This window comes from Xenopus laevis, chromosome 2L, assembly GCF_017654675.1.
Source record: "Xenopus laevis strain J_2021 chromosome 2L, Xenopus_laevis_v10.1, whole genome shotgun sequence".
Taxonomy (NCBI): domain Eukaryota; kingdom Metazoa; phylum Chordata; class Amphibia; order Anura; family Pipidae; genus Xenopus; species Xenopus laevis.
Window position 1 is genome coordinate 147698788 of NC_054373.1, and position 144179 is coordinate 147842966.

Here is a 144179-nt window from a genome sequence, read left to right on the forward strand (position 1 = left end):
AAAGCACTGCTGTAACTTTCTGCTTGAAAATAAACGACATCCTGACATTACCTTTTGGTTACTATAGTTTATTTTTAAAGCTGCAACAAAGTGAATGTCCTGGAATCAAACCCAAGTTTCCTTTGCTGTGAAACTGTTACTGCTTTGTCAACTGTGCTGAGCTGCAATTGCATGGGATCTTTATGCAGCATATTTCAGTCCACACTTCAAGGGATATGGAAAACTGTAGGGATGCACAGAATCCAGGATTCGGTTTAGTATTCGGGCAGGATTCGGCCTTTTTCAGCAGGATTCGGCCGAATCCTTCTGCCTGGCCTAACCAAATCTAACCCCTAATTTGCATATGCAAATTAGGGTTGGGGAGGGAAATCACTTGACTTTTTGTCAGAAAACAAGGAAGTAAAAAATGTTTTCCACTTCCCACCTCTAATTTGCATATACAAATTAGGGTTCGGATTCGGTTCGGTATTTGGCCGAATCTTTCACGAAGGATTCAGGGGTTCGGCCGAATCCAAAATAGTGGATTTGGTGCATCCCTAGAAAACTGTGTAAGATCAATTGTGCCTTCATCTTATGACCCTTTCCAGCTTTCAAATGGGGGCAGTGTCGGACTGGGACACCAGGGGCCCAACCAAAAACAATAGACCAGGGGCCCACCAAAAAACCTTTGACCAAGAGCCCACTCTCAGTACTATTATTCTTCCTCTCCTTACTTAATCTCTATTCTCCTAGTCTCTTTTCTTTACATACTATAATCTATTATTCCAACTATTTAGCCTCTTTGTTCTCATAGAAATAAGGAATGACCGTGAAATAGGCAAAATTTAGCAGCATTAGGGCCCACTGACACCTGGGCCCACCGGAAGTTTTCCTGGTATCCCCGTGGGCCAGTCCGACACTGAATGGGGGGGGGGGTCACTGACCCCATCTAAAAAGCAAATATTCTGTAAGGTTACACATTTATTGTTATTGTGGCTTTTTGTTACTCATCTTTCTGTTCAGGCCCTCCCCTAATTATATTGCTGTCTTTTATTCAAATCAAAGCACAGTTGCTGGGGTATTAGGGTAATTTGGATCCTAGCAACCAGATTGCTGAAATTGCAAACTGGAGAGCTGTTTAATTAAAGGCTAAATAACTTAAAAACCACAAATAATGAAAACCAATTTGAGGATGTCACTCTCTACATCAAAGGTGAACAATCCCTTTAGTTAGAACAATGTTCTGTAGATCACTTGGTATATTATTAAACTAATATCATGTCACCTATTACAAAGAGAGTAATGTTGCAAATAGGCCCTTGAGGTTTTGCTGCATGTCTAAAACACTCAGTGTTCGGTTTCTGTAATCTGCTTTCACCATGGCGGCTCCATAAAGATAAATAGCTTCTGTAACGGGTTTTAAGTCAGCGTTCCGGTGAGCTGCACCTCTTTGTGGTCAGATCACATGTGGGAATGTAATAAAAGTCATCAATGGGAAAAAGAAAATGCATAAACAAGAACGTTCTGTAATTCTGTATTACACTACAGTTCAACAATGACATGTTCTCCTGTAGGTACAGTCCCTATAGAGGAGACGTGGGCCACTTAAATCCTTTTGAACCCATGTGGTACCACACACAAAAAATCCACTGCACCAAAGTCTGATTGTAAGAACTCTTAAAGAAGTGGTTCTCTTTAAGGTCAAGTTTTAGTATGTTATAATAATGTAATGGCCTATTCTTCGGGGGCGATTCACTAACTTCGAGTGAAGGATTCGAAGTTAAAAAACTTAGAATTTCGAAGTTTTTTTTGGGCTACTTCGACCATCGAATGGGCTACTTCGACCTTCGACTACGACTACGACTTCGAATCGAAGGATTCGAAGTAAAAATCGTTCGACTATTCGACCATTCGATAGTCGAAGTACTGTCTCTTTAAAAAAAACTTCGACCCCCTACTTCAGCATCTAAAAGCTACCGAAGTCAATGTTAGCCTATGGGGAAGGTCCCCATAGGCTTGGCTAACTTTTTTTGATCGAAGGATATTCCTTCGATCGTTGGATTAAAATCCTTCGAATCGTTCGATTCGAAGGATTTAATCGTTCGATCGAAGGAATAATCCTTCGATCGTTCGATCGTACTATCTGCCCTAAATCCTTCGACTTCGATATTCGAAGTCGAAGGATTTTAGTTCCTAGTCGAATATCGAGGGTTAATTAACCCTCGATATTCGACCCTTAGTGAATCGGCCCCTTCATGTTTTCAATTGTTTTTCTTTCTTCTTTTTTTTTATACTTTTTGAATTAATTACCTTCTTCTTGTTATTTTTACTTTTTATTACTTATACTATTTACAGTATATTCCTCTTTCTCTTTCCAACCACTGCCTGGTTGGTAGGTTAAATTGAACCATAGCAGCCAGATTGCTGAAATTCCAAACTGGAGAGCCGCTGAATGAAAATTTAAATCATTTAAAAAATAGAAAAAAAAAACTGCAAAGAAAAAATAAATTTCAAATTGACTCAGAATATCACTCACTGCGGCAATATAGAAATGGGATCCGTTATCAGGAAACCCATTATCCAGAAAGCTCCGAATTACGGAAAGGCTGTCTCTTATAGACTCCATTTTATCAAAATAATCCAGATTTTTAAAAATGATTTCCCTTTTCTCTCTTATAATAAAATAGCACAAAGCACTTCATCCAAACTAAGTTATAATTAATCCTTATTGGAAGCAAAACCAGCCTATTGGGTTTATCTAATGTTTATAGGATTTTCTAGTAGACTTAAGGTATGAAGATCCAAATTATGGAAAGACCTGTTATCCAGAAAAACCCCAGGTCCCGAGCATTCTAGATAATAGGTCCCATACCTTTACTAAAAATTAATTTAAAGGTGAACAACCCCTTTAAGTGGCTGAAGTCCTGGCCTTTATCTGTTAAAGTCTCTGTGACTTTTGCTGCATATCTCAATGTTCAGTTCCTGTAAGAACAAAAAAACCTTTTGTTTAAACCTCTCTGGTGTAGTAATGGGGGGGACTGTCTGAATGCAAGTGCAAAACAGTGAGATATCTTCAGAAAAAGGTGTTATTGTGACTCTGTTCTCGTTATCTTTTGAAATAATATATCTGTGAAACCACAAAGTCAGTGCTAAATATATACTGTATATAATACTTATTCTGTATGGATATGTTCTGTTTCGATGACAGGGAACAATAAGCAATAGACCTCCCTGTCAGCACTTACAAAATTAGTTAAAAAATTGATGTGCAGGCAGACATCTCAGGTCATTTTGTCTTTCAGAAAGAGCCAGCACTTCACAATGGAACTGCTTACAGATAAGCTATTGTTTCTCCTACTCAGTGTAACTGAAGGAGTCACGACTTGGATTAGCCAGACTTGGCTGTTCTCATATCTAGCACTAGGTGGAGAGCGGGAGCATTTTTAGTAGGGATGCACCGAATCCAGGATTCCTAATTTACATATGCAAATTAGGGTGGGTAGGGAAATCGCGTGACTTTTTGTCACAAAACAAGGAAGTAAAAAATGTTTTCCCCTTCCCACCCCTAATTTGCATATGCAAATTAGGATTCGGATTCGGTTCGGTATTCGGCTGAATCTTTGAGGGTTCGGCCAAATCCAACATAGTGGATTCGGTGCATCCCTAATATTTAGCAATGCAGGTGTCACGGTGCTACTATCTGTATCATTGCTGCAGTAAAGAGTGACTGATGTTTAGCTAATAAAAACTACATTAAAGCCTAGGGGACATCTGTAACTGAATCTGAAATTACAGTTTTCTCATAGAATTCATCACACAAGCAATTTGTAGCAAGAGTAAAAGAGGTTTTATTTTTTTTGTGGGGTGCTGCTTTATGTAGGCCAGTATTTGCCCCCAAATATAAACTCTCTTTTCAGCTGGCACAGGTAATACTCTACATATCTTACACTCCTAGAGTGTGCTATAACTTGAACTACCATTCGCAGGGTCATTTATGGGGTACCTTACTTACAATAAGGTGTCTGGCCTACTTTAGGGTCCTGACTTCTGCTTTACCAAGGCCTACTGCCTTGGGTTCTCCAGCAACATCCATCCCCACCATAGACTGGAGTCCAAAAAACGAAGAACATAGCTGCTCCTCCCTATTTATACCAGGGATTACCCATAAGGACACATCCCTCCCACATGGCTTAGGTTGCACTTTACATAGCAAAATAAGAAAAAATACTTCATATCCACTTAATTATCAAGAATAGAGGTCCTAATAAGGTCCAAATGTTGGACGTCTGGACAATGTGTAAAGAATAAACTTTTTGCAGAGAGTGATGGTCCTAAGCACATTAATAGGTGAATATTTTTGACCATGCCTTTGTCAGAGTACAGTCACTTAGAGAAAATATATGCTGTATGTTTATTTTTATATATATATAAATATTATAGGGATACGGGCCAAATCCCTGAATCCTTCATGAATACCAAATCCCAGAGAGTGCCTTCTTTGCTGTGGATCTATATATATATATAAAAAGTCCAAAGAGATCCGCACTCACACGCTCAGGTCTTTCTCAAAGTGACTAATTAACATTTTACAAGCATTAAATACATGATCTGGCGAGAAAATAACAGTAATGATGACATAAGGTCGACTACCAAACGGCATGCTACCATTGCTTGATATCACATAAGTTCAAAAAACATTTTCTATCATTAAAGCTCCTTGTTTAAAATATAAATAATTGGTCTAATTCTGTGCACCTAGTAAAGGTTAAAATCAGTCAGTTGAAAAACAAGACACTCAGGGGCCCATTTACTTAGCTCGAGTGAAGGAATGAATAAAAAAAACTTCGAATTTCGAATGTTTTTTTTGGCTACTTCGACCATCGAATGGGCTACTTCGACCTTCGACTACGACTTCGAATCGAACAATTCTAACTAAAAATCGTTCGACTATTCGGCCATTCGATAGTCGAAGAAAAAACTTCGACCCCCTAGTTCGCCACCTAAAAGCTATCAAAGTCAATGTTAGCCTACGGGGAAGTTCCCCATAGGATTCCTAAGCATTTTTTTGGTTGAAGAAAAATCGTTCGATCGATTGATTTTTCGTTCGATTGTTCAATCGAACGAATAGCGCTAAATCCTTCGACTTTGATATTCGAAGTCGAAGGATTTAACTTCGACAGTCGAATATCGAGGGTTAATTAACCCTCGATATTCGACCTTAAGTAAATTTGCCCCCTAGAGGCATATTTATCAAGGGTCGAATTTCGAATTGAAAAAACTTCAAAATTCAAATTCAAAAAGACCAACCGAAATGAAGTTGAAGTTTTTTTTTGTTAAATAGGTCAGTTTTCGATCAAATAGGTCCGTATTCGGGCAAATTTGAATTGTACGAATCGAAGGAATAGCGCATTCAATCGAATTCAATTCGAAGTTTTCCCCCCAAAAACCGTTGATTTTTCAAAGTCCACCAATTGACTCCAAATACGTTCTAGGCGGTCCCCCATGGGCTAAAACAGCAATTCGGCAGGTTTTAGATGGCGAATGGTCGAAGTCGAATTTCTAAAGAGACAGTTTCGATATTCACATTTTTTTTCAAATTTGAATCGAATTTGGACTATTCCCTAGTCGAAGAACACATAAAATAGCTCGAAATTGGAGTTTTTTTCATTCGAAAATTCACCTCGACCTTTGATAAATCTTCCCCTTAGTAACAATGTTGAAACTTATTGTACTTTGTTTACAAGCTGTATATGTAACTAAAGCGTCATTCTCTGAGTATGTAATCCGTATAGGTGTTGCACCACCTGTCTCTTAATTATATTCTCATTCACTGTAATCGTGTTTATGATCTGAATGACCCGTTATGTACCCCAAGCTGCATATTACAAATTCGGCTCCTGTGACCCCTACTCTCTCCCGGCAAGCACCTAACCCACCACTGGGGTGCCTCTTGCTTCACATATCATGCATGAAAAACGAGAGGCCTGTGCCGTTTTGTGAATTTTTCGCCATTTCGGCAAATCGAAACGCCCCAAATTCACCCATCACTAAGTCCAGAGTGGTGCACACCTTCCCAGATCGTAAATGCCTGGGTGCTGGTAAACAATAATAATATACTATATCAAAAAAAAACGCACTCACAGGTCTCTCTTTCAAAAAACCCGCAAAGGCTGTGATTTATTTCTTCGACATTTCGGCTACAAAACTTTAGCCGTCCTACAGTCAATAGTGGTGCACTCGCAACGCCTAAAAGGCAACTGCCTGGGTGCTGGCCATATCTTAGATGTATACTTTACCATTAAAAAAAATGCATTCCTAGGTCTTCTTAAGTTGAAGAATAAAGTGAAAATTTTATTTCAACATTTCGGCTCACTGACTTGGGCCGTCTTCAGGAAGTGAACAAACAAGTGACTGGTATTTAAAGTGAGAAAATGGAGCCAAAGCTGTGAGTATGACGTCATAGGTAGGTGTCAACCAGGGGCGTAACTATAGAGGAAGCAGATCCTGCGGCTGCAGGGGGGCCCAGGAGGTATAGAGGCCCCATGAGGCCCTAATTCATATACATTTTGAATAAATATTGGTAAAACAAGTCAACCTCTAAACATTTTTGGGGCCTGAAAAATCATTTGCTGTGGGGCCCAGTAACATCTAGTTACACCACTGGTGTCAACATTAATAAAAACAACCTATGATTAAATCTATTTGTATAAAGTCCTTATTTCATACATCAGTATGATCCAGATACATTAATACTGGTGAGTACTCCTATATTATTTTGTACACAGTGCCCAGTGAATATTATTAAAAGATTGTTTTAAAATCAAAAGCAGTTACCGTACTGCCGTGTTCTCGCAACAGCATTGTACAAACTACTCACCCCTTGTTTCACCCTGTTTTAGCAATCAGCACGTCAGGAACGAGTTCTGGTGTGTGTCCCAGTGTGCTTGATATATATATATATAGTTTTAACACAGTATGAGCCAAAAATCTGTGACCTACAACCATCCACATCAAGTTGCCGCATCTGCATAGTCTTCAACCATCCATACTTTCTGCCAGGGCCCTTACAGTTATCTTGTGCATTTAAAAGATCAGTTTGTCCCTTCATGTGTAACTCACAATGTTCAGTTTAGGGGATGATTGGTAGAGGCACTGGCCTAGCCACACGTCAGCCCTGCAATAAATCCAATAAGAAAAAGAATGGCAATACCTTTGTTTGCTGCAAATCAATACAGACACTCAGCAAGGATCAAACGTTTCGGGACCACATGGCCTTTCTCATGTGTAAGCCAATATGCCCAAAGACCCGATTATTATTCACTGGGTCTAGTTAATGCCCATGTGTGTTCTTCTAGCTTTAAGGTTTAGTGGCTACTGGCTTCCTATCCTTGGAGGCCTGGAATATGTACATTTTCTTTAATTCAGTTTAAAGAAGGTCTTATTATTTGCTGCCTTTTACCAACAGCACCGAAATCTTCAAAGCGAGTGAAAAAAGTGTTTGTACAGCTTTCTGCTGAGAGAACACAGATGACAAAACTCACATAAAGTTTTGATCATGAGATAGAGATCAGATTCACATGCTGTAAAGGCCACATTCTCGTCATTTCCCTGATTACACAGTATTCCCCAAACTCTGACTATGCATCTTATGAGTAGGCTCTAAGAAGATAAATAATATTTATAGGCCATAGGAATGATATCATCTTGAAAATTAGTAACATGCAAACTAATAAGGTCAATAAACAAATATATGCATTTCCTACTAACAAATTAGCATTTGCTCGGAGGAAATAACAGTAAACACATATATATATGCTGAAAGGAAATTTTGACTCAGCTTATGGCTAAATATACAATTAAAGGTGCTACTGAATAGTAGGAAAAATATATACAAATGGCATTACATGCCTTGTCTTGTAATATACATAAAATCTTACCACTGAACCTTCATCTACAACTAGGGTTGCCACCTTTTCTTAAAAAAATACAGGCCTTCCTATATATTTATCTTTTTTCCCTTTTAATAACATTGGGATCAACCAAAATTTTTACCGGCCGGGCCGGTGGAAACCCTATATACCAATGTGTAGAAGCATAGGATACATAACAGAAATGTAGGCTCAGCAGATGCTCTGCTTGAGATGTTAACAATATTCAAAATGCATAACTGTAAGAAGATACTAAATAAATAAAAACAATAATGGAGGCAGTACAGACAGTATTTGATGTCATGTATCACAAATACATATGTAAACTGTAGAAATGTCCTTTTATGGATAGAGGAAGAATAAAAAAAATTGAAAAGTAACTCACAATCTAGGCTAGTATGCTGACAATGTAACAGGTGCAAAAACAGATATTATAGGGAGATCACTATACCCATTGGCACACATGGTACTGGCATTATTTTAACCCACCGGCATCATTACACAGGGGTCATTGTGCTGGCACCTGATCTTCATATTTGGTGCCTTCAACAGATAGTGAAGCAGTTCACTGCACTACCTGACCTGAGACTATTAGTTTCAGTTCCATAGAGATTCTGGGTGTGATGCTTCTGTTCTCATTTCAGGTGTCGTGATTTGAGCAGAGTACTGGCTGTAGAGAATGATCTCACACACACACACACTGCTTAACGGCCCTTGGAGATAAGAACATGGACTTTAAAGGCTGGTAGAAGCAAAAAATGACAAAATACCAAATGCTGGAGTGTAGTCCAAACAGGCAAAGATTTGAGCAGGAAAATAAGTCCACAGGCCAGTGTCAGGGCATGATTAGGACATGGACAAGTTTTGGGGTCAGCATCTGTCAAAACCAATGAGGTTGAGAACGTTCAGTCTCACCAGGGTTGGCTAAAGAACACTGAAACAGAAATGTTTAAAAGGAAACATTAAACACCCTTAAAGGAGAACTAAACCCCCCTTTAGGCAAAAGTCCCACCCTGCCTCCCCCTTGCAAAGTGTTACCCTAGAATTGTGTCCCTGTAGGATTACTGAATATCAGCGGTGATCCTTGCCTTTTCGCTGCCTGAGATGGCCTTCCTTTGCCGGCCCCCACCCCTCCTCACGGCGCTCACCTTTTCATCGCGGTGGGGACGGGGGCGGTGCACGTCGCTAGTGCAGAGAGCGCAATTGTGCGCTCTGCTCTAGAAGAGCCAAATTTCCAGGTTGAAAACCAGAAATTTGGCTCTTAGTTACCAGGAACGGCATTTTTGCCGCCCCTGGCAACTAGGGGGGTGCTGCCGCCTGAGGCGAGTGGCTCAACTCGCCTCATTGGTGGAGCGCCCGTGCTGAATGTACATGCAGAGTCAGCGCAGCGGAGCTCACGGACGTCATTTTCTGGGGCTTCGGTAGTCTTGGGGTCTTCTTCCTTCCCTTTAGCAATTTCCGTCACTTCTGGCGCATGCACAGTTGTTGCGAACCGGAAGATTGCTCTAACTGCGCATGCGCCAATACGGCACTCACTTTACGAAGAGTATCTGAAGCACTGAAGATTGCGCCTGTGAGCTCCGCTGCGCTGACTCTGCATGTGCGGTCAATAATCCTACAGGGGACACAATTCTGTTGTAACACTTAGCAGGGAGGGGGGCCAGTGGGAACTTTTGACTGTGGGGGGGGTTTAGTTGTCGAGATGCAGGCAAAGGTCAGGGTTCAGATATCAGAATTGTCAGGAACAGGCAGGGATCAAAACCGGAATATCAGATAAAAGCTTTCAGGAACAGACAGCACAAGGCTTCAGGAACCACTAGAATCAAGATTCTATCAAGGGCAACCATTAGCTATGCTGGGCAGCTATTTATACAGTTTGAAATTTACGCCTTTGCGCGCTGGCGTCACTACGCCAGCGCCTTTAAATAGAAAGGAGGCACGCCGCGCTCGCCCTAGAGAGCCGGTGCCAGGGAAAAAACACGCTGGCGTGGCCTAAGATGGCTACGGGGAAGACTGACCATGCGGCAGGCGTCCCCGCCGATGGCATGGCGGGCGACCCCGCCGCACAGGTATTGTTACAGTAAGGCTCCCTTTGGTCCAGTTTACACTGCTGCTACAATCTGGGGTTTTGTGATACTTCACATATATTCAATTCCTCACTAATGTCTGCTACTTTCCCCTCATTATTCAAACAGGCCTGTGTCAAGCCCATCCTGAAAAGGCTACACTGGACCCATCTGGTTTGTCTAACTACTGTCCTGTCTCTCTCTTACCGCTAGCCTCTAAACTTCTGGATCTCGTCTTCTCCCATATTACTAACTTTCTCTGTAACAATAATCTGCTTGACCCTATGCAGTCTGGCTTTCGACCTGCACACTCCACTGAGACTGCCTTATGTAGAGTTGCAAATGATCTCCAGACTGCTAAGGCCAAAGGGCATTACTTTATTCTCATTCTCCTGGACTTATCTTTTGCTTTTGATACTGTTAACCATTCTGTTCTAATGCAAGTTCTCCATTCAATTGGTATCCGTGATCAAGCTGCATCCTGGTTCTCTTCCCATCTTTCTGACCGCTCTTTCTTTGTTACTTTTGCAACAAATCCTCCTGTTCATCTTAATGTGGGGGTGCCTCAGGGTTCTGTACTTGGTCCTCTGTTGTTCTCCTTGTACACTCTCTCTTTAGGAGACCTTATATCTTCATTTGGCCTTAAATATCACCCAGGGTCGGACTGGGCCGGCGGGACACCGGGAAAAAACCCAGTGGGCCCCGGCTCTTTTGGGCCCCGCCGGCCCAGATCCGCTCCCTGTACTTCCTCCTTAGCTCCCGGACCAGTAAAAGATATGCGCGCGCATGCGGGGCCCAGCTGGCCCAGAGTCAGACGCGATCCCTGCCCTTCCTGCAGGACCCGATGGCAGCAAATGGTATGCGCGCAACACACACATGGGGGCGAATGCCGGGTCAGACCTGCTCCCTGCCCTTCCTCCTTACCTCCTGGACCAAAGTATGTGCAAGAGGGCAGGGAGCAAAAGGTATGTGCGTGCATGAGCGTGGGAGGAGGGAGGGGAGGTGGTTTGCCGAAAGATTGACTTTGCGGCTGGGGGGCCCGGAGGAAGGTGTGGGGGGCCCCTGAGGCTGCGTCCCGGTGGGCCCTGGGCCCCCCAGTCCGACGCTGATATCACCTGTATGCTGATGAGATATATTTAGACACTCCCTCACTTACTGCTGAAGTTCAAACCCAGATAGCAGACTGCTTAGTACCTATCTCTTCTTGGATGAACCAATGCCACCTCAAGCTCAAATTGGCCAAGACTGAGCTCATGGTCTTTCCACCCAAACTGAGCCCTTCTCTTCTTTTCACCAATACTATTGATGGCATGACCATTAACCCGGTTAACTCAGCACGCTGCTTGGGGGTCATCTTTGACCAGTTCCTTTCCTTTTCTAATCATATTAATAATACTGCCAAAACCTGTTGTTTCTTCCTCCATAATATTGCAAAGATATGCCCATTTCTTTCACAACACACAGCAAAAACAATAATCCATGCCCTTATCTTATCCCGTTTAGACTATTGCAATCTCCTCCTAACCGGTCTTCTTGATTCCCATCTCTCTCCCCCTACTAGAATGGAGAATCTTAAACTCTGCTACCAGGATCCTTCTGCTCTCTCCTAAAAGGGAACCTGCTCAACCCCAACTAAAATCCTTAGCGTGGCTGCCTGTTAAGCAAAGGATAACATATAAAACCCTTCTACTAACATTCAAAGCCCTTCACTCCTCTGCTCCTCACTAAATTTATTTTCATGTCTCGCTATACATTCCTGGTCATCTTCTCCACACTTCTCAGAGCTACCTTCTCTTCCATCCACATCCATTGCCACCTCTCGTCTCAAACCCTTCTATCTTGCTGCTCCTTACCTCCTGAACTCCATCCCTGAATTCCTCCTTAAGGAATCCTCTATCAATTTTTTTAAGAAAAAACTAAAAGCCTACCTTTTGGAGCACTAAAACATTAGCCTAGTCCTGTGGCTACTGCTTATGCTTGACCTTGTGCACTTTTTCCTCTCCAATTTGTGCCTGTATGTTAGCCTCCCATCCACTTAGACTGTAATCTCTATGGGGCAGGGACCTCCTTCCCACTACATCTCTTACCACATAGCACTTAAGCTCCTTGTCCTGATATGATTCTGTATATATTTATTATGTGATTTTTTCTTCCCTGTGTATAGATTTATATATATTGTACTTTTATGCACTGTATAGCGCTGCGGCTCTTAAGAGCGCTTTACAAATAAAGTTATACATACATACATACATACTTCCAAAAGGTACATCCTAAATATTCACGTAATCCATTATCAAGAAGTTTAAGATTGCCCAGAGCAAAGGTAGCCTTTCTAGACAACCTATGTCATAACTCACCATAGGGACTGTCAGGGCAAGCACTGTATTTGTCATGTATTCATGCTGAATAAGAGATCTCTGTTAGGTCACTTACACATGGGCATACCTTCAAGTAATGGGGCTACCCAGCACAGGCCATGCTCTATGACAAAAAAATTGAATGGAAAGGCCTTTACTGTAAAAAACAAGCATTTCACTAACAATGTAATGAACCTGGACAGATTTTATTGAACAGCTTCTTGCAGGATTGTTGGTTACAGAATGGGGCATGAATTGCTGGACTGAAAGTAGATTAGTTACACACACAAAACACTACATAAAAGGATTCTCTCCAACCCCCACTCACTCACACTCAACGTTCCTCTCACATGGGGGTATATTTATCAAAAAGTGAAGTTTGAGATTGCCACAGTCTGCTAGCGTGAAATACCGCCTCTCTCCATTTATTTTTATGGGATTTTAAAAGGCGTATTTATCAAATGGTGAACTTTCCCTTTTACCCTTTGATAAATACGCCTTTAAAAATCCCATAGAAATTAATGGAGAGTGGCAGTATTTCACTCGAGTGGACTGTGGTGACCTCTAACTTCACTCTTTGATAAATATACCCCATTACCTCCTGGCATGTGGAGATGCACTAGCAGAGTGGCATAAGCCATTGAGGGGGGCCTCCTCTCCCAGTAAAGCTTCCCCCCTTCTCCTCTGCAATATACAGTGCCCAAACTTCCCAAGCGGTTTCTATATAGCTCCTGTATGTTCCCTATAACCTATTCCTGAATGCTCTAATTTCCTAACTGGCGCACAATTTCCCAGGGCTCTTCTCCAAAATACACACTGCTCGTTGGGACAACAGATTGTCCTTGCTGGCTAACCTATCTATCACTCCTAGAGGAGTATACAGCCCCACCTGGTCTGGCCAACTATGGACTTCAGTAAAACAATTAGAGAGCGAATAACAAAATTTATTAAATGGTCCTCCAGACTCTTTACACAAGGTCACACTTTTTGTTCTTAGGCCAAAGAGGAAGTGCTCCTGCACTTCTTTAAATAGGAACCTGTCGGGGAATTCCCTTACTCCCTTACAGCCATCTGCTGACTGCACTGAATATTTCTAAGAGTAAGTGTCCCTGGTAGACACATAACGCGTCAGGCCTGGTTCTTAATTATTGAAAATAAAATGTAAGCTTTTTTAACCCTTTTACAACCTAACTCCGGCTTTACTACTTTGTGGGTCCAGGCTTGTGCCAGCCTCTTTTGAAGTTTTCTGGTGTTTGGCTCCCCTTGCTGAAGGTCTGGGCCAACATTTACAGTGGTAAGCTCCTATAAAATGCTTCTAAATGTAGCACATACTGGTTAAAATATTAGCACTGAATATTTGCACTAACTATTTAACAAATCTTTATTTCAACCTCATTATACACAGTTATAAAACCGAACCACCAAGGGTTGCCTCAGTGCCATAACTACCGGGGGAGCAGGGGGTGCAACTGGGCCAGGGCCCGCACCCCTGCAGGCCCCCCCCAGCAGATTACGTGCGCTGCAGCTAGGGTTGCCACCCGGCCGGTGCCGGTATTACAAATTTACCGGCAATGTAGCTGCCTGCCCCCAATCCCCTGTAACTTACCTTTTCTTTAGCCTCTTCTAGCGTCTGCGGGTCTCCGTTGCGTGGCCCGCCCCCTTTGACGGCACGCCATGCCCCTTTTGACATCACACCCCGCCCATTTGAGGCCCCGCCCCCAGCAGCCGGTAAAATTTTTTATATAAGGTGGCAACCCTAGCTGCAGCCGCAAAGTAAATTTGCATGGACGAGGGGGGGCGCCCGGCTGCACCACCCACACCAGGGCCCGCCCCCACCTAGTTCCGTTACTGGGTTGCTTTTGTCCAGTTTTGAAGTGGGCAGCCTAGATTTTCATTGCTCTGAACAGTTCAGCTCTATCTGCTCATGTTTCCCAGTTATTAAACCCAAACAAATCTCTGTACATGCCAATTCCCTACCAAACATGATAAATACCCACCACTAGCATAACAATGGCATCACCCTACCCTCTGATGTTATCACAATGCCATTACTCTGCCCCAACGTCATTGATCCATTTTTGCATCACCATCAGGAGCATGTGAGACACTGCAGGTTGAGTTCAGTGGTTCAGAGCAGTGTCATGGGTACAGGGACAATTGAAAAAAATAGACTCTGTTTATTTTTTGAAAAAGCTCTTATCTAGTAGTTTTTAGCATTTGTTAAAAAAAACCCTACTAGGGTGACACAATAACCAATACATAGAAATCCAAGTTCTCATATTAAAAGCATTCCTGTTTTGCCCTTTCAACCCTTCATAAAGACAGTTCTATTTCCTTCAACTCCAGCACAAAAGTCTTTTAATTGGTTAATGAAGAATCTCTGCATGACTGAAAATGAGTGTATGCCCGAAGGGATAAGCTTGACAAAATAGTCCTTTTAGAAGTAAACAGGGTTAACAGATATTGGAGAGTTCCATTGCCTTTGTGAATCATCGAGGACAGCCCCTCCACATGTGCCTGTGACATCACTGATAGAGGGAGTTGTGGGGTACTCCCCAGCATGTGTGTGTGTCAGAGATAGAAACAGAAAGCTACATTTAATTCTTTCCACTGCTCCAAAAAGCACAAATTGAATGCCGGTGTCCCCTTTGCAACATGCACTATCATGGCTGAGGATTTCAAAGAGAAACGCAGAAAGCAAACACAACCAAAGAGGAATAACGGTGAGCTTTAATCTGTCAGGTACCACCAGTGAGGAAGGGCTCAGGGGAATGAGACTTCAGGCTACCCAGCATGGTATACAGAGTATCCTAAGAAGCATTTCTATGTTTATATAATATTTAGTATTAAATGCAGATTAAGAGAGTAAGGAGTGTGCCGGCTAATAACATCTGATCATATTCAAACTATTATATAAGTACCATGATGTACATGCCATTATATCAGGTATCCGTAATTACAGCGGCAATCAAAGAAACTTTGTTGTAGGACAGAGAAGTCATATTATTCACTGTATCCATATTTATTACAGCCTACACTTTTTCTGGTCTTTGAGGGTTTCTTAAATTTTTATTTTGCCCAATAGGGAGACACAAAAAATATGGCAGCCCCAAAAGTAAAAATAGATATAGAGATTTTGACGCATATGTGGTTAAACACAAACACACAGAAGTGAACACAGGAACACACTCTAAGGGAGCAACATAAAGCTGAGAATTGTACAAGCATGGATATGTAACCACTGGTTCTGAGTTAGGGGGATGAGCATTACAACTCCAAACCTCAGTAAAGCAAAAGGGTCATGCTTAGACTTTCTGCTTTGGAGAGTGTATTTCGGGTACAACATATAAATTTTATATGGCATTATACTGACTTGACCTGGGGAGAGGTAGGATTTGACTAGAGGATTCTAGTTCAATTCGCTTTGTAGGAAACCTGTTATCCAGAAAGCTCATAATTACAGGAAGTCAATTTTAGGCAAATAATTCTAATTTTTAAAAAGTATTTCCTTTTTCTCTTTAATAATAAAACAATATCTTGTACTTGATGGTAACTAATATGCATGAATCCATATTGGTATCAAAACAATTCTATTGGGTTTCTTTAATGTTGAAATGATTTTTAGCAGTCTTAAGGTATGGTGATTCAAACTATAGACAGATCACTTATCCAGAAAACCGCAAGCATTCCAGATAAAAGATCCCATATTTGTATCACAAAGTATTTGGACATTATGGAAAAAAGCATCAGAATTGAAATGAAACTAGGTCATACATATGGATTGCATGTGCTTGCATCATTGCCAAACCATAATTTAAGTGGTAGCAAAAATTTATACAATGCTTTCCTAAATTTTTCAGATGTTTCCCTAGTGCTCTCATTTTACTGGATAACAAATCCTACAATGAAATTTGTTTTTTGTTTTTTTTTTTTAAATATTTTTATTTCAAAGTACTAAAATTGTGAATTATTATTTTTTTGAGTGTGGCATCAATCTATGTAAAACAAAATCTCAAGAAACAGAATTAAAAAAGCTGAAACATGATGTCCCACATATTTGTATGGCAGCATCCCATGTTCAGAGACCTATTTTTTGAGATGATATGTTTCACTTTAAACACAGAGGCCTGGATATCAGCAACCAGTATAAGGGCACATTTCCCAAGGTTTTAATAGGCAGATCCACAAAACATTTGCTGAAGAACAGCTACACAATTTTATTCACTTTGAATCCCATCTTAAGTAAATTCTGTGTTAAATGTTTTATTCATATAAATATTTACTTCTTGCTATGTAAGATTTTCTTTTTCATGGCTGCAGTCCATTTTTGTTAAATAATTAATTTAAATAATGATTTGCTGAATGAAAATGTTTGATCATATATACAGATAGGCATAGATGGCACAATATATATTAACAGTGTCGGTAACCAGCTCCAGTGTATTTGGCATAACATGGGAGACCCCTACCGTGTTGCACATTGTAAAATGCAGTGCATGTTATGTCTCATTCAAATTCTTTTCAAAAGCTTTACTTTTATGTGATAGACTAAACTAGTAGACTAAGGGCTATTTAAAATATTTGTGATATGCTAGTTGGCTGTTATTATTGAGGTCCGGAAGAGAGAACATGGCTTATTCATACAGTATATATATTTTTTTTACGCTGCATTAATAAACTCAAATTCCATGTTACAAATGCGAGGTATGTTTTTGGCTTTATCGTGCTTTATATCGTGGCTTTTTTTATCCAATTTATTTTCTCAGAATAGCTTCCTACTTATGATGGTCACTTTTGGATCCAAAAATCAGCCTTTAGTAGTTTTTGTTTCCTGTCAATTTGTGCCATTGATTCTCACTGATTAAATGTTGATTAGATGGAAAAGGCATCTGCAGCAGACTAGGGCTGATAGGAATCAGAACTGTGCCAGTAAGGAATGGTGGTGAAGGAAGAGGGAGGGTTGGTGCAGTTCTAGTATGAGCATGGTAACATAACTGTACTTTAGAACTAAGGGAAAGTATGTGAACTTTTATTGTAAAAATGTGTATGTATTACTATAGACTTACAGCTCTACTTTTGTGGACTTTTATTGAAAAAATGTGTATGTAGGAGTCTCTATATTAATCAGCAAAAAAGTTATATTTTTCTTACTGCACATTAGAGTAGACCCCAAAGGCAGGTTTATTTTTTTGCACTGTAAACTTTCTTCGAAGGAATTTTTGCTGGCCAATATCTATATCCCCCCCCCATTTACGGATGACATACTTCTGGAATTTATGAGCTACTGCCTGCAATTCCCCCAATCCACGATTCTAATTGCAGGTGACTTTAACTCTACCCCAGACCCAGCCATAGATAGATGGAGAAGGGATGGCTCCGGAGGTACAGGTGTAAATCATAAACTCCAGTCTATATAGGAATATACACGAATATTCCACTCCTCCACACGGCAATACTCCTGTTACTCCAAGTCTCATCTCTGCTTGTCTAGAATAGACCTAATACTAATGTCCAGACAAATGCTTCCACTTATTCATCGAATTGAATATCTCCCAAGAGGAATCTCGGATCATGCCCCGCTAGAGATAGTATGGTCGTGGGGAAATCAGATCTTCAACAGAGGGTGGCGTCTTAATCCAGCATGGCTGAGTATTGTGGGGAAAACTGATGACATCCGCAACTCTTTCCAGGAATATCTCGCGCTTAATGCTTCCCCTGACACAGGTCCGTTAAACTGGGATGCTTTCAAAGCCCATGTGAGAGGAACATATATTAGAGAGATCAACGTGGTCAAAACAAAAACTAAAACAAAAACTTTAGTTTTTGTTTTGACCACGTTGATCTCTCTAATATATGTTCCTCTCACATGGGCTTTGAAAGCATCCCAGATTAACGGACCTGTGTCAGGGGAAGCATTAAGCGCGAAATATTCCTGGAAAGAGTTGCGGATGTCATCAGTTTTCCCCACAATACTCAGCCATGATATTTGTGTATATTCCTATATAGACTTACAGCTCAGGGGATCCTCTTACCCTTTATTTCATAGGACGGTGTATTTCACAATAGCTGTAATAGTTTCCCTGACCTAAAATTATACTTACGCCTTAGGTGTGACCCTAGGATACTCTACTGGTCTGCTGGTACCACGACTTCTGTAAAAGGTTCCAGAGTGCCAACAAAGGTAGGCAAGGATAGTAACAAATATAAATAGCTGTAAGAGGCTGAATTTAAGGGAAGACCAGAAAGTAAAGCAATGACAAGTGATAAATCAAGTCAGAGGTCTATAACCAGAAATGAGTTCTTCAAGGCAAACAGGTACGTACTAACACAAGAAGGTAGTGATCAGGCAAGGGGGCAAGACTAGAGCAGAAACCAGGGAAAACAAGGACCAGGGAAACCAGTCAAGAAACAAGAGTATCCAAACAGACAGCAAACCAAGAACCTCAAAAAATGCCATCTATAAGAGTGAGAGGTAGGTGTTTAGGACTAGGTTTATACTTTATAAGCAGATTGTGTTTGCGGGTGCCAGGCAATGAGATGCACCTGCTGCTTTATGAAGACCCTGTCTCTGTACCCTGAATGGAAGGTCAGGCAACAAACATAGTTTGTTAATACAACAACAATACAAATGAATCTGATTGTCAGACCACAATCAATGAGATAGGCAGAAGAAAAATGCAAATAACTAAAATAAAATAGATCTGCAAAATCCAGTTCCAACATACACCATTAAGTAGCTGTAGAAAGCACACTGTAAAGGTTAAGTACTGGAAGCAAGCAATAGCCTTGTGGCCCTGTATAGGACAAAGGGTAAATACAGAGTTTAGCAAAGATTATGAGGCCGCACAGCACAGTGTATAATGTACCGTTATGAATAGCAGAGCACCAATCACCAGCACATTTCAGGAGTCACACACCCTCTCTTCTAAAGAGTAATCCCCGTTTCACTCAGTAGCCTCTTCCTGTAACAAAAGAAACACCTGGAGCAAGTATATTATTTTTCTTACTGATATGAATAATCAGCTGTGCTGCTAAGAGAGAATCAATGCTTAGTGTAGCTAATATTGCACGTCACAACAATGCACAAAAAATCATTTGGGCATACGTCAATAGAGCAAACTGTGTGAATATTTCCACTGTGGTGTGTAAGTAGCTAGCTACTAGCAGTGCATACAGTAGAGCAATACACCCCCTCACTTGTAGCTTCCCCAGTTTATATGACTAATCATACCCACTTATTAGATGTGATCACTTTCAAAAGGATCTTCCTTTCATTGGTTCCATTCACGGGATTCCCCCTTTTAACAATGTGCAGTAAAAAGTAATGCACAAAGGTGAAATGTGATGCTAATGGCTTACTGTAACACTCTCACCTTTTAAGAACTTTAATTGGCAGTGGATAGTTTGGCTTTAATGTTATGTTCTCACAGCAGAGACTGACAGCCTTGTTTACTAAGGGACATACACAAACACATGGGTTCCAAAGAGAATACAGGTATAGGATCATTCGAAACTCGATATCCAGAAAGCTCTGAGTTACAGGAAGACTGTCTCCCAAAGACTCCATTTTAATGAAGTAATTAACATTTTTAAAAATGATTCCCCTTTTCTCTGTAATAATAAGATACTATCTTGTACTTGATCCCAGCTAAGATATAATGAACCCTTACTGAAGGGAAAGCAATCCTACTGAGTTTAATTCATATTTTAAAGATTGTTTAGTACAATTACGGTATAGAAGTCCAAATTCCGTAAAGATCCCTTATCCAGAATACCCCAGGTCGAGAGCATTCTGGATAACAGGTCACATACCTGTATAATAAAGAATATGGTAGAGACAGAACAATGTTTTCTAATGAGAAATGTATCAAATGAGTTAATAGGAAATAGGAAACCCTTAAAGGGGACATACAAGAGGATCATTTATGTTGCAGAATGTGCAAATAAAGGCCACACACAGGCAGCACTACGTTCATCCGGCACATGGCAATCTCTGAGCTTCATATGTCCTCTAAACTGGAGCACAAAGATCTCCAGCAATTAAGAAATGTATAGGGCAGGGTGATTGTTTAGAACCTCCTGGCGCCCAAGTTGTTTTTGTGTGCACAGTAGCCTGGGGGGGGGATGTAGTTGCACTACACCATAGAGGGAACACTTCCACTTAGCGAAGGCCCTGCCCTGTGTGTAAGTCGCTTGTAACCCATGCTCTAGTGTTCTAGCTGGTGAATTAACCCCGAGTGGCCCAAATAGGTGTTACATTAATATGACCTAAAGGGCACCAATCATCACTAAAATCATTTCCTAAGTAAATACACTATGTGAAAGTTCAAGAAATCAGATTTTTAAAACAGTTAGAATTGTTTGTATAATGTAAATGATCAGCTCACTATTCCTTCTGCAAGATCTTCCCTATCTCCACTGCAGTTCTAGCTGAGGCAGGCATCTTTGATTTCACTGGCTCCTCCTACCTATATCTTCCCAGCCAACTGTAGCTCTGAAATCTCGCACATGCTCAGTTGAAATTCCTTGCTTGCTTATCAACCCTTCTAAGCTATTTTCAAATCAGCCAAACCTCTGTGTTAGCTGCTGTACAGTAGTGCTGCCACCTGCTGGAAGTTACTATGTGCTCTTCATTTGCATAATAACATCACCAGCAGGGGACAAGATAGGGTAATCTCCTGATACTTCTAGTGGAGGAGTTTACTAAAACAAGGCATTCTGGGTAGAGTACTCAGGGTAGTGCTACAATCTGAGCATGCTCCTGAAATTTGCATATTATAGTCTCTGTTATAGTCTCAGTATGGACTCCCTCAGTGAAAGAACCCATTTGACAAAGTAAGGGATTTTTTTTAAAACCTGTAGTTTTTTTCAAAAAACTATATATGTAGTTTGATTAAACGTGTTTAGCTTGTACTGGTCAGATTGTTAATATGTGTTTGATTTTGGCTGTGATAGGTGCCCTTTAATATGTAATATCCTACTCTAGTTCTAACAACCGATCTCACTTATATTTGGGATGCAGAATTTGGATCAGATTCAGATTTGTGCAGAGCAGGAAGTGACACATGAATAGAAGTTGAAAAGATTAGTATGGCAGGAATGATTTCCTGATAAGCTTTTGAAATGTGTTTTTCTGCTTCTGTACAAACATATACAGAAACCCTAAGCAATACATAGAGGCTAAAAGGCCTAAAAAGGCAGCTGAACTCAAGGCTGTCCATTAACATTGGCAACTAATTACCTATAATTAAGCACTATCTGGAGAAACACAAGTGAGTTAATCTCATGAGTATCCTGTAAAATATATACTTTTATTTATATTTTAATATATAGTGAATAAAGTACCCCCTCTTGTAAAATATAAGGATATTATAAGTTACCGAGGAGTTTCATGACCATATAAAAACACGAGGCCGAAGGGGGCCCAGCTGCGCGTCCTGCGCCAGGGCCCGCCCCCCTCTAGTTCCGTTTTTGGTCTTTCTCTAAGACCTTTATCAAGATCAGGGTCTTAGAGAAAGACCGAAACGTTGTCCGGTTCCTTTTTTAAATCTATTTAATAAACATGAAGTTTTAACTGAAAAATCCTGGTATGCACCTTTCTCAGTGGAATATGGAATAATGCAGCTTTTTTAGGGTAGCACCCAGGTATGTGATTCAGAAATCCTTATAATAGCGGGGAATGTGGGTTTCTTTTAACCTATAGGTTTATACTAGTGCTAAAAGGATAAATTGAAAGGTTTAGCACCTTGTCCAGGGCCAGAGAAAGAGAGGAAGGTATCAGTGGGATAACTAACATATGCCAGACCCTGTAACTGAGGTGAGGTCCAGGGGACAGGGAGCCAGGACAATCATAGGGTCTGCTGTATGGTTCCTCTCCCCATCCGAGAGGTACAGGAATGATATAAATTCAACTGGTAGCCAGCTACTGGGATTCTGGGAGTTGTAGTTTATGAGGACAGCTGCAGATGTTCATTTTGAAAACCTATAGCAGGTTTGTACATAAACCTTAGGGGCCGCCTTCTGCTTAGGGCCCAGGACCAATACTTGTTCTTCCCTACCCTAAAACTGCAATTAGCTCAATCTTGGCTCTCATTTCAATTATCAGGAAGTGAAACAATAAATATTCATATAAGATTGATTGTGTGGGTGTGTGAATGATCAACTAATTATTTTAAACTGTATTTTAAATAGACTGATGCAACAGATTTTTTCCAAAGAATTTTAAAGTATATTCCCTATATATTTCCCTATAAAATGGGACTTCCCATTACTCAGTATTATTTGTATCATTAATTTACAATGTGCCAGGCATAATAGATGGTATTTTAATGAGGAAACTAATGTACTGTGCTAGTAGGGGCTCCGGAGTATAGGGCAGAAGGGGAATTCACAGCCATACAGCACTTCTGGCAAGAATCAGACTAAATGAGCCCTAATCTTTCTGAGACCAAGACAAGGTTTTCTCTGAGATGTGACACATATAGGTGGGTGAGTACACTTACAGCAAAGAACCTACTCTCATTGAGAAGCCTTGTCTGTGGCTGGGAGGCATAAACCTGCCCACTGTTATCCAGTTTATAATAAGTTTAATACCTGTTCAGAAACATTTACATTTTATATATAAAATATATATTTAAGAATAAAATATTATTCAGATGTGTATTTTGTAAAAGGGTGATGTTAACAGTGGCATAAAGGGAGAAGAATTGAACTTACTATAGGTAAAAATGTAAAACATCTATTTCTTATTTCCATGATAGCAGACAGATAATAATGTGAACCTGCTAGGAAGATTTAAGGAATGTGGTGTAATGCAAACAGTTCAACAATGAAATAAATATAATGGATTCAGTCCTCAAAATGTTAACTTGCAATATGTGCCTTTAAATGACATTGCTGAGCTTTATCTGCATTTTCTTCTCAAAAGAATATCATTTCTATCCAAGGGCAGAATATTATTAGGCAGAGAAGGAGAGAGGTGCCTGGGTGAAACAGGTACACAGAAGCGTATCTCTACCTACACAAAGTGATAAATCATTTACACCTTGTATCTCGTCTCTAACTCCTACACCTACAGTACACAAGGTAACGTTCATAAGGAATGAAAGAGGAACTGAAAAATGATTCATAATTCCTTATCAGATAAGTGGTGTGTCCCTTTAGTGAAATGAGTGTATGACTCATCTCGAATAGGCACAGCCGCTCAGCTTCCAGCACAACAAACTTCTGCCATTATTTATGGGTGTATTTACCAATGCCATAGAAGCAGGAGAGCGAGAGCAATAGAAAAGAAAGAGACGAAAAGAAAGAATAAGATCAGACGAGATAATAGAAAAAGGTCCACTGGATAAACTCAGCGCCTTCTGTCAGTATGTTGAAGGAGAAGTAATGGTCTTGGGCTGTTTTTCATCGTTTTAGGGTTATGGTCCCTTGCTGAAAGCAAATCTTATTGCTATAAGATATAATGGAATGCTTGAGAATTCAATGCTTCTTACCATGTCGTAACAGTCTGGGGACTGCCGTTTCCAAATATGATGATAATGCTCCATACAGAACTGGCTTGCAGACTGGGAGCAGAAGAATTAGACTGGCCTGTAAAGCCCAAGTAAATGCTCACTGAAAAACCACTTATCTACTGTAAATATTGCTCAGAAGAGTAAAACCAGTGAATTTATTTAGTCTGAGTTATGTTGAAAAGGTGTATAAACTATTTAAAAATAAAGGTATGTGTTTACATATCTATAGAAATATATATATTTTACAAATACGATTGATTCTACAGATTGAAAGGAAACCATGATATTTTTACCAACCGTTTACAAACCCCCTTAGGCTCACAGTGTCATATAACACCTCACTCATATTCCATTGTAAAAGTATGGATTCTGGGACTTGGAGCCTACCTGCTTTCCAGAGAATCGTTCAACCACCCACTACAGAAAGCAGAGATACTTCAGGTCCCAGAATGTATCATTACACAATGGAACAAGGAAAGGGAGGAGCTGTGAGCCTTAGCAAAATTGGAAAATGGTTTGCATGAGTATCATGGTTTTCTTTCAATATTTCTGTGTCTAAAAATACGTTTAGATGTATTTCTGGAAGTTTCAGATAATGTTTATTTGCCTTTTTTAGATGAGCCCAACTGAATGAAGTAAAAATGGGTATATTTTCCCTTTAACTTGGTGTGATGGTTAGCAGGGCTATGTTAACATTAACATTTGTTAGAGATAATGGGCTATAACATTAATGGAGCTTTCATCCTGACTGATGTTTACAAACTGGGTAGAACTGAGCCCCACCAACCAGACCCGCTCCTGCCCGAGAGCCTGCACTGCTCTCTGGCCTCAATCAGGAGAACAGGTACACAGAGGATTTGGGGGGGGGTTGCGATTGGAGTCGGAAGCCAAGGGGCCTTGGACCCTCCAGTCTGATGCTGTCTGCATAAAATTGGTCCAAGTGTGAAAATTCTTACCTTCATCTCTCTCACATGGGCAAATGTACAAGGGAAGTGCAGAATGGCACTGAATGGCAGTGATAACATATTCTCTGAGTTAAACAAGTATAACCCCATGGATGATGTTGCCTTGTGGGATGTACCAGGACCTGTCCATTATCTGACCTAATTATGAGGACTGTAGAGGCTTTTGTTAATTAGGAGAGGATTATGATAATGTGTTGCATATGTAATAGTATAGCACATAACTTTATTATATGATACAGGTATAGGATCCCTTAATCGAAAACCCGATATCCAGAAAGCTCCGAATTACGGAATGGCTGTCTTCCATAGACTCCATTTTATCCAAATAATCCAAATTTTTAAAAATGATTTCCTTTTTCTCTGTAATAACAAAACAGTAGCTTGTACTTGATCCCAACTTGATCCCAACTAATAATTAATCCTTATTGGAAGGAAAACCAGCCTATTGGGTTTATTTAATGTTTAAATGAATTTCTAGTAGATTTAAGGCATGAAGACCCAAATTATGGAAAGATCCTTTATCCGGAAAACCTCAGGTCCCGATCATTCTGGATAACAGGTCCCATACCTGTACTTACTTTTTCGTTTCTCTCTTTTCTTTCTTTAAATGCATTCTGTGTATGCTCAACCAACTAATTGGCAGCGACATTTGATGTAGGAACCTCTCAACAAAGTGAAGGCAAAGAAGTTATAAACATGGGCCATATAAAATTAACACATACAATTAACTCATACATAATTAAACATTTCTAAAGTTGTACAGCTTAATTGTTTGTGGTGTCATATTGCCTTCCCTGTAGTTTTGGCTTCTGCAAGTGACTCTTCTGGCAGTTGGCCTTGGTGCTTCATGTGTTGTATAGTATTAAACTTTGCATCATTTTGGAATCTTTGGGCAAAGGGTTTCTCCTCTCTGTAATTGTTGATCATTCCTAAGAGCTCACAGGATGTAATTGACACTCTATCATTGAATGCACAGGTACAACTTGGAACCAGCTCCTCCCATGTTCTGAAGCTAATAGATCTCTGACCACATATGTACCTGGTCTTCCCACACTGGGCTCACCTCTGTTATCTGTTTCCAAACATTCTTGCAAAATGATGTGAAGTATAAATATCCCAATAAATCAGCTCCCATCCAGTTGTCCAGAAGTCACTCAATGTATTTGGCATTCTACGTGTGTTAATTGTTAAACTGCTGATATGGTTCTGGGCAAAAATAACATAAACAAAAAGATATCACAATGAATTAATTGCAGCACTAAATTCCTCATGCAAAATGTGCTTGATATGCCAGCTGTGCACTGCTGCTAGTTAAAGACTTTACCTGGGCTGGTTTCATATTAGAAGAACAGTAAAATAGGGCCATAATATTGGTTAGCTAGTACACTTATTTATACTTTATTTCTGATTCCTTAGTCATTAAAGGGATTCTGTCATGCTTCTTATGGTATACTTTTTTTTAAAATTACACTGTTTACACTGCAAATAATTCACTCTTCCATATTAAAATTTTATTCATGAACAAGTGTAATTTTGATTTAATTGTAATATTGATGTGTAGGCACTAGGGTCATTTTGTCTCATCCTGTGCTTTCAGAAAGAGCCAGTACTGCACTATGGAACTGCTTTTTGACAGTCTATTGTTTCTCCTACTCAACTAAAGGAGTTTCAGTGGGTCTTGGATTTTTACTATTTAATGCTGCTCTCATATGTACCAAGGAGCTGGTATATTGTTACCTTCCTATTGCTCTGGGGGAAAAAGGGAGGGGGTGATATCACACCAACATGCAGTGCAGTAATAAAGAGTGACTGAAGTTTTTCAGAGCACAAGTCACATGACTGGGGACACCCAGAACCATGTCTAGCCCTATGTCAGATTTTAAAATGAAATATAAAAAAAAAATCTGTTTTCAGATTTCAGTGCAGAATTCTGCTGGAGAAGCACTTTTAACTAGTGCCTTTGACAGAATCCCTTTAAGAGCATTTTCAGACCCATGGAACCAGCATGCAGCCCATCCAACTATTCTAAAAATAGCCTTATACAATATGTGTCCTTTGTACATGTGTTTAATTAAGCAAGGGAACCCTCTGATGCTAGGGGTCATGGGTAAATGTCCATTCTGCCTAATTCTGAAGCTGGTTTTGCATAACAAAATAAAAAGTATCGCCTTGAAGAAACACCATTTATCAATGCCCTTTACATGCAGTTTTTCTCTAGCAATGCATGTTTTTAAGCTGAAGAAATAGAGCATAAGGTCATGGAACTCTGAGGTCACCTGTAGTGCCCTCATATTTTACAACAGGGGGTTCCATTATTCAGTGAGTCATGTGACACAAATTACATCATTGAGTGAGAACCAGTTATAATTCATATCACCATGCACACTTTCTAAGGATATATATATATACAGGTATGGGATCCGTTATCCAGAAAACTCCGAATTATGGAAAGGCCATCTCCCATAGACTCCATTTTATCCAAATAATCAAATTTTTACAAATGATTTCTTCTTTTTCTCTGTAATAATAAAACAGCACCTTTTACTTGATCCAAATTTAGGTATACTGTAATTAGGAAGCAAATTGGAAGCAAAACCAGCCTATATATACAGTATATGTGTGTGTTTGTGTAGAAAGAGACAGAGGGATAGAGAAAAAGTTAACTGACCTTTAATTACAATAGCTTAAATAACCGGTATTTTTTAAAAAATATAACGAACATCTTTGTTCATGAATACAAAACGCGAAAAAATGTAATCTGGTTTCCCATCAGCACTTTTAGAATCATCAGGAAACCATCTACAGACCATCTCACAGTCAGTTATATCATGTGGCACACAATATATTCCCCCCTCCCCTCGCCAGTGCCCAGCCTGCTGCTGTTCTGTCAAATTTACTAACATAAGTATTAACTTGTATCAATACAGTTTGTATCTCGATGAAAAGTAATTGCTGTTTGATTGTGCTAGAGCAGGGATCCCCAAACTCTTTTTTTACCCGTGAGCCACATTCAAATGTAAAAAGAGTCGGGGAGCAACACAAGCATGAAAAAAGTCCCTTGGGGTGTCAAATAAGGGCTGTGATTGACTATGTGGACTGGCAGCCTACAGGAGACTCTACTTGTCACTATACTTAGTTTTTATTCAGTTAAAACTTGCCTCCAAGCCTGGAATTGAAAAATAAGCCCCTGCTTTGGGGACACTGAGAGCAACATCCAAGGGGTTGGAGAGCAACAAGCTACTGGTTGGGGATCACTGTGCTAGAGCTATTTCCACTATTAAAAAACTCATTTCTGTATTTGATATGCCATGTTTGCACATCTTATAGCAATATGAATAATTAATTTTACGGATATAGATTCTAGCACCGCAGTGAAGCTCAAGGTGCAGTGCTCTCTGGATGCCTGGCGAGGCATGAATCGTATATGGCCATGAACTGAAGAATAGAAGCCACATAGACAGGCCCAGATTTGTGGAAAGGCCACAAAGGCCCGGGCCTAGGTTGGCATTATTTTAGAGAGCATGCTGCCCAGCCACACTTGCGTTGGTTTGGAAGTTTTTAAAATTTCCTGTGCACCAATTCCCAGTACTCCGGACCCAATGCAGAAAATTTGTGAATGGTAGGGGATGGGGCGGCGGGCAATGGGGCCTAGGGGCTTCAGCTATGTAAATCCAGCCCTGCACATAGACACTTGATGTTCCCTTAACTGCATGTGGTGTAGCTTCTAGTCTTCAGTTTACAAGCATTAGATGATTCAATACTATGGATGCAACGAATCCTGGATTCTGTTTGGGATCTGGCTGTATCTAAGCCTTTTCACACAGGGTATAGAATTCCAAGTGCCTGGTGCAACCGAATCATGTGACATATGCAAATGATGGTTCGAGTACAAAATTTGGGCAAACCCCTCGTTAAAGATTAGATGTTGGTACAACCCTATTTAATATACAACTTATAGTTGTGAATTTGATGAGCACATTCTACTTTTAAAAGTCTTTTACTGGGGACAAAACTCTTCCGCACACAACACTTACACTTTCTAGGGTGCATTCACATCCTTGGTTGCTTCCGGGCCAAAAAGTTTCCAAAAAAGTTTCAAGCAACTTTGTATAGAAGAAGCACACCTACATACCAGCAAATGCCTTTTTTTACGCCATTTATTCCAGCAGAAAATGTAGCCCCCTTCCTCTGGTGAAATACATACTTAGGTGCAGATTTATCACGGGTCGAATTTCGAGGTGATGGAAGTTTTTTTAAACTCCCATCAACTTGGAAATCGAATGAAAAAAGACCAACCAACATTTTTTTAAAAAATCCAATTTTTTAACTTTGAGTGAATTGGCTGTATTCGATCGTTCGAATTGAATTTGGATCGTATTTATTTGAATTTGATTAGAAGTATTTGAAAACAAAACTTTGATTTTTCAAAGTCCACCAAATGACTCCAAATAGGTTCTAGGAGGTCCCCGATAGGCTAAAACAGCAATTCATCAGGATTTAGATGGCGAATAGTCAAAGTCGAATTTTTAAAAGACAGTACATGATAAATTTCGATATTCAAATCGAATTTGGACTATTCCCTAGTTAAAGTACACTAAAATGAGCTCGAAATTTGAATTTCAAAATTTAATTTTTCAATTCGACCCTTGATAAATCTGCCCCTTAGTGAAAAAATACCCTTCTTAACAGGACCCAATCACGTGATCAATTAACCCCTTAATGCTTCAACCCATAGTCCAAAGTCCATCAAATGTACCATCATTTATCCCTTGATAACACATTATAGTCCAGTACCTGGAAAAATACAATAAATTATCTTGAAAAGTATCCAACCATTTTTCATTACAAAATGTACATTTTCATAAATATTATAACAAACAATGCAAGGTAAAACTCTCATTTAATCCTACTGGAGATCTAGATTCCAGGCTTTTTATCCATGCAGATCCACCTGGTCTAATGCCATCCATCTACTGGGGACACCTGGCTGGGAACAAATGACAAGATCTATATGTCACAGGGAAAGAGGTCCTGAGTGGTACATGCCGATGTTAAATACACTCACAGTTTATTCTGTTGGACAGAAAACCAGATCCAAATAAAACTGAGCATCTGTAGAACCATGTTTAATGCTTTACTTCCCAGGGCTGTTATTGTACTGATTACAAACCAAAGGTTTCCTAAACACTGGTATTACACTTTCCACAATAAAACAAACACTTTACTCAATACTTGCTCTTATTAGCAAATTGCCCTTCGCTAAATAAAATGGCTGATTGGTTGCTAAGGAATACTGCACTGCTTCAAATTTGCACCAAGGTTAGTAAATGAGGGCTACTTAATGGTGGCATTTAAATAAATCCATCAAAGTACTATTATTCTGCTCTTGTAAACTGAATAGGTACTTTTTAATTTTCCCTTACAATATGAAAACACAAAAGGCCCCTTTGAAGAATGTTTACTGGCTTATAGGCAGCAATATTACAGGAAAGGCCTTTCATAGCCCGTTATTAATAGACTTCTCCTCGAAATCTTCCCATTGCCTCAGAGCTGTGGTTGAGAGTCTGGGAATAACTATGCAATGAGAACATTTACTAAATGAGTTCATAAGACTAAGGCCTTTGTCACACAATAAGCAGATGGGAACACATTCAGTTCCCAGCTGCAAGGGCCCTGCAGGAATTGGGTGCAAAAGGGGAAGGGCCTAGTGTACAGTTTTGCTACTCTGCCTTGTTATATCATGTGTTTAAGTCTAAGCTTAGAATTGATAAATCTAAAATATGAGCTCAATATATATATAGAGCTCATATTTTAGATTTATAAATTCTAAGCTGACTTAAACACATGATATAACAAGGCACATATGTGTATATATATATATGTGTGTGTGTGTGTGAGTGTGTCTATATATATGTGTATAACCTTGTCATATCATGTGTTTAAGTCTAAGCTGAGAATTAGTAAATCTAAAATATGAGCTATATATATATATATATATGTGTGTGTGTATATATATACAGTTAGGTCCATAAATCTTTGGACAGAGACAACTTTTTTCTAATTTTGCTTCTGTACATTACCACAATGAATTTTAAATGAAACAACTCAGATGCAGTTGAACTGCAGACTTTCAGCTTTAATTCAGTGGGTTGAACAAAATAATTGCATAAAAACGGTAAATGCATGGTAATGCATCTTGACAATGGTCCCAGACCATGGACCGATGCTGTTATTTGTATCATCTATGTTTGAATAAAGAACGAAATCTTAACTTACCGGAGTGCGTGCCGCTACAATTCTCTTCTACTACACAACCTTGACACAGCACCCGGAAGTGGAAAATGAAAGCTTAGCGTGTACAGACGCCAAAGGCAGAGCACATTTATATAGTGGATAAAGTACTCCCTCTTGTAAAATATAAGGATATTATAAGTTACCGAGGCCGAAGGGCGAGTGTTTTTATACAGGTCATGGAACTCCGAGGTAACTTATAATATGCTCATATTTTACAAGAGTGGGTACTTTATTAACTTATAACTGATCACATGAGAACTCACCATTTATAAGGATATAATTTACAAGATATTCATGGCTTTTGTGTATTTTATATATATATATATATATATATATATATATATATATATATATATATATATATATATATATATATATATATATATATATATAATATCAAAACAGGGGGGTTGTGGGAGCACTCTAAAGGCTTTAAAGTATATATAAGTATAATAAATGCTATTGCATATGTACCCAAAACAGGGGTTATTTTGTTACAAAGTTATGATCATAAAATTGATAAGCCACCATACCACGTCAAGGTAAACCCCGAATGGCGGTCCCTAACTTGTTTTATATTTTATGTGCATTTTAGCATTACCTGTAATCAATGTCCGTTGAACGCTGTTTTTTCACTAAGGGCTAAATCCTCCCCAGCCAGCAATCAGGCTTTTAAAGGAGAGATATTCCCAAAACAATATATAATCAGTTTGTTGAACCGGCACTCACCATCGATCAATCAAGTCCCTGGTGCTTCTTCAAGAAATAGCATAAAGATATAGTTAAGAGCACTCACGGGTATTGTGAAAAAGGCTTTTATTGGAGTATTACAATGTACCCCACATCAATGCGTTTCGGTTCTCTCTGAACCGTCGTCAGGATGCACACAGAAGTCATCACGTGATCCATAAATGCAAACATCAACCAATCAGTGAACAGTGTTAATTAATTATTCATGCTGGTGAGTTGCATTGCATTTTAAACGGGGTCTCAAGGAGTCGAGTAAAAATAATGTTAATAACATAGGTACTAATTAAAATTAAAATAATGGTTTAATATGTTCTATAGACAGTTGAATATCTGGGATACATACAGGCAGCATAAGTATATTTGATTGGTGCAGTTTGATACAATGGTTGTGACCTGTAGGTGTAACAACCAGGAATAAGTAGCCCAAGCATACTGATACTTGGTAATAATTGAACCATGGATATATACATGGATATGAATAGGCTAGCACTTTGGTAGAATCCTACAAGGCTTGGGTGGTGCTGCTATCAACTCAGTAAGAACGCACCATCTAACTCTGCTGCATTTGGTCAATTAACTTATTTTTAAAAAATTTTTTTCCATTTTTTCAGTTTTATTATACTGATATCCTTGACAATCCTGTTTTGGCAATTTGTAATTTGCAGTCTTTACATGTTTCTAAAAGATTTGATGATTTACCACTTTTAATGTTTTTAATGTTTTTTAATGTGGTCAATCTTTTTTATATACATTACATTTTATACATGCATTTTGACTTTTGATAATGAATATTGTAATTGATGCTGACACGTTAATGCAGAACACACTCACCAGCATGATTAATTAATTAACACTGTTCACTGATTGGTTGATGTTTGTATTTATGGATCACATGATGACTCAATGTTTGGGACCTGGGGTATTCTGGATAAAGTATCTTTCTGTAATTTGGATCTCCATACTTTATTATGTCTACTAAAATATAATCTAAACATTGAAGGGGTTGTTCACCTTTGAGTTAACTTTTAGTATGATGTAGAGAGTGATATTTTGAGACAATTTCCAATTGGTTTTCATTTTTTATTTTTGTGTTTTTTGATTTAGCTTTTCATTCAGCGGCTCTCCAGTTTGCAATTTCAGCAATCTGGTTGCTAGGGTCCAAATTACCCTTAGGCGGAGCATAAATTGGTCTGTATGCCTACTTTTTAATATTTATGATGAATAAAAAGTGATTTTTTAACTTTGAGAATTGACTGGGAATATATTTTTGAATTTTTGATTTGAGTGCCCTTTGGAGTTGGGGGCTATATTCCAGCACTTTTGGCCCTTTTTGACAGGCCTGTATAGACTGCAGCAGTTGAGTAGTAAGTTTTTTGTCCAAATTACCCTAACCATACATTGATTTAAATAAGAGACTGGAATATGAATAGTAAAGGGCCTGAATAGAGGGATCAGTAATAAAAAATAACAATAATTATACATTTGTAGCCTTACAGAGCATTTGTTTTTTAGTGACCCCCACTTTGAAAGCAGGAAAGAGTAGGAAGAAAAAGGCAAAACATTAAAAAAACTATAAAAAAAATAAATAATGAAGACAAATTGAAATGTTGCTTACAACTGGCCAATGATGATGATATGAAACTGTGAGCTGTCTATGCCATTAATCCATGTACAATGGCCTGTAAAGCAGTGGGAGGCAGCCTGCCATGTCGATAGCTCTGTGATCACATCACAGTAACAATTTGTGGCTTTATCGTCAGCTATTGACTCTTTCCTTTGATTTGATCTTATTTAGCAGTTTGTGGGCGTTATCTTAAAATGTTCTGGTTTGGACCTTGCTCAGTATTCAACTATGTATGCCTGCTGCCTTTATGCGATACAGATATGGGACCTGTTATTCGGAATGTACAGGACCTGGGGTTTTACCGTATGTCTTTAAAAACATATTCAAACATTAATTAAACCCAATAGGCTTGTGTTGCCTTCAGTAAGAATTATGTTTTAGTTAGGATCAAAAATGTGAATTATTTGATTAAAATGCAGTCTATGGGAGTTGGGAGATGGCCTTCCTGTAATTCGTGAAAAAATAGAAATCCGAATGTTAGTAAATTGGCCCCTTAAATTACCCTAGCAACCATGCACTGATTTGAATTAGTTATTGGAATATGAATAGGAGAGGACCTGAATAGAAAGATGTGTAATAAAAATTAGCAATAACTATTTACATTTGTAGCTTTACAGAGCATTTGTTTTGAGATGGGGTCAGTGACCCCCATTTGAATGCTGGATAGAGTCAGAAGAAGTAGGCAAATAATTCAAAAACTATAAAAAATAAAGAATGTCAGTTGATAAGAATTAGCCATTCTATAACATACTGGGGGCAGATTTATCAAGCCTACTTGTTGTTTTTCGAAGTTGAAAAAGCTTCGAAATCTGACCATCGAATTGGAATACTTCGACTTCGAAGTATTGAAGTCAAAGTTTTTTAAAGAGACAGTACTTCGATTATCGAATGGTCAAATAATCAAAGTATTTTTACTTCGAATTGAATTCGACGTTGTAGTAGCCTATTCGAAGTATCCAAAAAATTACTTTGAATTTCAAATTTTTTTACTTAGAAAATTCCCTTGAATTCACTTCGACCCTCGATAAATCTGCCCCTAAATGTTAACTGAAAGGTGAACCACCCCTTTTAATGTCTCTTAAGACAACACAAACAGCTTTTGTAGGTCCAAGGATTGGGGTAGGGGCACAGACAGATTACTGGGACTTAATACTAAGTTAATACTAATTATATCCTGGAAGGTGATACCATACGATTGCTGTGTGTGAAACCACTGTGTAATTGTATTGCATATGAAAGACAACACTGGTTTGTAGCTGTGCCTTGTACAACACTTTATATTAAGTGCTACCTGTGGTACAAGGAAGCTCCTAAAAATAAAATGGGTAGTAAAAATGAAAGGCCTTTCGAATTAGTGGCTGACACCTTGTCATTGTGAACTTGTGGCTAGATAGCGGTAAACTGTATTCCTTCCTTTGCTTGCTTTCTAAAAGACTGGCATATTTGCAGCATATATATCTTTAGGTAAAATGTCTTCAAATGGTTATATATAGATGTATTTTGATCACCAACTTTATTTTGCTTATGTTTATGGTTGAACCCATACTGCTCACCATAAACCTGCCTGACCCAAGGCTTTTATGCTGGTCATGTATTACTGCTGTGTACATTGCTTATGACAATGAACAGATAAATATGTTTTATTGTTACTTCCATTAGCAAGACTTGACATCCCTGTTGGCTCTTAATTGGCTCTTTCTATGGCGGCCCTCCAATCACTGTTACAACATCATTTCACAGTAATGATTCACATATAAAGCCTATCTGTGTGAAAAGCAATAAAGAGACCTCACGGGCTGGGGATTGCTGACTCAAAACCGGATTCTTAACCGGTATCATTATCATTATGTTATCAATAAATGGAGATAATATTCAGGTGAAAAACAGAGATTAAGAAATAACCACAAGGATGCAGCATCAGCAGAAAGCAATATTCTTCTGACCACTGTTTAGTCAGCAGAAAAAGCCATAGATGAATAAGATCTAGTGATATTAATAAAGGAAGCATTCACCTGAATCTTTGCACTTCACTTATATAACTGCCTAGGCCAATGCCTGATACGTTTTACTTCTCTGCATTGGAAGACTGCAGCCTTCTAGTAGCCTCATACACTTTGGTGAGTATAGATAGGGCTATTATATAAGTGACTCCATAAAATGACAATTTTATCTAATGTAATTCCTCCTTTTGTCATTTGCCTACTTGTTGTTTTTCTACCTGTTGCTACATTTAAGTTCTTTTCATCTTCTCATCTCAATTCTGGCACACACCCCTTCCCAGTCAAATTCTTCCCTTCTCCCCTGCCATGTGTTAAGCAGCAGCTGGTCAGATCCCACCCTCATATGCCACATACTTGCATGTCAATAACCAACTAGGTTCTTCCTGTAGGTACTCAGGCCTTGCATAAGTGATTTAGAAGAATGCACTCAATCCATTCAAATCATAGGCCTGGTCACTTATATGCCTGTGGTGGCAGTATTAGCCCCTATTATCCTCTTTTTCAAGCCAAATGCTGTTCAGTTACCTACCCTACTCCAACCTCACACTGCTAAAGTGAGTATTACATGACTATGCTTAATGCTACCGATCCTTCATTTGTTGGGCCCTTCTCCTTGCCTACTTAAAGGGGTTGTGCACCTTCTGAACACTTTTTTTACTTCAACTGTTTTCAGATTGTTCCCCAGATATAAAAAGTTTTTACAATTACTCTCCATTATTCGTATCAACTAAATCTATCAATTTAGAACAGTTTACACTGTCGGAGACCCCCCCCCCCCGCAAGACCTGTTTTAGAAGGTGAAAAATGCAAAGAAAATAAAAAGTAATTGGAAAAAGTCTTTATTTCTGGTGAACTATCTGAAACCAACTGAACTGAATAAAGTGTTGGCAGGTGAACAACCCCTTTAAGAATCTCTTATTCTCCTCCTGAAGGGGTGGTTCACCTTTAAGTTAACTTTTAGTATGTCATAAAATGGCTAATTCTAAACAACTTTTTTTTTAGTTTTTGAATTATTTGACTGTTTCCAGCTTTCACTGACCCCATCTAAAAAACAAATGTAAGGCTGCAAATTTATGGCTATTGCTACATTTTTAATTACTTATCTTTCTATCCAGGGCCTATACTATTCATATTCCAGTCTCTTATTCAAATCAATGCATGGTTGCTGCGTAATTTAGATCCTAGTAACTGAATTGCTAAAATTGCAAACTGGAGAGCTTCTAAATAAAAAGCTAAATAACTCAAAAACCACAAATAAAAACCAATTGCAAATTTTCTCCAAATCTCCCTCTCTATGCCATACTAAAAGTAAAGTGAAAGGTGAAAAAACCCTTTAGTGGTTAGTTCACACGAGGAGATTCGGGGAGATTTTGTCGCCTGGTGACTAATCGCCTCATCTTCTGAGCGACAATCTCCCCGAACTGCCTCAGCGTGTTTTCCCATAGGCTATAATTAAAAGGCAACTTCGGGCGATTATTGAAATCGCATCGCCACGTGTGCATTAGCGCAGGCGACTTTTTATTATAGCCCATGGGAAAACACGCTGAGGCAGTTCGGGGAGATTGACGCTCAGAAGATGAGGCGATTAGTCGCCAGGCGACAAAATCTCCCCGAACCTCCTTGTGTGAACTAACCCTTAATAAATGAATATCCAGCGTGTAATCTACAGATTAGTTTGGGTGCTACATCTACTTTCAGCAGTCGGCAGTTTTAGTGTATAAATCCCCAATATCTAGGTATGTAGAGACTCAAGGGCTCATTTTACAAAAATAAGTGAAGTACAAAGCCCAAATGTGTCTATTTCTAAGGTTCTCTTACTAAAATAACACTGTCTATATGCTTTAAAGTACAAAATGATGTAAAGTTAAACAGCTAGAAAAGAATCAAGATCAGCTCAGTAACAAGAGAGTTATAGATGTAGCATTGAATAAACTTTAGAGAAAGATGTATTAACTGTAAAATAACCTGTTGTTTGCACTCTATACAATGCAGCCAAACAAATTACCTGCTTTAATCTCCCCACGACAGAAGTAGGGGACGGAACTATTTACAAGAGGTTTGCTAGTGAACCAGTAAAAAAATGTATTCTTACTTCACTTTTTGTGATCTGGAACAAGATTTGACACTCTGTTGGTAGGAAGAGTCCTAGATCTTTATGTTTTTAGATGAAAGCTTTTTTTAACTGGAGTAAAAAAATATTTATAATTTAGTTGGAGACCTTAATAACCTTTTTAATGTTTTCTTCTTCCGTGTGGTTTCTAGAATTAGTTTTGGGTTGGTCACTGTTCCTGTGTGGTTAAGCACTGTATATTTGGAGAGTGGATTCTAATTCATTTACATAACGTTTCAGTTTTATTGGGAAACCAACAAGCTGACCAGATGTTTGCTCAATACTTTGGCTCCCTATTGCCTTGTGCAAATAGTAGAAATATGTGTGTATAATGGACTGCAAATGTTTGCCTTCCTGCAGCTATATATAATTATTGTACATATGAGGGGTCATTTATAGCTGGATGCAGCTCTTGCACATATTGATGCAAATCATTGAAAGTACTTGTGTCCACAAACACTATTTGCGCTCAGCATCCCTGTGTCTGTCCTGCTTTCTGTTCTAAATTCTGCTTATTGATAAGGGGAACTGTGGAGCTACCATCAAAAGCTGGCAGTAATTTTAGGGTTCCCACAATGGCATGTGCCAATACACACAGTGGACTTGTGATGGGAGGAATTAGCAGCACAATTATTGGCATTTTCTTTTTTCTCCTGAGCTACGGTGTTTTGAGTCTCCTCCATCAATTAATTGGATTCCAGTAACCTGAGCTAAGGGTAAAAGAACCCGTTGAGTAAATGAACCTGAGTCACTGTGCAAATTGGCTGATTTTTCATTTTTCTCAGATGTTAACTTGGAATTTCTAAAGGGAACCTATTTTATTTTGTTGCATATTTCAAAAGTTGAAGAGAAACAAAATGCTGGCTCAAACATACCAAATAAAAAGTTCGTACAGCGCTAGTAATTCCAGGAGTCTGTGTAACCCCAAAAGTAATTAACAGCTTTCAGGCAGTGATTTTCAAACTGCAAATTTTCATTTATTTTAGCAGTGTAAAACATACATGTTTCGGGTAACACCCTTTTTTTTACACTTGAAAAAGGGTTTTACCTGAAACTTGTAGTGTTTTACACTGCTAAAATAAATGAAAATTTGCAGTTTGAAAATCATTGCCTGAAAGCTGTTTATTCTAATTTCTACAAATATTTGTGATATTTCAAAAGTTTCCCCACCCCGCCACACATTTTAAACACCATGGGGCTCATTTATAAACACTGGGCAAATTTGCACCTGGGCAGTAACCCATGGCAACCAATCAGTGATTAGCTTTTTTCAGCCAGCTGCAGGTTGAGCGCTGAAAGCAATCATCTGATTGGTTGCCATGAGTTACTGCCCAGGTGCAAATTTGCCCAGTGTTTATAAATGACCCTCCTTGACTGTTTACTTAATTCAATCGAAATCGTTATTTCAAACCTAAAACATCTGTGCCCACAGATAACAATGTTTTGTTTTCTTATTGCTCACCTGGTGGGAAAAAAAGTAATGTTGAAATCCAAAAAAATGCTTTGGCAAAATGTGCACTTTTCTCAAGTAAAATAAATTCAACCTGCAGGAAAAAAAGGCCATTGCAGACTAAATTAGGCAGGTAGAACAAACTCGTAATTTGGTAATTCTGCCCCGGTATTTGGAATGCACAGATTTAATATTACTGAGACAGACTCAGTCCAGTTTATAGGAATGTGTCGTTATCACAAAAACCCTCAATCTTTTTTGAACAAAATGAATCTCTTGAACTGCTACAAGGCCAATGGCCAGATTACATTGTAGGTCCATTCCAACCCATCATGAAACAGATTCCACTGCCTTATGTTGTCTTTGGCCTACTGGATTTCCCACTCAACCTCAGATAATGAGTTTTCCAGTTACTGAGAGAAGAGGTCAAGTTTTTTGTTTCATGTCAGGGGCAATAAACTATTGGCTGCCAACAACTGCCCATATATGGTCACTTTTGTTGCCTATCTCTGTGGATCTTTTTACATAAAAATACAAAGCTAAATAGGCAGAAAGACAGGCAGACAGACAGATAAAAGGTAGACAGATGACGTGTTCTGCAGACAAAGCTGATATAGGACTGATACTATACGTTGCTTTGGATCTCCTCCTGTAGCATGATACCAATACACAGTTTACACTGCACAGTTGTTAGAGGAAACCACAAGTGACATGTTGTTAAGCAGTGATCCCGACCAGTGACTCCTGAGCAACATGTTGCGCACTACCCCCATTGATGTTGCTAACAGTGGCCTCAAAATAATTGCTTATTTTTAAATTCCTGGCTTGAAGGCAAGTTTTGGAGGCATAAGGAAAGAAACAGAGCTTGCTGCAGGATAGCAGTCCACACGAGGCTACTAATTAGACTTCTTCACCCTTCTTTCACATCACCAAGAAACTTCTTTCATGCTTGAGTGTTGCTCCCAGGTAAAAAAAAAAACCTTGTTGTAAAGTATACAAAGGATAATACATTGAAACTAAATAAATAGCATTAAAGTAATAAAGTATTAAATATTAAATAGTATTGTCTGTATAAATTGGATTATTTATGACAGTGCTGTCCAATGTATATGGTACAGAAGGCCAGAATTTTCCTAATCTACATGGTGGAGGGCCGATAATGGAAGCCAGTGTTAGCCACTCCCTATTTTTAGACCACACCCACTTTAAACCACACCCATGTTACCGCAAGACCATGCCCATATTAATAGCACATCAAAAAAACAGATGGGTGATGCTCACTGCAGAGATCAGAGCCGGAACAAGGGGTAGGCAGAGTAGGCGGATGTCTAGGATGCCATCATTGAGGGGCACACTTTTAATGTTTTTTTTTTTTTCCAAGCGTTTATTTAATAATTTGTTTTAGTAATCATGGTCACTCAGTCGGGTGGAATCCCCCTCCTTCACCTTCTCTCTCTTGCCAGCAAGTAATGGATCCTTCTGTGCCGTGCGGCAGTGCAGAGCGAAGTGCGTATACGCGTCAATGATGTCACTGATGTGTTGGGTGTCAGAGAGAGGCAGAGAGCTGGGGGGCTGCTTGGTGTGTCTCTCGCTGCTCTCAGCCTTGCACAGTTGCACTGAACTGAATTCATTCTTTCTATTACTGTAAAGTGTGAAGCTTCCTGCTGGCACAGGCAGGTACAGATTTGGGGCCCATATGCTTGTTGTTGCTGCTGGGCTGGGCGCTGGCACAGCACATAAATACTTGGGGGCAATATGATGTGATCAGATTTATTTTTGGCTGCTGCTGACACAGGTAAAGAGTGGGGGCAATATGATGGCTGCTGAGGTCTGTGTCTGTATGATGGATGGCTGCTGAGCTTGCTGGTACAGGTATGGGGGGCAGTATGATGGATGGCTACTGGTACAAGTATGGGGGGGCTGTATGATGGATGGCTGCTGGGCTTGCTGGTACAGGTACAGGGGGCAGTGATATAAATGAAAAAGTGTTGTACATTTTCTTGCTATGTGAAAAAGGTTAAGTCATATTAAGACATACCCTTAAATCCATATGCCTCCTCCTCCCCTGTGTATAATACAGTACCCCAGCATATGGTTAAACACCTTAGGGGCCCCTAACTATAATTTGCAGATGCTAACAACCCCCCAGAACAAATATAAGGCTTATGTTCCATTGGGATCATAAGGTCAGGCAGAGTATGGCAAACACAGGGAGCATAGGGAAAACAGAGCAGGAAACAGGAAAGTCAGGACCAGTCTTATATGTACTACATACAGTGACACAGTGCTGGTGCCCCATTAGGCACCAGCAGTGAATTTATTCATTGGCGGCGAAACACGCAAATTCGCGCCTGGCGAATTTATTCACCCATCTCTAACCCAAGGTACTTTAACTATAATCCATTCTAAATGACCAGCATCCCTTGTAAATTCTATAAGACAAAAGGGGTATAGAACTGTATTTTAGCAACAAAAGTTTTTTGAAATTTAAGTTTTGTCTCACATTTACTAAGCTCGAGTGAAGGATTCGAAGTAAAAAAACGTAGAATTTCAAAGTAGTTTTTTGGGTACTTCGACCAGCGAATAGGCTACTACGACCTTCGACTATGACTTCGACTCGAACGTTTCAAAGTAAAAATCGTTCGACTATTCGACCATTCGATAGTTGAAGTACTGTCTCTTTAAAAAAAACTTTGACTACCTACTTCGCCACTTTAAACCTACCGAGGTGCAATGTTAGCCTATGGGGACTTTCCCCAGCACTTTTCTAAGGTTTTTTTGACCGAAGGAAAATCCTTCGATCAATCAGTTAAAATCCTTTGAATCCTTCGATTTGAAGGATTCCATCGTTACATCATTGATTGTTCGATCGTAGGATTTTCGGTAAATTCTTTAAATTTCGATATTCGAATTCTTAGGATTTAACTTCGAGGGTTGAATTCAAGGGTTTATTAGCCCTCGATATTCGACCCTTAGTAAATGTGCCCCTTAATGTCAAAATATAAATCACAATTAAACCTGATTCTCAATGACAAACATATTTATGAAAACACTCTATTTGGTAAAACTTAAATTAAGTGACAGTTTAAAACCTTGGTTGCAACGAAAATTGTAAAATAACTCGAATGTTGAAATTCACCTCCCATTGATTTATATAGAAGCTTTTTGATAAATCTTGAAAATGTCAAGTTTGGAAAAGTTAAATGTGAAAATTTTAAAAAAAAAGTTATTTGCAGTAATGTTGCTGTAAGGAACGTGAACCTGTAAAAAATTTTGTAACCATCCTTATCATCTTTAAAGGAGTTTATTTACCTTTTAGTACGATAAAGGGAGTGATATTCTGAGCTAATCTGCAATTGGTTTTAATTTTTTATTATTGGTGGTATTTGAGTTATTTAGCTTTTTATTCAGCAGCTCTCCAGTTTGCTATTTCAGCAATCTGCTTGCTAAGGTCCAAATTCCCCTAGCAACCTTGTTTCGATTTGAATAAGAGACTGAAATATGAATAGGAGAGGACCTGAATTAAAAGATGAGTAATAAAAATTAGCAAAAACAATACATTTGCAATTTTACAGAGCATTTATTTTTAGATGGGGTCAATGACCCCCATTTGAAAGCTGGAAAGAATCAGAAGAAAAGGGCAAATAATATAAAAACTATAAAAAATAAATAATGAAGAATTGGCCATTTTATAACATACTAAAAGTAAACTTAAAAGTGAATCACCCCTTTAAGTACAATACTAAAAATGAATATATGGTTTTATTAACTGTATTTCGAAGAGCATGTTCACTTTCAAAATTCAAATTAATTATATCTTAGTTGGGATCAAGTACAAGCTACTGTTTTATTATTACAGAGAAAAAGCCAAAATCTTTATAAATTTGGATTATTTGCATAAAATGGAGTCTATGGAAGATGGCATTCTGGATAATGGGTTTCCGTATGATGTGTTTAATAAAATTCATTACAATTTTTTCTGACTCTCAGGATACTGACAGTCAAGAAAGTTTTGATTAGGGATACACCGAATCCAGGATTCGGTTCGGGATTCAGCCTAGATTCGGATTCGACCGAATTCTTGTGCCTGGCAGAACCGAATCCAAATCCTAATTTGCATATGCAAATTAGGGGCAGGGAGGGAAATCACATGACTTTTTGTCACAATACAGGGAAGTAAAAAATGTTTTCCCCTTCCCACCCCTAATTTGCATATGCAAATTAGGATTCGGATTTGGTTCGGTATTCGGCTGAATCTTTCGTGAGCGATTCGGGGTTCGGCCGAATTCAAAATAGTGGAATTGGTGCATCCCTAGTTTTGATAAATTGGAAACAATTAGGGATACGTCGAATTCTGGACTCGGTTCAGGAATCCTTGTATTTGGCCGAACCGAATCCTAATTTGCATATGTGAATTAGGGGCGGGGAGGGAAATCTCATGACTTTTTGTAACAAAACAAGGAAGTAAAAGAAACTATTTTCCCCTTTCCACCTCCTAATTTGCATATGCAAATTAGGATTCAGATTTGGTTCGGTATTCGGCTGTATCTTTCGCGAAGGTTCACGGAGGTTCAGCCAAATCCAAAATAGTGGATCGGTGCATCCCTAGAAACAATATAAAACTCTTCCTTATTTAATATATTATCCCTTTAGGGGCATATTTATTACCTGCCAAGCTTCTGCCATGGCAAAAAAAAAAAAAAACTAGTGAGTTTCTTAACTTTACATTTATTTTTTTATTTTTTGGGGTTCTTTTGCATAAACCATTCTTTCTTAAATCAAACTAATGAGCATTTTATTTTTTGCAAAAAACAATTGCTAGAAAATGTGAGCGAAGGAAGGAGCTTATTTGATTATTCTGCCATCAATTAGCCCAAATATGAAGTTCAAAAGTTAATAAGTAGTGAAAAAAAATCCGGAAAATGACTATTAAAACATTCCAAAATAACTTATTTAATGTGATTAAAAAGATGACTGCTTCTAATTTAGGCATGCTCACAGTTTATCATTGCATTAAAAAAACATCATGTAACCAATAAAAGTATTGTCCTATTTACAAAGCAGCAAAACAGCCAAAACCAATGAATGGCAAGAGAGAACTTAACATTCAATCACACCAGCAGCTTCTTTATCTGGGCGACACCAATGACATTTCGCTACCTCTAGTATATTTGTCAAGTTGTGGAGGTGGCTTTTAGATGTGGCACGGATGACTCAAAACAGAAACTCCAAACGCCTTTGTTTGATAGATATATAGCATGAGAGCAAAAAGGCCCTGTCATTCAATTGCACATGTTTTGCAGCTGGAAGGTAAGAGACTTTCTTTTATTGTATTTTAAAAAAAGAGGAGAGAGGTTCCATGTTCAGGTAAAGACCACAACATATGACAATAGACTGTATCTTCCTCCTTCTCTATTTTGATATAAAACACATATCTGCAATCCTGAATGATGATACATTTTTAGGACTTGGTGTATTCTTTTCAGCTTGGAGTGCCATGTCCAAAATCTAAAAAGAATTTTAAAAAATAACACCGAAAGAACGAAATGCTCTTGCTATGGGCATATATTTTTGCTGGTTAATTTACAAGACTTCTTATTACATAACAGCATTGAATTGGGCTACAAATAACAATATGCCATGGGAAATGGCACCACCAGTTTTTATAGCATTCCATATAATGTATTCCAAAGAAGAGATTACATTTCTGTTTTTAAAATTTCATTTAGCATTTTTTGCATTCTTCAGCCTGAATTAAAGCGTCATTATAGCTCATAAAAAGACATTTGTTTCTTTGTGTCATTGTGGCTGATGTTCCGTATGTGACTTTGTTTTTTGCATGTTATTATTAGCAGTTCTAAATCTGTTCTGAGAGCATCTTGAGCAGAATAACACTTTAATGATTGTGAGTAGGTTACTTTATACACTAATGCTTCCAGATTTGGCATAAAATTCTATGCCTTAAAAGATTTTTAAAAACTGTTATCAAGCTGAACTGTATGATGTGACTATATATAGTTATATAGTTACAGTTAAATTGGGTTGAAAAAAGACAAAGTCCATCAAGTTCAACCCCTATGTATGTATATATATATATAGACCAAAACGTTAGTTCTTGCCTCACTTGAAATAAAAACCTTTTATTGTTTCATAAGTCCTGAGTGTGCGGACCCTCTCTTCTGGCTATACTACAATTTTGGCTACTGCACCCAGGCACCATTGAACTTCTACACAAGAGTGCTGGTATCTCCCGCATGTATATATAGAAAGGCCCCCATGTGGGACCGAAACGTCGGATGAGATGTGTGATCTTCTATTCAATATATATATATATATATATATATATATATATATATATATATATATATATATATATATATATATATATATATATATATATATATATATATATATTTGCAAAATGTTAATTTACCAGGGGTGCACCATGACATATTGCTAGAAGAAAAAACTACAGACCTTAAGGGTTATTTACTAAACTGCCAAAATCACGAAAATCTGACTTTGAAAAAAATCACAAATTTTTCGGGAATTTATTAAACCCTTAGAATGGAAAAGTCTGAAACTGAAAATCCGGCATCTCAGACCTGTCGCGATTGCATATAAGTCAATGGGAGTAGTCCCAATGATTTTTTGATGTGCGCTGGGTTTTTGTGCAAATTCGGAAAAAATCGTGAAATTTTCGGGAAAATGTAATAGTAAATAAGCGTAAAAAACCCGAGCGGATTTGTTCAGAGTTTGTAGCAGAAAATATTGAGATAAATTCGGACATTGATAAATAACCCCCCCCCCTTATGTCCCTATTTTAATCAGTAAATCATCTGAGTAACATTTCCCTTTATTTATTTAGGCCAGTTAAAATTAGTGGAGGCCCACTTATCAAAGGTTGAATTTTAGTGGTGTTAGAGCTTTTTGAAACCACAAATAAACTCTATTTCTCTAAAACCACCCATGAAATTATTAAAAGATCTGAGCATAAAAAGTACAAATGGAAAAAATACTGAACAATGCGAATATCTCTAAAACCTCTAAAAATTAAAAGTGTTTCAGACAATTACTAGCGGGAAAAAAATCCAGAAACCCCGAAAAGTCTGAATTAGGGGGCCGAATCTGAATCCTGCTGGAAAAGGCTGAATCTTGGCCGAATTCAACTGCCTGGCCTAACCAAATTCAAAAAATCACATGACTTTTCATCAAACAATGAGGTCAAAATTGTTTAGCCGTGCGCTGCGCTTACGGTTCTCTTTCCCCCCTCGTTTCCTTAATTTACATATGCAAATTAGGGTTTGGCTTTGGTTTGGGATTCACCTGAATCTTTCACAAACGATTTGGACCGAATCTTCAAATAGTGGATTCGGTGCAACCCTAGTCTGAATAGTTAAAATAGATGTCCAATTTGATCAGCGCAGCTGTTCTACTGGACCTCGACTACTTGATGAAGTGTTGTATTACAGTTTTTCAGGGTTTTTACACTTAATAAATCTTGAGTTTTGGAGATATAAAAAAACATACATTTTAAAGAAAAATAAGATTCATGAAAAAAAGGAAAGCCACATTTTAGTTAATAGACCCCTTAGTAGCTAGGGAATGCTCACACAAGGAACAGGGTGGGCAGATCGATGGAAATATCATTCTTTTAAAATGTATTTATTTAGTAAAGATCTGATCTTCTGCACCACAAACATACATTATGCTTAACATATAGGGGCAGATTTATCAAGGGTCGAATTTCGAAGTGATAAATACTTTTAAATTCGACCATCAAATGGCTTTACTTCGACTTCGAATATCGAATTTGATGTTTTTTTCACTGAATTTGGCCATTTTGCGATCGAATTAAGTATCTCATACATCGATCGAACGATTTTTCTTCGACTTCAAAAAACTTAGAAAAATGCTCTAGAAGGCCCCCATAGGTTAACATAGCACTTCAGCAGGTTTAATTTGCAAAGGATTGAAGTCAAAGTTTTTTAAAGAGACAGTACTTCGATTATCGAATGGTCGAATATTAATACTTAAATAAGTATTTTTACTTCAAATCGAATTCGATAGTAGCCTATTCGATGGTCGAAGTATCCAAAAAAAATTTTACTTCGAAAATTCCCTCTAATTCACTTCGATCCTTGATAAATCAAAAATACTATAAAAAATACTGATTTTGAAAGAAACTGTGGATCAGATTACAGATTTTCTATTAAACCGCTCCAATAATACCAAATTTGTGTGTAGTTTTTGAACTACACACTGCCACACATTTGATGAGGCGGGGGCTGCAGACGTATATGTAGCATTCTCGTGTCTCAGTTGAAAAGTATAAATAGTGACAGTATTTTTTCAGGATGCTAATTTTAAATAAATGGATGTTTTGTCAATAAATATTGAGATTTTAATTTTACTATTGGTCTCTGTGGTTCTACCTTACTACAGGTCATTTGATTGCTTTTGTTTTTCTGCTTTTTTGTTCCTGTGCCTTTTCTTTTGTTTTTTTTTGGTTACTGCCCAGGTATAAAACTTGGCCGGTATTTATAAATGACCCCAAGTGAATGCGAAATGCAAAAGAAGTAAAAGTCTAAGAGCTGGAATAACAATGTGTATATGTGTATTTCTTTAGCATTATTCTATACAATTTAGCCTATGGATTTAGTTGTTTTTTTTTCCTCTGTTATATTTTATCCATAAAAAAAAAGATTTATCCATAAGAAAGTGTTTGCCTGGACTTCCCTTGATGCCGTTTCTATACATTTGTAAAACTCAAGATATGCTGATTTTGGTAGATACAGATTCTGTAAATACATAGAGTCATTGTTCAAGCCTGTTTGTATTTCTGATGTTTTGTACTCCATAGCTTCCATATATAATCTGTAGCATGGGTTATACTAAAATTATATATAGATATCTGGAAACCCGTTATCCAGAAAGCTCCGAATTATGGGATGGCCGTCTCACATATACTACATTTTATCCAATGAATTCAACTTTTTAAAAATGATTTTCTTTTTCTCTGTATTAATAAAACAGTACATCGGACTTGATCCAAACTAATATATAATTAATCCTTATTGGAAGCAAAACCAGCCTATTGGGTTTATTTAATGATTTTCTATTAGACGGGATCCAAGAAGATCCAAATTACGGAAGATCTGTTATCCTGAAAACCCCTGGTCCTGAGCATTCTATATAACAGGTCCCATACTTGTATTTGGAATATACACATTAAATAAATAACTGATGCCTGCCTCTTATACAACATTAAGGGGCATATTTATTAAGGGTCGAATTTCGAATTGAAAAAACTTTGAAATTCAAATTCAAAAAGACCAGCCGAAATTAAGTCGAAGTTTTTTGGTCAAATAGGTCCGTTTTCAATCGAATAAGTCCATATTTGGCTGAATTCAAATTGTACGAATCAAAGTAATAGCGCATTCGATCGATTTTGATTCAAAGTTTTCCCCTCAAAAAACTTAGATTTTTCAAAGTCCACCAATTGACTCCAAATAGGTTCTAGGAGGTCCCCATATGCTAAAACAGCAATTTAGTTAGTTATTTCCAGTAACTAACTAGCAATTCGGCAGGTTTTAGATGCCGAATGGTCAAAGTCAAATTGTTAAAGAGACAGTACATGATAAATTTCAATATTGAAATTTTAAATTTTTTTTTCAAATTGAATTTAAACTATTCCCTAGTTGTAGTACACAAAAAATAACTTGAAATTCGAATTTTTTTCATTCGAAAATTCACCTCGACCTTTGATAAATCTGCCCCTAAGTGTGATAAACAAGTGCAAATTAGTGATAGGCGAATAAATTCAATATAAAATAATAGTATTTATTATGTAGGACTAATGTTTTGGCTAGATCCCTAGCCTTTCTCAAACTGAACATTAAACCGCCTTAAATATTCACAATGGAAGGAAAAAACAGCTGGTAAATATCACATGATCAGTAATGCAATCATTAATAGTACTATCACTTTAAATACTCACATTATTCAGAATCCACACTTAAAAATAAAAAACTAGACAATATATCCCCTAGTTCATTACACTTACAGTTAAAAACACGACATATTGTAACCACAGGAGTTATCTATTTAGTTACTTAAACATACAACCGACTAAAATAATAATGTTACAATTATGTCCTAAATTTAGAGTATATTTAGCACAATGTATCAATCTACCCGACTTCAAGGGACTGTTACACCCATAGTACCCATAGTAAATTTGAATGTTGTTTTAAAAGTTCAATGTTTCTCTTTTATGTGAGAGCTCATTATATACCAAAATACCATTAGTTAAATTATTGAATGTCACTATTATATCACACACGGTCAAATTTTGCTGTATTGGGGAACGGAACCATCTACTAATTAATGGGTCATGGAGATAACTTTGGATATACTGTGTGACTGGGGGCAGTGTTCTATGTATGCTGGGTCTATTCATAAGGACCTATAAGTCACGTTGTAGTCTACTCAGGACAAGAAGTAGGCTAAAACAGATAATATGTCGGGTCATTCATGTGTTGTTAATATGGGGGTGTGTCCCATCAAGTGAAACCCTAGTTATGAGAATATCACCCAACTTTATGGATAAATGTGCAGCAACTAGAGATGTCGCGAACTGTTCGCCGGCGAACTTGTTCGTGCGAACATCGGGTGTTCGCACTCGCCGGAAGTTCGCGAACGTCGCGCGACGTTCGCCATTTTGGGTTCGCCATTGTTGGCGCTTTTTTTTGCCCTCTCACCCCAGACCAGCAGGTACATGGCAGCCAATCAGGAAGCTCTCCCCTGGACCACTCCCCTTCCCTATAAAAACCGAAGCCCTGCAGCGTTTTTTCACTCTGCCTGTGTGTGCTGAAGAGATAGTGTAGGGAGAGAGCTGCTGCCTGTTAGTGATTTCAGGGACAGTTGAAAGTTTGCTGGCTAGTAATCGTTTTGATACTGCTCTGTTATTGGAGGGACAGAAGTCTGCAGGGGTTTGAGGGACATTTAAGCTTAGGTAGCTTTGCTGGCTAGTAATCTACCTTCTACTGCAGTGCTCTGTATGTAGCTGCAGTGGGCAGCTGTCCTGCTTCTGATCTCATCTGCTGACTGCTGCAATAACAGTAGTCCTTGTAAGGACTGCTTTTATTTATTTTTTTGTTGTTTTACTACTACTACTACTACTACTACTATAAGAGCCCAGTGCTATTAGTCTAGCAGTGTTGGGGAGTGGGACTGGTGTGCTAATCTGCTGCTCCTAGTAGTTCAGCAGCACCAACTTTAATTTTTTTTTTTAATATTCATTTTTTTTTTATTTTACTTTTTTTTATTTTACTACCGCTGTAGTAGTGTATAAGTTGACCTTTTAGGCATTATTTGCCCTGTAGGCATTATTTGCACACTGTTTTCTTCAACCCGCCATCGAGCTGTGTGACCTTGTTCACATTCTGTCTAAATATCCATAATATTACCGTCTCCAGAAAAAACACCGGAGTCACTTTTTTCAAGCAGCCATAATATATTTTACGTAATCCGTATCCACCGCTGTAGTAGTGTATACGTTGGCCTTGTAGGCATTATTTGCACACTGTTTTCTTCAACCCGCCATCGAGCTGTGTGACCTTGTTCCCATTCTGTCTAAATATCCATAATATTACCGTCTCCAGAAAAAACACCGGAGTCACTTTTTTCAAGCAGCATTCATATATTTTACGTAATCCGTATCCACCGCTGTAGTAGTGTATACGTTGGCCTTGTAGGCATTATTTGCACACTGTTTTCTTCAACCCGCCATCGAGCTGTGTGACCTTGTTCACATTCTGTCTAAATATCCATAATATTACCGTCTCCAGAAAAAACACCGGAGTCACTTTTTTCAAGCAGCATTCATATATTTTACGTAATCCGTATCCACCGCTGTAGTAGTGTATACGTTGGCCTTGTAGGCATTATTTGCACACTGTTTTCTTCAACCCGCCATCGAGCTGTGTGACCTTGTTCACATTCTGTCTAAATATCCATAATATTACCGTCTCCAGAAAAAACACCGGAGTCACTTTTTTCAAGCAGCCATAATATATTTTACGTAATCCGTATCCACCGCTGTAGTAGTGTATACGTTGGCCTTGTAGGCATTATTTGCACACTGTTTTCTTCAACCCGCCATCGAGCTGTGTGACCTTGTTCCCATTCTGTCTAAATATCCATAATATTACCGTCTCCAGAAAAAACACCGGAGTCACTTTTTTCAAGCAGCATTCATATATTTTACGTAATCCGTATCCACCGCTGTAGTAGTGTATACGTTGACCTTGTAGGCATTGTTTGCCCAGTTTTTTTGGCCACAGCCACTGAAGCACAGAGGCCAGAAAAAATATGCCATATAAATGCTGAAAATAGTCATTTTTTGCCATACGTTGACTCAACGTATATGGCAAAAAATGACTATTTTCAGCATTTATGTGGCATATTTTTTCTGGCAACTGTGCTTCAGTGGCTGCAACCAAAAAAACTGGGCAAACAATGTCTACAAGGTCAACGTATGGCGAAAAATTACTATTTTCAGCATTTATATGGCATATTTTTTCTGGCAACTGTGCTTCAGTGGCTGCGTCCAAAAAAACTGGGCAAACAATGTCTACAAGGTCAACGTATGGCGAAAAATGACTATTTTCAGCATTTATATGGCATATTTTTTCTGGCAACTGTGCTTCAGTGGCTGCGTCCAAAAAAACTGGGCAAACAATGCCTACAAGGTCAACGTATGGCAGTTGTTTAAAGAGAACAGTAGATTACTAGCCAGCAAAGCTACCTAAGCTAAAATGTCCCTCAAATCCCTGCAGACTTCTGTCCCTCCAATACAGAGCAGTATCAAGCAGATTACTAGCCAGCAAACTTACTATCATCTGTCCCTGAAATCACTAACAGCTCTCCCCCTACACTATCTCTTCCAAGCACACACAGGCAGATTTTTCAGATACATTTTTGCCCTTGATCCCCCTCTGGCATGCCACTGTCCAGGTCGTTGCACCCTTTAAACAACTTTAAAATCATTTTTCTGGCCAGAAATGTCTTTTCTAGATGTTAAAGTTCGCCTTCCCATTGAAGTCTATGGGGTTCGCGAACCGTTCGCGAACCGCTCGCATTTTTGCGCAAGTTCGCGAATATGTTCGCGAACTTTTTTTCCGACGTTCGCTACATCCCTAGCAGCAACCCTGTCTGTACACATTGCAATAAACAGTGTCAATATTAGTAATAATAATAATCCCTGTGTATAGTAAAAAGTGTCCCAATCTACCAAATTTATATGCTTATTCCTTAATCCCCAACGCACCCCTCGGGGTAAATTAATCAAACATCAAATACGTGAAAAAATAAAAATAAACAAAAAATAAAATATATATATGCTGTGTATAGAGTTAATATCCCCCTCAGTATTATTAAATATTCCAATAATTAGGGTAAAGTCCACATATTCATCTGAATTATTGTCCCTCAATAACATAGTCATTTTAATGTGCACAATCGATGTGCGACTTGTGGAATGTGGTAAAGAAGATCTTCTTACGCATCTTTGTGCAGTGCTGTTAACTCCAGCTGCAACATGTCTTTCAGCCGCTATCATGGAGTAAGTAAATATTGGCCTTTTACATCTCTTGCCTTGAGCCACCATTTCATGATGGTCTGTGTGCTGCCTCAGAGATCACCTGACCAGAAATACTGCAGCTCTAACTGTAACAGGAAGACGTGTGGAACCAAAAGACACAACTCTGTCTTTCAATTGGCTCATGTGACCTAATGTTTGGTTTGTTTGTGTGCACCGTGAATCATACGATCCCAGGGGGGCGGACCTTATTTTTTTAAAATGGCAATTTTCTATTTATGATTACCCAATGGCACATACTGCTAGCAAAGTATATTATGGTTTATTTACATGAAGCAGGGTTTTCCATATGAGCTGTTTTATGCAATATCTTTTTATAGAGACCTACATTGTTTGGGGGTATAGATTTCCTTTAATCCTTATTGGAGGCAAAATCAGACTATTGGGTTTAATGTTTAAATTATTTTCTAGTAGACTTAAGGTATGAAGATCCAAAGATAAAGATCATTATCCAGAAAGCCCTAGGTCCCAAGCATTCTGGATAACAGGTTCCATACCTGTAGTCAGATTTTGCCCAAGAGCCTGCAGTGTATTGGGGCTAGTGTAGGGTATTAGTTAGTTCCCATAAAGGGTTACCATGCATCAGAGTGAAACAAGAACTAGTTTCTATCATTGTTTAGGGCTAGGTTCCTTTTCTCTGATCTCCGAAGTCACATCAGAATATTAATAATGTAGGTACAGTCCCTGTGAAAAAGCTTTTGAGATACTGACAGTGATACAAGGTAGCGATATGTTTATTCACTACTTGTTTTGCAGGACAATTTTCTAATGATAGATGCCCCTTTTTTTACCTCGATTTGATGAATTTCCCTGAACCATACACTGGCATGCTAACACTCTAATCGAAAGCTGAAATTAACTTTTGTCATTTTGCGTGACACATCGCTGAGAAATTCCCACACTTTGACCTGGGCAGAATAGATTGCTTAACACTGTGTGCTTATTTCATAGAACAGTCATTTCATACCTAAGATGTAAACCTGCACCCTTAGCTAAGCGCTCTACAAACATTTTAGGAGACATTTAAGAGGCCTATGGGCAAGTTATAATTAACAAGTGCATACAATTCATGCTGCAATACTTTAATATATTTAATATTTAGAAGACAAACTGGATAAATCATAGAATTTTGCACATGGGCTGGTGTTAGTAAATTGGGTCTGTCATCTTCCACAACATAAAGGGGCTTATTTATTAAAATACGAATGTTAAAATCTCGAAACATTCAAGTTTTTTTCATTAGAGGGAAAAAAAACTTTTTTTAGAGGAAAAAAATTATACTCTGATAATGCAAAAAGCCTGAATCTAAAAAATCCCCATCTTAGACCTGTTGAGGTCCTGTATAAGTCAATGGGAGAGGTCCCTATCTCAATTTGAAGCTTTCATGGTCTGCGCTGGATTTAGCCCAATAATTCAACTTTTTTTTTTTCAATCTTTTTATTTTCAAAAATAAGTAATTAACATTGCTTTTACAGGAATGGGTGGAAGTTGGATATTTCCCAACCCGCTTGGGCATTAATAAATTCTCACTTTGACTTCTTATTCCTGTGTTTAAAATCTGATTTTTTAAGGGTTTTTGGTCAAAAACTCAAAAGTTAGAGCAATTGAGGTAAAAGCCCCAAAAATTCGAGTGATTTAGCTTTTTGCTCCATTTATTGAGTTTTACTGCAATCCAATTAAATTGAGGTTTTTTTTTTATAAATAAACAAGCTAAAATCGGGCATAGGAGTTTGGTTGTGTTTGTTTTTTTTAATAAAACATGAGATAAATTCGGATTTTAGTAAATAACTCCCAACTGTGGTGAGGCTCTATTTAAAACAGCCTACAGAGAAGGAGGCCTTATATTGTATTTTTTTTCAACTTCATTATTTTATGCATATAAATAAGGTTTATCCTCCCACCAGATATCATTGTAGGAAAAGTATATTTAACTTCTTTGTATTCAAATTTGCACACATATGTTTGATTTACCATGCTGCATGCCTCATATGCGCAAAGTGCAATTTTGGCACGTCATCATGTTTTTACCCCCCAATGTTGCATTTTCCCCACAATATCAGAGTGATTGCGGCTGTAAAGTGGCGCTACAGCTGGTGTGATTGTGGCCTTTGCATTAAAGCACGTGCATTTCTGCGTGTGATTTGATGAGAATCTGAAACAATTTTGCTGAAAATTTTCAGTGTCAGGACTCTTTAGGTGCAAGTAAGCTGCATTTATTAACACAGGCCACTGTGGGAAACCTGGAGTGACTGCCAACTTAAAGGGGTTCCCTGCATCAATAGGTGGGGCAATTCTCAGCACCAGGCTGCCCTAAGAAAACTTTCCCAATGCAACACCCCTCTGCACTTACCTTTTCACCTACCCTCAACCAGCAGACTTACCTTTTCAGTGGGTCGATGGGGAGGGGTTTATATCATTAATGTAGAGGGGGAGGGGTCTATATCATTACTGTAGAAAGCACATACTGTATGTGCTCTCTGCACTGGAAGAGCAGAACTTTAATTTGTTTAATGAGTTTAATGACCAGAAATGCAACTGTTAAAGTTACCAGGAGAAGCTTTTTGTTGCCCCTGATAACTTATGAGGAACTGCCATCTGAAGCAAGCTTTTTGCTTCATGGCAGGAACACCCCTGGCAATAGGAGCACCGCACTTGATTCTTCCAAATGCACTGGCGGGATGCAATGACTCTTTGTGCCAAAAGCAAGGAGCATCTTTAGACACATGTACCCAATGGAACCAATTGATGCCAACCCCAACTGCAGCAAAAGTTTCACGGTTGGGTTGAGAACCTTAAAAGAGGAAAGCAAAATGATTGTGCACATATGTGTCTATGTTGAAAATTTTCATACAAAAAACAAACTGTTGCTGGTATCACACACAGATCTTAAAATAGGTAGAGGATAGGTTATAAAGGATCCCGATTCTCTTGTTTTTCTAAGAGAGGAAAAGATGTTTAATAAATCATAACCGACCTACCACTCTACTTTCTCTCTTAAAGGGAAAAAAACATTCCTCGTACAAACTTTACTTTACGTACTAACTTTACTATGAAAGCGCTGCTCTACCTTACACAATAGAAATAGATATATTAGAAATATTGTCGGTACAGGTTGTTGTTAGTTTTCCATTGGACAAACCCAAAGAAAAATTAAGATATTGTTTATCTAAAATTGTTTCTGAAATACAAATAGCATTTTCTGTTTAATAGTCTCTGCTTCTAAGATCAAAGACTTCCCATCATCTTTAGGTTAATATAGTTGTGCAAGGTGTGGAGTGCTGGTTAAGAATATGGAGCAGCATACCTCATTTATTCTATGCCCCTCAATAATTCTTACCACATAAATGGCATATTTAAGACGCTGAATGGTTTTCACACCCATCACTGAAATAAACCTTGAGAATGTGTGGCCGGATATCATTCGGGGCCTCCACCCTAATGAAAGCCTCACTTAGATGTAGCATGCTCACCTCCCTGTCCATTGTGAGGAATGCATTTGCAAAAGATGCGCTGTGATGAAGAAACAAAGCCACATGAATATGTGTGGAAATTATCACATCCAGTGCTTCATTATCTGTGAAATAATGACAGGTCTACTATGCAAGGCCTGAACTTGTTATTAGATGAACATAGCCAAATGGAAGGTCCCTAACACTACACATGTTTGTGGTCTTTATAATGTTACTGATACAAAGTCACCAGACCGCTGCACAGAAGGATTTCTACAGTTGCAAGTGTAGGCAATGAAAGGGAATTGTAAAAAAGAATTAGAAAAAAGGGGCTAAAAACAAAAACAGATTGACTGGATGACGCGCACTCAGACCAACAGACCAAGCGGAACTTACTATCTATGTGCAATCTTTAAAAAGGGTTATAATTAAGAATGACGAATTTCTTTTAAGACAAATTTCTGTATTTGCAGTGGTGAAAATGTTTGTGAATCCACACTAGAATTTTGGCATGCGTTCTGTTTTGCTGAAATCAACCTGCAGCATCTGTCTAATGGGGAAAAAATGCTAAAAACTCACTGTGCTAGAATTTTGCCATGTACAGATATGGGACCTGTTATTCAGAATGCTCGGGACAGGGACACATTCTGTAATGTGGATCTTCATACTTTGTCTACTAGAAAATCATGTAAACATTAAATAAACCCAATAGGCTGGTTTTGCTTCCAATAAGGATTAAAGGGGTTGTTGTTTAACGTTTAGGGATGATGTAGAGAGTGATATACTGAGACAATTTACAACTGTCTTTTTTATTTTTATTATTTGTGTAGAGTATCTAGTAGAATTAAGTCAAAGGCAACTGGACATCAAGGGGGTTATTTATTAAAGTCCAAATGCCAAAAACCCAAAAAAAACATTTGGGATACCCCAAGGATGGGAAAAGTCTGAATCCGAAATCCGGCATCTCAGAACTGCAGAGGTTGCATAAGTCAACAGGAGAAGTCCCGAAGATATCTTGAGCTGCACTGGGTTTCGTGCAATATTTTCGAAAATTTCGTTGTTGTCCTGCAGAAAATCCAAAAAATTTGTACAATCTGAATTTTTCCCCGATTTTTGAGGGTTTTTTCCCGCACAGGAAATTTTCGGGAAAATGGAGTTATAAACAAGGGGAACAAACCCATGCAGATTTGTTCGGAGTAGTTTTGAGAAAAAAATGAGATAAATTTTTCCCTTGAAAACATTCCACCCGTCATCCGAGTGGCTTCGTCAGTTTAAATGAATTGGTAGGGAATTCCCCGGCATTTAAAACCTTGAGGGTGGTTAAATCACAGATATCCAATCACAATGGTTCCATTGCACTTCAGTAGAGTGTTGGCTAAAAACTCACAGATGTGTGAAAGTGTGATCCAGTCACAATGGTACCATGATTTTCATTGAGGCACATGTTAATCTTTCTTTTCTTTTTGTGAATGTTCTATGAATTTCTATATAAAACTGTAGAACCTGAACTCACAATAGCACTGTCTGAGAAATCATCTAAGCCACTCTTAAAGGCATTAATATAATCTGCTATCACAACATGATCCAGTGTTAGTAACGTTATTCAGGAAAGAGAACATTCCAAGAGACACCCAGCTGGGCTGACTCCCTATCAATGGATCACCATGAATATGTCCTAAAATCAGCAATGCTTAGGGGGGTATTTATTAAAACTGAAATGTATCTAATTTTTTTATTAAAACAAAATCAACCTATTCGAATCGTACAAGTTTTTCAAGTTTGATGCACGAATTGTATGATTTTTTTCAAGTTGTCACCTGAAATTCCCAGACTTTTTCGGATTATCAGACAAAAACCAGCGCAGATTACAAAATCTTCAAATTGTTAAAGGTTCATCTGCCATTGACTTCTACATGACCGTGACAGGTTTTAGCTGGAGGATTTTCAGATTTGGCTTTTTAGCAGCTTTGGAGTATAATAAATCTCTATAAATTAGAGTTGTAAAAAAAGTGAGAGTTTAATAAGTAGGTCCCTTACATTTTATGACATTTGTCTACTGTCTGGGGATTCAGTATCATCATTGCAGGAATGTGTGGACTACAGGTTGTGTGGCTGCTTATACTTGATCAATGGCACAAAATTATAGTCATTAATGGAAAAAATCTATTTTTGATACTTACAGTAAGCCAGTATATTTAGGGGACCTCTAACTGATTGATTCATTATTGTTGGAGGTACTCACATCTCTCTTTTTTGTTGTCTTGGACTTGCACCCTGGGACTGGGTTGAACTGTGAGTATATCCTCCAAGATTTACTTAATATTTGCATTTGAATTATTAATTATTTTAGAGTAGTACCTATTTATATATATTTTTTTGGCATTGGCACAAACCCTTCCATTATATATTATTTCAGACCTCTCATCAAAGACATGCGGATGAGTGATTTACAGCTCTGTTTTTTCTGGCAAGAAAAGACATTTGCAGTTATAATTACAGTATAATATATATAAACCTTAAGGGGGGAAATCTAATAAAAGTTGTAAACAGAATGAAAATAGAATTAAAATTTGCATTTCACAAAGTCTTTATTTGGCAGGTTGACAATTTTTAATGCGCAAAGTGCTTCAAGACCTGCTTAGAGGTGCCACATTTTGGGGCTGATTCACTAAGGGTCAAATATCGAGGGTTAATTAACCCTGGATATTCGACTAGGAATTAAAATCCTTCGACTTCGAATATAGAAGTCGAAGGATTTAGTGCAGATAGTTCGATCAAACGATCGAAGGATATTCCTTCGATCGAACGATAAAATCCTTCGAATCGAACGATTCAAAGGATTTTAATCCAACGATCGAAGGAATATCCTTCGATCAAAAAAAGTTAGGCATGCCTATGGGGACCTTCCCCATAGGCTAACATTGACTTTGGTAGCTTTTAGATGGCGAACTAGGGGGTCGAAGTTTTTTTTTAAAGAGACAGTACTTCGACTATCGAATGGTCGAATAGTCAAACGATTTTTACTACGAATCCTTCGATTCGAAGTCGTAGTCGAAGGTCGAAGTAGCCCATTCGATAGTTGAAGTAGCCCAAAAAAACCTCGAAATTCGAAGTTTTTTTACTTCGAATCCTTCACTCGAAGTTAGTGAATCGGCCCCTTTGTCTTGCAAAAACAGCTTTTCCAGTAAGAAGTTCAATTACATCCACTGTGCATTGCTTCGAAATCGCTAAATATTTTCCAGGGTTGCAACAGCTGTATGAAATTATCACAAAGGTAAAATTGTTCTCACAAATCAATAATTTCTCCCACTGCACACATTTTTTCCCCCGTGAATTATTTCTTGTTTCCCTATTAGTGTTTTCAGTCTAGTGAGTTAATATGGGGGTTTACCCTTTTTGTGCCTCCGGCTGTAGAATTTATGGCAACCAGCACTATGGATTCTATGGCTCTGGGTTTCAGTTTGATCTGCTATGCAACATGTTTTCTGGCATCAAAAAAAGTCAGTAATAAAGGGGTTAATATCTCTTTACCCAGAATATGATTATTCATTCAGTGTTGTAACACCATTGTCAATTTAAGATCACTTATATTGTCACTTGTCTTTACTCCTAATGTGAATACCCTGACTGGAATATTAAATGTATCTAATGTGTCTAAATTGTGGTTAACATTGCTTCACACCTGGTCCTACTGACTTATTCCTTAGTACACAACACAAAAACACAGCTTTTTACACACACATACATACTATATAGTTATATACCATAAATAAAGAATCTTTATTTAATGCACCTCATAATTTACAGGTTCTGCTTTAAAATATCCAGTGGTCAACTCTGCTGGACAGATATACGAGCCACAAGGGTTTGTTCACGAACAAGAAGTGCAAAATTCAGACACAAAGAAAGTCAGTGTAATTGCAGGAATCCACTGCAACATGCATGTGATGCACTAATATAATTTTGGTTAAGTGAGTGCAAGTTGTGTTATAGACCTACATTTGAGGCCAAAAGCCATCTCTTCTGGTGCATTGGAAATCGCCTTAGCGTGCAATTCACTTTGGGTAGGTCAGTTGTTCCAATTCTGGAATTACTATTAGGTCTGGACTGATAGTAATTCAGAGTTCTCTTGCATTAATGTTTGCACTTGTGCAAAATTCATTTGCATCTAGAGGAGACATATGGGCACAGGTACATTTCTGGATCATGTTAATGACTGCTCAATTTTGCATCCATTTTAGTGCTTTGCTCTTGTCTCTTTCTATACAAAACCACTGTGTCGGCTTCCAATCTACCAGCTTTGTCAGCAACCAGGTACCAATTTAAATTCTAAACTAGAGAGAGGTTGTGTAACACCAAGACATTAATCAGCTCTATAAACATCAATTCAACATAGTCTGCTCTTAAAAATAATAAAAAGATTGCCAGTAGTTTTTCTGGTAGTGCTTTTTTGGGTAGTTCATAAACAAATATGAACTTCCTTGAGACAACAGATAAAAAAGGTTGATGGTGCCACTTTTTTGTTGTTGAAAAAGAAGCATAAATAGAATGGCAGGTCATTGATTCATTTATTTTTGGTGGTACTAGGCCTTAGATACCAGCAAATGTAGAATCTATGTTGGCATGAAAGTACCATCTTGGCCGTGATGGAGCTGTAGATGATATGTTTCTGGGCTTTACATAATCTAAGTCACACTATGGGGCACATTTACTTAGGGTCGAATATCGACTGTCAAAGTTAAATCCTTAGACTTCGAATATCGAAGTCGAAGGATTTACCCAATTCATTCAATCGAGTTTTTCGTTCGATCTAATGATTCGAAGGATTTTAATCCATTGATCGAACGATTTTTCTTCGACCAGAAAATTGTTAGAAAGCCTATGGGGACCTTCCCTATAGGCTAACATTGCACCTCGGTAGGTTTTACTTGCCGAAGTAGGGGGTCGAAGTTTTTTTTAAAGAGACAGTACTTCGACTATCGAATGGTCGAATAGTCAAATGATTTTTAGTTCGAATCGTTCGATTCAAAGTCGTAGTCGAAGGTCGAAGTAGCCAAAAAAATCAATTCAAAGTTTTTTTTATTCTATTCCTTCACTCGAACTAAGTAAATATGCCCCTATATGTTGTTAGACACAATCAAAGCAGTCAGACACTAAAGGGTTAAACTATAAAAGTGTAACAAATTAGGTCTAATTGCAAAAACTGTCTCTGAATAATGATTAATATGAATATTCTAAGAAGGTCAATCCTTAATAATCCCTAGATCCAGGTGATAAATTTTATTTAGTAAAAATGCAAATCATTTTGAAAAGAATTCATTGCACATGGCTCCCCTAATAAATGACCTGAGATGTTGTGTCAATCTGTTAAGGCGATGCCTTTGCATGCCGCCAGACATTACACACTCAGAGGTGCTGACAACTACTGATTGGGATGATGATTTAGCGGCACAAAGTCATAATCTGCTTTAGAAAGTTAAGATGATATCAGTTCATTGGTGGAACCCATTTGCATACCAGGGACCAAAAGATGTGAAAACATAGTACAGAAAACTATAAAAGATTCATTAATATGAGAAACATATTCCTGTAATTTAAATAATTTGTTATCCCAACTTGCTAAAAATAAAATATTCCTCATTCACTTTCTGATTTATCAGACAATATTTGTATAATATGAATCTCAGTGTATAGGACTGTAAAAGTATAAACAGCAAATTTTATCAGACCTGTTTAAATATAACAATAATAACAAAGCAATCAGATGGCACTCGCTCTGCAAAATGTGCTCACAATTTGTGCTTTATTCAGATCTTCAGATCTTGAGGAGCAGCATAGTTCCCAGTAGAGCACCACTATATCCACGGAACTTGGATTTGTATTAACGGTTGTTTAAATATTATAAAGTTGTGCTGCCACATTTATTGCCAACACTTCGATAAACAGAAAGAAAACAAAAAAATAATAGTAATAAAGGGCAACTTTAAACCAGGATTAAACGTTTAATGGACAGTTGGTTTAACCTTTGGGGTTACTAATACAGAAGGAGGGACGGTTTGATGATTTGGTAGAGATCCCATTGCATCTTAGTGACAAATGTTGCTTACTTTGTGATGTTGATGGCACACTACAGAGAGTGGCTGCTACAGATCGGCTCATGTTTTATTTATTGATGCACCGAATCCACTATTTTGGATTTGGCCGAATCCGAACTGTAATTTGCATATGCAAATCAGTGAGGGGGAGGGAAAAAGACAGCCACATGCGCAGCTTCCTTGTTTTATGACGAAAAGTCACATGGTTTTAAAGTGATACTGACACTTAAAGACTACTTTTTAAAATATGAATGTACATTAAAAGTTACCTATAGGTCATGCTGATTGTTTTTTTGCTGTGAGGTTTGTTTATCTAAGTTATTGATAGTAGATGTTTCTAAACCTGACTGTTTTGCCAACCTGACTGTCCCATCTCAGTCTGTCAGTTATAGTTTCTAATGCTAACGGACTCCTGTTGCACAAATATGGCAAAAACGAACATGGCGTACAGGTAATGTGAAAGCTTTGTGCAAATACTTTATGGCAAAGTTATAAGTCGCTTTCAAAGGCAATATTATGATAGATTTAAAAAAGAGTTTAATTTCTGGTGTCAGCATCTCTAAGGATTTGGATTTGGTTCAGCCAGGCATAATAATTCGGCTGAAACCTGCTGAAAAAAGGGCCGAATCCTAGTCAGATACCGGACCAAATCCAGGATTCAGTGCATCCCTAGTTTTTATTGTTTCTTTCTTGTTTCTTTCAGGACTCCCTGTGTGAACATACTCACTGTTCAAAATAATGATTTTTTCTAAATGTTTATGTAAAGCTTGGTAGCATATAATGTAAGAGTAATATGTCGTTTTGTTGAAACCTCTTTCAGGTGATGATGACAATGATGACCAATGTCTAATGGGAATGGAGAACATAAATAACTCAGATATGGAGGGAGGAGAAGTTATTGGTGGCAGGTGCCTGTCCTTGACACTATCAACAGCTCAACAAGGAATTACCGTCAGGGCTAATAAATCTGATGAATCTTCAGACAGTAAGTTATCACCATGGTTAACAAGGCCAGTAAGCTGTATAGTCAGCGATGTTTTAGTTTTCTGGATAACACAAACAATGTACGTAATATATAGAGGAATCCAAGCCACGTTTCTATAAAATGTTTAAAATAACATCAATTAAAAACTTTTATACTGAAACGCAAGCCCCGTAATTATTGTAAACCTGATCAAGAAGATCGAGCAATTATATGTAGACACGAATTTATGGGTCTTAATGGGGAAATCTGAATGGTTGCTATGGGTTACTAGTAGTGATGGGCAAATTTATTCACGGCGAATTCCCACGATTCGCCAACCGGCAAATAAATTCACGAAACCATCGCGAAAATTTGCTGCCATAAAAAAAAAATGGATGCAATCGCCGTTTTGAGAATTTCTCACCGTTTCACGGATTTCACTGGCGAATTTGGCGAAGTGAAATGCCCCAAATTTGCCCATCACTAGTTTCTAGATATAGGTAAACTTTTGTCTTTTTATTACATTACCCTGTGAGCTGTTACCCACCTACCTGGAAGCTTGAGCTAAATAAAGTAAAATGAATTGTGTTTTGTTTATGTTTGGGTAACTATTAGGAAAATAACTATGAGGGAAATAAATGAAAGTATCCCTTAAATGCTGTTGTGCTATTAGCTTCAGTGCGTGTTATAAATTCTGACAATTTAAAACTGGTGGCATTATTTGGATACTGTTGAATCTGTAATAACAAAGTGAGTTTGAATAAAAGTAATTATATCTATGGCTACACTGGTCTTTAAAGAGGTGGCTCATCTTTAAATTAACTTTTAGTATGTTGTAGATTGGCTAATTCTAAGCAACCTTTCATTTGGCCTTCATGTTTTATATTTTTTGCATGATTTGCCTTTTTCATCTGACTCCTGTGATATTACTATTTATTAACAGTATATTTAGAAAAATAATTTAGGATTTGTTTTACACTTTTCTACAGTACCCTTTTGATTTTGAATTTTACGCTTGCGTGATTGTTTGTTTGCGTGCATGGTTGGCCTTCTTGTACTTGGTAAAAGTTTCAGATGATACAACTAATGCTGTAGATGCATGTTTTTTTCCTACCCCTTTTTTGGCTAACCTTTCTGGTAAACCATAATGGTCTTACTTTGTTATTTCTTTCCTGTAAAGAAATGTATTTTACTAAAGCTTAACTAAAAGTAGGCCAGAAATGTTGAAGAGTAAGTTTTGGGCTTCTGTACAAGCCCAAGGCAACTGCATCCCTTTAACAGTAAAGATCTGTGTCTCCAAAGATGCCCCAGTAGCTCCCCATCTTCTTTTCTGCTGATTCCCAGCACCCGCTCTGTCAAATACCGAGCTTAGAGACCGAAGCACAATATACTTAATATACTGTATATCATATAAATGTCACAATATAAGACTGATTAGTAAATAATATTAGTAAATATTGGCACATGGCAGTTCATCAACCAGTACAATTAGCATCACAATGTAATAATCACCCCAGTAGCATCAGCTTATATGACAGACAACCCTCATTTTCTGCTTGATTATTTATGATGATCATGTGCATGTCACAGACACTCCTAACAAAATCCAAGATGGCACACAATTTTGACGGACTGGATCATGACTAATACAGAGATCCTAAACCTTTAGCTTGGTTCAATACGTTCATGATTTAACATATTCATTTTTAGGGTTTAGTTCTTCTTTAAGTAGCATTTTAAAGACATTTCCTTTTTAATTCTGCGTTTAACCCTATTATAAGACTATCCCAGTTAATATGCTACAGAGAAGCCCTTATTCTGTGTGGGGTCTTAGTTACCCCTTTATGCAGCTGTCTCTACAACATCATTTCAAAGGAGATGATTGTGTGATCCTGTGAGATGATTACTATTACCAGATAAATGCAGCATTTATAGTGAGTACTCAATGCAAATACAAGTGGCCATGCAGTTTTTAAAGATTTATCTGTTGAGTTCTGTTGAGTAATGAGGCTAATGACACAGGGAGTAGTTTATTCCTATGTCTATTTCAGCCATGAGAGAAATGGGGAATCCCCCACCCACCCATGATGCTTTCCCATTCACTTTAATGGAAATTGCCAATAAAGCCAGTGGGAAGAAGGATGGTTACTAGCCTGAAAACCCAGCGTCTTTCTTAGATATTTGCAATATAATGTTGTAAAACAGATTTATTTAAGCCAGGCCAGTATGTGGTAGTTTTATAAATATGTAGAGTACATTTGGCTCTGTGAAGCTATGGTGAGATTAGAGTGTGGAATGTGCTGTGGAGCCCAGCCATGTCTGATAGTAGCTCTCAAAATACAGACAATCAAATCCAGAGCAGAACTTCAAATGCATGCACTTAATAATACTATTGCTATTTTGCTCCTTTAAGGTTTTTAAATAATTTAACATTTTAGTTCTGAATTTGGAATTTAAACTGTTAGCTGGTTGCTAGAGTGCTACTTTTCCCTGGCTCAATGTTTTAAATAACAGACTAGAAAATTAATAGTAAAAGGCTTACATAGAAAGACAAGCACTACAAATAAAAACTAGTTTCCATACACTTTTTTTAAACACAAGGGAGAAAAATAAAGAATATACAGGGGGTTATTTATCAAGGTCCGAATTTATCTCAGTATTTCTAATATCAGACTTTGAGCAACTCCGAATTTCCGAATGGAACATTTATGAAGAAAAAAGCCAGAAAAATAGGGTCAGGCAAACTTCGGAGCTTTCCCTTGAAAACTTCGAATTGTTCAGTTTTCTGCAATTTTTTAGGAGTTTTCTGAGGTTTTTTTGTGCCAAAACCCCGAAATCATTGGATATCGGTACGGACATCAGCGCAGACACTGGAACCTTCCCCATTTACTTCTACGGGACCTCGAGAGCTTTTAGATGCCAGGGTTTCGGATTCTTTTTTTAGACCATCGGACATTAATAAATCTAGAAAAATTTGTATTTTTGTTTTTGCTACAAAAACGACGAATTATTAGAGGTTCGGATATTCAGCGCTTAACAAATAACCCCCACAGTGTCAATGTCTACATTAAAGGGGTTATTCACCTTTAAATGAGCTTTTAGTAGAGATTAATATTCTGCGACATTTTGCAATTAGTTTTCATTTTTCTTTATTATTTGTGTTTTTTGAGTTATTTAGCTTGTTATTCAGCAGTTCACTGGCTTCCAATTCAGCAATCTGGTTGCTAGGGTCCAAACAGCCATAGCAACCATGCATTGATTTGAATAAAAGACTGGGATATGAATAGGATAGGACATGAATAGAAAGAGGAGCAATAAAAAGTAACAATAACATTTCATTTGTAACTTTACAGAGCATTTTATTTTTTAGATGGGGTCAGTGACCCCCATTTAAAAGCTGGAAAGAATCAGAAGAAAAAGGCAAATAATTTAAAAATATTAATACCAATTGAAAAGTTGCTTAGAAAGCCAAGTTAATGTTGAACCACCTCTTTAATATGTTTTACATTAATGAAGGTACCTGAAAATCAAGGGGTATGAAGCCTGGACAAAGGGGAACAACCAACGTTTAAACATTTTGTCCCTGCAAATGAAAGTCTTGTGTGTCAGCAGTCTGACTTGGGGAGGCAGCAGCAAATAAACCATTACCAAATGGCTTCAGAATTGCATTGCTTTAACTGCTACTTTTTCATAACTCCTGTGTAGCTATAACCACGTGCTTTGTCCTTTTCAATTAATTTCATCTGTTCATATTATTTTAATTTAAGGAATGGCTGTGAATCCATGTAAAGTTTGTGAGAGTAATTGCGAGGGTTGCTCATCTTGCAGCATCCATCACCATATACAGACTGACCTCCCATTCTCCCTTTGCCCTTCTGCTGAACTAAATGAAGACATCCTTCAGGTACTGACTTCATACTGTTGGACTTCTCACTATTAGTCACATATATGAGAAAGACAATTCTCAATTTTTTTAATATGCGCTAAATCTCAATTCATATATATGTTTGTAATATAACTTGTTTCATTATGTTTTCATTATTTTTATATCTACTGTAAATTGGCTTAGCATTTAATTTTTTTTTTATTATTTGTGGTTTTTGGGTTCTTTTTTTTTTTTAGAGGCTCTCCAGTTTGCAATTTCAGCAATTTCATCTGGTTGCTAGGGTACAAATTACGCTAACAACCAAGCTTTGATATGAATAACAGATTGGTATGTTAATAGGAGAGGCCTGAATAGAAAAAAAGAGTAATAAAAAATATCAATAATAATACATTTGAAGCCTTACAGAGCATTTATTTTTAGATGGGGTCAGTGACCCCGGTTTGAAAATAGAAAGAGTCAAATAATTACTATAAAAAGGAAAAAATCAAGACCAATTGAAAAGTTGCTTAGTTTAGCCATTCTATAACATACTAAAAGTTACCTTAAATTCAAACCACCTATTTAAAGGCAGACTAAGGACTTGAAATATCAACAAGTATGGGATCCATTATTCAGAAACCCATTATCCAGAAAGCTCCAAATTACGGAAAGGCCATCTGCCATAGACTCCATTTTATCCAAATAATCCAAATTTATAAGAATGATTTCCTTTTTCTTTGTAATAATAAAATAGTACCTTGTACTTTATCCAAACTAAGATATAATTGATTCTTATTGGAAGCAAATCAGCCTATTGGGTTTATTTAATGTTTTAAATGGTTCCCTATAAGACTTAAAGGAACAGTTCAGTGTAAAAATAAAAACTGGTTAAATAGATAGGCTGTGCACAATAAAAAAATGTTTCTAATATAGTTAGTTAGGAGTGACTGGATGTCTAAAATAAAAGCCAGAACACAACTTCCTGCTATTTGGGGGGCCACATGGGACATATCTGTTCAGTGAGTTTGCAATTGATCCTCAGCATTCAGCTCAGATTCAAAAGCAACAGTTACGACCCATGTGCCCTCCCCTCAAATAACTGATTGTTTACTGCCTTTTAACTAATCAGTGGAAACCAAGAGAGCTGCAAAGCAGGAAGTAGTGTTCTGTAATGTTAGACATTCAGTCACTCCAGCCTTTATACATTACATTTTTGGCTAACTAACTATATTAAAAACATTTTTTATTTTGCACAGCCTATCTAGTTTTTATTTTTACACTGAACAATTCCTTTAAGGTATGAATATCCAAATTATGGAAACAAATGTTATCTGGAAAACCCCAAGTCCTGAGCATTCTGGATAACAAGTGCCATACCTGTACAATTTACCCAGCAGCACTGATAGCTATCACTCGGTAAACACTATTGATCTTTTCTAATCTAACTATTCTTTTCTCTGTGCTGGAAAACAATTGCCTTTCTCCCGGCATGAGACTGGCATCTGGGATTAATAATTAAGATAGCTGTTAGTACTGGCAACAGAAGCCAGAGCCTGCAGTGCTGAGAATATAAACAGGAGGACAGATACTGCTTTAAATAGCAATTGCACTCACTAATAACCCATTACCATTTTTACTGAATCTATATTGGAAAGTTGCTTTGAATGATATTTTCTTTTAAAGTTTTGGGGTAATAAAAAAAAATTTCTGGGAATCTTTCTGGTCTTCCCAGTTCGCCAGTTCGATCCTTAATAAATCTGCCCCTATTACTCAAGTGCTGTAGGTTTTGGCCTTTGTTGAACATATCGAAAATTATGTATAAAAGCCCTTCTTGCTTTTTAGGACTTTATTTTCTCATGTATTAATATGGGACACGTTAATTTGTTCATTCTACAGTACATGCTACAGCTCCCGCAATCCATGGGACTTGAAGGCTTGCAGCAAGCACTGACGTGCCCATCTTTTTACTATAAGGTTACCAGATCACTTGAAAATTCAGGGACATGTCTAAAAATTGCAGGTAGAAGGGCTGCATTCATTGGAATTTCATGGAAACATGCATTGATTAGAAGTGGCCCTGAATTTTCAAGTGATCTGGTAACATTATTTTAATAGACTGTAATACGGGTGAGATAAAGCAATCTTCCAGATGGCACCATTTAGGGGCAGATTTATCAAGGGTCAAATTTCGAAGTAGAAAATTCTTCGAAATTGGACCATCGAATTGAAAAACTTCGACTTCGTATTTTTCAGCAAAATTGCCCATGCTGCGATCTAAGTAAAATCGTTCGATTTAAATCGAATGATTCGAAGGATTTCAGCGATCGATCGAAGGATTTTACTTCGACCTTTAAAGACTTAGAAAAAAGTTGTTGAAGATCCCCATAGGCTAACATAGGACTTCGGCAGGTTTAATTTGGTGAAGTATTGAAGTCAAAGTTTTTTTAAAGAGACAGTACTTCGATTATCGAATGGTCGAATATTCGAACTATTTTACTTAGAATTGAAGTCGTAGTATCCTATTCGATGGTCGAATTTTTTTACTTCGAAAATTCCCTCGTATTCACTTCGACCCTTGATAAATCTGCCCCTTAGTATTGTTAATATAAAATCCCCCTTGACAAAGGCTATTTTGCCAAAATGTTGGGGTATTCTCATTGCTGGCAAGTCTGCTCCTTCTTCTTTCTGCCTCAAACATATAACTAGGTGGTATGTACTGTATCTATATTTGACAATATTGTTGTTTATATATTGCTTTGATGAGATATAACTTTGATTGATGTTCATTGTATTGCTATACTGTATATAAAGAGATTCTTTTTTTGATGCCACCTTTTGTTTGTACGACATGCAATATAGAGTTTTGGGTTACTTAATGTGGGGCGGTACATTTGGGTCACTTGCATCTCATACAAAACGTTTGCATATTTTGCTCTATTTAGATTAGAAGTGGCCCTGAATTTTCAAGCGATCTGGTAACATTATTATAATAGACTGTAATAAAGGTGAGATAAAGCAATCTTCCAGATGGCACCATTTAGTATTGTTAATATAAAAAGCAGTATTTATCTAATTGTTTTGAGGCTCTAGTAGGTATTTGGAATAAATTTAATGAAAAACAAATCTTTATCTGTTCTCTTTCTTTTTTAGACGCCTACCAAGAACGATGTAGACCTGAGAAAATTTAAATGTGTCGAATGTGGAAAGGCTTTTAAGTTTAAACATCATTTAAAAGAGCACGTTCGAATACATAGTGGTAAGTAGATTGAAGGACGGGTGTGCCGAATAGTTAGCAAAAGGAACAGAATCAAATCTGCCTCCAGCAACCAAAAACACTTCTTGACATAAAAGCTTAGATGAAAATTCTAAATAAAGTGACCATTCCAGCTCCCATAATAGACTGAAGAGCCATGGACTGACCAGTAAGTTCAGAATGAAACCAGCTGTTCCAGAGTAAGTTATGCTAAGGTAATGCACGTTATACATTAATATATAAATAAATAAAAGATATATCTTAAAGCTTAAGGTAAGGTTCCCAACCATCCCTATTTATATTGATCAATGCACATTCCTGGGTCCCCTGTTTCACTAGTCCTTTAGTATCTTTGCAAGTGCATGTATTTACAAAAACAAAGTTATGAAAATTGACAAGCCACCATATCACGTCAAAGTAAACCCCATATGCTGGACCAAGGGACTGATCTCGATGGACATAATCTTCCCCCACCATTAGCTTTTGAAGGACAGAGACTGCCAAAACATTGATTCCACAGGCTTAGTCCTCTCTTGCTTGCCCGTCAGAGGTGACAGAAGGAAAACTCTCAGAAGTATAAAGCCCCTCCATCCTCCTGCTCCTTGTCTTTGTAATAAGCTTCTGAAAAATAGAACTAGACAATAAGTAGGGTGGGAAGATTCTACTATGTGCGATGGCCAAGAAAAGAAAATTACAGTAAGTACGAAATACTTTTCTCTTTCTTGGCCATCCCCTTAGTAGAATAAAAAAAGTTTGATCATAGCTTGTTTAGAGATATGCCATACCAGTAAATCAGCATACCACAGACAAATCCAATTACTCAACAAATTTGTATAAATACAAAAGTTCCCTTTATAACAAGTTGTATTTATAACGTTTGAAGTTTAAATTCAGTGACCCTCATTTTATATCTCGTCTCAAAATACTATTTTAGAATGGGTTTTTATTTCACATAGGCCAGGAATATGCAACCGGCAACTTGCAACCGGCTTTTGCCAAACTACATACCTCTTTAAGCCTCAGCCAGTTTTACTCACTGCGTAGTCAATATTCTATTACCATAGAATATTGACTACACCTGACATATAATGCAATTGGGATTAGCTGGACTGTCTATAGTTTTATATGTTACAGTCAACAAACCTATTACTGGTTTCAATAAGTATAGACTAGAAGTATAGAATGCAAGAGTCATTTGCATCATATTGAATTATTAAGAGTACATGTAAAATATAGTCTATCTTTAATATATAAATATATATATATTAGTGATGTGCTAACCCGCACCCGAAACCGAACCCACCCTCCCTCAACCCGGGTACCTTTTATAGACCCGCACTGTCCCCCCAATGACTACACAAAAGGGACGGGAGAGCAGGCACTATGAAAGTGGAAGTCGGAAGCTGGCAGTGTAAGGTGGCAGGCAGGGAGAGCAGGCAGATGAGCTCAATCCGGACCCGCAAATGGGGGTGCAACATCGGGCCTAACCCGCAGGTCGGCCTGCACATCACTAATATTTATATATAAGAGAAGTGTGTGGCATACTGCTTACCAACATCACCCAGTTGAACGGTTAAAGCTTGCATATACTTTCCAGCAACACCGGATATTCTTGAAAACAAAAGGATATATATATATATATATATATATATATATATATATATATATATATATATATATATACAGTATATATTAGCTCATTTATGAAGACACACATTACATTGTGTATAACTCTGTGAGCCTTAGTATCGGCTATTAGACAAATCTTGAATTGGGATGTCATGAAACCAGCTGGCCCAAAGATGGTATTTCTTAAGTCTTTGTGGTCAGTGGTTTGGCCTTAAGCACCAGAGCCGTATGCCACATAAAGAGCCTTTTCCATACAGCCCGGAAACCAAGCACGCATCCTGTTACAAGGAAATTGCTGTATTGTTCACCCAATTGGCTGCAAGCCAGTCATAAATTGACAATCATAAAAGGATAAGAATTTATTTGCATACATTGGGGGGAAGGTATATGTCTCATTCCTGTCTGGTAATTAAAGATATTTCTGTACCATTGACACAGATCTGGCTTGGAACCTTTAGAATAAAGTGCAAGTTAGATGGAAATTTGGCCCAAATAACTCCCTATGCATCCTAGCAGCCAAGTGTGCAACATAGAAGTAATATACAGTAATGTGACATTGCTGTTGTGGTAATTTGGATTGCCAGTCCTTAAGGCTACAAAAACATTAAAACATTAAATAGACTCAATAGAATTGTTTTGCCACAAGTATGGATTTATGCAACTTTGTTACCATCAAGCATACTCTGATTTTTTATCGGAAAATTAGAATTATTTCATTACAATGGCCTCTATGGGAGATGGTTTTCCTGTCATTTAGAGCTTTCTGGATAATTGGTTTCCAGATAAGGGATTTCTTTTCTAAGCTACATTCCCACTGTCTTCCCCTACTTCCCAGGAAAACATTCAGACTTATTTTGTACATATGTTCATATATCAGCCTCTAATGTAGCCTTGATAATGGCATAAAATTATGCATGCAAATTCGCATAATGTGATGGGCGAATTTGCGCCCTTTCGATTTCCCAAAAAATTTGCGAAACGGCACCAGCGTCTTTTTTTGATGCCAGCGTCCGTTTTTGACACCGGCGTCTGTTTTTTTTACGTAGGCATCCATTTTTTTGTCGAAAAAAAAGCTGGCATCAAAAAAGGGACGCCAGCGAATTTTTGCAGCCCTTTTGCTAATTTATTAGCCGGCGGTGACTCGTGCAAATTTTCTGCGAATTCGCCAATCACTATTCGCATTATCTAAAGATGGTACCCATTTGCAAAGAAAATACATGTCAAGTAGAGAGATTATAATAACCTGTTATGGATTCAGAAAACAATAATTGCACACAGTGATGTATACTTATTATGGGCTATCACACAGGCCCCCGAATTTTAGAGATTAGTAGACAATCTTGAAGATGTCCAAGCACCACGTTGTCAAAACACATATGTAAGTTATTTGGCATGAAAACCTATTTAAATATTTTTTTCTAAATTTTTTGGAGCATCTTAGTTTTTTTAATATTGTCGCAATTATTTACTAGGAATTATCCATGTTGGATTTGCTCATTATATTTTACTGACATACAGTAGGACTTAAAACAACCAAGAACACCTACACATCTATGTTTCCATCCACTGCTTCTGTGCAGGGGGAATTGGGGCAAGAATGAGGTCTCACACTAACCCACCAAATATCCAGGGGAGAACAAATGAATTCATTACATTAGAGCTAAAGTCTACCACCTATTCCTGGATACAGGTGCCAATAATCTTGAGTGGTTGTGTACTAATCCACCAATCCTTGAATGCAAGTTTAATGAAAAGATAATTCCTAAGGGCAGTTAGCTTCTTGGATAGCTGTTGCTGGTGCCTCTATTTATCTCTAGTCTTAGAGCTGCAAAATTATACACAGTGCTGTAAGCAGACTGACTAGTCTAGAAACAATATTTCTCTACAGTGGTTAAAGTTTTCCATATAATTTAGCTGACATTAGATTGATGACTCTTGCTGACTCCATGCTGTACCTAACTTTTATCAATACTCCATAATGATCATTCTGACTCATATTAATTTACAGTTTCTCCAATAAATCAGAATATTATCAAAATCCCTAAAATGTGAAATAAATGTAACAAGATTTTCTTAGTGAAACAAATCCCTACAGCTTTGTTGCTTGCAGTGCAAAATTGTTGGTACATTCAGGTGCTTTAAATAGGAGAAAATATACACAGGGTAAATGTGATGTTTTCTTTCTTAAATGATTTATTGCATATTCTGTAGGTGAGAAGCCATATCAGTGTTCAAGATGCAAACGAAGATTCTCACATTCTGGATCTTACAGTTCTCACCTTAACAACAGAAAATGCTTTTCTAGTGACCAGACAACTGCTACAATGCCTCCTATTCTACCTTGCATGTCAGAAGAAAGAACTGCCAGATGTAAAAAACAAAATGAAGAGGGAAAGCACTGCCACCCAGTCAACCCGAACCATGGAAACTGGTTAATTTATGATCCAGTTGTTAGACCTCTTGCAAAGATGCCAGTAACATGGCTAGATTATGACTTAAATCGTTTCTGTGGATCAGTTGATAGGTTGTCGGTTGATATGAGAATGACACCAATGAGGACACATTTGGAACAGGCTACTGAAAACTGGTATATTGGCAATGCATGTTGGAGCAATTTACAACAAATACCAGCCAGGGATTATGGTTGGTCAGGAGTTGACGTGGGACAGTTTGGTGTTCATTTTCCTCTGGCTTTGCCCAAACCATCACTAATAACCAGTAACCCCCCACATGATCAATATTGTCCAAATTCATTTTTCCTTAGTCAACGCAATCAAGCGTTGGCTAATTTATGTCGTACAGAATTTAAATGTGACCATTTCATTCAAACAGCCAATAGTTCTCCTACCGGCAATCAGACAGCTGATGAAAGATTCCATAAAACCGAGTCAGAAAATTCCAAAAGTTCTAAAGACCAAAACGACCCAAACGTCCGTGAGTGTCAAACAACCTCAACCTCCGAGATTGAACTTGACTCTTCAGACTGTTGCCAACCAGAGTTTCATGACTCTGCAATTCATATCCTCCCATCTCTCAGGAATATTATCCCCATGCCTTCTAACATTATCCATAAAGAACCACAAATGGAACCACTGGATTTATCTTTGCCAAAGTCAAACAGGACTCTGCCCATAAATAATGATTTTAAAAGGAGCAATTACAGTAACCCATCTTCTTTTTCTGTGCTGGAATATGATGAGCCACTAACTACACCCTTTAATCTTCCTTACCTTCCAACCAGTGTGTTACACAATTTCATGGGCAACAACCCTGCTTTTCAGACCAACCATCCTTTTAAAGGGCTACAACTTTACCCATTCATAAACAACCTTGAAGGATATAAGGCATTTTTTAAACCACTTTCTGTTGGGGTCCAAGGCCCTATGGTGAGTAGACTTGTTTCAGTATATACATATTTATTTCAGACTACAAAATGTTCAAAGCGACTTTATCAAAAAGTAGCTCACTGTTCTATTTATTAGTATTGAGGTTTATTAGCATCTCTTTGTAGCTTGTGAGAAAATTGCTTCAAAGAATTTTGTGGGTCTTAAAGCCCCTGAAAAAAGAAAATTATTTCTAGCTAGAGGACTCCCAGCAAAATTCAATTTTCCTGCCCCCTCATTTGCAGAATAAGTGCTCCCAAAAGTTATGCTATTGCACTGAAAACCTAGCACTTTTTGTAGGGTTCAGATTTGTGTTAGTCTAGTCATTTATGAGCAATTGTATACATTTGTTATTATTGACTACCTAGCACACCATTACTACAGATCCAAAGGGGGAAGGTGATAGTTTTTACATAGGGAATTGAAGCTGTAAATATGCCCCAACTTATATACAATACATCATTCTTACTGTGATTTTAACTCACTGTTCCACCCAAAAGGAAAACATTTTTAAAGAAGTCACTGGAAATGGTCAGAAGGGATCCATAAGGAACAAGCTTCAGAAGGCAGAAAATGGACTATATGCTTGTGATCAATGTCATAAGATGTTCCAGAAAGGCAGTTCCCTCTTACGTCATAAATATGAACATACAGGTAAGCCGTGTTATAATCAAAAGAATAGACATTTATAATGATAGGACCTTCAATATGTTTGATTTATTACACCCATGAAGATGTCCTTGGTACTTTTATGTATGTTTTAGCACCAAATGTGCCCAAGGTGCTGGGTGACCTGGGTGAAAATGCCCTCTCTGCCCTACCTAAAGCCAACCTTTACAAAGGGAGTGACTTTTACAAACGTGTTGCCTGGTAAGCTCTGGTTATATATATATATACATTTCTTAATGTTATACTGCATTTCTTAAAATAAATTAAACAAGATGGCACTATAATGAAAACTAGTCAGGCACTTTTTAGATTGAGCACTTTTTTTGGCTTTACAAAGTATTGTACAACTACATGTATATGTGGGTATTTATTGTACATTTATTTGTGGGTGCTAGCAAATATGTTTTAACTGCTTCTGTAAGGTGTGGCAGAAAATGCAATAGGGCCTTGTGTTTACTGCCGTTCTGCCCCTTGCACCAGTTAGTGCCCCTTAGTGCTCTTGCAATCTTTCCCCAGTCATCATAAATGACTCCCTCATTAACTAGCATTAGCACAGTTGTTTAAAAGCCATAAACACAAATATAACATTTTGAAAACATTTTTTAGCAATTCAGAGTTCTGGCTAGAGGATAACTGACTATGGCACCATAGGTTTAATAGTATGTGAAGCCACGGCCAGCAGTGCAGTGTATAGCAAAGAACTGTTTCTACATTCAAAAAACAAAATATTGTGTTTTGGCTAGGTTACATTACAAGTAGAAAGAAAATATCCAGGAAGCATATTGAATTGATTCAGACAGACACATGATACAAAAATAGACAAAGAAAAAATAACTTGCATTTCAGATATGCAAAGACTTTTAGATTTCAGTTCATGCAGGACAGAATTTACTTAACCCCTCCCAATCACAACTATATAAAATAAATAATCTATTTAGGAACAGCCAAGGCTAACATAAACTTTATCTCTAACTCAGGTAGCAGGCCTTATAAATGTGAAATCTGCAGGAAGGCATTTAAGCACAAACACCACCTTATTGAACACGTCCGTCTGCATTCTGGAGAGAAGCCCTACCATTGTGAAAAATGCGGAAAAAGGTTCTCCCACTCCGGATCCTTCTCTCAGCATATGAACCAACGGTACTCCTATTGTCGTAAGCACGGAACAGATAAAGATCAGGAGATTGGTGATCAGTGAGGCTGGCACAATTAATTTTAGGGATACATTGGCCAGCGAAACATTTGTACAATGAGACAGAGAGAACAAGGTCCCGATAATGAACAAAGTCTCTGGTTCCTCATATATATACCCAAGTATTATTAACAGTGATGAGTGAATCTGTCCCAGGGCCCCAATTTTGCAAAACACATTGAAGTCAATGTATTGGTACTGTATATTTTCACAGCAACTTGTTTTTGCATAAAATACATTGGAGTAAATGGGCTTTTAATTGGGCAAAATTTTTCAGCCCAAAATACACTGAAGTCAGTGGCTGTTCTTCACTTTGACTTTTATCTGCACAATATACATTAAAGTAATGGACTTTTTTTTAAGCAACTTTTGCTGTGCAAATTACATTGGGGTCAATAAGGCATTTTGTTACCATTTTTCAGCACATACTCTGCCCTGTGCTCCCTGTGTGTGCCATAATCTACCTGCTCTTCTCTATGCTCCCTGTGTGTGCCATAATCTACCTGTAGGGATGTCGCGGACTGTTCTGCGGCGAACTTGTTCGCGCGAACATCGGCTGTTCGCGTCCGCCGCAAGTTCGCGAACGTCGCGCGACGTTCGCCAATAGGCGTTCGCGTCAAAATCGTTCGACCATTCGACCATTCGGTCGCTAAAATCGAACGATTTTCGTTCGATTCGAACGAAAATCGTTCGATCGAACGATTAAAATCCTTCGATCGTTCGAATCGAACGATTTTCGGATGTTCGAAGTTCGCGAACTGTTCGCATTTTTTGCCGGTGTTCGCGAACGGCGTTCGCGAACACATTATCGGCGGTTCGCTACATCCCTATCTACCTGCTCTTCTCTATGCTCCCTGTGTGTGCCATAATCTGCCTGTCCAATGCCTCCTGTATGTGTGCCATACTCTGCCTGCCCTATGCTCCCTGTGTGTGTGTGCCATACTCTACCTGCCCTATACTCCCTGTGTGTGCCATACTCTGCCTACCCTATGCTCCTTGTGTGTGCCATACTCTGCCTGCCCTATGCTCCCTGTGTGTGTCATACTCTGCCTGTTAAAACATTCCAGCGAATATTTAAAAATGTGGAATTTCGCTCATCTCAAATTATTTGTCATATAAAACATGCCAGGAAGACTTTCTGCAGCACAGTTATAGCATATACTACTTTGTATTGCATTTCCAATGCATTTATCTGCCTGCCCTATTCTACCTATGTGTGCCATACTCTGCCTTCCCTATGCTCCCTGTGTGTGCCATACCCTGCCTGCCTTATGCTCCCTGTATGTGCCATATTCTGTCTTCCCTATGCTCCCTCTGCCAGCCCTACTCTGCCTGTGTGTGCCATACTCTGACTGCCTTATGCTCCCTGTATGTGCCATACTCTGTCTGCCCTATGCTCCCTGTGTGTGCCATACTCTGTCTGCCCTATGCTCCCTGTGTGTGCCATACTCTGTCTGCCCTATGCTCCCTGTATGTGCCATACTCTGTCTGCCCTATGCTCCCTGTGTGTGCCATACTCTGCCTGCCTTAGTAGATACAAATAGCGGAGCACCAAGGAAGCCGATTTAAAATAGTAAAAAAGTGAAAAATTATTTAAAGCACATTAAAATATCCAAAAGTACAGCAGCATACCAAAAACTTAGCTGCCTGCTTGACACATTTCGTGGCACCCAGCCACTTCATCAGAAGCTGTCGGCAGCATACCTTCACCTGCCTTGCAATTATGGGACCGGTTTATCGAGAGGGGCTAAGATCGGCTTATGAGAAAGCAGTAGCCATGGACAGGAAGACTCTATTGTCCACTAAGAAGACTAGTAAACGGAAGGAAGTAGCTAAGGCAGAGGGATGTAAAAATTCCCCCATACGGTTTTGTACAACGTATGGTAAAGAGGCGTGGTCTATCCAACGCAGTGTTAGGAGATACTGGGGTGTGCTACTCCAGGACCCCCTGTTAGCCAAGGTCCTTGACACGTGACCATCTTTTGTTTTTAAGAAAAATAGATGCCTGGCACCATGGGTATCGAGGAGTCTATACTGGGAGCGGCCCATTGCTGGTTAAGATACAAAGGCAACTACAAGAGAGGTAGATTGAGATGCAAATCATGCCAATTTTTTAAGGTAACTAAAGAATTTAGAGCCATCAGTACTGAGAAAATGTGATCAATAGATATTTCATTTGCACATCAAAGGGGGTGGTCTACTTGGTGACATGTTCATGTGGTTCTCAATATATTGGAAAGACCGTGAGGAGAGTAGGGACACGTATTTTGAAACAGGAAAGATTTTAAATCTGCAGTGGCTAGGCATATTCAGGAAAAACATGAGGGAGTAATCAACCTACAATTTCAGATTATAGATGAGCCAAAATGGGATGTAAGGAGAGGAGATTTCAATAGAAGACTAATTCTGAGAGAAGCGTATTGGATTCATCAGTTGAAAACTGTAGAAGTACATGGGGGTATGAATCGAGAATGGGAGGTATCATGTTTTTACTGGAAGGGCTTTTTGTATTGTTGTGGTTCTGTTGGGGTGATTGTATTCCACGTCTTTTTTTCCCTATGGTATTATTTATACCATTACCATGCTTTATAGCTATCACTGTTACATTTTAGTGGTGGTGGGATGTGATATGGGGACAATGTTGTGAGCTTAAACTACACTTGAGATACAGAGACAGTGTTGCTAGTTTAAAGTACAGTAGAGATATGGGAACAATGTAAAAGTCACTTGAGTAGCAACGAGTAGCATTGGTCACACTATTTGAGGGATGGGATAATGTGATATAAAATGAGTGAATATTTTACATATATATCTGTCTGGGTACTATGGTTTGTGTTCAGTACAACATGGTTCTTACCTTATTGGGTTAATGGTGAGCATGGTGGGCAGGGGTTGTGCACATTTAAGGGAGGTGGAGGTATGCTGCCGACAGCTTCTGATGAAGTGGCTGGGTGCCACGAAACGCGTCAAGCGGGCAGCTACGTTTTTTTGTATGCTGCTGTAATTTTGGATATTTTAATATGTTTTAAATACATTTTCACTGTTTTTACTATTTTAAACCGGCTTCCTTTGTGCTCCGCTATTTGTCTAAGGAAATGCACTCACTGCATGGGATGGCTGTGGACGTGTATCACGCTGAAGCCTGTGGATGTCCGGTAAGTGCTCCCACTAAAATCTTTGTCTACCTGCTCTGCCTGTGTGTGCAATGCTCTACCTACGGGAGGTGAACCTGGTGGGGGTTTGTTAGCATTTGGAAATACTTGTTAGGGGCCCCTAAGGAGTTTAATCATGTGCTGGGGCTTCTGTGTTATCCACAGGGGAGGATGAGGAATATGGATTTAAGGGCATGTCTTAATATGACTCAATAAACTTGTTTCACATATGAGTGATGAGTGGAGAGCATCAACCATTTGGTTTTTTTGGTGTTCTACTACCATTAATGTGGATATGGTCTTAAAAGTTCTTGTGGTAACATGGGTAAAAACAAGGAGTGTACAACGCTGGTTTCCATTATAGGCCCTCGGTAACACAGAAGTTGGACAGCAATGTCTTATACTCTAACCCAAGCAAGGCACTCCAGTAAAAGATTGTCTGTAGAAACATTTTAAGTGCCACGTGTGGCCTTAACTAGGGTGTCTGCAGATCATGTTTAGATTAAGGATGCACCGAATTCACCGAAGTCACGTGATTTTAAGGATTCGGTTTGGCCAGGCACTTGGATTTGGCTGAATTCAGCTGAAAAAAGGATGAATCTTGGCCAAATCTCAAACCAAATCCTGGATTCCGTGCACCCCTAGTTTAGATGCATATGATCATTGTATCTCCAATTATGGACAGTCAGTTCCACTTTAGGTGGCAGAATTACTTATAGTTTCCAAGCTATTAAGTGTCTTAATGCAAATGACTTAATCTATTTTTACAAGCAAAAATATATAACCTACTAGGCAGAATTGGAAACAAGTGACAGGTTTACGATTAGCTCTGTAGTAATATAAAAGAATGTCTATACCCTGCATATAATTCACTTTTAAAGTTCCATAGCGATTAGGGTTGCCACCTTTTCTGGAAAAAAATACCGGCCTTCCTATATATTTATCTTTTTTCCCTATTAATAACATTGGGATCAACCATCATTTTTATTGGCCAGGCCTGTAAAATACCAGCCAGGTGGCAGTACCAGTCCAAGCTCATACCCACCCTTTAAAGGAATACTGTCATGGGAAAAAAAATTTTTTTTATAAACACATCAGTTAATAGTGCTGCTGCAGCAGAATTCTGCACTGAAATCTGTTTCTCAAAAGAGCTAACAGGTGTTTTTATATCCAATATAAGTAATTCTAAAATAACTGGACTTGCTGAGTAATCATTGAAGATGTTTTACTATCACTCATTCATCCGAGCATCTTTTTTTTATATTTAATTTTGAAATCTGACATGGGGTAGACATATTGTCAGTTTCCCAACTGCCTCCAGTCATGAGACTTGAGCTCTGATAAACTTCAGTCACTCTTTACTACTTTACTGCAAGTTGGAGTGATATTGACCCCTCCCTTTTCCCCCAGCATCTTAACAAAAGAACAATGTGAAGGTAGCCAGATAGCAGCTCGGTAGCATAAGATAACAGCTGCCTGGTAGATATAAGAACAGCACTCAATAGTAAAAATCCAGGTCCCACTGAGGCACATTCAGTTACAGTGAGTAGGAGAAACAACAGCCTGCCAGAAAGCAGTTCCATCCTAAAGTGCTGTCTCTTTCTGAAAGCACATGACCAGGCAAAATGACCTGAGATGGCTGCCTACACACCAATATTACAACTAGAAAAAAATACACTTGTTGGTTCAGTAATTACATTTTATATGGTGAATTATTTGCAGTGTAAACAGTGTAATTTAGAATTAAAAACGACATCATAAAATCATGACAGAATTCCTTTAGAAAGGAATGTTTTCGTTTTATCATGAATTCAAAATACAATGAAATTATCCACCACACTATAAACTGAATAGCCATTGACCATCCTCCTATGTCCTTCCTATGGTGTTATAATTCCTTCATTAAAACCGTGAATTTTCTGATGCCACTTGGGGGGGGCATCAGTTAAAAGTATCTGGTAGTTGAATATTCATCTCATAACTTTAGCAGTATCCAACCCAGCGTTACCCCATGCTGTGTGCCTGTGACATGATGCAGTATCTCATAAAACTATGCCATGAATTGTTAGTGTCTTATGTCCATGTTAATACTAATGCAGGGCAGATGCTCTTATAATTTTATCTGAAAACTGAATTCAATATCCACATGTCACAGAAGGGTGTATTTCATACATAAAACTATCCAGAAAATAATCATGGCTAATAATATAAAATAATGTCGAAAGAAATGAGAGAAAATGGATGTAATGTTAATGAACTGGGGATAAATGTTTCAACAGAAAGTCACACTGCGGGGTTAAAAATAAATGTGTAAATAGCTTTAAGGCGTGTTGTGTATTGTAAAAGCCAAAACGAAGACACTTGTGTTAAGTTTTGGCACCTTGTTTGGATATCAGCTCTCTCTTTGTGATATGTGCTAAGTAACACAGCCTAGAATCTGAAAGCAGCCCCCCCCCTCCACCTTCCACAATTGTTGGCTGGGGGAAAAAGAGAAGAATCTAGTAAAGTTCTTTATTTAATCTCTTTGTGACTGCACACTATACATCATGTGCACAAGGCCTTGTTCCTCCAGTACAAACTGTCCCATTTCTCTTCCAAAAATGCTGCCCACTTAACACGCCCTAGCATTCCCACGATGGATTTGTTTATTACACAAACATATGCTCTTATAGTTACAGTGGCCAAGGCTGAATGCGATGCAACAAGACTGTGGGTTACCGAAACACTATGCAGTTTTTGAGGGGTGCTACAATGTCAGGGTATTTTGGCATGATTATTGCCCCTCTTACATAGTAACCATGTATAAAGGAATTTTTGCATCTCATTTACGTTTCAACCTTAAAAAAAAATACATTTTAAATAAAACATATTTTTACTGCTCCATCTTACCTCTCTTTCTCTCAGGTTTTCAGTGTGTCTCCATCTTGCCCTTCCATTCCCAGGGTACCACTTTCCTATTAACTTATTTTAACTTTCGCCAGTTTTCCACCTACTGATCTCTCATTTACCAATATCTCCGCTTTCCACTATGCCTATCTGTCATTCTCTCCTGCCTGTTCCTTTCACTGTGTGGCATTTTCTGCACTATCCTACCCATGTTTCAATCTATTTTTCATTTCCCTAATTCCCAGAAAAACCAATCCCACCCCCTACCTATGTCCCATTCTCTGCTCCTTTATTCATTTTCCCCATATACTATATATGTTGTCCTAGTCACTTCTTCTTTACCCCAACCCATTTGCTACTCTCTCAATCTGTGATGCATTCGAGATGTTGCTACTGGATTACAGACAATCAGTTTTGCTCATTCTTCAGAGGATAAAGGTAGTTTTTGCCCTTCTAAGGCCTAGTTGGTGCTATGTTTAATGCCAGGTTAAGCTGTGAAACTAGAGGTACAGGAAACTAAAGGTACAGGAAACTAAAGGTACAGGAAACTAAAGGTACAGGAAACTAAAGATAGAGGAAACTAAAGGTACAGGAAACTAAAGATACAGGAAACTAAAGGTACAGGAAACTAAAGGTACAGGAAACTAAAGGTACAGGAAACTAAAGATAGAGGAAACTTAAGGTACAGGAAACTAAAGGTACAGGAAACTTAAGGTACAGGAAACTAAAGGTACAGGAAACTAAAGATAGAGGAAACTAAAGATAGAGGAAACTAAAGGTACAGGAAACTAAAGATACAGGATACTAAAGATAGAGGAAACTAAAGATACAGGAAACTAAAGGTACAGGAAACTAAAGATAGAGGAAACTAAAGGTACAGGAAACTAAAGATACAGGAAACTAAAGGTGCAGGAAACTAAAGGTACAGGAAACTAAAGATAGAGGAAACTAAAGGTACAGGAAACTAAAGATACAGGAAACTAGAGGTACAGGAAACTAAAGATAGAGGAAACTAAAGGTACAGGAAACTAAAGGTACAGGAAACTAAAGGTACAGGAAACTAAAGGTACAGGAAACTAGAGGTACAGGAAACTAAAGATAGAGGAAACTAAAGGTACAGGAAACTAAAGGTACAGGAAACTAAAGGTACAGGAAACTAAAGGTACAGGAAACTAAAGGTACAGGAAACTAGAGGTACAGGAAACTAAAGGTACAGGAAACTAAAGGTACAGGAAACTAAAGATACAGGAAACTAAAGGTACAGGAAACTAAAGATAGAGGAAACTAAAGGTACAGGAAACTAAAGATACAGGAAACTAAAGGTACAGGAAACTAAAGATACAGGAAACTAAAGATACAGGAAACTAAAGATACAGGAAACTAAAGGTACAGGAAACTAAAGATAGAGGAAACTAAAGGTACAGGAAACTAAAGATACAGGAAACTAAAGGTACAGGAAACTAAAGGTACAGGAAACTAAAGATAGAGGAAACTAAAGGTACAGGAAACTAAAGATAGAGGAAACTAAAGATACAGGAAACTAAAGATACAGGAAACTAAAGGTACAGGAAACTAAAGATAGAGGAAACTAAAGGTACAGGAAACTAAAGATACAGGAAACTAAAGGTACAGGAAACTAAAGGTACAGGAAACTAAAGATAGAGGAAACTAAAGGTACAGGAAACTAAAGATACAGGAAACTAGAGGTACAGGAAACTAAAGATACAGGAAACTAGAGGTACAGGAAACTAAAGATAGAGGAAACTAAAGGTACAGGAAACTAAAGGTACAGGAAACTAAAGGTACAGGAAACTAAAGGTACAGGAAACTAGAGGTACAGGAAACTAAAGATAGAGGAAACTAAAGGTACAGGAAACTAAAGGTACAGGAAACTAAAGGTACAGGAAACTAGAGGTACAGGAAACTAAAGGTACAGGAAACTAAGGATAGAGGAAACTAAAGGTACAGGATGGTGCTGTCCTTTCTTCTGTCTCTTGCACTGAATATTATGGTGTTATCTTCTATGAAGACTAGTGAACCAGACAAATGATATGCAATATAAATGGATTTTATTATTGTTCTAAAGATGTTTGTGAACTTTTGGCCTCTATATATTTTTATATTTTATTTTTTTTTATTTTTTTTTTGGAGTAAATTCCCCCTAGCCACTTACTGTAGGTAACCGCATACGTGCATTTTGGAGGAATTGGGTCAAATATATCCTCTGTTCAGCTTATACACAGGACTATTTAAGGTGCTTTTCCTCTCCTTCCAACTTCACTTCCCTCTTTAATACTGAACCTCTTTATTATGCATAACGCAACGCAGAAGGAAGGAAGGGACAAGTGCATTACGGAAAAGCCCTTCCTGCATAAGAATAATGAAATAATACTAGATGTAGTTTATTACAGACCCATCCATGCACATCTTCACACAGAGTTGTAACTAGTTCCATGGGCCAGGTACAAAGTTTTCCCAAACAGGCCCCCCACCGCCATTGCGTGGCTTGTCTCAGACACAGTCGCACCCACATGCCCCCCCAGTCGTTACACCATTGTATGGATACAGCAAATCCCTGCGTATATAGGGATGCCTGACCAGTTCATGCAGTAGTGAAAACATGTCAATCAATCGATATATTTCACTATTTCTCATAAGCTCTTATTGTAAATATAATTAAAGTTACCTTGGAGTTACATGACTTGAAGCTCAGGCCATTTAAATAGTTATGTATTTCCTTGGCGACTACAAAACTACTCGCATTTAACAGTATAGGATACATAATAATTCACACATACTCACATATATATATACAAACATATATATATACAAATCCATTATATAAGTCATGTTTTTAATACTGTATATTGAATATTTAATGTGACAATATGGTTTTAATAACCTCAATAACAGTATTACCTATGCAAATTTAAGTGTAAAGTATTCTTTAAAATTGTACCTACTGCTAAGCTAAACCTTTATTCAGAACTAACTCTGCAGAATGAAGGGATGTACATGCCCCTGCTTTTGATAAGGAGGCTTGTGTCGCTTTTTAATAAATACATTTGCTGTTAAAATGCTTTAAAAAAAAAATAGCTTTTTTGAATGTTTATGTAATAAGTTTTTACACATGTTAAATAGTGAATAAAGCGTGCTCTTACAGTATATGATTATTTTGCCTGTTTATTCTTAAAAAGACTGAAGAAGGAATCTGGCATGCAGTGATTCTCCAAAAGACATCATACCACTCTGCTTAAGATCAATTTAAAGGATGTTATATAGGATACATGAAAAACCACTAATTTTGTAGGCAATAATCAATACTCTATGGTGCTGGTTTTACTTTGGCCTTAAAATTAATATTATCTTTTAAAATGTCCCGTTTATTGGAGCCCCCAATAGATCTGCTACGGTCCCTGTCAATGTTTTAACTGAGGGGTGGGTATGTCTTAACGGTTCCTCCCAAAAGCACAGTAGGAGGGGACAGCCAATCACAGCCCTGGAGTCACACAAACAAAGACAGGCTTCACTTGCTAATCATGTCAGCCTAGTTGTTGATTGGTTCCCCTGCACGGCCTGGAAAAGGAGGCAGCAGGAAGTGGAACAGATGGACTAGTAGGGTTTTGCAGAGATTTATAATAAATCAACCCAAAGCATTTCTTTTTTAAGCACATTTCTTCTATATTTAAAAGAGTATAATGTACCGGACATTCTTGTTTTTTACACAAAAAATTATGTGGTTTGTGCCTTCCAAGTTATCGCTTGTGAGTGTTTCCCTGTAGAGTGGGAAGGCTAGGATAATTGCTCTAGAGAGGTTAAGATCAGGATAAAGCAGAGGCAATAAATCATTAGTCTCTTGAGTATTTCCCCCAATGGAAAATATATATATATATATATAATTTAAATATTTGCAACGCTAATGGGTAATAAATTGAGCAAATTCCCTTTTTCTCAGCTTCTTGACTTCATAAAAAGAAATAAACTTGAGAAAATATCTGTTTAAATGTCTCGTTTCAGTAAACATTCTCATCCCTAAACCAACACAAAATCCTAATAATGTCATCTCATGTAAAATTTTCTCTGATTATCAAATGCTGACTAAAGGTTTGGCAGCTGGCCACACACATTTGCAAACATACAACAACCCTAACCATAGACTAAAGGATTTGGGTTTGGAGAAAGGAATTAAATGCTTGGTAAGACAGTGCTGCACTTCCAATCTTAGGCCAAATCTTATTAAAAACTCGACTGAGGAAAATCTGCAATATGGAAATCTGTAATTGAATCGAGAGATATCTTTTTTGTCACCTTTTATCATTTGCGCCATTTTGTCTAATTTGTGTTCAGTTGTGTTGCAATTTTTTTTTTTTTGCACAAAAAATGCTAAAAACCTTTTCATGCATGTCAATTGAACTGAAATACCAGGGAACGTGTTTTATTAACTACAACCAAGAGATAAGTACTAGATTAAACAGTTACCCTCTTGCGATTGGTCTTTTTGTTCATACCAGTGATTCAAATATGACAAACATAATATCAAGACTATTAAATGTGTAAGATGACAAAAGAAAGAGTTGGTTGAGTGTTCTGGCTGCAGCTTATGTTCTCAGTTGAGACTTCAAAGGAAATATTGCAATGTTTTTGCACATGCCAATGATTAAAGAATTTTATCATGAAGCACGCTTGTTTTGTTAATGCGATGCCTGCAAAATGAGCTGATATTTGATAAGAATGAGATTTAAACAACAGCATGATTACAGTGGGTGATGGGTTTAAATGTTTATTTTATTTATGTTTTCCATAACAGTAACTTGTGAATTTTACCAGATAATATACCACCTTACAAGACTTCTATGATATTTTTTTTTGCAGTTAGAACTTGCATAGAACTTGATGACTACATTTCACATTACATAATTATCCTGTGTTACTTATGCTTATACCATTGGGCCAAACTCTCTTTAAAACTTTCTACAAATGAATCCAATATTCATGCCATTTCCACTATCTACTGCTGCCCTTGTAAGAATATGGGGCATTGGGCAGCCCAAATAGACAACATGGCAACGTGGCAGTAAATGCAGATAAAGTTCAGTCATTAAAACTCTTTAAGGTCAGGGCATATGCTCAAATTCGGGGAGATTAGGCGCCAGGCGACAAATCTCCTCTTCGGGACAACTAATCTCCCCGAACTGCCTCCTGCCTGCTAGAATGTAAATCGCAGACGGAATGGCACGCAGATCGCTTTGTTTTCCGAAGTCGCCCGAAGTTTCCTCGTGAGCCAACTTCAGAAAACAAAGCGCTTTGAGTGCCATCACGCCGGCGATTTATACTCTATCCAGCGGGAGGCAGTTTGGGGAGATTAGTTGCCCCGAAGAAGAGGAGATTTGTCGCCGGGCGACTAATCTCCCGAATCTGAGCATGTGCCTTGACCCTTAAGGTTAAACACTGATAAAAAATCTTGTGCTACTTGTGCTATGACAAATGGTACCTAAAGGAAAGTGATAATATTAAATATCCCATTGATTATAAGCAAATGGACACTGTGGTTGGAAATGACTCATGTAACAGAAGCCTTCAAACCCAGTCAATACAAACACAAATCCATACACAGCTACTTTTAATTGGTTGAGGGAAACCGTCTTCTTCTGAACTAGAAAACATCATTTCTGAAGTCATATAAACTTTACAGTAATCAGTATAATTAATTAGTTTGTATTATACTCAGTCTGGCTCAAAAACCGTGTCATTGTTGTCTGACTGTGACTGAAGCACAGAAATGACCCATACTTTGTATGTATTTGTATACATTTCTTTTTCATACAGTAGAATGTTTCTTGCTTGCTGCATAGAATGTCCATATGAAGTGGCTATAGAAGTCAATAAATCCAAAGACAGTATCTTCCAGTGTTTAATTCTGTTTAATAGCCGCTCATCTTGAGGCAAGACTTATTTCTGGTGGTCCATGCTATAGAAGAACTTGTCAATGGACAATAACCATCCTATTTTTTTCATTATAAAGGTGAGTCTCATTTTATCTGCAACCCTTGCCATGTAAGTATATTTTATTTTTAGAGCATTCCATGTATACACAGCGCTGGATATTTCAAAATGTAAAAACTGCAACCACTAAATTAGATTATGCTGTTTAGACAAGGGTCATTTCCGGAGCTTGCATTTATTTGCTGACTCAGTTGCAGATTATTGTAATGTCCCAAAATTTGAAAATATCTTCAATGACAGATTTTAGGCTTGAAAAATGCACAAACTAAAGGTCAGAGTTCTGTCCCTACTCCTCAGGACCATCTGAAAAGATCTCCTTGTAGTAAGTGAGAAAGTGCTCCACTACTTGGTTCTGATATACCATATTTGCTGCAATGTTGGAAAACAACTCCTTTTCTGGTCGCATCAACGTTGGTCCAAAAACAATCCCAATGTTCTGAGTGGTCATGCGGTTTGCTTCAGAGAGCTCCATTACTCTGAAAATAAACACAGGCAAATAAATAATGCGGTTAGGAAGTGCTGCCAGTTCTCAAGAACAAATTTTTCAAATATTCTGTAGAATTTACAAATCACGCTCTCATTTGCTTCCAAACAAAGGAGGGGATGCTTTACATTTATAGTGAATAGAGTAACTCCTACTGTAAAAAATAGGGATATTATAAGTCACAGAGGAGTTCCATGATCATATAGAAGAATGAGACCAAAGCCTAAGTGCATTTATACAGGTCATGGAGCTCCTTTCCCTCTGTGGGGCAAATTCACTAACCGGTGAAAATTCGACAGCGCAGGCTTTGCGCGCATCGAAATACTTCGCCAGGCGTAGATTCGCCTGGACAACGTTAATTCACAAAGATCCGAAGTTGCGCACAGGGTACTGAAAATTATATAAAGTTGTTATATTGCCCTACACATGTAGGAAAATTCGCCTGGCGTTAGAGTGAGAAGTTGCGCCAGAGTCTCCGAATTTACGCCAGCTACCGTTAGTAAATCTGTGAAGTGCCTAAATGACGTCACTCTGGCAAATTTTCGCCAGCATTAGCCACTTCGTCCTTTAGTAAATTTCCCCCTGTGTGTCTCAGCAATGACAGCTTATGCATTATGGTACCTGGCTGGTAATGGTGCTCAGTGCACAATCAGTCTTTTTTTGGGCACATGTGGAGGATATTCAGTTTATCTACCCTGTTATTTAAACATTCTGCTCAGTGCACAGCACATTTGTATGCCACCACAGCTGGCACTCTACAATGTAAAACAGTTGTAGAAAATGCTGTTTTGAGAGAACTTTTACTACACGTTTATCGTTGCATGCTTTACTTTAAGAAATCCTATTTATTATGAAATTATCATTTAAGAATCTCTTCCAGGAAGCAAGTCAAGCTCTATGTCATTTCCCACAGACCCTGAATCATGCTGGCCAATTTAGCTCTTAGAAAGAGTCTTCTGCAGCTGCTCCCCACCCGAGAGAAATGAGACTGCTACAGGGGGAGGCAGGAAGAAGACTAAAAAAAATGACTCAACACAAAATATTAATCAGAGTAACGGGAACATAACTACTTGGCTGGTAACTCAACCTCAACGGCTGAAATAGTTTGTAGATTATATAAAAGCTCTAACAATCTACAGTTCCCAGTATCCCTTTGTCCCTTATCTGGGTAGAAAAGATGGTGAGAGTTTTAAATCTTGCAAATTAACTTATTAACTATAATTATGCCAGGTATCTCCAAGCAGCAGTGCTCACTTGGATGCTGAAATATCATGCCCAGCATACACAAAAGACAGAAAAACCATGTAGAAGTAATAAGACCAACTTACATGCCCTCCTCTTTAAATTTGCAGCCCATGGACTTGCTTATCAATAGTTCTTTCCTACTAAACAAATGTTCTCTTAGCTATTAGAAACTGTTCTATGATGTCAGTAATATTGCACTGGTAGATAATCTGAATCAGATTAAGTGAGCACAAAATATCTGAATTTTACAGGCAAGATGTTGTTTAAAATCCTCCAGTTTTCTGAAGCTTTGTGAAATGATTATAGGTCAGTGTTTCATCCCACAATTCTTACTCAGGATCAAGTTTACAGGATGTGTTTATCAGGTGTAAGACCAACTGTGCTGTGTACTGCAAATTCCTACAAAGGACACATCTTAAATAAAATAGGAAAACCTGATATGTTGTGGGATTTAGGGTTAATAAAAGACTCCTGCCATGGTCTGTGTCATTGAGGTGAATGATGAACAACCTTTGTAATGTGCTGCGTAAATGTGTCACCACTACATAAACAACAGATGATAATAATTTAGTGCTTGTGAGTTAAAGGTCTAGTATTCAGTGGTACCCTCCTGTGCCTGAAAAAGTTTAATTAAAAGAAAAACAACACAGGCTTAAGTTGGATTTAAGTTTACCCCGTGTGAATCGTTTCTGAACTTTTAGTAATGTAATGGGATTCTACAAGTTTTTTAGAAATGTAATGCAGTGGATGCCTAGTTCAACTGTTAGAGAAGGAAAGTGGCCTATCAGCAGAAAACTGCACCGGCCCGGGGTTATTCCAGTGAGCAACACAGAACGATCCTCTTCCGGCTTCTTCTTTCTTCAAATTCCCAGGGCAGACGTATGTGCAGGGGTGCTTCGCCAATGAGGCGAGTTGAGGCTGTCGCCTCAGGCGGCATCGCCCCACTAGGTACCAGGGGCAGCAAAAATGCTGCTCCTGGTACTTTAAGAGCGAATTTCCAGGCTTTAGGCGGCGGAGGGGCCAGGATCGCCCTTGCGTATGCGCAGTGAAAGGAAATAGCCAACTTTTTAGTTAAAGTTTGGCTTTTCGTTCTACTGCGCATGCGTGAAGAAAGAGGAAGACGGAAAAGGATCACTCCTTGGTGCTCGCTGGAATAACCCTGGGCTGGTGCAGTTTTCTGCTAATAGGAGCACCAGCCCAGGGTTTCAGGTAAGTAAATCATCATCATGATTATTTATTTATATAGCGCTGTTAAAATACGCAGTGCTTTACTGCAGTTATAGCAAACAGGGAATAACAAACAAGGATTACAGAGTACAATGGGGTTAGAAGGACCTAGAGATTAGAGTTTACAAACTAAAAGGTTAGGGTACAATTGAGACATTAGGATTATATAAACACTTTGTCATTTTTGATACAGCAATGATTAATTAAGGTACATCGAATAAGCAAAGTAAATAAATCAATTGGGCGTGCCTAACATTTGGCACACCCGAATGCAAGAACATTTTCCTTCTCCTTTAAAGAATGTAATACTATGTTATTCTTCTGTATTGGCTTTGCTCAGGCATAACACCATATGACACCATAGAGGTGGGTGATTCTCAGCAGATTTGGAGAAAAGTGCTCCGAGCCTCCTACTCAGCATTGCTAATTGGGAGTTGCCTTGCATATTGGGCCAACACCTAAAAGGAAAGATATAGATGGTTTTTCTATGAAAACATATAAAACCACCATCAAATAATTGGTATTCTATGTATTTAATTGATGCTGTACACAATTCATACATATTCAGGCTTGCAAACATCTTGGTTTATTCCAGGTTCAGTTTTTTTGCCTGAAAGTAAATTGTATGTGAAATAAATCTTTTTCAGGCCAAAGGTCCCTCTATATCAGTGTTAGCTCCGTTCCATGATCTCTGCTAAAGCCTCTTTAGCTCTCTAGCTTGCAAGGGTGCTACTTTTTCAAAACATGAATGGGGGTGAAGTCTTTAGACTAGTTAAGAATAGATTTGGACTTATTGACTAATTGTTTCCCTAAATACACCTGGAAGCCCAGCTTGGAGGTGAAATTGAAATTTAGGGGTGAAGATATGTTGGCCTTAAAATGGGGCTTAAAGGGCCGGTTCACTTTTTATGTAAATTTTAGTATGTTACAGAATGTCTAATTCCTAGCAACTTTGCATTTTGTCTTTATTATTTGTATTTTATAGTTTTTGAGTTATTTGCTTTGCTCTTTTGGCTCTTTCCAGCTTTCAAATAGGGGTCACTGATCCCATCTAAAAAACAGCTACAACTTTATTGTTATGGCTACTTTTTATTTCTCATCTTTCTGTTCAGGACCTCTCCTATTCATATTCTAGTCTCTAATTCAAATCAATGCATGGTTGCTAAGGGTAATTTGAACCCTAGCAACCTGATAGCTGAAACTGCAAACTGGAGACCTGCTGAATAAAAAGCTAAATAACTCAAAAAACACAAATAATAAAAAATGAAAACCAATTGCAATTTGTCTGAGAATATCACTCTCTACAACATCATGCTAAAAGTTATTGTAAAGGTGAACAACCCCTTTATCTTAAAACAGCCTTATCATAATTGGAATAGGTATGGGATTATTCTTTTTATTTAGAAAGCCCTGAAATGTATTGATGCCAGTGTCAACCCTATTTCCATGTCCCATTTAAACAACCAAGTAGTCTTCCCTTTGATCAATTTTTAATTCCCCTGTAATACGAAAATAATTACTTGTTACTAAGCTATCATACATCACAACTGATGCCAATACAGCCCAACTGTTGTAATGCTTATATGTTTTAAGGCATGGTATGCCTCATTGCAGAAACACCCTTGGACAGAAAAACAGTGCATTGGATCCCATCATTGTATTTCACTGTATATTATAGGTTCTCTGAATTCCTAAACTTTACACCAGAAACAAGTCTGCTGTCTGTTTTTGTTTAATTCTCTTACATGATGTTTTTTTATTTCTTTTGGCTCTTTTTAATGCAAACAAAAGATAATCTTTTAGTAAAAGCCCTCTCCCTTCACGATGTGACACACCACTGCATTGTGGAAATACACGAGTGCATCAAAGTTACTTGGCAGCTTGGGGGAAACCAGCCCAGAGCTCTAAATTAATATCACCTGGGCTTTTGGCAAGTGCTTTCTCATTTCTAGAATCCCTGTGGGGCCAGTGTAGGCGGCTTTATTTGAGGCTTGTTTATTTAGAAATATCTCCATCCGGTTGAGTCATTCTCTTAGCAATTTTTTTATTATTTATCTCACACCGTGTGATTTTGTTTAGTACCAGCAGATAAAAAGGCATAAATGTAAGATTTTAAGTATGTCTATCCATTAAGATGCAGTGAAACTGCTCATAAATGGACTAAATATCTGCAATAATCTAATGTATCAATAATGTCATGATAGAGGTGCACTTCGCAGGGGAAAGACTGGAAGTATGAGAGTAAAAGGCTGATTTGAAAAAATTAAGAAGAAGTTTCGCAACTACTCCCATCCACCCCTAATTAATGGTGATGATGAAAGATCCACCAGGGCTAATAATTGTTCCTCCAGGGTATTTACACCCCTGATACCATATAGATGTTAAATGTCCAAAACTGAAGATGAAAAATAATTGCTAATTGTCTTAGAATACAAAATGACTACATCATACTGATAAGTTGATGATAAAGTTGAAATACCCATTGGGGGGCCTTATTCATCAAAATGCCAATTTTTCTGATTAATTTAATTAAAAAAGTCTGACCAAACTAGCTTTTTTATTTAAAAAAAACACGATTTAATTGGATCGGGGACAAACACGAAAAAAGCAAGCGAAAGTCCAAACCAAACGATTTTTTCTCCCCGATTGGAACGATATATATATATATATATATATATGTATGCAGAAAGGCGGCACTCACAGGGTTTTTAGTCAAAAATAAAAGGTTCTTTATTAAATCTCAACGTTTCGATCCCCCACAGGGATCTTCGTCAGGAGTATACAAACAAAAAATATATATATATATATATATATATATATATATATATATAACCTCCATGGCTCCTGCATGATAAATTTCAAAGAAAAATTGTAAAATGCTTCTGAAAATGTACAGACCCATTTGGATATCTGCTTAACTGTCCCTAAACTGAGCACATAAATGCTGTATGATTTGGGCACACATATGAGATGAGCTTTAGCAAGCAACCGAAAGCATTTCAGTGGCATTGTAGGTTAGTCTGAATTTTTTTAATGCAACAATATTTTGTTGTTTTTGTTTTGAGGATAGTGTGCTCTGTGCTCTACATTCTGTTTTTTGTGGACTAAATGAGTCAAAATGAGTCAAACTGGACAAACAGTCAAATCTGTGTATATGTCCACCTTAAGATAGCAAATATTGCTATGAAATAGAAACTCAACCAATTAGATTCCCAACCAAATGGCCCATAAGAAGCCCTGAAGAGGTAGATGTGATAATATTTTGTACTCCAAAAGCACATTTGTAGTATTCAGGAACTCTCTATTAACAGTTCCTGTGCTAGTTGTTGCTCAGGAAGTGTGTGTGTGATTGGAAGTCACTTGCACTTCACCACTAAAGTACCGATTTCCTGTATACACAGCACAATGCTTTTGGCATTAATTAGAAGCAAAGAATTTGCAGATTAGTTCTATTGCAGCAAAATTAGATGTGCAAGCTAGACGATGCAAGCCTCAAATGGCAAGACTTTCTGATCAAACAAAATCTGCACCAAATAACCTTCTGTGCCCACTACTTTCTCAGTTTTTGTGGAGGTCCACCACCTGTTGCCCGTTTACTCCTAACAGGTCTGATATCTGGTGGCTTTTCTTCTTTAGTCAGGAAAATGTGTCTTGGCTTGTAGATGGGAGGCGCCAAAAATGCATTTTCCTAAAATACTAAACAGGAGTGCAATATTTTATTGTCTATTGCCTGTAACTATATGGGCAGCAAAAGCCGCAGTAACATCACTCCCATAAATGTCTTGATCCTGAACCTCATCATTTCTGCCCCCAGGCATTTATATAGATGTGCCGGGGGATGTCGGGTGTGCAGGAGGTGCAGAAATTGAACCAGGGCTGGACTGAGAATTAAAATAGGCCCTGGCATTTCAGGTATGCAGAGGCCCAATCAGCCCACACAGAGGTCCAAACAGCCCCTACCGGCCCACAGAATACTGACTTTCTATGGCACCTTATAGCAGCCCCTCTGGCATTTGCCAGAACCCGCAGATTGCCAGTCCGGGCCTGTGCAGAAAAATGGGGGGGGGGGGAGTATGCTAATGTATGCGCCTGATAATACCCTTAAGACTATAGGGCTCATTTGTAAAGTTAAAAACTCAAATACACACACATAGAAACTGTAACTTTAAAAGTTGGTAGAATGTTCTGTTTCAAATTCTGCTTAACTGGAAGCAGGCTCAACAGATTTCGAAACTATCTTATATATTTAATCACATGATATAATTACATATGATTAAGTCATTACCTGGATCATTAGAAAATGCCGCAACTTCCGGAAATTCCCTTTTTTGAAATATAAATAAAAATAAGAAATTCCCCCAAAAGTCCATTACAGCCTTTTTATAAAACAATCTGTGGCAAAAAAAAAATTCCAAACCCATTTTAAGACAATAAAAATGTAAAAAGTCATAAAAATGCACAGCATATTGTCAGTAAAATACAAGGCGAATGAGTTGTCAGGGAAAACCACAGAGATTCAACAGAGAAATTGCTGCTGTATACTTGTCATTGTTGTCAATGGGAACTGCATCGTACACGGCTCATAAGAGAATTACAGGGGTGGTTTGCCTTTAAATGAACTTTTAGTACATTACAGAAGGGCTAATCCTAAGAAACTTTTCTTTTTTATAGTTTTTGAATTATTTGCCTTCATATGGGGGTCACTGACCCCATCTAAAAAAACAATGCTCTGTAAGGCTACACATTTATTGTTATTAATACTTTTTATTATTAATACTTTTTATGAATGCCCTCTCCTATTCATATTCCAGTCTATTATTCAAATGCATGCATGGTTGCTAGGCTTATTTGTAACCTAGCAACCAGATTACTTATATTGTAAACGGAAGAGCTGCTGAATATAAAGCTAAATAACTAAAAACACAAATAATACAAAACGAAAATCAATTGTAAATAGTCTCTAAATATCACTCTCTAAATCACACTAAAAGTGTATTTAAAGGTGAACAACCCCTTAAAGCAAGTAGTCCAACAATAGAAAAAGCAGACTGCGGTTGCTGGTAGGTCCAGGGGTCCTAAGTAAGGCATCATTTCAACATATTTTTGAGTAAAAAAATTGGGTCCATAAATGGCCACCTCCAAAAATGTGACAATTAATACACACATCATAAACACACATATGCAAATAATGCTACAGCATTTTGGAATTCTTTTACAGTTCTTTACTTTTGCTGCCACCTAGAGGCATATGACAAAATAGACAAAAACATTGCACCAATCTTTAGGTGAAAAACAGTTATTCGTTTTTGACCATCTTAATTTGGCAAAGCTGATTTATTTAAACAATTGCAGCGGCCTTTAATGCCAGTAATGAAGGGAGAGTTTCCCATTGGTTCAGAATCCGTTCCTGAATCACTGACCTGACAGACTGAAACACCAGAGACACAAACATGTAGGGGGTTATTTATTTTATCAAAGGTTGAGTTGTTTTCTTTCCCGAAAATTCAAATTTTCGAGGGTAGTTTTAAGAAAAAACTCGAACTTTTGGGTTAAAAAAAACCTCATATTTTTCAAGATAATAAATCCCCGAAGCTGGAAATAGCTTGATCTGAAAATACACCAGCTAAAACCTGTCGAGGTCATGTCGTCAATTCGAGTTTTTCACCCCGATTACACCGATTCAAGTTTTTTGCATTCGAGTTTTTTCATAAATAAGAAAACATTCAAGTTGTGAGTTTATTCAAGGTATAGAAAACCTCACAAACTTCAGAAACCCAACATGTGATTAGTAACCCCCTAAACTTTAAACAATTTTGGAAAAAAACAGTAAAAGATTTTAAAAAATTGAAAACTGAGTTTTTTTAAAAAAAAAAAAAACTGTATTGAAAAAAAGTATTTGGAAGGTGAACAACCCCTTTAATGCTGGGGAGTAATTGATTTAAGTCAGTTAAACATATACAATTAAAGGGGTACCTAACTGAATACTGTGTATGCTTGTTCTACAGTCTCAGTAAAATCAAAGAGCATAGAAAAGATTCCAACTTAGAAGCACCATCAATGGGGCATTGGAAAGGCAGTCTGAAAGTCAGATGGACCTATGGTTGCCCTGAACTTGGCTTGATTCGGCTGAATACCGAACAGAATCAAAATCCTAATTTGCATGTGCAAATCCTAACCCAATCCTGGAGTTGGTGCATCCCTAATTAATGTTGAATATAAAGTCAGTACAGGTATGGGACCTGTTATCCAGAATGCTCGGGACCTGGGGTTTTTCCAGATAACGGATCTTTCCATAATTTGGGTCTTCATGCCTTATGTCTACTAGAAATTCATTTAAACATTAAATAAACCCAATAGGCTGGTTTTGCTTCCAATAAGGATTATTTATATCTTAGTTGGGATCAAGTAAAAGGTACTGTTTTATTATTACAGAGAAAAAGGAAATCATTTTTAAAAATTTGGATTATTTGGATAAAATGAAGTCTATGGGAGCCATTCCGTAATCCTGAGCTTTCTGGATATCGGGTTTCAAGATAAGGGATCCTATACCTGTATAGTATTTAGCCTATTCTGTTTCCAGGGTTGCCACACGGTATTGTTTCTTTTCTCACATCATAAGCCATGCTTTAATGGGGATGTAAGCAGGAACTTCTAAATCTTTAAAGGGGCGGTTCACCTTTAAGTTAAGTTTTAGTATGTTATAGAATGGCTAATTTTAAGCAACTTTTCAATTGGTCTTTATTTATTGGTCATTATTTATTTTTCATAGTTTTTGCATTATTTGCCTTCTTCTTCTGACTCTTTCCAGATTTCAGATGACCCTATCTAAAAACAAATGCTCTGTAAGGCTACACATTTATTGTTATTGCTACTTTTTATTACTCGTCTTTCTATTCAAGCCCTCTGCTATTCCAGTCTCGCATTTAAATTGGTGCTTTGGTGCTGGGGGAATTTGGACCCTAGCAACCATATTGCTGAAATTGCAAACTGGAGAGCAGCTGAATAAAAATCTAAATAACTCAAAAAACACAAATGAAAATGAAAAATGGAAACCAAAAATGAAAAGTAAATTGTCTCAGAATAGCACTCTCTACATAATAACAAAAGTTAATTTAAAGGTGAACAGCCCCTTTAAACAATTGTATGTTATTTGTATGTTTGTTATACAGTGTTCACCATTCTACTGCGCATGTGTGTGTTATTAATAATAATCAACTATTCACTTTGCTGTAGATGAATGGCATTGGTTTCCATACACAATCTTAAAAGCCATGAATGTTACCTTATTATGAAAAAATCCACATATAAAAAAACTCGAATGAATAACATCATGTTAAAACCTGAATAGCTCAATAGCTCAAATACATGTTTATCATGTTTACAAGCTCAAAAATGATTGAAAAACTTGAATAGAATGAATAGTTTACATTTTACATAACTCCCACTGACTTCTACATGACGTGCTAGCTTTTAGATGCAAAAAATTATTTTAGCAAAAAAAAAAATACGAGTTGAGCACGACCACTGGGTACAGAATTAGTTACAAGTGAGGGGGATAGGAGTATTCCGTTCTTACCTTTTTAGATGAGAGGTTATGTGCTTTAATGTGTCATGGTTAGGCTCTGGCAAGACACTCACTAGCTCTTTAATAGTTTCTATCCTTTCGTCAAGATCTGGAATTTCTGTACAAAGAATCAAGAATGTAGTGTTCAGTGCATTACTGTTAGATACAGTATTGTGCCCAGTTAAGAAGTGATCAAGCACTGATCAGCCAAAATGAAAAGCCAAGTGAGCTGATATTTGTATATTAAATGGATGAGCCTTTGTGATCAGCTTTAGAAATATCTCATATGTTTGTGGAAAGGAGCCAGGTCTAATATAGAAACTGGACCTTGATGCATAACAAATGACTATGGCAGATATTTTTGTACTAATTGATAGCAACATGAGTGTCTACTTACGGACTGCTTCTATGAACTGGTCAAACATGCTGAATGGAATGAGGGGTTCAGGAAGCTCTCGGAAGAACATTTTCAAAGCCCCAGTGATCACATGGACATCTTCCCAATCACTGCTACTGAGGTCCAACTTCTCCTCTAAACAAACCAGAAATCAAAAGTCAACAGAACAGAATGGGATGTGGAAAGATCTTCTAGATGCCTACATGTATAGGGCATACGCACGTGTCATTTCATTAGGCAGCAACAAGAAATTGATATTGTTCTCTTTTGTCTTATCTATAAAGTATGGGAAATACTGTATATGGAGTAGGGATGCACTGGATCCACTATTTTGAGATTTGGCCGAATCTTTCATTAAGGATTCGGCCAAATCTCAAACCGAATCCTTGAAAAAGGGTAAAAAGAACAATTCCCTTGTTTGTGTGAAGAGCAGTTACATGATTTTAAAGGGGAACTATTGCAAAAATTAAATAATATAAGCTTCCTCATATTGAAATAAGAAACTTTCTAAATACATTCAATTAAAAATTCTGCATTGTTTAATGAAATAATCAAGTATATGTTCACTATTCCTCTCTCAGCAACTCTTTCTATTCATTCCGTCTTCATGCAGCAGTTGGGTGTCAGATGAATGATCCAATATATCTTATAGGGGGGCTTCCTTTCCTAGCAGATGTATTAGAGTTCACTCAAATAACTGATTCCAGTACAAACAAACTCTAACAAAATAACTGCCTTTTGCACAAATTCTGCATGTAGAGAGACATGATGTCTGGTGATTTTAATAGAGTGAGCTCTAATACTTCTTCTAGGCAAAGGGAGCCCCTATAAGATATATTGGATCATTCATCGGACATGCATGAAGACAGAATGAGACTAAACATTTGTTTTGAGAGGAATAGTGAAGATAACCTTGATTATTTCAGAAACAGTGCAGAATTTTTAATTGATTGTATTTAGAAAGTTTCTTATCTCAGTATGCTGACGCTTATATTAAATTTTCATTTTTGCTATAGTTCTCCTTTAAGGATTCAGATTTGGTTTAGCCAGGCACTTGGATTCAACTGAATCCTGCTGAAAAAGCCAAATCATACCCAGAATCCTGGATTCAGTGCATCCATAATACAGAGGATAATATAGGTGTACTCTGCTCTCCCTCCCACACCTCTGAGTTAATGGATCAGAAAGCATGGGTGTAGGCAGGGAGGAGGGATACTTTGTGGGCCTCCCTGTCCCCTTTGCGGTTGGGGGATCTCCTGATAACTGAACATAAATTTCTAATCCTATTGTTTGTGTTGCTTCCCTGAAGAGAGAATAGGAACCTTTTGAGATGCTTGGCATATGCAATGTCAGGACAAACAACATGGAAGCATTTGCTGACCACTTACTCGTTTTTTTCATCAGTGTTACAGCAGTGGGTGTTACCAGCCAACTTATGTGATTATAAAAGATGCCAAAGGTCTGGACCATATTAAGAACTTATACAGTATAGCACAGATAAAGCAGACACAGCTACAAAGCTTTTTTTCCCCAAGTGTAGATACAAATGCAAAGTCTTACAGTATATAGCATGGAATGTCTTTTAGATGCATTGGTAATTTTCCCAACTGTATTTAAATGCTAGACAAACTCAGTTGAAAAGGTCCAGGAGTGCACTTCTCTAAGCGGGGACACACAAAAATCTGGCTCCAGAGCAGAATCTTCTCCTAGTAGCTCCTTATTCACATGATACCCTTCTCAGACTTCTAAAGAGGTGACCTATGTACCTACTGGGACATCTTTGGAGACACAGATCTTCCCTGCTAAAGGGCTGTGGTTGCCTTGGGCTGGAACAGAAGCCCAAACCACAATGTATAACATGTCTATCCTACTTCTTTAGTTAAGCTTTAGTTCTCCTTTAAAGCGTGGTACATTTTACATTTATACACATTTTGGTCAGGTGCAGTAACCCAAAGCAAACAATAAGATTTTAAAGGGATTGTTCACCTCCCAAACACTTTTTCATTTGAGATGTTTTCAGATTTTCAACTTTTCAGATTCGAACTTTACACTACAATATTACAAAAATGGTCAAAAATAGAAGGTGATTGAAAAAAAGTCTCTATGTGTGGTGAATCTGAAACCAACTGAACTAAAAAGGTGTTATAAAGGTGAACAACCCCTTTAAACAGGTGGCCAGTAAGTATTCTTGCTAATTTTTAGTTATAAGTGATTAGACCAGTAGCAAACTTTGCACCTTAGTACATTTCTCCACATGTATTTGATAATATATTTAGTATATAGATGCGTGTTTGTGTGCTTCTTAATAAGAGAGAAGATGGTATAAAACTCCATTATTTCATGTATTGTACAGTTTTGTGTATACATTTTACTACTTTAGTACTGATGAACTGATATTTACAGGTAGGTTTGGCAGGGGCGTAACTATAGAGGAAGCAGACCCTGCGGCTGCAGGGGGGCCCAGGAGGTATAGGGGCCCCATGAGGCCCTAATTCATATACAATTACAATAAATATTGGAGAAACAAGTCAACCTCTAAACATTTTGGGGGCCTGAAAAATAATTTGCTGTGGGGCCCAGTAATATCTAGTTACGCCACTGAGGTTTGGAATCCCTTTAGATGAGAACTACATTGCGCCAATTCCAGAATAATTCCTTAAGAAGTAAAGGATATTAGCCCAAGCTTTACTCAATAGCAGAATATGCACAGATATGCAATATGTTTAAGTGCAAAGCTTTGTAGCAGTATAGAATTCTCAGACATACTGTAAAAGACAATAATGTATTTAGTCATGGAAAGCAAAGCAAAAGCAGTGGTTATCGGGCACATTATAACTAACAGACACAGCCACAGTGCAAAAGCTATGTGGCTACCTTGGGACAACTGCTCCGGGAATAGGTACCGTCCATCCGTTGTTACTGCCCTTTCTGTAAGAGAACATTTGGGGCTACTGGTTGATTACAAGGGAGTTTTTAGCCAAACAGTAAAGTTAATGACCACAATTCCAGTGCACCCTGAATATTGTGTTTCCTTATTTAAAATATCTGGCAAAATGTTATATCATTGTCTTTCTGTCCTGAAAATGTCTTGGAAACTGGAGCTCATTTACACACACCAGCCAAATATGCACAGTAACCTATATCAAAATATCAATTGGTCATTGGGGTGCTACAATTCTTTTCAAGGATAGAAGAGTGTAAGGAATTAAAGTTTTATGAAAGACCCAACAGACAAAGTTTTAGGGTGAAAAGTCTTCCACAGATGAACCTCAACAAAACTGCTCTTGTACCTTACACCCTGCAATACTATACTGTATGGTCTACTATCCTTGAAAAATACTTGTTGAATAGTTATTGCTGTGAATGTGGCCACAGGAGTTGATATTTGTAAGTGGATTTGCGTAACTGTGGGCATATAAAACTATATAAATCATATTTTTATTATGTTTCTCTATTTCAAAGCACTAATGAATCATTGTATTGTTAAAATAATTTTTAAATAGTTTGATTGTTAACAGGACTGCAAATAAGCTTTACTAGATGCATTTTGTAGTCTATCATTGAACACATTGAAGTTAATACATATCCTTAATACATTACCTCTGTCAACAATGAATCGCAGCTTCTGTATAGTTGCCAAATTACCATTGACTCTATATATTCCATCAGCCTCCAGACCTGCAGACAGCAAAAGTAGAAATCAATATATATATACATGTAGAATTCACAGATTTATAGTGACAGGCATTATACTTTCTGTTGACTAGGCAATTACTATCAAAAGATACAAAGAAAATTATCATTGGTCTATGCTACAAACCACCTTGAAAACCCCAACTGCTATTACAAATGGAGGCTGCTTCATGCTAGGTCAAGTTATTATTATGGGAGACTTCAATTATCCAGACATTGACTGGGGTAATTGGTTTACCAAGTTGAAAACGTCCTAAAAAGGATATAAATGAGCTGGTTGGGGTTGTTTTTTCTGGAGAAAAGACACTTGTGAGAGGACATTATTGCACTTTATAACTACATCAGAGGGCATTTTAGACCACTAGCAGGAGATCTGTTTTTCCATAAAATGGATCATTGGACCACTGGCCATTTGAAGCAGCATAGGAGGTTCTTCACAATGAGGACAGTGAGTTTGTGGAATACATTGCTGGATGATGTTGTGATGTCTGATTTTTAAGAGGGGCTTTGATGATTTCTTGGACAAGCATAATATCCAAGGCTATAGTGATACTAAAATCTACAACTAATATAGATATTGGTATATATAGTTTTAGTGGGTGTGTGTAGGTATTTGCTCTGGGATTCATTTGGAGGGGTTGATTTTGATGGACTTTGGTCCTTTTTCAACCCAACGTAACTATGTTAAATTATGCATTTAATAATATTAATTGTCATAAAATGACAACAAATTTTAGCTTGTCCTATATTTATGTAAGGTAAAACTGACTACGGATGGTCCAGTCTACTCATTAGTCCTAATGACCAAACAGGCAAATAAAGGTAATATGGCTACACACACTTCCCTTATAGAGAAGGGTAATCAGATGGCTGGGTCATTCTTTAAGGGGAATGAAAGGCTTCGATGAAATGTAGTATCCCTTCACAGCTCTCCCTTGAACTGATTTAAAGCTATTATTATAATAATAATAACATGACTGATGGACAATTGCTTTGATTACATCAAAAGAATGCTCAGTAGTACCTACAACACAGGAAGCAATTACTGTATATACAATAAGAGCTGTACACATAAAGAGTATTTATAGGAAAACGTGACTTTGGATTAGACTCAATTTACTTTTTTAAATCAGTGCCAATAATACACAAAAATATACTTATACCTCGCTCATTTACAGCCTCTATGCACATACACACAAACTTAGGGACTGTACTGTTCTCTCGATGACAAAGAGCATCCAGGCGGCATCCAAAAACCTGATCTGTGGAAGAGGAAAATATTATCCAAACAGTGTAAAGTTCTGGCATTTTATATGTTGTCATCTTGATTAGCATAGTTTTGAAACACTGGGCCACATTCAATTTAATGAGGAAAGCTTATCTTCTAATTCAATTCCAGATTTTCCCGTACAACTAGATGCAATTCAATGAGAAAGACTAATCTTACAATTCATCACATGAAACTCCATAGAAAAAACTGGAAATTAATTAAGATAAAAAAATATGTCATTGATTTGAATCTACAAGCCTTTTCTATGCTATAGCAAAAGCTTAAAAAAAGACTTAAGTTCTGAACTGTGCAGCTTTGGTACCTAAAATAACTATGCACCATAATATTCCTACAGGTATGGGATCTATTATATGAAATGCTTGGGACCTAGGGTTTTCCAGATTCCATAATTTGGATCACCATACCTTAAGTTTGCAAAAAAAAAAAAACATTTAATAAACTCAATAGGATTGTTTTGCCACCAGTATGGATTCATGCAGCGTGGTTACCATCAAGTACAAGCTACTGTTTTATTATTACAGAGAAAAAGGAAATCATTTCAAAAATTTGAATAACATGTTTAAAATGGGAGATGGCCTTTCCATAATTCAAGATTTTTGGATAAGTGATTCCTCGTATATGTTATACAGGAAGGATGGATGGAAAGGGTGAATTGCTCTGTTACGGACGCTCTTAAATGGAAGCTGAGTCATGTTTTGAGCATTCTACTTCTGGAAGAGTTATAGCAAGCTGAGCACTTTCTTTTAAAAAAATATACTGCCTACCTTGCCTCTAACAAAAAGAACTGACAGAAAGTAATGATATTATTCTGCTATGGAGTAGCCTTTCAAGCATAAAGCAGGTCCCTTGTAGCACGGACTGATAACAGGAGGCTTTACTTACCAACATAACCAACTGCTCCTGTTTATTTCCCCTTATAACTGGGAGCAATTACCAGGAAATTGTTATACAGGTGTGGGACCTGTTATCCAGAATGCTTGGGACCTGGGGCTTTCCAAATAACAGATATTTCTGTAATTTGGAACCCAAAGTCTACTAGAAAATCTTCTAATCTTCTAAACTCAATAAGCTGGGTTTGCTTCCAATAAAGATTAATAATATCTTAGTTGGGATCAAGTACAAGGTACTGTTTTATTATTACACAGAAAAAGGAAATAGTTTATAAAAATCTGGATTATTTAGTTAAAAAGTAGTCTATAGGAGAAGGGCTTTCTGTAATTTGGAGCTTTCTGGATAACGGATCCCATACCTGTATAGGAAAATTCTTGTTTAAGGCTCACTTTCAGCATTTTAGCACTTTCAGCATAACAATTATGCGTAAAAATATGGTACACTTTGTTGGTAAAACTGTATTTTCTATGAATTCCATAAAGAGGATACATAGGATAATTTGCTATCTATGCGCAGAGAGAACAAGCAGTTGGGCCATTAACATCTTTTACCTTTAATAAGGCCTTTTTCCTGAAGAGTTTGCAGTGGAGGTCTCCTTACCAACAGTTTCTTCAGCCTTGTTTTCACTTTCTTTTTGTCTAAGCCTGAGGGATTCGAACTCACCCAAGATACTAGAAATAGGATACATATAGTTGATCAGTAGGCTGTGTTGCCTTCACTTAGGGGCCCATTTACTAACAAGCGAATTTCAATATTTTCTCTAAAAATGTGTGTTTTTTAAAAAAAATTGAATGTTCTAAAAATTTGAGATTTATTAAGTGTAAAAACCACGAAAACCATTAATACAAAACTTCGCCAGGTAAAAGTTGTCAAGGTCCTATAGCAGTCAATGGGAGTTGTGCTGATCCTATTGGACTGTTTTAAATCAATTCCGACTTTTATAGGTTTTCAGGATTTTTTTCGATAGGAATTGTCCAAGGATCTTGAATTTTAGAATTTTTTAGCACATTATTTTCCATTTGGAACTTTTAATGCATTCCATGACATTGTTAGTTTTAGAGTTTGAGAGTTTCGTTTCAAAAACCTCTAAAACCACTAAAATCCGACCTTTGATAAACATTCTTATACATACAGGAGAATTTTCGATTGTCTTTGGTTTTCAGAGGACCTTCTTCCTCCCCACCACTGCCATCCAGGACCTCCACACTACCCGCTCTCCTTAAAATGATGTCATCCAGTGGGTTTTCTCTTTCCTGATTTGATATAATAATAGACAAGACATTAAGCAGATTTGCAAGTAAAGTCACAGGGGTAGATTCACTAAAGGGCGAAGTTACTAACGCTGGCGCAAATCCGCCAGCGTGACGTCATTTCGTAACTTCGCCAATGCACTAACGGGCGCTGGCGTAAATTTGCTAGCAAAGTGGACCTACTCTAGCGCTACTTCGCACCCTTACGCCAGGCGCCATTGCGCTATGGTGAATGGGACGTAAGTACGCTAATTCACTTACTTGCACATCTTGCGCCAGACTTGCCTTCGTCACCTCAGACCAGGCGAAGTGCAATAGAGTAGATAGGGATTGCTTCAAAAAAAGTTGAAATTTTTTCTAAGTCCCAAAAACTGCTGGCGTCTTTTCCTTTTTTAAGGGTGATAGGCTGAAAAAGATCGTGAATTTTTTGGGGGCACCTAAACTATACAGTGGGCACATTTGTAGGGCAAAATAACAACTCTATTTTATTTTATGAAGGTTTCCCAGGCTTGTGTAGTGTAATGTATTTGCTGCTACATATACGTCCATTGTACTTTAACTTGGCGCCGTATGCAAATTAGGCATCGCTAGCGTAACTTTGCTTGACGAATTAATGCTAGTGCAAATTCGCTACCGTTCGCCTCCCTGAGCACAACTTCGGATTTTAGTGAATTAGCGGCGCCCTGGCGAAACTTCGAAAAGTGCGTCGAAGGCGTCGCTAGCGCATTTTCGCTGCTTAGTGAATTTGCCCCACAGTCTTCTTCCTGGTTCATTCAAGCATAATCAAAACAAATCAGCAGTGCATTGAGAAACCTCTGTGTTATGAAATGCTTTTAAGGGTTCACATATAAACGCAAGTACAGTGTGCAAAGTGCAATTTCAGACTCAATTTTGCTGAGTCTGCATATGGTTGTTTAGATGCAAGCACACTGCATATAATGACTGCCTGTTGGAACCCTAAAGCTATCGCCACCTGCAAAGTGAAGCTTCAGGGTTCCTCTGTGTCAGTAAACACATTCACACACAAGGATTGTGATGGACACAGCTGTGACAAGCTCAACTATACACAAGCTTTGGATGCTCGTACCTTTACTGAATAGTGTAAGTTTGTGCAAATAACAAAAACCATATATAGTTCCTAATAAAAATATTAGGGAAAAAGTATGTTCAGCACAAACCCTATTCATTGAACTCATGCTAAAAAATGGGGGGTATACTGCCCGTTTAAAGATTATTTTCAAGAGGTATATGTACTTTAGTTATCCCGGAAGGCACTTGTAATTATTGATGATCATTTATTTATATGCCGATATGTTATGCTACACTTGTTCATCATCCACATCAGTCTCTAAGGGAGTGATTTATCAACATTTAAATTAGAATTTTTACTGCAATCAAGTTTTTTGGGGGATAAACTCAAGAACTCAAATCAGATTTACCTAAACTCAAATTTTTAAGATTTATTAAGTACAAAAAATTAAAAGAAACTCAATTGTAAAATTTGGCATCTAAAAAGCTGCTGCATTCATGTTGAAGTCAATGGGAGTTGTCCTAGACAAAATTTTATTGATTTTTTTCAAACCTGAAAGATGATTCACTAATAAAGACTCAGTAGTAATTTCCATGCAAAATTACTATTACTTATTAATATTTTAGGGGTTAGGAGGAATGACTATTGTCAGACTGGGGTTTCCTGGGTGCACAGCTGCAATCTGAAGGGCTCCCCTTGCAACCTCAGGTGTCCCTCACCAAGCCACCATCACCCCCCTTCCCTGCCCATGTAGCAATGCACAACTTGCTCCTCCTTCGTACTGCTGTGGATGGGTGGGAGTGTGTCGCCGGCATCCACAGGGAGTGGATCTGGGTAGGGCTCATAAAGTCTGGGGCCCAGTCCCACCCTGGGAATATCTTAAAGGGATACTGTCATGGGAAAAAAACATTTTTTTAAAAATTAATCTGTTAATAGTGTTGCTCCAGCACAATTCTGCACTGAGATCCATTTCTCAAAAGAGCAAACAGATTTTTTTTTATATTCAATTTTGAAATCTGACATGGGGTTAGACATATTGTCAATTTCCCAGCTGCCCCAAGTCATGTGAATTGTGCTCTGATAAACTTAAATCACTCTTTACTGCTGTACTGCAAGTTGGAGTGATATCACCCCCTCCCTTCCCCCCCCCAGCAGCCAAACAAAAGAACAATGGGAAGGTAACCAGATAGCAGCTCCCTAACACAAGATAACAGCTCCGTGGTAGATCTAAGAACAACACTCAATAGTAAAAACCCATGTCTCACTGAGACACATTCAGATACATTGAGAAGGAAAAACAGCAGCCTGCCAGAAAGCATTTCTCTCCAAGGGGCAAATTCACTAAGATGCACTTCGCCAGGCGTAGTTTCGTCGCACTTCGCCAGGCGTAGTTTCGCCAGGGCTCCGCAAATTCACTAAAATCCGGAGTTGCGCACAGGGATAGCGTAAGGTTGCGGAGTTGCGCTAGCGTTGATTCGCTATATAAAGCGAAGTTACGCTAGCGAAGGCTAATTTGCATACGGCGCGAAATTCAAATTTCAATGGAGGAACACGTATCTGCACTACAAATGCCTAGAAAACCTTCAAATCAGCAAATAAAAATTTTATTTTGCCCTACACATGTGCCCACTGTCTAGGTAAGTTGCCATGAGTCAGGAAATGTAGGGGGGAGGAAGGGGAGCCCCAAAAATTTTTCGATCTTTTTCAGCCTATCAGCCATCATGTAGAAAACACGCCAGCGTTTTTTGGGACTTAGAAAAAAAATTGACTTTATTTTAAACAATCCCTATCTACTCTATTGCGCTTCGCCAGGTCTGAGGTGGCGAAGGAAGTCTAGCGTAAAAGGTAGCGTTCAGTACACTGCGCAAGTTAGTGAATTTGCTAGCGAAACTTCGCCTGGTGTAAGGTTGCGAAGTAACACTAGCGAAACTACGCCAGTGTTCGTTAGTGAATTTGCGCAGTAGCGAAAATGCCAAACGCTAGCGAATTAACGCTAGCGTTCGGCACTTCGCGGCTTAGTGAATTTGCCCCCTAAAGTGCAGGCACAAGTCACATTACCAGGGGCAGCTGGCAAAATGTCTAGCCCCATGTCAAATTTCAAAATTGAATATAAAAAAATCTGTTTGCTCTTTTGAGAAATGGATTTCAGTGCAGAATTCTGCTGGAGCAGCACTATTAACTGATGCATTTTGAAAAAAACATGTTTTCCGATGACAGGATCCCTTTAAACATTTTTGGCAACTTTCAACTTATGCTGATTGCACAATGAAAAAAACAGGGCATTAATAGATTTACTAGAGTTATTTTCAGTCAGTAGGCTTGACAGGATAGTCAAACTAATGCATACATTTAAAAATGATATTGAAAAATTATGTTCTTTAAAAGGGTCACCTACCAGTCTCTCAATGACTCTTTGTAGGGCATCATACCACTCCTGAATTAAGAGATCTTTGTCAGACTGCAGAAGGTACTCATTCCCTGTCACCATGCGAAGCTGTACAGGATACAGAGCAAAGACTATAATCAATCATACAGTTGTCACATCATTTTTTTAGCAATGAACCCATAGATTTTCTGATAATATCTACACACTTTGATATACTTTAAATTTCCATTAATTCTGTAGTTTATCATTACTTACATGGATTACATTTTTTTTACTTGACATCTCCTGAGTCCAGTCAATTGTTGCGCCTCTAAGGTCCATGCTGCTTTCAGGTTTACTATTGGATGGTTTCTAAAACCAATAAAAAAGTTTTTTGTACAATAAATCATATAAACAATATGTTTTACCTGAATTAAAGCTTAAAATTTAATATAAGCTTTGTCATACTGAAATAAGAAACTTTCTAAATACAATCGATTAAAAATTCTGCATAGTTTCTGAGATAATCAAGTTTATCTTCACTATTCCTCTCTCAGCATCTGTTTCTCTTCATTCTCTCTTCATGCAGGAGTTGGGCGTCAGATAGTCATTGACAGTTAGATAAACTTGATCAACGCAGATTATAGTACAGAATTTTTAATTGGTCGTATTTAGAAAGATTCAGGATGATGAAGTTTATATTAAATTTTAATTTCACGACAGTTCCCCTTTAACTAAAGAAGTCGCTAGAAATGTTATACATTATGTTTTGGGCTTCTGTACCAGCCCAAGGCAACCACAGCCCTTTAGCAGGGAAGATCTAACTAACTAATCTAATTAACCCTCGATATTCGACCATTAGAAAATGTGCCCCATAGAATATAAATGTCACAATATAAGGCTGATTAGTAATTAATACAGATAATTACTACATGGCAGCACCGTGCAGTTAGCATCAGAATTTAATAATTATACCTGTAGCATCAGCTTATATTACAGACCAACCTCATTTCCTGCTTGATAATTTGTGACAACCCCTAAATTTAGCTTCTCAACAGCTGCTCAGAGCCCACTGAGCATGTGAGTGTCCAGACACTTTCCAAGATGGTGACCCCCTGTGACAAGTTTGAAGTCCTGGATCATTGCTGCTATTGAGAAGCTGGAACTTTAGGCTGGTGCAATAAATTCAGTGTATAAAATATGGCAATTTTAGCCACATTCATTTTTAGGGTTTAGTTCTCCTTTAAAGAAGCAGTTCATTTCATTTTTTTTCACATAGTACACCAAAAATAATGAGCACTGTCATAAATTGATACATTAGTTGCTGTCAGAGTTTCTTGTTAGGAAGCATGCTTGTTAGCAGATGGTGCTACTGAGAAGTATATCATTTAATGAATACATTTTTAAGTTTAAAAATTGGCGGCCTGGCTTTCAAAACTGCTTTTGGAAAGCAGTATGGTGTGCTATTTGAAAACAGCAGCAAGGGATAGATTTTTGAATTGTGGGTTTTTTATCAAGCAGTAACTTCAATTTAAATAGTAAAATACCAATTGTTTCAGATTTCACAAGGTCTTTTGCCTGTTGCAATGTTTCAAGTATCATTAATGCTTCAGTATCATTAATACACCCTTATTTTGCATTGAGGGTTAACCATTTGGATGGGTGTTAGAGGTCAGTGCTGCTACTGTGCTCTAATACCCCACATAACAGAATGGCATTTGATTGCTCAAAGCAGTTGAACACATTATGACAAACTGAAACATCTACTTCCCAGTAAAGTGCTTAGTAACATTTTTATTAATTTGCCCCTAAATTTTACTCATGAACTCCATCCCTGTAAGGCAGGTTAACACACACAGTGTAAATAAAAAAGAAAGAAAATCTTCGCATTGATCCCAACATGAGTTTAAGGGGCAAATTCATCAAGGGTCGAATATCGAGGGTTAATTAACCCTCGATATTCGACTGGGGAATGAAAATCCTTCGACTTCGAATATCCAAGTTGAAGGATTTTGCGCAAAAAGTTCGATCGAACGATCGAAGGAATAGTCCATTGATCGAACGATTAAATCCTTTGAATCAAACGATTCGAAGGATTTGAATCCAACGATTGAATGATTATCCTTCGACCAAAAAAACTTAGCCAAGCCTATGGGCACCTTCCCCATAGGCTAACATTGGGTTCAGCAGCTAGGGCGAACTAGGGGGTCGAAGTTTTTTCTTAAAGGGACAGTACTTCGACTATCGAATGGTCGAATAGTCGAACGATTTTTAGTTTGAATCCTTCGATTCAAAGTCGAAGGTCGAAGTAGCCCCTTTGATGGTTGAAGTAGCCCAAAAAACACTTTGAAATTCGAAGTTTTTTTACCTTGAATCCTTCACTTGAGCTTGGTGAATTGGCCCCTAAATATTACAGCTTAAAGGATATGTCCTTACCCAACCAGAAGGTGCCTGTACTTTTGGATCCTTGTAAAACATGAGACTGTTTCCTGTCAAAACCATCCAAGATGTAGTCCAGTTTTTTCTTAAAGAAAAAAAAAAATATTTAATCAGATGCGACAACATTTTTTAATCTAAATACAGTATATACGCAGCTTTAGTTATTGACAATAGGGATGCACCGAATCCAGGATTAGGTTTGGTATTCGACTAAGATTCTTCCTTTTTCAGCAGATTCAGATTCAGCCGAATCCAAGTTCCTGGTCAAACCGAATCCGAACAGTCACCTTACGTTTCACAGCCCCTATAAACCAGAAACTGGCCTGCCCCCAAAAAAATTTTATGCTGTTTTGCTTGTTGATTTGATTATCATTTTTTCAAAACGCATCAGTTAATAGTGCTATTCCAGCAGAATTCTGCACTGAAATCCATTTCTCAAAAGAGCAAACAGATTTTTTTATATTCAATTTTGAAATCTGACATGGGGCTAGACATTTTGCCAGTTTCCCAGCTGCCCCTGGTCATGTGACCAAGTACAAAGATTGTTTTATAATTAGAGAGAAAAAGGAAATCATTTTTTAAAATGTGGATTATTTGGATAAAATGAAGTCTATGGGAGTCAGCCTTTCTCTAATTTGGTGCTTTCTGGCTAATGGGTTTTTGGATTTTGTGTCCCATACCTGTATTATATTATACAGGGAATAGTATATAATACTGAGAAGACAGTAGACAGGTATGGAGTCTATTATTCAGAACTCTGTAATACATGGGTCCCTGGTATTGTGATGCAATTTGCCATTGTGTTTTATTTAAATAAAATTCTTTATTAACCTTTATTTTTGACTTACTGTAGTTACTTTTTATGTAATAACAAATCAGTACCATCTACTTAATGGCACATAAGCCAGCATTAGTCAACATTAAGAAACATATTGGTCTTTTATGTTTAAAAATGTAGTGAATAGATTTAAGGCATAGTGTTTCATATTATGGTGAGACTTTTATTCTAAGGACCACCAGACCCAAAGCATTTTAGGCAGGAGATCCCATAAAATTGCCTCTCACTTGATGGATGTTTTAGTGTGGAAATCAGGTAAGTAATGTTGCTACAAATATCAAATACATACTTCAGCTTCCTTCCACCTTCAGCAATTTTCGTCTTGTTTAACTGGCTTGCCTTTTCCACCTCCTGAAAAATGAAGGTTACAGCTATATGGTCGCAATGAATTCTGTAGCTGTAGTCTTTTTCTATAAAGATCCACAAATAAAACCATTCATGGAAAATTATTTCTGAACTTTAAGGGGCAGATTTATCAAGGGTCGAAGTGAATTCAAGGGAATTTTCGAAGTAAAAACATTCGAAATTAGAAGTAATTTTTTGGATACTTCGACCATCGTATTGCATACTACGACTTCGACTTCGAATTCGATTCGAAGTAAAATAGTTTGAATATTCGACCATTCGATAATCTGAGTACTGTCTCTTTAAAAAAACTTTGACTTCAATACTTCTCCAAATTAAACCTGCCGAAGTGCTATGTTAGCCTATGTGGACCTTCTAGAGCAGTTTTCTAAGTTTTTTGAAGTCGAAGAAAAATCGTTCGATCGATCGCTGAAATCCTTCGAATCATTCGATTCCAAGGATTTAATCATTTGATTTTACTTCGACTGCATAATAGCCAAATTTGATGAAAAAAAGTTTGAATTCAATATTCTAATGCAAAGTATTTTAATTCAATGGTCGAATTTCAAAGTATTTTTAACTTCGAAATTCGACCCTTGATAAATCTGCCCCTAAATCAATTGAGAATTGTATTGTTTTCAAAACAACCTTCAGTTTATTTTCCCATCTGCTCTTTATATAACGACAGCATGAGGACACTTCTGATTCAGGTTATCCGGTTTTAGTGATTTGTTGCTGTAGAGTATTGAAATATATACTCTGAGCAGGACTGCTGCCCTCTACCCTTTAGTGTGTTAGAGTTTTGCTATAAGGCACAAGTACTTCAACAACTGGGTGTCAAACATGTTCTGGAAATACTGCAAAAAATATGTTGGAGCTGTGTCCTGTTCCACATTACAAATATAACTCATCCTTTGTGACCAGTTGCTTTTAATATAAGCAATTTAACGCTGAGATTTGGCCAGGCAGTTTAGCTGAATTATATGTAAGAAAGAGTGCTATAGGCACACAATAATCTATGACCAAATAATTTGCTGTTGGTGTAAAGGAAAATAAATAGCTACTTAATATATAAGGGTTTATTTAACATCATTTCCACCCAACAGTTTTCCTATATGGCAAAACCAAATGAAGTACATTACTGTGTTGCAGTGTTATTGGTTTGTAGTTACAGTATTAGGTTCATTTACAGCCTTTGGATTGTCTTAGGCAATATGTGCAGTTAAACTATTCTAGAGCACTCTAGAGCAAGGAATTAGTCTTACATGGGGAATATCCAGGACAGTCACCGATGGGACCCTTTGCAGTTCTGAAGGTGTATGACTATAGTTGTCAACATTAGATTGTGAGAGGTTCCTCCTATGGTTCGACTGCAAAGGAAATTACATTTATATAGTGAGAAAACTTTTAGCCACAGCCGATGTGAACAGAACAGCAAATCACTAAACAAATACAAATACCGTACATACACAGACAGAAAAAATAACAGTCATCTAACAATGTATTCATAACAAATACCTATTAAAGAGTAGGGCCACCCTTTGTGTGCAGAACAAGTTTCAGTCCTTCTTCATTGCTTGGAATGCTGTCATGCAAGTTCTGAACTGTGTGTTACTGGTTAATTAGACTATTCTTTAAACAGAATACCTCCTGTTCTATGAGAGATTAAGGATGTAGAAATACTAAGCACTCTGCTCTCCCATAAAAATGCAAAAATATTTAGATGTTTAGAGGTTGCCCAGTTCCTAGAAGGTGTTTGAGTGAATCTTGGAAGTGAGGAAACCAGTATTAATTTAAAGGGAACATATGGGGCATTATCATCTTGGAAAATCAAATATTCAAAAGTTTTTTATAACAATAAAGAATATTCATCTCATGTTAAGGCTGTTTTGCTCCAAACATAAAGACATTCAGATGTAGGAAAACAGGTTAAAAATGACACATGTAAGACACATGTAATAATATTACGTATTTCCATTGTTCGGGTGTCTAAGGTTTGTACCACTTATACACCAGTTTATGCATTAAAGCGCGTTGGCCTTGGATGAAAGCTGATTCTGGCATTGGCATTTCCACCATAAATTGCAGCCTTGTGAAGCTCATGGCATATAAGGGACAGTTTATCAAATCCCTTGCTGCAAGTGCTTGAAAATAAAGAGGTATAAGGTAATTTGATACAGCCTGCAACTTGCCTCTAAAGGTGGCCATACACGGGCAGATAAAGCTGACGTTTAGACCAATTTGAAAGCTTATCTGCCTGTGTATGGGGGCTTCTGACGGGTCTTCCCGATCGATATCTGGCCACAATATAGATCGGGAAGGTTTTATTTTTACCCGACCGACCCATCGGAGCCCCTTGGCGTATGGTAATCCAATCGTTCGACCATACGGCCGAAATGGTCGGATTACCCCCGATATAGCCATGCCGTTAGTAGCATATCGGGGAAAGATCCGCTCGTTTGGTGATGTCACCAAACGAGCGGATCTTGGAGTCTTTAGCCACCTTAAGAATCCAGTGCAAGGTATAATAACTGCAGGTACAATGCAGCCTTATACTTAGTGCCTTTTGGTCAGGTTTTAGGGAGTTGGTACCATAAAGTATTGCACTCATGCTCACTCCATGCTCACAGATATAATTTAAGACCATGCACAGGATGGAATTGTTTTTCCATCATGTGCATGGCAGGCTAAAATCTCACACTATGTTTGTAAATAATTATGCAATAATGTTCTTTTACCCTTGTAACTCTTGAATTAGACAGGATCATAGATTTGGTGTAGGTGAGTTTTTGTAGCGGAGACTCCTCCCCATCCAATTGTCCATCATTACTTATACTGTGAAGGCTGCTAAACGAGAGTGAGCTGCTTAGTGGGCTTATGCTGTTCTGCTCCAATGGAAGGTCACTGATCTGAAAACAAGAAAACATGGGGAGACTTTTTTTATTGTGTTTCAATATTTTTGATAAAGCATTTTCAATTACATATTGCAGTTTGGTGGAGTTGCGTGTTTTACTGCTACTTTTACTAGAGATAGTACAAAGAAACAACAACTAGGCGAGTAGCCTAAAAAAGGCCAGAATACTGAAAAGCTTTTATGTTGCCCATAGATTTATTTTCAAAATAAAAACTCCATAGCATTAGCACAGCATTTTAGATATGTAGATATTTGCATTTAGTAACTCCTCTGTGGAATCTTACCTTAAATGCAATGTACAATAAGGCCCACTAAACCGCTAAGCTTTCATACTAACTTCAGATAGATTTGGAGGCACATTTATCAAGGGGCAGATTTATCAAGGGTCGAATTTCGAAGTGGAAAAAACTTCGAAATTCGACCATCGAATTGGATTACTTCGACTTCAAATATCAAAGTTTTTTTATCGAATTTGGCTGTTTTCGATTGAAGTCAAATTGTTCGATTGTACGATGAAATCCTTCGAATCAAACTATTCAACCGATTTCATCGATCGAACGAACGATTTTCCTTCGACTTCCTTCAACTTAGCCAAATGTTGGCTATAGGCTCTAGAAGGTTCCATAGGCTAACACTGCAATTCAGCAGGTTTAAGGTGGCGGTGTCGAAGTTAAATTTTTTTAAAGAGACAGTACCTCGATTTTCGAAGTCAAACTTTTTTTACTTCGAATCGAAGTCGAATTTAGGCCTATTCGATGGTCGAAGTACCCAAAAATTAGTTCAAAAATTAGTTCAAAATTCGAAGTTTTTACATTCGAAAATTCACTTCGACCCTTAGTAAATCTGCTCCCAAGTGTTGAATTTCAAATTCATGTGAGTTTTTTAAAACTCCCATAAACGAATTGAATTGACCCGAAAACTCGAAACGAATTTCATTTGAATTAGAAAAACTGGATTCCATAAACAGGGACGTAGCAAGGAAGAAGGGTCCGCACACACAGGACTTATTACAAATTAGTTGTTTATTCAAATACGGGGAGACCTGACATTACGGTCAGCAATCTGACCTTTCTCAAAGTCTTTCTCAAAGAAAGGTTGGATTGGTGACCGAAACATCAGGTCTCCCCGTATTTGAATAAACACCGATAATTGATTTGTAAGTCCTGTGTGTGCGGACCCTTCTTCCTTGCTATTTATATATAATATTTATTTTTATTTATTTATTTATTTTCATTAAAACCAGGCAGTAGCTCCAGGATTTCCACAGTGGCCTGAATCAATAATTGCAGTTACACCAACAGCAGGAACTGACTGGGCCAGTGGGACACCAGGAAAAAACACAATGGGCCCTGGCCCTTGTAGGCCCCATCAACCTAGACCAGCTCCCCTATCTGGTCCACTATATTGTGTTCCCTGATTGCTACCACAAGTATAGATACACTGTATGGGTCCCATGACTGATGAGCAGTTTCAATAAATGTTTATAAAAATATTGTATTCGTAGACTAGAGTATAATAATACATCTAAACAGATGTGATCAAAAATCCTTTTAACATGAAAACAAAACGTTATGGGCAACAGACACTGCAAAACAAGTTGAGGGTATCAGGGCTCAGAGCCCAGAGGCAGGAGCAAAAGTAAAATTAGCTGAGCCGTATCTTTATCTACTATTCATGGAAATAAGGACATTAGCACTATATCCATTACATCTAGCAAGGAAGTCCTCTTTGCCTTGAGGCTTTATTTGATATTTACACCAGGAATTCAGAACCAAATCTTACACAACAACAGTAACCCAGCAAGGCTCACTGGAAGGTTTGTATTACATGGGAAAACACAAGCTGTGGAAAGAGATTATGAAAAACTAGAACATTTAAAAAATAATCTGAGAAGAAGAGAATTTAAGCATGAAAATGTTTATCAGTGTAAAGAAACAAGAAAGTACAAGACAGCATAGACAGCTGCCTAGAAAGTAGAAATAGAAAGTAGAAATATGGCATAAGGGTCACTTAGAAGATGCAATTAGATTTGGGGAGCTAAGTGCGAGGGTGGGAGTGGAGCAATGCATGAATAAGCAACCGATTATATTAACTACCTTCCCCTCTGTATGTTCCACTTAAAAAAACTTTCTGTATTATGTGTTCAGATGTATTTTCCATTCTACTACTGAACTTGTATTATGCACCGTGCTTGTAAGACGTGCCGGGAGATCGCTGCTGTCCCTTACCTCCCGGCGCATCTCTCCTCGAATGCCGGTGAGCAGACGTGCACTTCCGGGCTCCCGGCCCTAGTGACGCTGGTGTTTGACACCACCAAGGAGCGCTGACTTTTGAATTTTGGAGCCAAGTTATCTTTAAAAGGCCAGTCCACCATTTTAGAAGAGCCCAAGTTGGCTTCAGTTTATCTGTTCCTGCTCAATGATATTAGATGTCACCAAGGAGTTCCATGACCATATATTATAAACCTACAATACACAAGAGCCCTAAATATCCTGGTTAGTGATCATCAATTATAAAATGTGCAAGGTGATGTCAATTTTTGTTACATGACTAACCAAAAATTGTGTGTTATAAAAAGACTTTCATAGAGTTTCATGACATGTATAAACCATGATATGCTCTTGGAACTCCTAAGTGACTTATCCTCATATTTTACAGTAGGGGGCAGATTTACTAAGGGTCGAAGTGAATTAGAGGGAATTTTTGAAGCAAATTTTTTGGATACTTCGACCATCAAATAGGATACTACGACTTTCAATTTACTTCGAGTTCGATTCAAAGTAATAATCGTTTGAATATTCGACCATTCGATAATCGAAGTACTGTCTCTTTAAAAAAAACTTCTACTTCAATACCTCACCAAATTAAACTTGCCGAAGTGCTATGTTAGCCTATGGGGACCTTCTACAACATTTTTCTAAGTCTTTACACATCGAATAAAAATCCTTTGATCGATCGTTAAAATAGTTCGAATCGTTCTAATCAAATCTGCCCCTAGGTGTTGTCATATTCATTATATAAACAGTGGATTTTTATTTCAGGATGTAATTTATAGCTAAAAGAAATATATACAAACTGCAATCCAAAGGATAGTGGTGGGGGGAATGCATGCTTGTTTGGGGAGATTTATTGAGGAGCAATTGATGTTAAATACAGTATTCGTGTGGAGCAAGGAGATGTGCAAGAAATACAGGTGGAGCAAGTTGAGCAGGGACATAAACTTGAGTGGAAACAGGGCTGGTCCCAGAAGTTGTTCATAACAATGAAGGAGCTTGTTAGGGAGAAGTAGCTGTCAGGGGGCCTTGTCAAATGTCCAGGTGGAGGGTCATGGGCCTGTGTAAGGTGAACATCAACCAATACAGGTTTGGGATACATTAACCGTTATTCAGAAAGCTCAGAATTTCAGAAAGTCTGTCTCACATAGACTCGATTTTATCCACATTTTTAAATATGATTTAGCATTTGTCATATTGGTTGCCACCATGCAAATGTATAAATGAAAGTAAGATTATGGAGTGGGTCACATTTAAGATAACTTTTAGTATACTATAGAATGACCAATTTTTATTCTTCATTATTTATTTTTTTGAATATTTTGCTTTTTCTTAGACTTTTCATAGACTGCATTTTAATGAAATGATCCAATTTATTTTTCAATGATTTCCTTTTTCCTCTGTAATAATAAAATGGTAACTTGTACTTGATCCAAACTAAGATATAACTAATCTGGATTGGAAGCAAAGCCAGGCTATTGGGCTTATTTAGGGGCAAATTTACTAAGGGTCGAAGTGAATTCGAGGGAATTTTGAAGTAAAAAAAATGGAAGTAATTTTTTGGATACTTCGACCATCGAATAGGATACTAGAACTTCGAATTTTTTTCGACTCGAAGTAAAAAACGTTCGAATATTCGACCATTTGATAATCGAAGTACTGTCTCTTTAAAAAAACTTTGACTTCAATACTTCGGCAACTTAAACCTGCCGAAGTGCTATGTTAGCCTATGGGGACCTTCCAGAGCAATTTTCTATGTTTTTTATATCTGAAGGAAAATCGTACGATCAAAGTATGATCGGAGTACGATCGTACTACGATTGTACGATGAATAAAATCCTCTGACTTCGAATTCGAATGTCGGAGGATTCTATTCGATGGACGAATTTCAAAGTATTTTCCACTTCGAAATTCGACCCTTGATAAATCTGCCCCTTAATGTTTACATCATTTTTTAGTAGACTCAAGACATGAAGATCCAAATTACGGAAAGACCCCTTATCCGGAAACCAGATCCCATGCATTCTGGATAACAGATCCCATGTATAAGTAAAGGTGAAGATCCTAGATCCTTAGTTTCCTAAGAATAGCAACCAGAAGCTTGAACCAGAATTAACTGCCTTTCATACATATACAACAACAAAACACACAGAACAGCGCTGCATGAGAAAAAAAATACCACTATAAATAAATAGATTTCATTTTCTCCCCTTTTTTTGGGGGTTTTATACACATATTTAAATGGGTGGCTTTAAAGTTGTGCTAATACATGTTTAAAAAAAAACCCACAGTTGTAACCTTTGACAAACAAACATGCATGGGATTCTGCCCTCACTATTTACATGACAAGAGGTTGCTCTGGGCAGACTTACAAATCCAGGTCCTGAACACAGAAAGATCTCAAGGAGGCTGCCATCTTTGTGTCCCTGCTGGGGTCCCGGTACATATTCTACATGATCCATTCTCTCACTGAGCAATAAGGAAGTTGTGTGGTAACTAAAGAACAGGCTTGGCAATGAACTGAGAGGAGGGGGGTGAGGGCTGTAACTTCTTCATGTAGAATGAGGAAGGAAGATAGAGAAATGCAAAGGTGTCAGAGAACTGAAATAAAAGGCAACAGAGAAAATAATACTCTGCTTAGATTTGGGGAGTAAAGGCTTTGCAGGGCAAGAAATCATAGCTGGAATTCCAACTTTGTCTGTTGTGCTGCCAACAGCTTGCATGGTGTACAAATAAACGCAATATGTGTTTTCTTTATATACAAATACGTAAAGCTGTTTTTAGAGAATTGTCAGTCCAAAAAGGGATGGTCTAACATTCTCTTGCATGTATTGTGAGAAGCTGGTTGTCTGCAGGTGCATTTAAAGTAAAACAGTCCCCAGATATGAAGGGCCTTATTTATCAAAATCCGAATTTTTCTAACTATTTACAGTAAAGAAAGAAAATCTGACCAAACTAGAATCCACCTTATTTATTATTTAAAAAGCACAATATAATCGGATCAGGACATACACAAAAAAATCTAGCGAAAATCTGAATCGTACAATTTTTTACCGAATCCTTTGATTCCCGGGCTTTTTCCCGAATTTTTGCCCAAAAAGTCAGAAACTTCCAAAAAAAAGGAAGACCTTTCCCATTGCCTTATATACAACCTCAGTAGGTCTGAGAGGCTTGATTTTCGGATTCTGACTTTTTCCATCCTCGGGGTATAATAAGGGCTCTCTTACTGACGAGCAGTTGAAGCTCCACTCCCCTGCGTTCTGTTTTTCTGCGTTCAGCCGCAGGGGAGCGCAGGAATAGACGCATTAAGCTTTTTTCAATGGGGCTGTACTCACAGAGGCGCGTGTAGGCGCCGAACACAGGAAAAATGCAGCATGTTGCGTCTCAACCTGCGTTCAGCACCTACACGCGCCTGTGTGAGTACAGCCTCATTGAAAAAAGCTTAATGCGTCTATTCCTGCGCTCCCCTGCAGCTGAATGCAGAAAAACGGAACGCAGGGGAGCGCAGCTTCAACTGCTCGTCAGTAAGAGCCCTAAATCTCCAAAAATTTTAGGGTTTTTTTCCACTAAAAATTCAGATGTTATAGTATAAAAAACTAGAATTTTTGGCATTCTGACTTTAATAAATAACCGTCTTAGTGTGTATGCTGCTCAAAATATGAGTTTAGAAATATATAACCCTAGTGATCTATATATTGATCTATTCATATACAGTTTATCTTCCTGACAGTCAGAAACACAAATAAATATAAAGTACATACTGCTGTTTTTTTCAGATCAGACAATGTATTTACTTTGAAACCTTTGCATTATTAAAATTAATTTATCAACATTCTCATTTTACTGGTTTTAGAGGTTTTTGAAACCACGACTAAACCCACATTCTGTAAACCCACGAATGTCAAGAAATTTATTAAAAAATCCACACTGAAAAAGCACAAACAGGAAAACGCGCTGGAAGGTTGCGAAAACTGCAACTTTTCTGTATTGTCGCACAAAAGCCAGCATCAAAAATATCCGAAAACCTCTGAAAAACTTGTACAGGAAAGATGTTCCAGTTGTTACAATAGACATCTGCCATTGACTTCTACATGTTTTTGACAGGTTTTAGCTGGAGTATATTCGGAATTGTCTCAGCTTTGTTGCATAATAAATCTCGAAAAAGTTCTGCTTTTTTTCCACTACTGGATCTGATCTGAAAAAGTCGCAGCTTAATAAATTTGCCCCTTAGAGTGTTACATTTTCTTTTATTATTCAAACAGATGATTTTGGTATGTGTGTGCATGTATTTACTTGCTACCTGTGCTGCCTGTGTGTAAATGTGTTTATGTGCAAAATAAAGCAAGAAAGTAAAATTTGGTCAAATGTGTGTAATTTATGTTATGTGGAAGACTGCAGAAGGACCCCTGGAACTGGCATGTGTAAGGAACAGCACTGGGGCCTGTAGGGAATTTAATGTAGGAAACTGCAAAATAAAAGCATTGTTACTACGTGTTCACTTCGGGATGATTTGTTCCCAGACCCAAGAACACAGTTCCCTTTGCTGGTTCCATATGGGGTTGTGCAACAGGAGAATGTGCCTCAGGAGAAACTTTAGCTACCAGTGAAGTGAATCCTTGAAAGTTAAATCAAATGTGAATTCAACATTGCAGGCACTTTGAGGCTCTGTCTGCTATATCACAGAATCTATGTGTTTGGCAGACATAGGGAAAAGGGCTTCTATTATGACATTTTTCCATGGTTATCAGTGTGATAAAGGCTAAACAACAGCATGCTGCATCAAGGAAACACAAATCAATTGTAAATAATCTACTCAATCAACATGCCAGCTACTTAATAACTAAAGAGCTCAATCTAGAAACATTAATGTCTTGTTTATTGAGTGAAGTGGATGTTTTCTTTTCACAAATGTTTTATTTTTTTCTTATATTGGAATTAGACAAGCTAAAATCTGTGGCCCACCTACATCATAAAAGGATTGTTTGCAGCCAGCATAATATGTTGGATTGAGGAACCCAAAAAAAAAAAAAACATTTTGGGTAGCAGATTTATTAAAGGGGTGTGTCACGGCCGGCACCCAATACCAGAACAGGTGCCAAGTACCCTGGTCTCGGCTTGGCTTCACCAGTAGTGTGACCACCGTTGGGCTTCGGTTGGAGCCCTCAGCTTACTTGGGTGCCACCTGGACTTAACGAGGGGTACAAGGCAAGATGTTCTGGCTAGCAGAGGGGCCGAAGGTCACGGTACAAATGGAGCAGGCAAGAGAATCGTCAGACAGGCTGGGTCAAACCGGGTAGTCAATCAAAGGGTTAATCAGAAGAGGGAGTGGGTAATCAGGCAAGGGTCAGGATCCAGAAGTCAGAATAGTCAAAAGCCAGGCAGGGGTCACAACAGGAATCACAAATAGGTTCAGACAAAAATAGCTTAAGCTCAGAAGCACCAGGAACAAATCCTATCACGGGCAAGGTGCTGTGGAAAAAATGGCCTTAAATACTTTTTGAATTTCTCGCCTTTGCGCGCACACGTCATACGTCAGCGCGCCTGCGCCTTTAAATACAAGGGAACACGCCGCGCGCGCCCTTAGGGAAGAGCCTGCGCCAGCGCATACACGCTGGCGCGGCTAGAGGACAGGATGGTGCGGCGGGCGTCCCCGCCGATGTAGTGGCGGGCGACCCCGCCGCACAGGTATTATTACACAGTGGTTCACCTTCAAACAACTAGTTGTTTTCAGATGGATCACAAGAAATAATTACTTTTTCCAATCTATGTAATATAAGTCGCTAACAGAAAAACTATTCGCAATGCGAAAATTTATGCCTTTGCGCGAACAAATTTTGCTTTGCACGAATTAAATATAGCTTTTGCGAACCTGGAAACTGTTTGGCCACCACTTCCGACAGTGGAAGACTGGAAGATAGTTTGCGACAATGCGCAAGTCAATGTAATAAAACGTCTTACTGAAAAAGTCGTTTGCTCCAAAAGATTACGACACCTTCAAGCACTTCTTAAGAGTGCGCAATAACAATTCGCAATGCACTAACAGTTTAAGGAACAATATTACATTGCGGGATGTGGCTTTTTAGTCTTATCGGCACAAATTGTTTTGCGCTTTACATTCCCCTATTTATTTCTGGGGAACAATCTAAAAACAACTGAATTGAAAAAAAGTGTTTGGAAGGTGAACAACCCCTTTAAACATCTACTATAATTTACTAGTTTTTTTAATAAATGCAGCATGTGGCATTAAAGAAAAATGCAATGAAACTTTAAAGTTCTAAAATAAATGTGTGGCTAGAACAAGGCAAAATAAAAAGAAAGTTAATGCACTTAGGTATACTCAAACGTGTACCAAATGCTTTGAAAAGTAATGTGTGTACAAAGGTTAAATATACGTAAAGATTTGGAATTCGAACGATCGCACAACTTGCGATTTTTCGGCCGACATCTGTCAGGAAATTGATCGGCCAGGTTAAAAAATCTTTGTCGGTCCCAGTGCAATCTATCTATGTTTGCAGGGCCAAGCAGGCAGCTCCCCTTTGTTTACCTGTCAAATTGGTCTTTTTAGTTGATGGACAATTCGTACGATCGTTCCGAAATAATCGTGGTCTCACGATGATGATCAGGTCTTTTAAAAATCTCAACATCTATGGCCAGCTTTAAACTACAAGGGGGATTTTGAACAGATTTTGTGGGTCAGATTTTTTTCTGATCTTGCCTCACAACAGCACAAGATTTTGTTGGATCCTACAAAATCTGATCCCCATTGCTATAATGTAAAGTCAGATCTGATAAAGTTGGATGGTATGTTTTTCATGCATCTACATCCAATATTTAGGAACAGATTTATCAAGGGTCGAATTTCGAAGTAAAAAATACTTCGAAATTCGAACAGCGAATTAAAATACTTCGACTTCGAATATCAAAGTCGAAGGATTTTTCACCGAATTTGGCCATAGAACGATCAAAGTAAAATCATTCGATCGAACGATTCGAACGATTTTAGCGTACGATCAAACGATTTTACTTCGATATGTAAAGACTTAGAAAAATGGTCTAGGCTAACAGAGCACTTCGGCAGGTTTAATTTGGCGAAGTATTGAAGTGGAAGTTTTTTTAAAGAGACAGTACTTCGATTATCGAATGGTCGAATATTCGAACGATTTTTACTTTGAATCGAATTCAAAGTAAATTCGAAGTTGTAGTATAATATTCGATGGTCGAAGTATCCAAAAAATTACTTTGAATTTCAGATTTTTTTACTTCGAAAATTCCCTTGAATTCACTTTGACCCTTGATAAATCTGCCCCTTAATAAGGAGTGCAACCCTCATCCTATTTCATGTGCCATCTGAACCCACCTGCCAATAACTTTGCATTTTAGGCCTCCAGTCTCCAAACACAGGTGGCTATACACATTCATTAATATTGATTTCATGGGTTCCTAGTTTCAATGGCACCACTGTTCTCTAAAATGGAATACTACTTGTCCCAAAAGTCCCAAAATGAATTAATTCTACAGGGCCTCATTATTCTCAGACCTGGGTCCAAAAAAGGAAATAACACTTTCTAAAAATGATAAAGGCACTTGTAGAGTGCAGGCTAAGTAGGCATTATATGTACAGGCATTTGAGGTGTTTCCATTTTGTGTTTCTGGCTCTTTAACACAATAGTTTCCTTCCTGCACAACTGCCTTTGAAGATTGAGCTGATTTTCCACTTGCTTTATGCTTGTTAAATGAAGTTAATAATGGATGGAGGGCACACCAAAATTTTCAAAAATTGGCAAGAGGTGCAAAAACAGATGTTACCCCTACCAAAGGTAACCAATGTCAATACTAAATCTAAATGTTTGCACACTCAAAACAAAAACAAAAACAATTGCTTGTTAAATGAAGAAAATATGTGAAGAGATTCAAGAGAAGTGCATCCTTTTGTACATTAAGCTTAAACAATACAATGAATGAGCCACTTGTACCAACTAAATTAACAGCATGATAAGTGTGCACTCCTACCGCAATGCTTAATATGGCAATACTCTATGAATGGGGGTAAACAGAATTACAAAACTGACTTGTTGTAAAACCGGTATTTCTTACCTCAAACAAACACAAGAAGTTAATGTAAACAAAGATTTGAGGAAATGGCACTAAGAAAATTAAATCCGCAGGTAACTTAATTATTACACGTCCACTAATGATAAACCAAAGACAAAAATGCAGCCACTAAAATGCATGTAATTCCTTACTGTCACACGTGTACACTCCAATCCCTTCATTAATGTTTAGAACCTTTTAAAGGGATACTGTCATGGGAAAAAAAAATCCAAATGCTAATAGTGCTGCTCCAATTCTGCACTGAAATCCATTTCTCAAAAGAGCAAACAGATTTTTTTTAATTTTGAAATCTGACATGGGGCTAAACATATTGTCAATTTCCCAGCTGCCCAAGTCATGTGACTTGTGCTCTGATAAACTTCATTAACTCTTTACTGCTATACTGCAAGTTGGAGTGATGTCATACCCCCCCCAGCAGCCTAACAACAGAACAATGGGAAGCAGTGTTGGACTGGCCCGGCGGGACACCGGGAAAATACCCGGTGGGCCCCGACCCTTAATGGGCCCCCGCCGGGCCAGACACCTCTCCAGAGATCTGTAAAAAAAAGTTTTCCTCCCGCAGCGCCATCGGCGCAGCGCCGATCAGCGCAGCGCCTTCTGCGCATGCGCCAGGCACCTAGGCGCCTTCACGCTGGTGCGCCGAGTGGCGCCTTTGTGTGCGCGCACTCGATGCATCACAATGGGGGGCAGGGGGGGTCGGAAGGGGCCCTGGCCAGTAGTCCCGGTGGGCCCGGGCCCCCCAGTCCGACCCTGATGGGAAGGTAACCAGATAGCAGCTCCCTAACACAAGATAACAGCTCCCTGATAGATCTAAGAACAACACTCAATAGTAAAATCCAGGTCTCACTGCGTTACATTCAGTTACATTGAGAAGGAGAAACAGCCTGCCAGAAAGCAGTTCCATCCTAAAGCGCTGGCTCTTTCTGAAATCACATGACCAGGCAAAATGACCTGAGATGGCTGCCTACACACCAATATTACAACTTAAAAAAATACACTTGCTGGCTCAGGAATTACATTTTATATTGTAGATTTAATTATTTGCAGTGTAAACAGTGAAATGAAAAATACATCGTTAAAATCATGACAGAATCCCTTTGAAGGAAATCTATACCCCCAAAATGAACACTTAAGCAACAGATATTTTATTTCATATTAAGTGGCATATTAAAGAATCTTACCAAACTGGTCTATATATTTAAGTAAATACTGCCCTTTTACATCTCTTGCCTTGAGCCAACATTTCGTGATGGTCTCTGTGCTGCGTCAGAGATCACCTGACCAGAAATACTACAGCTCTAAAGCTGGCCACAGACGCAAAGATCCGATCGTATGAATCCTCAATTCGTACGATTGGATCTTTATGTCTATGGCCAGCTTAACTGTAACAGGAGGAAGTGTTTAAGCAAAAGACAGAACTTTGTCTCTTAATTGGCTCATGTGACCCAACATTTGAGAAAAATGCACTTCTATGAACAGGCAATTTTCCCATTCAGTTTTCCAGAGCTTTAAACTCACAACACCGTGGGGACGATTTTCTTACATTCATATTTTTTTCATTTCCCTGCATCAAACTTTTTAGCACTAAAAATCATGTATTTAAATAATTACTCTAAACCACAATAAATGTGATATTTATTTAGTGTTAAAACCACAAAAAACTCTAATACAAAACTTCTGTGAAAGCTGGTGATGTCACGCAGAAGTCAATGGGGCTGTGCTTTGCAAACTGTAAATTCTTTCTTTGCGCAAAAAATCTTGCAAAGATTAGGATTTTTGTATTCTTATTTTTGTATTCTTGCTTTTTAGATTTTGGATTTTAATAAATAAATAGGCATTTTTAAAATGTAAGTTTAGTCATGGTTGAAAAAAACTCTAAAAGTACACAAATTTGAATTTTAATAAATAGGCCTCCCAAGAGTTTGGATACAGAATTTGAAGATTTGGTCAATTTAAACCCTGGGATTTGGCTGTATGCCAAACTGGATCCTGGATTTCATACATCCCAAAGAAATACCCATGTGCCACTGGTCTTAGTTATGTGCATTCTCTATAAAACAACTAGCTTGCCCGGGTGGAGCTAAAAACTGTAAATAGAGCACATAATTATTGCACTCCTTAAAATATATTCTGTATGTTGCAGCACCCCAGTCGCAAGGTGAAAAGGCCTTTATTGTGGTCACAAGAACTAGTGTAATAGTAATATCAAAGGAAATTTCTTTATACCCCACGCACAGGAAGAAGTTTTACCATTGAGCATGTTTTGTACCATATATCATAAAATATCTTTTTTGGAATAGTATATGTACCATCAGATGTGGTGAAATATGTTTACCAATAACAAAGGACTATAATCTTTTGTATGTTTGATTGACTTTGCATATTGAGGTTGTTCCTGGTTTTCCTGGGGTATTTATGTCACATTCGAAGTCTGGGCATTGTGTAAATTACTTGATAGGGATATAGGTATAAAAATTGTCTTGATATTGTCTTGTTTCTTTTATGATAGTGAAGTAAAGGAGAATTGCTTTGGTTTCACACTTACTAACACCGCCATAATAAGCTGTAAAAGTTCATCTAAATATAATCAGCTCTGTATAAACAACCCCTCCTTTTCACCCCTGATATATACAGTGCTGACTGCATAACTTAGTGTTATATTGGTTAGGGTCGGAGTGGGGGATGTAATGTAGTAAAAGGCACTAAGTTTGCCCAGAAGCAGTAACCCATAGCAACCAATTAGAGGATTTGTTTTTAAACAGGTGACCAGTGAATGCTACCTGCTGATTGGTTGCTATGGGTTACTGCTCCTGGGCAAACGTAGCGCCTTTTATTACATTACCCAAAAGGCTTCTCTGCCCCGTAGCCCACTAGCACTTGTGCCGCAGGGAATGACCCCTGCAGGCCCGGATTTTTAGCAAGGCCACAAATGAAGGTGTTGCGTGACAAAATCGGCGGGCTCTAGGACCTGGCGGCCTAGGGGCAACAGATAAGGAAGGCCATGCCTGGACCCCTGTTATGTTATAGGTAAGGGTAATGTCATTGCCAATTATTATTGAGTGGGGAGCCAATTTCTACTGTTTTCATTCCTAGCTCATCCCATGCAAAAAATAGTCTCTGTTCAAGATGAGATGACTCTGTAAGGGTCGTGGCTATATATCTGGTAGGCCTTAGCTATGCCACTGATCACATCCTTGAGTCTCTTCAGCTCTGTGGAGAGAGCATAAGGTACTCATTCATGCATGGGCTTCTCCAACTACCGTTGACTTACAACAAAGAATACTGCTGGGAGTTGTATTTCGGCATGTAAGGCAGCTGAAATATAAATTAGAGCCTTTCTGGAGTGCAAATTACTTCTGCCCTGCCCCTCCTTATAGTCAAAACTTCAGGTTAAGAAAAGCAGAGGTTCAGTTGCTACCACTTAGTTGTACTGCATGGAACTTCGACTATGTGTAGCTTTGACATTCCCTGCATTGTGCAGGGAAGGCAAACTTTGTAGGAGGGAACCCACTCTGACTTTCATAATTTTGAGGCATCGAATTATTGTTTGCAATCACAAATGAGCATGCATATGTACTCCTGTGATTCGATCATTTCTGTCAGCCACAGACTGGATAATACATGCATGCAAATACACATGAACCGCAACTGCAAGTAGCCGAAGCTGCCCCAATGAGCAAAACAATGCAAGAAAGAACCTGTTCCTTCACAGCAAATATAAAGGAATAAGATACGTGGCAAACAGGCCCTCAAAGTGCATGTTCAATGGCACACAGACTGTAAATTAAAGTTCAAGGTACAAAACTGGTATCACGAGTAGGGTTGCCACCTTTTGGCAAAAAAAATCCCGGCTGGTGGGGGCGGGTACATAAAAGGGGGCGTGGTGTGACGTCAAAGGGACGGGGTTGTGCCTCAAAGGGGCGGGGCCACGGCGCGGCCAGGACAAGAACCAAAGGACAAGGTAAGTTTACAGGGGATTGGGGGCTGGCCGAGGTGGTCTTTTTAAGGGTATTACAAATTTACCAGCAGCTACATTGCCGGTAAATTTGTAATACCGGCCCCGGCCTTGGCAGGTGTTTTACCGGCTAGGCCGGTAAAATACCGGCCAGGTGGCAACCCTAATCACGAGATGATAATTGTTCTTGACAGTTCAGAATACTAATGGTCCTGGTTGAATATAGGTTCTTCAAAAAGTTATTTTTACCTGCTCCCCAGGCCCGGACTGGCAATCTGCTATAAGGTCCCATAGAAAGTCAGTATTTAATGGGCTGGTGGGGGCTGTTTGGGCCTCTGTGTACCTGAAATGCCAGGGCCTATTTTAATTCTCAGTCTGGACCTTCTGCTCCCTTTATTCCTTATTCTTATCACAGTTACTCATCTAATAAAATTACATGGCTAAAAATGAAGGAGTAGTCATATATAGGACTGCCTGCTTTGAAAAGCTCAGGTTTTACAGATGAAGATGCCCGTTGTCTCTTGTCCTAAACAAATTTTCCTCACAAATACCCTCATACACATTTAAGCATATAGGACACTCTGCCCCAGCCACACAGACATGAAAGGGGGAGCACAGTGGCGTAACTAGATGTTACTAGGCCACACAGCAAACTAATTTTAGGGCCCCAGCATAAAGGTTGTCCTTTTTTTACAAATATATGTTGAAATTGCTCATGGAGCCCCCTATACACCCTGGACCCCCCAGGGTCTGCTTCCTTTGTAGTTATGCCCCTGGGAGAGCACTAGAAAGGAGGGAGAAGAAGGCAGAAGACTTTTTAGAAAAACTTTCAGAATAAATTTAATTAATTTTCTGTTCTCTAAACAGGGCATATTTGCTAGTTCTGTATAAAACTGCAAACGTGAATAAAAACCTAATATAGTATGTAAGAGCAAAAGCAGAGAGTTAAAGGTGAACAAACCAAGCAGCAGGGACTGTTCTGCAATTAGGCAAGGTGAAAAATGTAATTTATATGGCATGTTACCAGGGGCAAAAAAGCCCAGTGTAGTTTTCCATTTTTAAAAAGAAATTCAGCTCTTTGGGGCAGATTCTCTATAGGACGAACTGGCCAACGCTAGCGTCAATTCACCAGAAATCACATCCGCAGGGACATCGCCAATTCACTAACAGGCATAGAGGACAATTTGCTACCGAAAGAGACCGTCGCACTCTATCGCCAGTCGACTTTTTGCTCTGGTGAATGGTTGTTACTCGGAGAATGTGCGTATTTTACAGAACATTACTTCTTTCGCCAGAGTTTACTTCGCCACCTCAGTTCTGGCAAACTGATAAGATGAAGCTACATCTTCCTCAATCTTATGTCAGTGACATCAGATCCTGTATGAAATGCATTAAAGTTTTAAAAAAAACGCTGGCAACTTTTCTTTTTTTAAATTGGGATTGCCTCCGAAAGTCGGAACTATTAAAGACTTATGTGTGAACAAATTTTTTTAACTAATTTGAGGGGCATGTCACATTTGTTTAATGGTGGGCTCATGTCTAGGGCATTAGAGGATCTCTTCTGTCTTTATTATGGCTCATAGGACATTTGTTTTAAATAGTGGCCAACATTACTAATAAAGACGTCCATATGACTTTTAGGTACCCGTCCTATTCAAATTAACCTAAGCATAAGAGTGCTAGGGAAGTTTCGCTTGGCACAAATGAACACTCGCACTGCCAAATTAACTTTAGCGAAAATTTGCCAGTGTTCGGCAAAAATTTGAGACACAACTTCAAATTTTAGTGAATTAGCGTAGTGGTAGCGAATTTGAGCCTGGCGATGTGGCGAGAAGTGTGCGAAGCAGTCGCTGTTGAATATTCACCCTTTAGTGAATTTGCCCTTTTGAATGTAGAAAATCCCAGTAGTACAACACTAGTGACCTACCCCTCACCTGCCTGGGCCTGAGAAGGCAAATGTATCAGTACATGTGCTGAATGGTATGAAGTGTAACATGGGCCTAGACATTTTAAGGGTCTGGCCACACAAGCAGATTAGATGAGATTAGTCGCCCCAGCGACAAATCTCCTCTTCCTCAGGTGACAATCTCCCGAACGCCTTACCCCTTCCCTCCGCCAGCTATGAAAATCGCCTGGGGGAAGGCACATGCGCTGCTTCGTCATGTTTGCAAAAGTCATGTTTATCAGCAACACAATTACTTTGGAGTAGCTTTTTACAACAACTGATGGGTAGATCAGTGATTGTTCTAGTTTGTTCAGGAAATACCGATTTGTCAAATCAATTTTTTGCCCATCGTGATTGGTTCTAAGCACACATGATAGAAACTGATGTGCATAAACACTTCCAGAGTAATCAAAATTCTTTTTTTTATAATTATTGACTGATAATTTTGCACTTGAAATACTTGCTCATCAGTTTAAAAGGGTTATGAACACAAAACCTCGCTACCTGCCTACAAAAGCCTGCACTACTGATTCTGACTTCCTGAAACAATGAAACAGATGCCAGTTTTTACAAGACTTCAAGGGGAACTGACTTCTGATACATTGTTTTGAGAGAGGAAATTGCTTTCAGCTGCATTTTGCAAATAACTTAAAAACCACATACATTTTTCAATGAATTTATTGAATGTACTTATGTTTGCTTTCATTAGCCTTGAGTTTACTTACCCTTTAACAACGCTGCTGCATATTTTTATAACAATAGCACCAAACCAAAGCAGACAGACAGAAAGGCAAATACATAGATATCTAGAAAATTAAACAAGTGCACCCAATTATCAAATAAATGTGCAGATAACACATCAATTACTATATATGCATCAGGGTTATGGGAACCACATTCACAAGAAGATATTATATGTAGTTGTAAAGGGCTAACCACAAAAAAAGCAGGAAGTTAAGGTGCAGATTTATGTGAGATTAGAGCTCACCACAGAAAAATTCACCCGATTTTTATTCACTCACATGGGATTGTTATAAGCGTCTTCATTAATGGGTGAAAGTTAGAGTTCACCATTTGATAAATACGCTTCTAAAAATCCCATAGGAATGAATATAAGGTGGGTGAATATTCCTGTTGTGAGCTCTAATTTTATGAATTGTAATGCCCTTTAAGTGTGGCTTCCTTGGTTACCTTACCTTTTACATAAAAATAACTACCATGTAGCTGTAGCTATGGTGGAAAATAATTTCTGCTGAGCTAGCTTTTCGAATAAGTTGCTGCAGTACTGAATGGTATGTGTATGTGGTTTATCTTAAAACTGAACACTTGACTTTAGTCTTCTTGCAAACTAGGCATCATTTCTTTTATCATAACAATCGTAATGACTGGTGTTGACCATGTGATGTCTCTGGTGGAAATGTAATAGAAGTCGCAAAAATGGCACAAATAAGAATAAAAATCCACATTTCACAATGTAATATTCTTTCGTTAGATTCTTATCACATTGTGAATTGTAATGCATGTTTGAAGGTGCCGTAATCTTTTGGAGCAAGCAAGCTATTTTTTCAGTAAGAATTTTTATTACATACACAGCTCACTGGCACAAACGATAAAATTCCCAATCTTTCTTCCACTGTGGAAGTGGTTGGTAAACAGTTCGTAAAAGCTATACAGCTATGGGATCTGTTATAGGGAAACCCATTATCCAGAAAGCTCCAAATTATGGAAAGGCTGTCTCCCATAGACTCCATTTTATCCATATAATCCAAATTTTATAAAATGATTTCCTTTTTCTCTGTAATAATAAAACAGTACCTTGCACGTGATCCAAACTAAGATATAATTAATCCTTCTTGGAGACAAACCCAACCTATTGAGTTTATTTAACATTAACATGATTTTCTAGTAGACTTAAGATATGGAGATCCAAATTACAGAAAGATGCATTATCCGGTTCCAAGCATTCTGGTTGACAGGTCCCATACCTGTATTAGATTTGCACTAAGGAAAATTTGTTCCCGCAATGGCATACAATTACACACTGCAAATATTTTTCCATCCCCAAATATTATTATATTTTCCCTTATGTTTGTAAGAAGAAAGGCAATTACTTTTGGCTAATCCATAAGTATTTACACAGTATTTACCTATTGATGGAAGCACATAGAAGGACAAGTGCACTTTAAACAGAAAGAGAGAAACTAATAGCCAGACCAATACCGTGAGATGCAAACTTACATACATAGCTTCATACAATCCATACACGACTTAATTAATCACATTAATCACAAGTCCTTTGTCTCAGCATAAAACAGATAGTACCTACCAGTACAGGGGTCTGGTCCCTTGTTTTCCTGGGGGGTTTCCAGGTTTTCTCCTTGGTTTCTGTATTGATGTAGAAGTTTCTGCCTGAGAGAGGGTCAAAGTGGCACTCCCAGTTGTCAATCATGTGGACAGGAGGATGGTTGGGGCTGGGAGGAATACCTTTTCCCATCTTCATGTCCTCTAGGTTACTATACACTGGATTTTCCTGCATTGGTTTCGCTAAGCTCACCTTAGCATAATTAATAAGCAATATTAGCCATGGGGTAGGATGTGAATATTATGCATTTATTACTTAAACATGCCAAATGTCATTTATACATGACACAAGAACAAGCGGCTACTATTGCGGGGTGGCAACACCACTTACAGTTTGTGCACTAAATACTGAGGGACATACATACTCTGCTGTATATGCTACATTGTAAGCTCCAACATTGTACTTCTTTTACTATAGCACTGAATGTCCCATACATTCCAATATTGTACTTGTTACAGCAATAAACTCTTACTAAAATTTACATGAGTTACAGTTTGGGCAGTGAGAAGTTCCTAATTAAATGATCATGCCAACCAGCTGAATCCAGAAAAAAAAAGGAATAAAACAATGACAATAAACACGACGCCTTTTATTTAAGAGAAGAAAATTAACTCTTAAAATAAATAAATACTCTACAGCCACCTAAGGAGTGTTATTCGATTATAAAGAAAAAAGGACCTTGTTTGTGACTGTATCAGATTCACCAGACCTCTTCCCTTAATATTAGTCACAATGATAATGGTTACTTAGTTTATATTTATTGTATAAGTTTAAATAGACAACCTTATCTGCTTAAATTACCCAACTAGATACTTTGTTATAAGTCTCTAGGATAAGCTGATAACACCAGGTTATATGAATTGTGAAAATGACAATGTTGCTTTTTGGTAAGTAAAATAGGTTCAGCTTCACCCTGCTGTATAATGAATGAATATAACGTGCCTCGTGTAACATTCACCATAAAAAAACCTTTTTAAATAAAAAGAAAAAATATCATTTTCGTTGTTTATTTATTTTATTCCGAGTTAACCCACAGCACCATAAACAATTGATAGCTAGATTTCAGTCAAGTTAATCCATTATAAGTGCCAATACTATATAGAACTCCAATTGATTTTTTTTTCCAATTGGTTTTTTATGGTGAATGTTACGCGAGGCACGTTATATTCATTCATTATACAGCAGAAGTTGTGTAATGAAGCTAAATCTATTTTACTTCAAAAATAATCAACATTGTAATTTTCACAATTCATATAACCTGGTGTTATCAGTTTATCCTAGAGACTTATAACAAAGTATCAAGTGGGGTAATTTAAGCAGATAAGGTTGTCTATTTAAACTTATACAATAAATATAAACAAATAACCATTATCATTGTGACTAATATTAAGGGAAGAGGCCTGGTGAATCTGATACAGTCACAAACAAGGTTCTTTTTTTTCTTTCTCTTTTTTTCATTATAATAAACACAATTCCGGCACATACCTAACTCTATAATAAAGCATATGTTTGTGAAAATAGAAATACAAATGCAATCTTCTAGTCTCAATTAACTGTAGTTCTTCCAGTTTTAATGCACATACAAAATGCAGTTCTATATGGAAAGGGCTTTAGAAACTCTGGCTCTATACAGAGATATAAATATATATATATATCTATCTAAATATCCCAGCATTCTCCATAAGCATAATGTTGTTATCCAGAATCTGAAGAACCCCCATCAATAAAATAGGACCCACTAGATTATGCAGCAGCAGAGAATGGGTATGCTTAGAGACAGTAAAGGAATACAGTTTTCATATAGTATTGAGGAATTGTATTCCTAGATATATTAGTAAAGAATCTTTTAGTGGTTCCCTTTTTGTCAAATGTATTGCACTGAGAGGCATAACATTCTAAGAAATACTGGAGACACTACTAAATGTAAGGTTAAAAGACTCTGATTTTACCTGAGAAGTCCAATCAAACAGCAGCGATACTCCTGAGGATTAGGACATTATAAACTCCATTGTGTCTTTCAACAGCCTATACTCCACACACAATCCCCTTTCTACCACTTGCCTATCACTGCTTTTCTATATCCTGTTTCCACACAAAAAAAGAGGAACCTGGCCTTTTGCAAGAAAATGTTTTTAAAGCCACATCCTACTGTAATTATTGTATATTATGTGTATAGTGCTAGGAAATGTGAGTAAAGCTACTTGTACCCTAAATATGTTTATCACACCTGTGCTCAGATAGAACATGGTTATGCCATGTTAAGTAAACAACATATAGGGGCACATTTACTAAGCTCGAGTGAATGAAAAAAACTTAGAATTTCGAAGGTTGTTTTTTGGGTACTTCGACCATTGAATAGGCTACTTCGACCTTCGACTACGACTTTGACTTCGAATCGAACGATTCAAACCAAAAAATTTTTGACTATTTGCCCATTCGATAGTCAAAGTACTGTCTCTTTAAAAAAAACTTCAACTACCTACTTCGTCACTTTAAACCTACCGAGCATCAATGTTAGCCTATGGGGACCTTCCCCATAAGGTTCCTAAGCTTTTTTTGATCAAAGGGAAATCCTTCGATCGATGGATTAAAATCCTTCGAATCGTTCGATTCAAAGGATTTAATCGTTCCATCGAATGATTTTTCCTTCGACCGAAGTATTTGCGGTAAATCCTTCGACTTCGATATTCGAAGTCGAAGGATTTTACTTTAAGGGTCGAATATCAAGGGTTAATTAACCCTCGATATTCGACCAATAGTAAATGTGCCCCATACTGTTTATAAGCAGAATGCAGAGCAAAACATTTTTCTGGTATCAGGTAAGATTTTTCCCAGTATACCAGCATATCTGTGTTTGATGGTTCCATGCATAAATCACTATTTGCACAATATTCCACTTTCAAATTGTATGGGGCAATATTATGGAATAAGTTTTCATGGGCAAAAAAATTGGTATTGTTGGGTTAAACACTAGGGGGCAGATTTATCAAGGGTTGAATTTAAAACCGTCGAAATTCGAATTCAAAAAGACCAATCCGAAATTAAATCACAGGGTTTTTTTGGCCAAATAGGTCAGTTTTTGATCGAATAGGTCCGTTTTCGATCGAATTTGAAACGTACGAATCGAAGTAATAGCGCATTTTAGCGCATTCCCCCCAAAAAAGCTTTGATTTTTCAAAGTCCACCAAAAGGTTCTAGGAGGTCCCCCATAGGCTAAAACAGCAATTCATCATTTAGATGGCGAATGGTCAAAATCAAATTTTTAAAGAGACCGTACATGATGAATTTCGAAATTCTAATTTTTTTCAAATTCGAATGGAATTTGGACTATTTCCTAGTCGAAGTACAATAAATTAGCTCAAAATTCTAATTTTTTTAATTCGAATTTTCACTTCGACCTTTGTTAAATCTGCCCATAGCTCTCTTTTATTTTACATAGCATGCAAGGCAATACCAAGTCACACCTGCAATTTCCACCCACTTTCATACAAATATTTTGATGTATTACCAAAGTGTAAAACAAAAAGTCTAAATGGTTTGTAGTTTGGCATTCTCAGTACAGTGCTGGGTTAAAGGGGTGGTTCACCTTTAAGTTAACTTGTAGAATGGTATAGAATGGGCAATTCTAAGAAACTTTTCAATTGGTCTTCATTATTTATTTTTGAAAGGTTTATAAATATTTACCTTATTCTTCTGAATCTTTCCAGCTTTCAAATGGGGGTGACTGACCCCATTTAAAAACAAATGCTCTGTAAGGCTACAAATTTATTGATAATACTATTTTTGGTTACTCGTTTTTCTAGTCAGGCCTCTCCTATTTATATTCTAGTCTCTTGTTCAAATCAGTGCATGATTGCTGGGGTAGTTTGGACCCTAGCAACCAAACTGCAGAAACTGCAAACTGCGGAGCTGCTGAATAAAAAGCTAAATAACTCATCAACCACAAATAATGAAATGAAAACCAAATGCATATTGTCTCAAAATATCGCTCTCTACATCATACTAAAAAATAATTCTCACAGTTTCTCAGTATCCTGAGTAAAGATACTTTATGAACTACATTATTTCTAATGAACTAAATAAAAGCTTATAAAGGAATGGGACCTATTATCAAGAATGCTTAGAACCTGGGGTTTTCCGATTAAAGGAGCCTTCCATAATTTTACTCTCCATACATTAAGGGGGCCCATTTACTAACATTTATATTTCGATTTTTTTTCCACCAATCTCTAAAAATTTGTGGTTTTCTAATTTTTTTTAAAAAAGCTCTTAAAATTTTAGATTTATTAAGTGTAAAAACCACAAAAACGTCTAATGCAAAACTTCCCCAAGTAAAATTTGTTCAGGTCCTATAGACGTCAATGGGAGCTGCTTTAATCCTATTGGACCGATTTCAATCAATTCGGACTGTTAGAGGTTTCCGGGGGGGTTTCGCTTAGTATTGTCCGAAGAATTCAAACTTTTGAGATGTATTCGTATTTTTTGGCTAATCGTTCAAAGCAATTTTCAGTTCATACTTGTTTTATTCAGTTTTTTTAATAAATCTTATGACATAATCTATAATATTTTATCTTATAATAAAACTATGAATAATAAATCTTATTCATAGTTTTTGAGTTTGTGTAGTTTTTGGATGGCCATTCCATAATTCTGAGCTGTTTGTATAACGGGTTTCTGGATAACGGATCCCATACCATACATTAAAACGGTATAGGTTCTGAGTATTGTATCAGCAATCCTCTAATATAATAATAATAATCACTACTTTATACCCAACTATATTCAGACAAAAATATTATACATATATTAAACAAAGGCAGTGACAAATAAATTAAGAAAGTCCAAAAATATATAGAAGAAGACGGGCACAAACCCCAAAAGAAGCCTTGCGTAATATAGGTTATAATGTCCACCCTCAGTATTTTAGACGTTATCTAAAGCTGCCAGTGTTCCCCTACCCTGGGGGGGGCTGAATTGATATAGTAGAGAAGGAGAAGTACAGACATGCACAAGGCACCAAGGCATTTGTAGTTTTGATAGTTCCTGCTCTGCGAGCTTCCTTTTTTATTATATAATTAGAGCATCAGAAGGTGCAGGCAGCCGGTGCCACTTTCCATCCTGCAAGAGCAAATACAGCAGCAGAATTCAGGTGTTGCTATATGTTACTAGACCTGGAGGAACATACTCATTGGTGCTATAGATACAATTCTGGTTGAAACATGCTATAAATATGATTGGTGTGAATGTTATTAATTCAGAGAAAGAGTAACAGATCAAGGGGCAAATTCCCTAAGCAGTGCAAATTCGCTAGTGACTGCTTCGCCCACTTCGCCAGGCGTAAATTCGCAAGGACAATGCTAATTCCCTAAAATGCAAAGTTGCGTCCAGGGTGCTGAACACTGGTGAAGTTACATTAGCGTTACTTCGGCAAGCAAAGCGAAGTTGCGCTATCGTTGGCTAATTTGCATATGGCGGGAAGTGAAAGTTGAATGGACGTATATGTTGCAGCAAATACATTACATTGTACCAGGGAACCTTAATATAATAAAATACAGTTGTTATATTGCCATACACATGAGCCCAGTGTATAGTTTGTGTGCCATATGTTAGGAAATGTTAAAAAAGTTTACGGTCTTTTGCAGGCTATCACTCAGAAAAAAGGAAAAGACGACAGCATTTTTTGGAACTTGGAACATTTTTCAAAAATAATTGAGGAAGTCCTAATACTCCATTGCACTTCGCCTGGTCTGAGCTGGCGAAAGCAAGTCTGGCGCAAGAGGTAACGTTCAGTAAAATCCACATCTTAGTGAATTTGCGGAGTCAGTTCACCAGAGCGAAAATTCACCTGGCATTAGAGTGTGAAGCAACGCTAGCGTCTATCTCCTTCACTAGCGAAGTGACGCCTGCGCCCGTTACGAAATGACGTCACGCTGGCGAAATTTCGATAGCTTTAGTCACTTCACCCTTTAGGGAGATTTATCCACTCCAAGTACAGAACAACATTTCGGGGAAACATTGTTCTGTACTTGGAGTGGTAAAACTGGCTATAATAAAGGATTATTTGCATAGCAAGAAGTGGTGAAGTGCTTGCCTTTCCTGTGAAATTTTGTTGTATTACATAAACCCATTTGGACACTGGATAGCCATAGTTATTATTATTATTATTATTAACATGTATTTATATAGCGCCAACATATTGCGTAGCACTGTAAAGTAAATGTGATTATACAACTACATCACATGAATTACATACATAGAACATATGGAGTAACAAACATCACAATCAAAACAGGTACAAAAAGGTGAGGAAGGCCCCAAGCATAGGCATACAGTCTAAAGGGAAGGGAGTAATACACAAGGTGTGGGAGTGGGCAAGATCTAATTAAGTGGGTGAGAAATGTGGTACTGTATATGGTGTTGAGTTTGGTAGTTAAGCAGAGTGAGGGTAGGCTTCTCGAAAAAAGTGCGTTTTCAGAGAATTCTTGAAAGCAGAAAGGTTGGGAGAAAGTCGGACAGACCGTGGGAGAGTGTTCCAGAGGAGGGGTGCAGCCCTTGCAAAGTCTTGATTGCGAGCATGTGAGGAGGTAATGAGAGAAGAGTTGGTTGCCCCAAATCTAAGGGTCTTCATAAATATGTCAGTAGTATTCCTAATTTCCTCATAGAGCAAGTCTTCCAGGAACTATGGAAAAAAATACTCTGACAAATTGTGAATTGTTTGTTGCTAAATAAGTCCATTTAAGTCTCAATATTGGGTTAAAGTAATTCATGCTGGTATATCATCCGTTGTTACCAAGTAGGAGGCAGAATTTAAAGCAAGTAACAGAAGATATACTGAATGCCTAGACTCTATTGGACCTCAGCCAAGACCAATTTCCTTCAGCTATTTCTTATTTACACCATTAGTCTATATGTTATACCTGTAACTTTTAGTACTGTCTACATCTAATTGTGGGACTTGGATGTCAGGGTCTCCAGTTGTGATCATAATAGTATCCTTTATATAAATTGCTATTGCTTTACATCAAAGAACCATGTTTACTATGATGAATCATAAAGCACATTAACTTTGTTAAAGAATTATTTAGAAAACAAAGTGGATTAGAAGATAAGATTAGACATTCAGATTCTTAGCATCTTAGTGTAGGACATGCCCTGCCACCACCACCAATACCGCTCTGATTAGAAGTGAGTTAAGGAGACAACCACTCATTATTTTTCCAGAAATCTGAAAGGGGAACTGTCAACTACATCAACTAACAAACCTCCATTGCAAATAGTCTTAATTTATAACCATTCTATAGAAAATGTACCATGTATTTATAAAGCCCTAACAGTTTTACAACGCTGTACAAAAATACAACCAATACAAGAGATACAGAGGGACCTGTGCTTGGGTATGAGACACAAGAGAGGTCGTTTTCTTTAAGAAAGTGTGCAAAGTCCAAAAAAACTGATTGATAAATGATAATGTTTTGTAAATATTGCTGGAAGTGGCATGATTTAGTGATTGATTGAATATAAGGTGTAAAGGGCAGAGCAAAGTTCTCCATATGTACCATCCATTGCTGTGATCAGGCTTTATAAATGTGCTTTAGTGGGATAAGTAGGGGCGTAAATAGACAAAGCATTTCAATTCTATTTTCCATTATAGAGACCTAATAACTGAATAACATCTACTAAATAAAAAAAATAAGCCCTTACTGTAAGCACAATGTGATTGCTTGCTGTAACCAGGAAAAAAAGAACATCAATCAAAATGCCCCTATTAACCTATCACTGCTTTCAGCATAGGTACTGTATGTGGGAAACAAGCAGGTCAATCAAAAACATTCTCTTTCCAACAAAAGAATTGCATCAGAATTGAGATCCTCTTATGCCTGTCTGCCTTCATAAACAAATTTACCAATGTTACTCAATACAAATATAGATAAATAACAGTTTGCAAGTAGTGATGAGCAAATCTGCCCCATTTGTCTCGTGGTGACATAGCGCAAAATACATCAGGGTCAATGAGTGTTCTGTCATGGCGAAAATTATTGATTTTTATAATTGCTTTGAAAATGACTCATATTATGATGCCAAAATGTCATCACTTTTTGTAAAGGTACTTTTTAGAAATAATGTGCTCTGGAATACAACTATTTTAGGCGAAAGACCCTTTTCACGTATAGAGTTAGACTTGCAGGAAAGCAGTGTCTTCCTTGAGAGTATTTAATAACAAGAGCCAAGGTGTGTGTTCATTTAATTACCCAGCTATTAGTACATTTTATAATATTTATAATACACAAAAGCCATGAATATCCTGTAAATTATATCC

The 144179-nt window shown here is 37.9% G+C and overlaps 2 protein-coding genes across 7 annotated transcripts in view; one reads left to right on the forward strand and one right to left on the reverse strand.

The window, feature by feature from the left end:
- The first annotated feature begins 14916 nt into the window (after positions 1-14916).
- On the forward strand, positions 14917-77698 carry LOC121400051 (zinc finger E-box-binding homeobox 1-like). Its single transcript, XM_041582534.1, has 7 exons — positions 14917-15053; positions 63067-63231; positions 66978-67114; positions 70226-70331; positions 74169-75343; positions 75841-75994; positions 76987-77698. Exons 1-7 carry the CDS (start codon positions 14996-14998, stop codon positions 77205-77207), a joined length of 2016 nt encoding a protein of 671 aa, XP_041438468.1. The 5' UTR covers positions 14917-14995; the 3' UTR covers positions 77208-77698.
- Positions 77699-88003: 10305 nt separating this feature from the next.
- Positions 88004-144179, reverse strand: part of arhgap9.L (Rho GTPase activating protein 9 L homeolog) — a 69611-nt gene continuing 13435 nt past the window's right edge. The window contains exons 1-16 of one of the 6 annotated variants that reach the window (XM_018247462.2): positions 137812-137912; positions 135827-136054; positions 117040-117210; positions 115567-115671; positions 114246-114307; positions 113116-113203; positions 110956-111051; positions 110710-110808; positions 107167-107287; positions 106586-106705; positions 105016-105114; positions 103760-103837; positions 103034-103087; positions 100160-100294; positions 99775-99880; positions 88004-89718 (exon numbers count right to left, since the gene is read on the reverse strand). In XM_018247462.2, the coding sequence (XP_018102951.1) occupies positions 89529-89718; positions 99775-99880; positions 100160-100294; positions 103034-103087; positions 103760-103837; positions 105016-105114; positions 106586-106705; positions 107167-107287; positions 110710-110808; positions 110956-111051; positions 113116-113203; positions 114246-114307; positions 115567-115671; positions 117040-117210; positions 135827-136036 (1734 nt within the window). In that variant the 5' untranslated portion in view covers positions 136037-136054; positions 137812-137912 and the 3' untranslated portion in view covers positions 88004-89528. Of the gene's footprint in view, positions 89719-99774; positions 99881-100159; positions 100295-103033; positions 103088-103759; positions 103838-105015; positions 105115-106585; positions 106706-107166; positions 107288-110709; positions 110809-110955; positions 111052-113115; positions 113204-114245; positions 114308-115566; positions 115672-117039; positions 117211-119443; positions 119559-121860; positions 122131-135826; positions 136055-137811; positions 137913-144179 lie in introns of those variants that run through there. The other 5 variants (XM_041582535.1, XM_018247463.2, XM_041582537.1 and 2 more) reach the window with 5 other exon arrangements.

Bases quoted from the DNA above. Each gene is read 5' to 3' on its own strand.
- LOC121400051 (XM_041582534.1), top strand. From the start codon at position 14,996: ATGGCTGAGGATTTCAAAGAGAAACGCAGAAAGCAAACACAACCAAAG. The intron at 63,232-66,977 runs GTAAGTTATCAC...TTTTAATTTAAG, and splicing joins ATCTGATGAATCTTCAGACA to GAATGGCTGTGAATCCATGT. The intron at 75,995-76,986 runs GTAAGCCGTGTT...TCTCTAACTCAG, and splicing joins TCATAAATATGAACATACAG to GTAGCAGGCCTTATAAATGT.